Below are 144179 nucleotides of genomic sequence, written 5' to 3' on the forward strand. Positions count from 1 at the left end.
AATTCTCTCTGAACGTAAGGAAACTGAATTTTTTTTTTCCAGACTAGGGGGTCATAAGAGGCGTTTCCCCTTTTTAGTCTGAGGTGGAATATTTATTTTTTAAGTGTCCCGGGTAAGATGCCCCCCTCTCTCAAATTTCTAAAAATCAGACCTCTCTTTTGAGGACCCTGGCATGATAATGGATCACATGGATAGGAAGGCTGAGTCTGCGGAAGGCTTCAGCCTTTTACCTTACTCCAGCCCTGGCCTCCACCTGTGTCGCTAGGAACCTGGATGGTTGGGTCAAGAGGAGGGACTATTTACTTTCTTCTGATACCCCTGTGAAAGAGATTTGAGAATTGCTCCCTTTGGTGGCTGTGGCCTTTCTGGCTGACACCTTAGCAGAGTCAGTTAAATCAGTGGCTAGAACACCTGCTCTTAATAATTCTGCTAGACGAGCCATCTGGCTGAAGTCTTAGGAGGGAGACGACCTAAAGCCCCGTACACACGTACCGATCGTCGGCCGAACGATCGGCCGTCTTTTGTCCAGGGCTGTCCTGTCCGCTGAAAAGTGCAAAAGACTGCACACGAATTTTGTCGGCCAACAACAGCCGACTGCAGAAGTGATGTCATGTGATGGTTAACTTTCCTTGTCTTTTTTCTTTTCTGAGCATGCCCAGTCTAGCAAATCTGCTGTCTGTCGGCCGAAATCTGTACTGACTGGCGAACAATCGGCCGTTCTGGTGTTGGCCTACAAAAATTTTAATGCCTGCACAACAGATTCTGTTCGGCCGAAAATGCGCTGTCGGCTGTCGGAAGCATCATACTAACAAGCCTACAATCGGCCGATCGGTCGGCGGCCAAATATTTGTGGCCGACAATCGCTACGTGTGTACGGGGCTATACATCTAAGAACAAATTGTGCCATATTTCCTTTGAAGAAAAACTTTAGTTTGGTTCCACTCTAGAGGAGGCCCTAGCCCGCTCTTCAGAGAGAAGTAAGCAATTTCCTTCTAGGAGAGGCAGAGCCCATGGTAAAAGATCTTTTCGTGGTTCCCAGGGAAGGTCTTTGCTCCAACAAGCCCAGCCAAAAATTGCACAGTGATGCCAGGTCAGGGGTGGGAGGAAAGTTGGCCCTATTTGCCAGTCAGTGGGCAGAGGTTACAGAAAAACCCTTTATCTTCCAGGCCAGAAAAATAGGATACAGGTTAAAATTCAGACTTCCCCCATCCCAAAGGTTTTTTCTCACCCTGCTGCCGAGAGACCAGGAAAAGAAGCAGGCCATGTTAAATCGAATCTCTTTATGGGCATTTTCTCTGTTTCCAGTGGATCAAAAGTTTCAGGGTTTCTAATTTCATGTCCTCCTTGTACAGAAACCTTCCAGCAAGTTTTGAATGATCATCAATTTAAGCTTTTTAACCACTTTACTTCCGGCAGGTTTTACCCCACTGCTTTGCTTTAATCTGATAATTGACTGATGTCCTTTTTTCCCACAAATAGAGCTTTCTTTTGGAGGTATTTGATCACCTTTGATCACCTCTGTTTTTATTTTTTGCGCTATAAACAAAAAAAAAAAGACAGAAAATTTTGAAAAAAATATATATATTTTTTTACTTTCTACTATCAAACACATCCAATAAAAAAAAAAATGTAAAATCAATTTAGGCCAATTGGTATTCTGCTATATATTTTTAGTAAAAAAAATATCAAAAAGTGTATATTGATTGGTTTGCACAAAATTGCGTCTACAAACTACAGGATAGATTTATGGACTTTTTATTTATTTTTACTAGTAACGGCGGTGATCAGCGATTTTTAGAGGAACTGCGACAATGCGGCGGACAAATCTGACACTAATTGATACTTTTTAGGGACCAGTGACATCAATACAGTGATCAGTGCCAAAAAAAATGCACTGTTACTGTATAAATGACACTGGCAGAGAAGGGGTTAACATCAGGCACAATCAAAGGGTTAACTGATTTCCCTGGGTGTGCTTTCTTACTGTGTGGGGGATGGACTTACTGAAGGAAGAGAGACATCTGTGTTTCTGATTAGCAGGAACACAAGATCGCTCTCTCCCTCTGTGACAGAACAGTGGTCTGCCTTGTTTACACAGACAGACCGACTTCTGTCTCTCCTACGAACGATCGGTGGGTCCCCGCGGCCATCGGACCCGCTGACTGGCTCCTGCTGTGTCTAATCACAGCAGTAGCGCGGCTCTGGCGATGTGCGCGCGCACCCCAGAGCCGAGGATGAGAATCACTTACAGGTACGTGATAATGCACCCAAGGGCTGCCCTGCCACAGTAAATGTACGTGGGGCGGTCCTTAAGGGGTTAAACAGGTTTTTGGTTTACAGAAAATTCCTATAGACATCTGCTCAGTCAGAAATGTGTCACCTCCAAATGTTTTCATGATGTCCCTGGACCTCAAGACACCTATCTCCATGTGCCCATTTTCCAGGATCATCAGAAATTTCTGAGATTTTCAATCCTCATAGAAACATAGCCTCATCATTGGCAGTTCAGGGCCTTACCCTTGGTCTCTCGACAGCCCTGAGAATTTTTACAAAGGTCATGGCTTTTTTTTTCGGTACAAGGAGCTTAGATCGTCTCCTATCTGGGCAATTTTCTAATCTCACAGCAGCAGGAAAAGCTTAAAAGATATAGCATTGATACTCCAGACCCTCCTGAAGTTGGGCTTGAGGATCAATATAGAGAAATCGTTTCTGGTTCCCTCTCAGGTTCTGTCGTTGCTGGGTTACCAATTAAACACGGTAAGGCAAAAGATTTTTCTTCCAGAGGAAAAGATAAGAAAGATCATTCCCTCGAGTCAGAATTTCAGCTTGCTTCCATGGTTTTCTCTTGTCCAGGTCAATCAGATTTTAGGTTTAATGACCTCAGCAGTCCCCTGGGTACGTCCTGGCGGGAAAATCTGTAACATTTACAGAAAGGGAAAACTTGAGCACAGTGATTTCCAATAAAGGTTACCATTGACACCAGTCTATGGGGTTGGGGAGCCCACTCAGAGGACTGGCAAGCTCAGGAGAGCCTGGCAGCCAGATGAAGCAAGCCAGTATTCCAATTTCAGAGAGCTCCTTGCAGTGGGGAAGGCACTGGAAGCACTAGAACCAAGGATATGTGCAAGTGAGGTATTTGTCTTTTTGGAAAATCCCACAGTTGTAGCATACCTCAACAAAAAAGGTGGCACCCGCTTGGACAGTCTGTTATCCCTAATCCAGCAGATTGTGGGTTGGGCAGAGGACGATCACTGCAGTCCACACCAGCGGAGCAACTAATGTACCAGCAGACTATCTGAGTCAGGTGAGGATCAGCAATAGCAATTGGGAGTTAAACACAGAAGTGTTCAGAGAGATCATTCTAAAATAGGGGTACCCGCAGTAGATCTCTTGCATCCAGTCAGAACAGAAAGGTTCTAGCCGCCTTCTCACTGGAAAAGGAAACAATCGCCTTAGGGATGGATGCGTTGACTTTTCCATTAAAATTTTACTTAGCATATACCTTCCCTCCTTTCCCCCTGTTGCCACTAGTAATTCAGATTATATAGGAGCGAGCAGAGGTAATACTGATAGCACTATGGTTGCCCAGGAAGAGTTGGTTCTCAAGCTAGAAGGTCGACAACTCCTCCTTGGCCCCTCCTATGTCAAAGGGATCTTGTCCTGCAGGGACCTGTTTGCCTTCTAGGCCCTCTGATTTACCATTTGACAGCTTGGAGGCTGAGCGGCACATCATACATTTAAAAGGGCTATTCAGATAGAGTCATTAACACTACTATCCTTAATAGCCACAAATTGGTCACGAGGAAAATTTACGGTAAGGTTTGAAAGACCTTTGTGTCTTGGCAGAAGAGAGTAGGGTTAGATTTTTTCTTTTCTATCCCGTGTTTAGGATTTTCTACAGGGGGGAGTGGAAAACGGTCTGTTAGAAACTTTTAGGTTCAGGTTGCTGCCCTTTCACTTTTCTTGGATATTAGACTAGTGCAAGATCCTTTAATTGAGAAGTTTCTCTTGGCTAGAGCCAGGTTTACACCCATTATAGTGGTATCAGGCAGGTAGCATTTCTGGACCTATTTTTAATTCTGAATGCTATTACCAGGGTCTCTTTGAACCCCTGAAAAAGGCTTCATTAAAGATAGTAGCTATAAAGATTACTTTTCTTTTGGCCATCACTTCGGGTAGGAGGATTTCTGACTTGGAATCCCTCTCTTGCAAGGATCCTTTTCTGAGAATTTTGTAGGACAGGATTGTCCTTAGGTCAGATTCCTTTGTACTTACCTAAACTTTCGTCTACCTTTCACAGATTGCAGGAAGTAATTCTACCTAGTTTTTGTAGCTCTCCCAGTAATGTGGAGGAGGAAAAGTTTTGTTTTCTTGACATCAGAAGGTGCTTCATTATTTGGAGATCATTAGAGTTTAGAAAATCCTTTTCGCTTCTTATTTCATTTAGTGGCCCCAGGAAGGGTGCTAAGGCCTCCAAAAGCTCCATCGCCAGATTGATTAGGGAGACGATTTGCAAGGCTGGGGCTCATTATATAAGATCTTTAGCTGAATCCTGGGCCAAAAGAACAAGAGCACCATGGGAAGAAATATCCAAAGCTGCAGTTTGATCATATTCTCACGCATTTATCAGGCATTACGGAGTCCAGCCAGGACCTCTCCTTTGGAAGGAAAGTTCTACAGGCTGTGATCCCTCCCCAAGGTATGGAATCTTCTTTATTCTCTCCAAGTAGCTGTCCTGGAAGATGAAAAGGGAAAACCTTGGTTAGATATACAGGTAACGGAATTTCCACAAATCTACCAGGACAGTGTCTGCATTACCACCCCTTTTTTGTTTGTACTGGTTGTCCTTGGTTTGTTTGTGTGGGTGGTGTTTGTTGTACTGTTTTAGTAAATATGGACCTTTTTTGTTTTTTCCTTTTTCTCTACCTTGTGCACGTTGGTGGAAGTCTCTAGGTATTCAAAATAACTGAGGTTCAGGGAAGAGGAGGGGCCCTTCAAACTCTTTCAGATTTGTGTTTCCTGTAGAGGGTGGAGCCAATCATCTTTACAAGTATCCATCCTGGAAGATCCATGGAAATACCGTTACAGTAATCCCCCGCTACATCGCGGTTCAGTTTTTGCGGTCCCGGTAATTCGCGTTTTTTTTTGTAATGTTATTTTACTATATAAATCATTAAAAATGAAAGATTTTTGTGTTTTTCATAGCTCTTGCTCTGTCTCTAAGTATCTTTTATGTGTTTAAATGAGTTTCTATTGTTTTAAAAGTGTGTTTAAAGACCTTAAAATGCTTCTACACGTACAGTGACAGTAAAAAAATCATGCCTACAATACATTTTAATAGGGTTTTTCTATTTCGCGGAATTTCACTTTTCGTGGCTGGGTCCGGAACGTAACCCCCGCAATGGAGGGGGGTTTACTGTACTGGTAAATCTAACAGGGTTTTTTTTTTTTTTACTTTCTTCTATAAAACATATCCAATAAAAAATTATAAAATCACATTTCTTTATAAATTTTGGCCAAAATGTATTCTGCTAAAATTCCAATAAGTGTATATTGATTGGTTGGCGTAAAAGTTATAGCGTCTACAATTGATGGTATATATACTGGAATTTTTAGTCACAAAAAAGTGCGGCGCTCTCCTTCAATAAAATGCATTCAAATTATAGTGCATAAATATATATCTGAAAACATTGTAAAAGTCAGCTATATATAATCATTTTACATGAGTATCTTTTCTTTTATATATATATATATATATATATATATATATATATATATATATATATATATAGTACAAAAATAAATGATTCAATGTCCGTGAAAAAAAGTGCAGTCCCATACACCAAAAACTCTTCAGTATTGGTCTCTGATCACCACAGTGCCCTTCACCCCACCTATGGACCTCAATAATTAAAGGAGGTCTATAGGCGCTTTGCAGTGTTATAAGTGGCACTGCTCCCCCTGGCTATACATTCCAAATCCACAGCTCTCAGCGTGGTGTCAATCATATATCAGGCAAGAGCAAAGAACCATTGTGTAAATTGCTAATAAAAAAAGTATTTATTTCGATATAAAAATCCATTTACATTTCAGAAGTAAATAACGAGCATTTCACAATGCAATCCTTGGCATACACAGCTCCACCTAATCCCAGCATGATTACGTGAGCCTGAACCTTTGAGAAAGCCCATTGGGTGCTACGCGTGAGGTGGGCGGTGACGTAACCACGCTGGGACTAGGTGGAGCGGTGTATGCCGAGGACTGCATTGTGAAACACCCATTTTGTTTTCAGAAATGTGAGTGGATTTTTTATATGAAAATAAATACTTTTTATTAGCGATTTGCACTACAGTTCTTTCCTCTTGCCTCCTATATGATTGATACCACGCTGACAGCTACAGATTTAGAATGTACATCCAGTGGGAACGGTGCCGTCTATAAACACTGCAAAGCACATATAGACCTCCATTAATGAGGTCCATTCATGCAGGTGAGAAGACACCCATAGTTGGGGTGAAAAGCGCTGTAGTGATCAGAGACAATTATTGAAGAGCTTTTCGTGTATGAATCATTGTATATATATTTAAAAGAAAAGATGGACTCACATAAATGTATTATATATAGATCATTTTTACACTGTTTTCATATATGAATGCACTGTAATTATAATGCACTTTATTGGAGGAGAGCGCTGCACTTTTTTTGGTGACTATATATACAGAATTTCACAAAAGTGAGTACACTCCTCACATTTTTGTAAATCATTTTATTAAATCTTTTCATGTGACAACAATGTTAAGTAGTGAGTTTACAGCTTGTATAACTGTGTAAATTCTCTGTCCCCTAAAAATAACTCAACAAACAGCCATTAATGTCTAAACCGCTTGCAACAAAAAAGGGAGTACACCCCTAAATCAAAATGTCCAAATTGGGCTCAATAAGAGTCCATTAGAGGCTCAAACGTGGGCCCTGGTGAGGGCCTGAAGCACAAATGAGAGATACCAGGGGGCCACACTTGGATGTTTACTGGGACGAGATCTTTCAATAGATCTGAAAAACTGTTTCACCAGTGAATTGTCACCAATCGGCATATCCAAAAAAACTGAAAAGGCTGCCTGTATCCTAAGCGTACTCACGGCTAGACCCTCCTTCTGCTCCGTCCAGTAAAAAGTCTAAGATGGTGCTAATGTCTCCCATTTTGGCCCTGTATACATTCCATACCTTGTTGTAGATTTTTCTGGTTACCGGCTTCCTGCTTGGAATAAGGTATCCGTAACTCTGGTAGAGAGGCCTTTGTTCAGTAGTACCACTGTTCAGGATCCAGGCTACTAAATTCAACATTTGAAAATGTGGATTATGGGCTTCGGCTTGAACTAAGAGGTCGCTCTGGATTGGGAGAATCCAGGGGTCCTCCTCTGTCATCTTCCTCAACAGTGTGAACCATGCTCGCTTCAGCCAGTACGGAGCTATCAAAATCATCCTTACTCTCTCCAACCGGATTTTCCGGGAATGAGATGGGTAGATAGAAAAGCGTAAGCGAGGTTGAACCTCCATGGAAACTCCAAGGCGTCTATACCTAGAGCATTCCTTTCCTTGTGCAGGGAGAAGAAGTTTTTTTTACCTTCTTGTTGTCTGCAGCAGCAAATAGGTCGACATCCAGAACTCCCCATCTCTGAATAAGCGACCTGAAAATCAGATGATTCAGTTCCCACTCTGCTGGATCCAGCTGTTTGCGGCTCAGGAAATCCGTGAGAACATTGGTAGTCCCTTTTATGTGGATGTCCGAGAGAGAGCAAATGGGTTTCTGCCCCTGAAAGTATGTTGTGCGCAATTCTCATAAGCGGTTTTGAACGTGTGCCCCCTTGGTGGTTGATATAGGCGTTGTCAGAGAGTATCTGAACATGTCTGTCGACCGTTTCCTCCTGAAATGCAAAAAGGGCTTCCTGCATTGCTGCCAGTTTGCTTACGTTTGAAGAGATTTCCGCCCCAGAGTGGAACCAGGTACCTTGTCTCACCTGGTGCTCTATGTGTGCCCCTCAACCGAGTGTGCCCCTCAACTTGAATCTGTGGTCACTCTGATTTGGATGGGAGGCAACCAGAGTCTCCCGTGTGAGAGGGAGTCTTTTCTTAACCCCCATGCTAGGGATTTCGGGATGACCGGGGGGATCGCAATCTCTCCATCTAGTGAGGATGTTTTCCCATTCCAGTGGCCCAATAGATGGCACTGAAGCGGTCTCATGTGGCGTTGAACCCACTGAACCGCTGGGATGGAGGACGACATGAGGCCTAACAGCACCATAATGTCCCTCCTTGTGACTCTGGGTACCAAGATTAATTTTGACGTCTCCGTGAGTTTGGTCACTTTTCCCTCCAGTAAGAAGACTCTTTTGGCCACCGTATCTATTATGTAGCCCAAAAACACCACCCTCTGTGATGGAGTTCTGTTGGATTTCTGACTATTGATTTCCCACCCCAAGGAGGTGAAAAAATTCTGTCATATGGAGATTTGCCAGTACATCTGCCTTTGTTCGACCGTAGATGAGGAAATCGTCCAAGTAGGGGACTATATAAACCCCTTTTAGTCTGAGTTCCTCCGCCACTATTTTTGTAAAAATTCGGGGAGCCGAAGAGATCCCAAAGGGGGAGAGCCTGGAATTGAAACAGGCGAATCGGTCTTCCCGAGCGGATGGCGAATCTCAAAAAAAACCCCATGATCCGGATGGATTGGAACATGTAGGTAAGCGTCTTTCAAATTCAACGTTACCAGGAAAGCCCCCTCCGGGAGCAAAGGTTCTTATAGAAATAATAGACTCCATTTTGAATTTCCTGTACCTCACAAAGCAGTTAAGGTCTTTGAGATTCAGGATAAGATGGTCTCTGCCCAAGGGCTTCTGCCTGAGGAAGATGCGAGAGAAAAAACCTGACGAGTGGTGAGAAAGGTAAATTTCTTTGACCACGCCCTCGACTAGGAGATTCTCGGCCATCTCCATGGCTTCCCTTGCATAGGGTGACTCTGGAAGGGATGAAGTCTGGAATTTGTGATAAGGTTTTGCCGTGAATTCTATCTTGTGCCCCTCCTTGATGATTTGCAAAATGAAGGGGTTTGGACAAAAGTTTTGCCATTGTTGAAATAAGTGTTGAAGTTCCCCCCCCCACTGGTAGGTTGGCCTCACTGGGGTTTGCTACTGTTGCCTCCGGGGTTGGGAAAAAGAACATTGGATTTCCCTTTGTTCATATTAAAGACCCATTTCCTTTGGGAGTTCGGCTTCTCACTTCTGGATTGGGTCTCTCCTCCTGGGCGACGAAAACATTTCTTTGGTTTTTCCTTTCTTTTAGATGGAAAACCTTTAGACTTGTCTGCTGATCTTGCTAGAACCTTGTCCAGTTCCTGCCCGAACAGAAGGTTTCCGTCAAAAGGTATATTGCATAGCTTGTTTCTAGAAGCATCATCGTCATCCCAAGTCTTGAGCAAGAGGGCTCTTCTGACTGAGTTGATTAGGCCTGTGGTACAGGCCGATATCCTGACTGCCTCTGCAGCCGCATCTGCCATGTAAGCTACTCCCTTTTTAATAAGAAGTAGGGAGTCCTGAGCTTCATCTATCCCTGGGACTTTTTCTAGGTGCCTCCTGAGTTGTTCCAGCCAAAAGGCCACGTTCCTGGCTTCACAAGTGTTAGCCATGTTAGGTTGGAATGCTGCGGTCCCTGCTTCGTACCCCCTTCTGAGCGTCATGTCAATCTTTTTATCCATGTGATCTTTAAGTAGACCCATGTCTTCGAAGGACAAATCTGACTTTTTGGAGACTTTGGCTACTGATGCATCGAGTTTGGGGCATTTGGGTGACACTCCTTCTGACTCTTCGAAGGGGAATCTTCTTTTTAAAAAAGCTTATTTTCTGGGCACTCCCATTCCTTGTTGTTTATCCTCTTCAAGGGCTGATGGACCGGAAAGGTTCTGGTCTTGGGTTCTTATAGGCCCCTATACAGACGGTCTCGCACTGAATTGGGGACCTCGACTTTCTGCAGGGCCTCGGTAATGTAAATGGCCTTTAGGAGCTCCTCCGTCTCCCCTGCTGGGAACAAATGTTTGGTTATCTTGGGAGGCATTGCTCTGTCTGGGTCCTCAGAATCAGAACTATCCTGAAACAGGACCTTTCCTTCCTCCTCTGGAGAATCTGAATCGGAGGAGTCCAAACGTTAAAACGTAGGCACAGTTGTTGTTCTAATAATCTTTGTACAGGGACCTCCCGAGGTATTCGTTGAAGTAGAGGGTTGATCAGCATTTTTAATCTCCGACATGGAAGACTGAAGTTATTTTAACATAGAGGTAACTTTAATTTTTGAAGTCTAAAAAAATCTTTCGCCAGAGGTTTGGATTCTTTGCTAATGATTCTTTTGATGCATTTATGGTATAACAGCCTGTCTGTATCCAGAGGCATCTTAACTCCGCAGGTGCGGCAATACTTCTTAACTTTAACCACTGGTTCTGAGACCTCTGAGGGCTTGGGCTGGTGAAAGAAGAAAAAAAAAACAGGCGCGCAAAATCAGCATAAGGGAAGGGTACTGCCAGCAACCCCCCCCCCCCCCTTAAAAAGAAAAAACATTTTTTTCCTGCTTACCCCCCCGGGGACTCCTGCAGAGTCCAGCCTCTCCCCTCCACTCACCATTGAAAGGCTGGGGCCCAAATCAGCAGCCTCTGGAATAGGGGCCAGGTCCTCCGCCATTAGGACCGCTTGGAGGGAAAGTAATCACACCAGCCGCTGGGAAGACTCCCCTCGATCAGCTTTTACACATTTGCCCTAAAAGCGTGCGGCAGCACCCTAATCCAAGATGGCTGCCACGCAACTTCCAGTGGTGGCGCCATCTTGGATACGTCACTTCCGCCACGCCATCGGCGCGGCTGGTCGGCATGAAGCACGCTGAGACTCTCCCTGGAGCCCTGCGTGAGGAGCCATCAAACGAGGGCCGATGGACAGCCCTGCATGGACCTCCGGCTGGCTGAGAAAGACCCTGCATGGCTGCCACAGACCCGAACCCCCCTGGGCACAGGTAAGTGGAAATACTTTGGGGGAAAAAAAAACTTCCTAAAACTCCACCTTCCATATCCTCTGATACAATGTAGGCATCTAGGAGAAAGGCCCAGAAAGAGGGGGTCCTCCGTGGGTAGCCCCCCAAAAGAGATCTTCCTCACTCACCCCCAAGAGGCACCTGAGGCATGGTGATCTCACTAGCTGAGTACAAGTGGAGGGAGGTGGTGTCCAGGGACGTATGCCATGCACAGGGATGAATGTATACCATGCTTGTGTAAGCAGGACAGGAAAAGAAAACTGAGGGGCAGCCTAGAAGCAGCCATTTTAAACTTAACTGTGCTTGTGTTTCCTGTAGGAGGAGCCTATCTCTCATGTGACCATCCTGGGGGATGACTTGGGAAAAAGCAGTTCACCAGCTGCTGTCAGAGAGACATCAGTTCCGAAGAGGAGGAGCATTTGTGCCCACCAGTGCCACCTACCAGTTCCCACCTATGTCCACCAGTGCCACCTATCAGTCACCTACCAATGCCTATCATTGCCACCTATTAGTGCCACCTTATCAGTGCAGCCTATCAGTGCCCATCAGTGCAGAAGGAGAAAACTACCTGTTTGCAAAATTTTATAACAAACTATAAAAACTGTTTTTTTTTAAATTTTCAGTCTTTTTATGTATGTTCAGCAAAAAATAAAAACCCCAGTAGTGATTAAATACCAGCAAAAAAAAAGCCCTATTTGAAAAAAATAAAATTTTATTTGGGTACAGTGTTGCATGACCACACAATTGTCATTCAAAGTGCAACAGCACTGAAAGCTGAGAACTGGCCTTGGCAAGAGGGGTTTAAGTGGCCAGTAGGCAAGTGGTTAAATTCAGGATCAACCTGTATTTCCCCAAAGGTTTCCTTCTGATGAACACATGGGAATAGAACCCCTCATACCCTTGCTCTCAAGGGATAGGGGAAATTACTCTCTAATCATGAAACTCCTGGATTGGATTTGTCATGGTCGCTGCCATGTCTGAGTCCTTTGGCAGTACAGTCACCAAAAAACACCATGGGGGTATTTTATGAAATTCTATCCTGTAACCGTTGCCGATTAGATCCAGGATGAACTCGTTGGTTGTAACCTTTTGCCAAGAGGGTAGGAAGGCCCCCAGCCTCCCATTTACCCTACAAAGGGAGAAATTGGCTTTTGTCTTTGGTTTTTGGGAGAGATTAAACAGAAATCCCCCTCTGCCTTTACCCTTCCTCTGTTGCCAGGGACTAATTTGGTTCTTTTTGCCTGCATCCTTCTGACCGATTGTCCTGAAAGGACAAAAAGGCTTTGTGGACTGTTGTCCCTTTGGATTTGGAAAGCCTTTCTTATCAGCAGACCTCTCCAAAACTGGATCCAGGTCTTCATCATATATCAAACTCCCATTGAATGGTAATGAGCATAACTTTGCTTAAGATGCCATGTCTTATGCCCAGGCTTTAAGCCAGATTGCTCGTCTGGCCTCATTTTTGAGAGCTGTACATCTAGCTGAAAACCTGATTGCCTCTGGGGAAGCGTCTGCAATATAAGCCACTGCCTTTATGAGGATGGAGAGTGAATCCAAAATCTCCTCTTTAGGGGCGTCTTGCTCTAGGAGGATCTTCAACTGCTTTAACCATAGATCCAATGTCCTGGCTACACAGGTGGATACAATGGCAGGTTGAAAGTTAGCCACACCTGCATCCCATGCCTTCTTCAAATAACCTTCCTTCCACCTTTCTATCCATGGCATCTTTAAGTTCTCCTGCATCTTCAAAAGATAGTTCTGATTTCCCGGACACTTTGGAAAGAGCTGCATCCAGCCTTGGACATTTCTCTCATAACGCCACATCCTCTTCCTTAAAAGGAAACCTTTTTAAATTTCTAGGGAGAAAGACTTTCTTTCCTGGCTCCCACCATTCTTGCAGTATGGTATTTTTCAAAGCGACGTTTTCGTGTGTGTGGGGGGTTGAACGTTCTTGCCTGTTTTAATTATAAACCTGCATAGAGTTTATCATGTACTGACAAACTTTGGCTCCTTTTTCTTCTAACTCCAAAGTATTGTATATAATCTTGAGTAAATTGTTAGAGGGGAACAGAAATGCTTGCACCTGACTTGCTTTTTCTTTCCTTACTTCATCTTCAGCGCTAGAATCTTCACTGGGAGTTGTCCTCCAGCTGTTCCAGCACCACCTGTCCTTCTCCTGCCTGGCGCAGATGCATCGGCCTGAGGTGCCGCGCTAGTGTATGAAGTTAGAGCGTCAATGCAGTCTTGGCACTTTTTTTCCCAGGTGGAACACAACTTTTGTTTGCACAAGGCACATTTCTTTATGGGAATCTCCCCCAAGACCGCCCCATCTTTATCTCCGCCACTCTTGCCCTGCAATGCACAAGCGAATACTGAGCGGTAAAGAAATTGTCAAGTTCAAAAATCCAAACGACAAAGGAGAGGAAGATCTCCAGTGACCCCCACACCTTTGCAAGCTAAAGCATTGTACATAACCACAGTTACCACTAGTGCCCCTCCACCAGTGTCAGGTAACAGAGCGGATGACCCTCCATCACTCGCTTCCCTTAGGACCAGGATCTGCATGCGTCCCCTGATCCACCTCCTCTGCCGCAGCCACCTCCATTGATGTGCAGGGAGTCTGGGCTTGCAGCGTCCTTTAGGTGCCTGGAACGTTCGCTGGCAACGCTATTTTGTCCATACCTTAAGGTTCTGGACCAGCCCTGTGGATTGGGGAGCCGGTCCAGTGCTGCAGCATCTGTCCCCTCTTTTGCGGCCGGTTCCCCATCCGAGACACCCGCGTTGCCAGCACCCGAGAACACGGCCTGAGCACAGAAAGAATGCTGCCGCACCGCATCTGCAACCCTCCAAGGACTTGGTAAGCGTCCACTGTGGCTCCCCATAATGGACTTAAAATATGAAGAGGGAGAGTGGTCCCTCCATTCTCCCCTCCCCCGTACCTAAAGGTACTGGAGGGCCTAAGTTCCTCCAGCTGCCCTCCCCAGGCACACTGCCCCAGTTTAGGAGAGGCCAGGGTCAGGAGGCTCCTGCCACCTAGCATGAAGGCCTGACAGCAAGAAGTTTTCTCTTGAAGTGATCCTGTCTGGCTGAAGAAACACAAAATACTGAGGGTCTCTGGCTCCCATCTTTACTTAAACTAATGTGGACTGTGTTTCCTGTGCTAGGTGGGAGGAGCCTATCTCTCATTAAGCCGTCCTGGAAGATGACTGGGGAAAAAAGAATTGTTGCTCTACATAAAGATAGCCTAGGCTATAAGATTGCCAAGACCCAGAAACTGAGCTGCAGCACAGTGCCCAAGACTATACAGCAGTTTAACAGGACAGGTTCCACTCAGAAAAGGCCTCGCCATGGTTGACCAGAGACGTTGAGTGCACATGCTCAGCGTTATTTCCAGAGGTTTTTTTGGGAAATAGACATATGAGTGCTGCCAGCATGGCAATAATGCAGAGGTTGAAGGGGTGGGGTAACCTGTCAGTGCTCAGACAATACGCTGCACACTGCATTAAATTGGTCTGCATGGCTGTTGTCCCAGAAGGAAGCCTCTTTTAAAAATGGTGCACAAGAAAGCCCGTAAACAGTTTGCTGAAGACAAGCAGACTAAGGACATGGATTACTGGAACCATGTCCTCTGTTCCGATGAGACCAAGATAACCTTCTTTGGTTCAGATGGTGTCAAGCATGTGTGGCAGCAACCAGGTGAGGAGACAAGTGTGTCTTGCCTACAGTCAACCATGGTGTTGGGAGTGTCATGGTCTGGGGCTGCGTGAGTGCTGTCAGCACTGCGGAGCTACCGTTCATTGAGGGAACCATGAATGCCAACATGTACTGTGACATACTGAAGCAGAGCATGATCCCCTCCCTTCGGAGACTGGGCCACAGGGCAATATTCCAGCAAGATAACGACCCCAAACACACCTCCAAGACAACCACCGACTTGCTAAAGAAGCTGTGGGTAAAGGTGATGGACTGGCCAAGCATGTCTCCAGAACTAAACCCTATCGAGCATCTGTGGGGCATCCTCAAATGAAAGGTGGAGGAGCGCAAAGTCTCGAACATCCACCAGCTCCGTGACGTCATCATGGAGGAGTGGAAGAGGACTCCAGTGGCAACCTGTGAAGCTCTGGTGAACTCCATGCCCAAGAGGGTTAAGGCAGTGCTGGAAAGTAATGGTGGACACACAAAATATTGACTTTGGGCCCAATTTGAACATTTTCACTTAAGGGGTGTATTTGCTTTTGTTGCCAGAGGTTTAGACATCAATGGCTGTGTGTAGAGTTATTTTGACGGGACAGCAAATTTACACTGTTATACAAGCTGTACACTCACTGCTTTACATTGTAGCAAAGTGCCTTTTCTTCAGTGTTGTCACATGAAAAGATATAAAATATTTACAAAAATGTGAGGGGTGTACTCACTTTTGTGAGAAACTGTATTTATTGCATTTTGTATAGGTGTTTAGATGCATAATGGTGCTAGCTGCTTCCTATGGTAGAGTTGAGTAATAGATGATTTATACACAGGGATAGCGCAGCAAGTTTTTTCAAATTTATATAGTGGAATTTTTATTTATTTTATACTAGTTATGGCCGTGATCAGTGACTTTTAGTGGGACTGTGAGAGTGCTGCGGGCAATCTGATACTGGGGGGGTAACTAACTGCCACTGATATCATCAGTGACACTAAAATAGTGATCTGTGCTAATGACACTGGCTGCTGGGCAGTGATTAACATCTAGGAACAATGAAAGGGTTAACTGTGTCCAACAAATGTAATATGTGCTGCTTTTACTAGTAGATGTGGCTGACTTTTCTCCCTGCTTTGCATGGAGAAAAAAAAAAGCCACATCTCTGCTCCATGCTCATCGCAGTGTACAGAGCCCTGTGTTGTTTCCAAATTACAGGGCTCTGTACTGTGAATCGCTAAGCCAATCAACAGTTCCCTGCCATATCATTGCTGTAGCGAATCAGAGCACCGATGGGGCACCACGTGCGCGCAGCCTATTTGGAAATGCTGGATCATGTACATGTATGTGATCTGGTGCGGAGCGGCCACCCCGTCGCCGTATATGTGCATGAAGTGGTCCGCAAGAGGTTTACTAGATGTTGGGGATGAGGTTTGCCCATTCCAGATTGGCATCCCTGAATCCCTTCTGGACAAGGTGATGGAAATTAGGGAGGCCAACTTCTGATATAAATTTACAAAGATGACCTCAAGTGATGGTTCAGGGTGGAAACCCTGAATCATCCCATGGAGTTATGGGGTTTCTAACAGGAAAAAATGATGGGTGTGACCCCCTGAACAAAGGTGTGAACCAAGGAATTAGAAGCCAGGGGTTGCTGCAACAAAATTGTCAGAGCGGAGATTAGGCCTATAATATTACCCAGATGAGGATTCATATCCAACTGAAGAAAACTCAAAATCTGAACAAAAAGGGCTTTCCCCATGCAATGCAGAATGTTTACCAAGCATAGGAAATATAACCACCTTGTAGAGAACTTGGCTCTATCAGAACCTCGGATTCAGCAGCCATTCTGTTAAAACCAGTAACTGAGAAGCAGATGGAAGAAAAAACTGTGAAAAGAGCTCCGGACATTCAGGATATTCATAGGAGATAATTGACAGGCTTATGATACCAGTGTAATCCTTCCCCTCCCAGGCACAGAGAAGCCAGTGTTGCAGACCTCCTCCTCCTCTGCTAATCCTTCCATACCCATGCACACCCGTAATTAAAGCCAAACTCCAACTTTGCTACCACTTTCCAACTGTAGGATGTCATATAATGTCCTGGACTTGAAGTGGAGATATCTGCATGATGCCTGAAGCTACATGCATTATCCAGATATCTTTGTTTTTAGCCAACGATTCCCTCTCTTGGAAAAGCCATCCTGGTTGCTAATTAGCCGCTGGATTGCTATTCCAGGCAGCCGGAGGGGACGTCCCCCTCCCGCCTCCACTCTAGTGCCTTTGGAGAGCTAGAGGCCCGATCCAATGGCGGGTTACGATAGAGCTGGCTGTGAACCGGATGGCCGCCTGGCCATCTCTATGATTCTGGGAGGCTGGACTTTGAGCTCTGGCCGATGTAAACGCTGCCATTTTTTTCCTCCTGGAAAGCAGAAATCAAGTTTTTTTTATCTCATGCTTTCCAGGGTAGAGGAGATATCTGGGGTCTTTTGACCCCAGACGTCTCCATAAAGAGGAGCTTCTATGCCTTATTCCTACCACAAGGGATGTTTATATTTCTTGTAAAAGCAATAAAAGTGATCAATAAATAAATTAAAGAGAATGTAAAACTAAATAGTGAAAAAGTTTTTTTAAAAAACACCCATCCCCTCGTTCTCACACGCAGAAGTGAATGCATACGTAGGTTGCGCCAGCATATTTAAACAGCGTCCATACCATTTATGTGAGGTGTCGCCACAAATGTCAGAGCGAAAGCAATAACTCTAGCAACAGATATCCTCTGTAACTCTAAACTTGTAACCTGTAAATTGTTTTGCCACCATTTCATGAGTGTGCGTAATTTTAAAGTGTGACATGTTAGGTATCTATTTAGTTGGCGTAACATCTTTTACATTATACAAAATAATTGGGATAACTTTAGTGTTTTGGCTTTTAATTCATGAAACCGTTTTTTTTTTCCAAACAAAAATGCGTTGGAAAAATTGCTACGCAAACACTGCGTGACATAAAAAGTTGCAACAACCGCCATTTTATTCCCTATGGTCTCTGCTAAAACATATATAATGTTTGGGGGTTCTGAGTAATTTTCTAGCAAAAAAATGATGACTTATACATGTAGGAGAGGAGTGTCAGAATTGGCCTGGTATAAAAGTGGTTAATAATTTCCCTTTGTGATAAGTAAATTATTCTACATCTAAATGTTTAGGGGTTCTGAGTAATTTTCTATAGAAAAAAATTATGTTTTTTACATGTAGCAGAGAAATGCCAGAATTGGTCCAGTAGTGGATAAAGTTTGTTTGGGCCAAGCTGGATCAAACCACCTGCGGCTGCTGTCATCTAGTACAAGGGTCTTCAAACTATGGCCCTCCAGTTGTTTAGGAACTACAATTCCCATCATGCTTTGTTATGTCTGTGAATGTCAGAGTTTTACAATGCCTCATGGGATGTGTAGTTCCGCAACAGCTGGAGGGACGTAGTTTGAGGATCCCTGATCTAGTACATACAGTGTGGTCCCCATGGACACAGCGGGTGACAGATTGTGCCTCAGCGTGGCCCGTGGGGTGAATTCTCGGAGGAGGTCATATGTTGTGTACGTAAAACAAGAGAACTCCTGTTGGGTTGTCGTGTTATTATAGGCGGGAACTGGTTAACCCCTTGCCGCAAAAATCACATACCTGTACGTCATTTTGCTTTAAGTGGTAGTCCTTGGGGGATGTCTGGAGCTGCAGGCATCACCCAGGTACCGTTTTTTTAGAGCGGACGGTCGGCTTTTTTTTAAATGACAACCGATGCGGCTAAGCAGCCACTTCGCTATTACAAGCTGTGGGAGGGGATGTCGTCCCCCCCCCCCCCCCCCTGCTCAAGCTCTCCCATCCCACCAGGAGACCCGAGCGACCTGCCGGCACGTCTGTCGGTGACCCAAATAAAGCAGATATTGGCTTTGATCGAGTTTTGGATTTCGTAACCTGAAAGGCGAAATCACGTCACTTCCAGTTTACTGGAGTCTTAAAGGCCTGAGTTGTAAGCATTGAAAAGTATTCAAAAATGACGATCTTGGCGTTTTGAATACTTTTAAGTGCAGTGGAGGGGTTTGGGGTCTTATAGAACCCAGATCCCGACATAAAGAGTACCTGTTATGGTCACAAGGAATGTCTACATTCGTTGTGACAGCAATAGAAGGGATTAATAAAAATTAAAAGCAAAATAAAGAAGAGAAGATACAGTGTTCAAACCACACGTGAGGCATTGCCACGATTGTTAGAGCGAGAGCAATTATTCTATCTCAAGACTAAAGCCCCGTACACACGTAGCTATTGTCGGCCGAACGATCGGCCGTCTTTTGTCCGGTGCTGTCCTGTCGGCTGAAAAGTGCTAAAGACTGCACACGAATTTTGTCGGCCAACAACAGCCGACTGCAGAAGTGATGTCATGTGATGGTTAACTTTCCGTGTGTTTTTTCTTTTCTGAGCATGCCCAGTCTTGCTAATCTGCTGTCTGTCGGCCGAATTCTGTACTGACTGGCGAACAATCCGCGGTTCTGGTGACGGCCAACAAAAATTTTAAAGTCTGCACGCCAGATTCTGTTCGGCCGAAAATTCGCTGCTGGTTGTCGGAAGCATCATACTAACAAGCCGACAATCGGCCGATCGTTCGGCGGCCGAATATTTACGGCCGACAATCGCTACGTGTGTACGGGCCTTAACTCTAAACAGATGACCTGTAAATTTTTTAAAGCGTCGCCTATGGAGTACCAGTTTGTCGCTATTCCACAAGTGTGCGCAATTTCAAAGCATGACATGTTGGGTATCTGTTTACTCGGTGTAACATCATCTTTCATATTAAACAAAAAAATTGGGCTAACTTTACTGGGTTTTTTTTTTAATTAACCACTTCCGGACCGCCCACCGGGTATATATATTGGTACTTTGACGTTAAATACCGAGGTTATGGCAGCAGCTAGCTGCTATTACCGGTATTTTTTTTTTAAACAGTTGGCAATACGGATTCTGATAAAAGTCATCCTGGAGTCGCCATAGGATCACTTTTATGGGTAGCAGGAGAGGTTCCTCCCCCCCCCCCAGGTCTTTTGCCCGCTTATGCTTATCAGAGCCATTGGTAACGGCGGAAACTATCTGTTCTGTTGTAGTGATGGGCAGGAATTCAAGCGAGGTCAAGATGGCCCCCACTGGACTCTTTGCCCTCAGGGAACGAAGCAACGTCACTTCCGCATAGTGGCCTTAAAGGGCCCCTTTTTTTTATAGGCAAACATAAAATTACTATTTTTTTTTTTTTAAGTGTAAGGCCCCTTTCACACAGGCCAGCTCCACCTGTCCATTTTTTTGACGGATCTGAAAGGATGCCCCATTCATCTCTATGGGGCATCGGATGTCAGCGGAGACATGTCCGCTGACATCTGATCCGGGTCCAACCTGGGATTGGCTGTTGTTGCTTGGCCCAGCGCTTCTTCCTTCCCCGGTGGGTGAGTAGAAGGCTTCATCTCCCTGGCAGCTGTCCGAGCTCCTGTGGCCTGGGAGTCTGCACTACCGCGTGGAAGCGGTTCCGGCGTCTCCTCCACCTTCTTCTTCCGCATTGTGCAGGAACTGACGTCACCGGATGTTGTCGGGTCCTTCCGCTCCGACCACGAGGCTTGAGGCGCTCGCGTCTGACGTCACTTCCAGTGGGAAATTCGAACCGATCCGTGGAGGAGAGCTGCTGGCGCCGGGAACAAACGGTGAAAGAAACCTAGAGGGTCACCCGGGTGACCGACGGTTCCACCGATGGAAGAAGCGACCTGTGAGAAACCCGGGAGGGGTGGCAGGCAATGTTCCCTCTAATTTTTTACTGTGCTGAGCAAATAAAAAAATTTCTGAGCGCAAACCTTTAGATTGAGCAATGGGGGGGGGGGGGGGGGCCGTCAATGCAGAGTGACCAGCTTGCCCCAATCAACTGCAGAGTGCCACAGCATTGCCCCAATAAACTGCAGAGTGCCACAGCAATGCCCCCAATAAATTGCAGAGTGTCACAGCAATGCCCCCAATAAACTGCAGAGTGCCACAGCATTGCCCCCAATAAACTGCAGAGTGCCACAGCATTGCCCCCAATAAACTGCAGAGTGCCACAGCATTGCCCCCAATAAACTGCAGAGTGCCACAGCAATGCCCCCAATAAATTGCAGAGTGTCACAGCAATGCCCCCAATAAACTGCAGAGTGCCACAGCATTGCCCCCAATAAACTGCAGAGTGCCACAGCAATGCCCCCAATAAAATGCAGAGTGCCACAGCAATGCCCCCAAAAAACTGCAGAGTGCCACAGCAATGCCCCCAATAAACTGCAGAGTGCCACAGCATTGCCCCCAATAAACTGCAGAGTGCCACAGCAATGCCCCCAATAAATTGCAGAGTGTCACAGCAATGCCCCCAATAAACTGCAGAGTGCCACAGCATTGCCCCCAATAAACTGCAGAGTGCCACAGCAATGCCCCCAATAAACTGCAGAGTGCCACAGCAATGCCCCCAATAAACTGCAGAGTGCCACAGCATTGCCCCCAATAAACTGCAGAGTGCCACAGCAATGCCCCCAATAAACTGCAGAGTGCCACAGCGTTGCCCCCAATAAACTGCAGAGTGCCACAGCAATGCCCCCAATAAATTGCAGAGTGTCACAGCAATGCCCCCAATAAACTGCAAAGTGCCACAGCATTGCCCCCAATAAACTGCAGAGTGCCACAGCAATGCCCCCAATAAAATGCAGAGTGCCACAGCAATGCCCCCAATAAACTGCAGAGTGCCACAGCAATGCCCCCAATAAATTGCAGAGTGCCACAGCAATGCCCCCAATCAACTGCAGAGTGCCACAGCAATGCCCCCAATAAATTGCAGAGTGCCACAGCATTGCCCCCAATAAACTGCAGAGTGCCACAGCAATGCCCCCAATAAACTGCAGAGTGCCACAGCATTGCCCCCAATAAACTGCAGAGTGCCACAGCAATGCCCCCAATAAATTGCAGAGTGTCGCAGCAATGCCCCCAATAAACTGCAGAGTGCCGCAGCAATGCCCCCAATACATTGCAGAGTGCCACAGCAATGCCCCCAATAAATTGCAGAGTGTCACAGCAATGCCCCCAATAAACTGCAGAGTGCCACAGCATTGCCCCCAATAAACTGCAGAGTGCCACAGCAATGCCCCCAATAAACTGCAGAGTGCCACAGCATTGCCCCCAATAAACTGCAGAGTGTCACAGCAATGCCCCCAATAAACTGCAGAGTGCCACAGCAATGCCCCCAATAAACTGCAGAGTGCCACAGCATTGCCCCCAATAAACTGCAGAGTGCTACAGCAATGCCCCCAATAAATTGCAGAGTGTCACAGCAATGCCCCCAATAAACTGCAGAGTGCCACAGCAATGCCCCCAATAAACTGCAGAGTGCCACAGCAATGCCCCCAATAAATGCAGAGATGCCAGCTTCTCTCCTGCGTTAACATGCTGGTGGAGCAGGAAGTCAGCATTGCGGCTCGGGTAAGGGATGTGCTGCATTCTGAGCAAATGAACAGCTTCTGACCTCCTGAGTGGATCTTCTGGTGTTTGACCAGCCGTGGCATGGCCCCCCCACGACCCCGTGCACTTACCTCACGGACGGTCACGGTACTCTGTCTTCAGTCCCCGGCTTCCAGCTTCCCGCGTCTCCATCCTCCCGAGTCCCGGCGCCTCCTCCTCGGCCAATGGCATTAAGTTGGCCTTTCGGCCAATCAGGAAGCGGGAGGACCCGCTCCCTGATTGGCCAGGAGGAGGATCCGTATGACAATAGCGAATTTTCATTCGCTATTGTCACACGATGGGCGTGCTCTCGGGGCACACGCTCTGCTCCCTGGCCGCCCTGTCTGCGGCTGCGCCGTCTAACTAGGTGCTTGCGCGGGACGTAATTTCCACTGCGCGTCCGCGCACGCGCGCACCTTAAAGGGAACACTGGTGGCAGGTAGAGCTCTACTCTCAGTGGCTTTGCTGAACCTGGCTCACAGGGGGACCATAGGACTATCAAAAAGTCTGCAGGTCAGTAAAAAATAACAAATGTTTCGTAGGAAGAAACACAATCTAAACTGAGGATGGAGGAAAGGGTGGGGCCTTTTAACTATGTTTAATTGATTGTGTTTCCGGTAGGAGGAGCCTATCATCTCTCATGTTTGGGCCGTCCTGGAAGGCGATTGGAGAAATTACTATTTTTCTTTTTTTTAAGTGTAAGGCCCCTTTCACACAGGCCAGATCCACCTGTCCATTTTTTTGACGGATCTGAAAGGATGCCCCATTCATCTCTATGGGGCATCGGATGTCAGCGGAGACATGTCCCCTGACATCTGATCCGTCAAATCTGGACGGATGGAAACCCTATTTTCCATCCATCCAGCGGATCAGTACGGATGAGAACAGACAGACGGTCCGTTCCTATCTGATTACCCCATAGAGAACAGCGTGACCTGACAGCTCTGTCTCACAGCGCAGAGACACAGCTGCCATCCGCCTGCTCAGCGGGTGAATCGGCGGATCGCTCCCCCGCTGAGATAAACGGAGTCCGCCGACAGACCGGAATGTGTGAAAGGGGCCTTAATGTGAGATCTGAGGTATTTTTGACCCTAGATCTCACAATAAAGAGGACCTGTCATGCTCATTTATATTACAAGGGATGTTTACGTTCCTTGTAATACGAATAAAAAGTGATCAAAGAAAAAACAATTTAGAGGGACAGTGTAAAAAAAAAATGTAAAGTGCCCCGTTCCTTTTTGATCTGGCACACAGAAGCAAATGCAAGTCGCGCTCCACATATGTAAATGGTGTTCAAACCACACATGTGAGGCATCGCCGTGATCGAGCAAGAGCAATAATTCTAGCACTAGACCTTCTCTGAAACTTTAAAAACGTTGTCTATGGAGATTTAGTACTGAAGTTTGTCACCATTCCACGAGTGTGCGCAATTTTAGCATGACATATTAGGTATCTATTTACTTGGCGTAACATCATCTTTTACATTACACAAAAAAATTGTACTAACATTACGAATTTCTTTTTTAATTCAAAAAAGTGTATTTTTTTTCCAAAAATTTGATTGCAAGACTGCTGCACAATTACAGTGTGACAAAGTATTGCAATGATCTCCATTTTATTCTCTAGGGTCTCTGCTAAAACAAAATATACAATGTTTGGGGATTTTTAGTAATTTTCTAGCAAAAAATACTGATTTTACTTGTAAACAAATAAATGTCATAAATAGGCTGGCCCTTAAGTGGTTAAAGCGGAGTTCCAGCCATTTCACTCACCTGTCCAACGGTCCAGCGATGCGGCCGCCGGAAGCCTCGATCCTCTCCCTCGGCGCCGGCATCACTGCTGTGGGCACCCGGCTGTTACAGTTTGCGGCTTCACAGCCGGGTACCCACTGCGCATGCGCGAGTTGCGCTGCGACCCGTGATTGGCCGGCAATCTTCTGGGACCTCTGACATGTCCCAGAAGATTGCAGGGAGGGAGGGGAAGTGGGAGCGGGTACCTGTCAAAACTAGGTACCCGCTCCCCCCCCCCAAACAAATGACATGCCAAATGTGGCATGTCAGGGGGTCAGGACTCCCTAAAGCGGAAGTTCCACTTTTGGGTGGAACTCCGCTTTAAATTGCATTATTTTTTTAAACTGCATTGTAAGACCGCTGCGCAAATATGGTGTGACAAAGTATTGCAACGACCGCCATTTTATTCTCTAGTATCTCTGTTTAAATAAAAAAAATGTATATTTGGGGTTCTAAGTATTTTTCTAGCAAAAAAACACTGATTTTGAACTTGTAAGCAACAAATATCAGAAAAAGGCCCGCCCCATGCAGCGCTGTCTTTCACCAGCACGGCGTTGGTGCATCCCTGCGCTGGTGTCCCATTGTTACGCACAGCTGCATGGATACAACTATGTCCCAATATGACATGCAGGTCCCAATACACAACACCTGTGCATCGGAAAGATGGCCCTGCGTGGGGCGTACAGCTAATCATCCCAAACTTAACTAAAGACAGAGGTTTTATTTTTCTTCTAGTGTTGGATAGAATGGAGAGGGATTAGAACCCATGTCATTGCTGTGTCCCTGTTAGGAAGTTTACCATTATTACTGAACGTAAATCCCAAATGTTGTCACCAGAACAGGAACAGAAAATAAATCTTCTAGTGGGGACACTAGTCCTGGTGACACCCCGGGATTTCCTCACTTCCTGTTTGGCCTATAGGACAGGCAGTGAGTGGATAGTTAAAATAATATATATAAAAAAAAGCCTTATTTCTTCTTCAACCCTCTACGTCTATTGTGAATATGAACCTGAAGCCCACAACACGTGACCACACCCCCGGACTAAAAAAAAAAAAAAACTAAACAATGGTCGCCATTAACAACGGCTTCCTCCCCCTCCATCTTGTCCTCTGTATGGCGTACAATGCTGAGCCCAGTCTGGTCTTCTTCCCGCCATGGCGGCTATCCGGGCGGACGGTCAGGCACCGCTAAGAAAGCCAGGCCTCCCGCGCGTCCTCCAACCGCCTTTGCCGGGAGTTCCCGCCTACTTCCCCACCCCCCCACGAGCCGCGCGTGCGCGCTAACCGCCAGCCGGGCAAGAGACGCTGCTAGCGCGTGACGTCAAGGGCCGAAGGTGGGCGTGTCCGTGGAGGAGCTGCTCTCCGTCACTCCCGGAGCGGGTTGCAGTAGACTGGAGGGAGCCGTACGGGGGAGGCCGGGGCAGACCTTCCCTCCTCTTCCCGTCGCCGGTTATTCGGTGTTACCGCTGCCGCCGACACTCCACCGCCCTTTGCTGGCAGGTAAGGTGTATCCGCTGTGTGCGAGCCGGTTCCCCGTATGTGGCCTTTCCAACATGGCTTCCCCTTCACCGGCCTGTGTGTGTCCTGTCTTCCGTCTACCCGGGATTAGAGTCCGGCCCGGGGGAGCTGTGTGACCTTCCTATACCGGCCTCATCCGACGGTGTCACCGACCGGGCCCCGCTCATGGCGTCATACACTATGTGCGAGAAGGGGGCGGGGATTACTGCCCCTCCTCTGTCACCTGCACTCCCCCCTCTACCTCCAGTGACCGGCACCCACCCCCCTACCTCCAGTGACCGGCACCCACCTCTCCCCCCCCTACCTCCAGTGACCGGCACCCACCTCTCCCCCCCCTACCTCCAGTGACCGGCACCCACCTCTTCCCCCCCCCTACCTCCAGTGACCGGCACCCACCTCCCCCCCCCCCCCTACCTCCAGTGACCGGCACCCACCTCTCCCCCCCCCTACCTCCAGTGACCGGCACCCACCTCTCCCCCCCCCTACCTCCAGTGACCGGCACCCACCTCTCCCCCCCCTACCTCCAGTGACCGGCACCCACCTCTCCCCCCCCCTACCTCCAGTGACCGGCACCCACCTCTCCCCCCCCCTACCTCCAGTGACCGGCACCCACCTCTCCCCCCCTACCTCCAGTGACCGGCACCCACCTCTCCCCCCCCTACCTCCAGTGACCGGCACCCACCTCTCCCCCCCTACCTCCAGTGACCGGCACCCACCTCCCCCCCTACCTCCAGTTGACCGGCACCCACCTCCCCCCCTACCTCCAGTGACCGGCACCCACCTCCCCCCCCTCTACCTCCAGTGACCGGCACCCACCTCCCCCCCCCCTCTACCTCCAGTGTCTGGCACCCCCCCCCTCTACCTCCAGTGTCCGGCACCCCCCCCCCTCTACCTCCAGTGTCCGGCACCCCCCCCCCCCTCTACCTCCAGTGTCCGGCACCCCCCCCTCTACCTCCAGTGTCCGGCACCCCCCCCTCTACCTCCAGTGTCCGGCACCCCCCCCTCTACCTCCAGTGTCCGGCACCCCCCCCTCTACCTCCAGTGTCCGGCACCCCCCCCCCCCTCTACCTCCAGTGTCCGGCACCCCCCCCCCCCCTCTACCTCCAGTGTCCGGCACCCCCCCCCCTCTACCTCCAGTGTCCGGCACCCCCCCCCCCTCTACCTCCAGTGTCTGGCACCCCCCCCTACCTCCAGTGACCGGCCCCCACCCCCCCCCTACCTCCAGTGACCGGCACCCACCCCCCTACCTCCAGTGACCGGCACCCACCCACCCCCCTACCTCCAGTGGCCGGCACCCACCTCCGGTGACCGGCACCCTGCACCCACCTCCCCCCTACCTCCAGTGACCGGCACCCACCTCTCCCCCCCCCCTACCTCCAGTGACCGGCACCCACCTCTCCCCCCCCCCCTACCTCCAGTGACCGGCACCCACCTCTCCCCCCCCTACCTCCAGTGACCGGCACCCACCTCTCCCCCCCTACCTCCAGTGACCGGCACCCACCTCTCCCCCCCTACCTCCAGTGACCGGCACCCACCTCTCCCCCCCTACCTCCAGTGACCGGCACCCACCTCTCCCCCCCTACCTCCAGTGACCGGCACCCACCTCTCCCCCCCTACCTCCAGTGACCGGCACCCACCTCTCCCCCCCTACCTCCAGTGACCGGCACCCACCTCCCCCCCTACCTCCAGTTGACCGGCACCCACCTCCCCCCCTACCTCCAGTGACCGGCACCCACCTCCCCCCCCCTCTACCTCCAGTGACCGGCACCCACCTCCCCCCCCCTCTACCTCCAGTGTCTGGCACCCCCCCCCTCTACCTCCAGTGTCTGGCACCCCCCCCCCTCTACCTCCAGTGTCTGGCACCCCCCCCCCTCTACCTCCAGTGTCTGGCACCCCCCCCCTCTACCTCCAGTGTCCGGCACCCCCCCCCCTCTACCTCCAGTGTCCGGCACCCCCCCCCCTCTACCTCCAGTGTCCGGCACCCCCCCCCCCTCTACCTCCAGTGTCCGGCACCCCCCCCCCTCTACCTCCAGTGTCCGGCACCCCCCCCCCCTCTACCTCCAGTGTCCGGCACCCCCCCCCTCTACCTCCAGTGTCCGGCACCCCCCCCCCCCCTCTACCTCCAGTGTCCGGCACCCCCCCCCCCCCTCTACCTCCAGTGTCCGGCACCCCCCCCCCTCTACCTCCAGTGTCCGGCACCCCCCCCCCCCCCCCTCTACCTCCAGTGTCTGGCACCCCCCCCCCTACCTCCAGTGACCGGCCCCCACCCCCCCCCCTACCTCCAGTGACCGGCACCCACCCCCCCCCCCCACCTCCAGTGACTGGCACCCACCCCCCCTACCTCCAGTGACCGGCACCCACCCCCCCCTACCTCCAGTGACCGGCACCCACCTCCCCCCCACCTCCGGTGACCGGTACCCACCCACCCCTACCTCCAGTGACCGGCACCCACCTCCGGTGACCGGCACCCTGCACCCACCCCCCCCCCCCCCCCACCTCCGGTGACCGGCACCCCCCCCCACCTCCAGTGACTGGCACCCCCCCCCCCACCTCCAGTGACTGGCACCCCCCCCCCCACCTCCAGTGACTGGCACCCCCCCCCCCCACCTCCAGTGACTGGCACCCCCCCCCCCCCACCTCCAGTGACTGGCACCCCCCCCCCACCTCCAGTGACTGGCACCCCCCCCCCCACCTCCAGTGACTGGCACCCCCCCCCCCCCCACCTCCAGTGACTGGCACCCCCCCCCCTCCAGTGACTGGCACCCCCCCCACCTCCAGTGACTGGCACCCCCCCACCTCCAGTGACTGGCACCCCCCCCCCACCTCCAGTGACTGGCACCCCCCCCACCTCCAGTGACTGGCACCCCCCCCCCACCTCCAGTGACTGGCACCCCCCCCCCACCTCCAGTGACTGGCACCCCCCCCCCACCTCCAGTGACTGGCAACCCCCCCCACCTCCAGTGACTGGCAACCCCCCCCCACCTCCAGTGACTGGCACCCCCCCCCCACCTCCAGTGACTGGCACCCCCCCCCCACCTCCAGTGACTGGCACCCCCCCCCCCCCCACCTCCAGTGACTGGCACCCCCCCCACCTCCAGTGACTGGCACCCTGCACCCCCCCCCTCCAGTGACTGGCACCCTGCACCACCCCCCCCCCCCTATATGTGTCCCTGGGCCTCAGTACCCTGCTGTTCCCCCGGTGGCCCCCACACACTGTTCTACTCTGGCACTGTTTTTACAAATGTAGGGTTTGTCTATCATGTCAGTGTCTATTATTGATTGCCGGTAGTGTTTTTCATTAGCTGGGATGAAGATGCCCAAACATCAGCATTTCACTGGTAATTGTTACTTAACACAACTTTCACACTCGGGGCTCGTTACCACTGGCACTGAGGTACAATTTGTTGGCATGCACTGCAGATATGGATTGGGCAGTTTTCACTGGAATGATATGTAACATGTATGGTTTGTGTTTCCATGGGAATAGGCTCTATGGAATGACTAGATTTTCCTGCAGGTGTGCATTAGCTGTGCATCAAAATGTTTGTCCTGGTATGTGGTGTAGTCATAATAAAGTCATTTTTGTTTTGGTGTATGTGTTTTTTTTTTTTTTCTTCTCTCTCTCTCATGACAGGTGCTAATAATATAACTTGTGGGCACTTGCTGTCTTTTTTTGTTTGTTTTAAAGTGATTTGTAAAGTCTTTGTTAAAAAAAAAAAAAAAAAAAAAAAAGTTACCTCCTCTGTGCAGTTGCACAGAGCAGCCCAGATCCTCCTCCTCTTCTCAGGTCCCTTTGAGCTTCTCCTGGCCCCTCCCTCCTGTTGAGTGCCCCCTCAGCAAGCAGCTTGCTATGGGGGCACCTGAGCTACAGCTCCATGTATCCATTCAGGCACAGCCAATCAGGAGAGAGGGGCGCGGCCTAATGGCAGCTAACTGACTTTGACAGCAGCAGGAGTGAATGGCGCCGCTGCTGTGTCTCAGCCAATCCAGAGGGAGCACCCCAGACAGCCAAGGGTGGACATCGCTGGAGAGATGGGCTCAGGTAAGAGGGGAGCTGAGGGCAGCTTCTACACCCAGATGGCTTTTTATCTTAATGCATAGGATGCATTAAGATAAACAAAACCTTTGTTTACAACTACTTTAATTTTTCTTCTCAAACTCTTCTCTGGCCACGCTGCCAGACTTGTTATGTTAGTGCCCTCTGTGCCTGCCAGGGTCTATGGGGTCCTGCTTGGCTCTCCTCTATGTGCTCACTCCCATTTGTAAGTACAGCGTTATATGCAGCTGTAAACAGCACAATGCAGGCGACTGGCACCAAAGCTACACCTCTTTCGCCTCCACAGCTGTGATGACAGCGGTTCCCAAGCTGTGTGCCTTTGACGTTGCTTGTGTGTGCGGCGCACTGTACTTCCAAAATGGAGCACAGACATAATAGGAGTCTGGCTAACTTGGCCTGGAAATAGTTTGAGAAGGGAGCTCAGAGAAAAATGGAAAAAGAAAAAATAATAAAGCATAGCAAGTACGTCTTCTATGAGAAAAACATGCCGCCTTTATTGCCTGTGGGTCAAGGTCAGTTATTACGGAGTATGTGAGGATGGTGCAACAAGAGCAGGTGATCCCTATATAGCAGTGGTCCTCAACCCTGGCCTACAGGGCCCACTAACAGGCCAGGTTTGCAAGATAACTGAAATACATTCCAGGTGATATCATTTGCTGCTTAGTGATTGCAGTACTCTAGTCTGCATCTCCCCAAGGTAATACTTAAAATCTGGCCTGTTAGTGGGCCCTGAGGACCGGAGTTGAGGACCACTGCTATAGGGAATCCCCTATGGGGAATCAGAAAAAGCCAAAATAGTTCAAATTCCTAGACTAGTATTTGGAATTCCTAATCAATATGTTTGGGTAGACAAAGCATTAACCACTGTATTGTACATGACCTGTTCAGAAAGCAGAGCTGGGGGAGGGACCTATTGGGCTCCACCCACTACAGGCTGTCTGCAGAAAACTATAGGAGGGGTGGAGACAAGACCAGTCATCCTGCACAAGGGGTAGAGAGCCACAGTGACCAGTCTGTATTACAGGAAGCTCCTGCACGGAGGAAACCTTTCACACTGGATTACTGCACCCACTTGGAAGAAATAAATAAAGCACCCCAAGATTCAAGAACCATACACAGCACTCCTGTACATAGACAATATTTGCTATTTACATAATTCACCTTTAAGAGTCAATGCTTGCTGCATTGACCTGGTAACTTTACTGGCATAGGAATGTGTGCTTGGTGCGTATACATGGGCACTGGACTGGCATCAGGAATGTATGCAAAGTGATTTGACATAGGCACTTGGGAAATATAAGTGCTCGTGTATGAACAAAGCTTCAGTCAAACAGACCCAGTAGGTTGAATGGGAAACACAAAACACTGCTCCTGTCAGTCGCTGTACTAACAGTCCCAACGTCTGACGGCGCCCGCTACCCCCCTAAGCCAGAACACTCCATTCAGCACTCTCTGCCATTGGCTGAGAGCACTGATCGGGAAAAGGTCACCTGCTGGTTTTCCAGCATGCACGTCCGTCCGAAGCCTGCTAAATGACTGTCTGCCATACACGGGCCGAATGTCAGCCGTTTTTTTTTTAACTAGCCAATATTGCCCGACATTCGGCCCATGTGTACTAGGCTTTAGACTAGTAGTATCCATCACTTAGTGTCTGTGGCCAACTTACCCCTTGGCGCCGGCTCCCTTTAGGGGTTTGCTATACCGGGGGCGGGGCTTATGGCCACATGACAACCATGGTTGGCTGTCACGATGGTCGCATGATTGGAAAAGTCCTGATGACCGTTTCCACGAGCCGCCGGTCACTATACTAGGAGTGCGCAAGGCACACAATTACGCCACTTCTGGTGCTATGGTACACAAATATGCTGTGCTGAGAGTGCGCATATTTGCGTGCACTCAGCACCAAGAGATTAAGGTTTGTTTCACATGGGCGGTCCGATCAGGTCCACCTGCCTTTTTTTTTTTCCAGGCAGACCTGATCATAACACTCATTGTTCTCTACAACATGGCGGATGTTAGCAGGCATGTTTCCACTGACACCCGTCGACAACTGATTGATCCCGTGTGTCAAAGGATGGATGGTTGATCCATTCCCCATCCGTCTGGTGGGACTGTTTCCATCCACCGCCCCATAGAGAACAGCGGGGCTGTGTCCAGTGTGCATAGCTGAGCAGACACGGACCTGTCATCCTCCTGCTCAGCAGGGACTAGCGGAGAAATCGTTTGCATGTCAGGAGACTGACCAGCTCTCAATGGAGCCGGTTTACACTGGTCCAGGACGACTGCGGAGTGGTTTGCAGAGGGGTTCTGTGTATTATCTGGTCTGTTTCAGGTTTGAATTCAGCCAAAAATTCGGACCTGAAGCCGTAAACAGGAACGCACCAAACCCCCTGCTGCGAGCCGCTCCGCACAGTGTGAACCCAGCCTTACTGTTTATTTCCAACTTGTATTGGACCTAGCATAGTCCTGATAAGTGTTTTCTGATGGAAAAGGGAAGCCAAGGGATTTGTGAACAGGAAACACCCTGATTGACTTCTGGAATGGCAGATGTGGTGACGGAGGTCTACCTGTTCATGAAGAGACTGTTCATATCCTTGTTTGATGCCCCCATTGCCCCATGTTGTAAGGGATGTGTGCAATGAGTGTGAATGTTTCTGGTAAAAGAGAAATCTTATCTGTGATTTTCTGGCCTGATAGTAACTCTTCCATCTGCATACTCCCTGCCCTATGTACACATTGGTAGCACCACTAAGTGATTGTCAGACATGGGAATTACTGTGCTGTATATGATCTGCCATTATCACTACTAACACAAGAAATGATTTATTCATAATGTGCACACAAGCTGTTTTATCAGTCTTGTAATCCTTTCTCTGTGTACATATTATTGCTTTCATGTTCCTGTGGTCCAAGGTTACTCACCTGTGTCAGCACCTTCTGGGACTTGTTGTTCCACAAGGGATGAATAAAGTTCTATGAATGCGTTCTCATTAGACATTGAATGCTATCTTGCAGAATTGGTTTCCCTTTAATTCAGCATCTGATTTGAATACAATGGAAGACTTCTCAGTCACTTTGATATACAAGGTCATCTGCTCATTATCCTTTGTACTAATAGCCCCTATTCAGGTTCATCATTATTTATTACTTTTCTCTTCCCTTTAAATATAATTCGGAAATTGACTTCCATGGGTTTGGCTGATATAAATTTTTAAAAGCCAACGAGTGCATCGGTGTATGTCTTGTAGGTTTTGGTTTTGTTTTGCATAAGTGAAACCTTTCATTCCTTACCCTGTCAATGCTCTCCCCTGGCATTGTTATATACATCAATGTTTGAACTGGTGACTACCCTAAATAAACCCCCCCCCCCCCCCCATTGACTGGGAACCTGTGGTGTAAGGGTTAATAGAGTAAGGAGCTGCCCCCACTTTTTGGTTAATAATGTTTTTTGTGAGGAGCTAGCAGGAAAGGGACTGCTGTACAGTAACATGCAATAATCATGTCCCCTCCCCCCATGAGTATGAGGGGCTGATGCAATCTGACAGTGTGAACGAGGATCTGATCACATCATAGAGACACTCCTCCCCCCCTCCCAGTGTCATCTGTGAACATCTCCCCTCCCCCCTGCTGCAGGTCATCATTAGCTTGAAATCTGCTCCCCCGCCCGCCCTTGGTGTACAGGAGGAGGGGCCGCATTGCGATCAGACATCTTGTGTTTTTTTTACCTCGCTCTCTTCTGCCATGCTGAGTTCATGTGAGGTGAGCTCTTCTGTAGAGTGGGGAAGGAGGTGCAAGAAAGGGGCTGCCTGCACAGGATCACCCACTACCACTAATGAAGGAGGATGCTCAAGTCAGGTACCTTTTTATTTATGGTTACATTAGATGTGATGTCACCTGAAGCTATAAGCACATTACAAAGGAGACTTTGATTTCTGTTATGCTAGCCCATGTTCTGGTAATGTGCCTACCTGGGTGTTGTGGCCGCACTGGGCTGGCCTCGTTCTATAAGCTCATTGGGGATTTGGAGGATAGAGCTTGACCAGTGTAATCAATTGTTTGTGGTTTATGTGGATTTAAACTTTGGTATAAGAATTGATCTGTTCAGTCAGCAGTGAGACATCTACAGGCAAAAAAATATATATTTTTTTTGTGAAATAGATACAAATTCACAATACTGATGATCCTGTTATTTTTTTTTTCTTCCTTATTTTTCTAAACTGGCATGCCTTTCAATGATTGCACCATTATGGCAGTAGTGAGGATTTTCTTTTTCTGGAAGTCATGAGAATCAGCAAAACCCTTCATATAGTCTATAATTGTGGAAAGGTCTTGGATTTGTTTCAAGGGTCCTTGTACATGGGGTGCTGTAGTACCTCGTTTGCCAGCTGCTGTTTCCTTGTTTCAGCGGTTGCCATGATACTTATCCAGAAGACGGCAGTAGCATGCAGCACCGCCTGCAAACCGCGACAAATCCGATTTTGAATGATGCATTATCCAATAATTGAAGCACCTGGGGTTTCCCTGAAAGTAATATCTATCTTTTTAAATTCTAGAATTACCAGTCTTTGAAATTAGATTTGAACAGTCATGCTTTTTTTTTTTAATTTTATCCGTTTTTTGGTTTTTCTTTATTCTCCCATGGTGTAGTAATTGGCATCTGTCAATATTTTGTAAGATGGAACATAATAAATGTAATTTCCAGTATTTCATTCACTCAAATTTTTTTTTTTTTTGGACATCCAGGCCATGTCAGTCCTTTAGTGGCTGTTCTCTCTTTTGCGCTGTAATTTTTAATTAGATTATAAATGGATTTGTCCTGCGGCACAGATTAGAGGTCACTCATGAGCAGCAGTGAATACTGTTGTCTGGAATTCCTTGTTGTAGTAAAATAAATATTTAGTGTTGAAGATGTGCCTTTTTATCTTGCCTGTGTGTGTGTGTACAATTTTTATTAATTTTTTTCATGGGATCCTTATGCAGCTTATCTGCTAGCGATTAGTACAAGCATAATGACTTGTAATCTCTCCTTAAGTGCTGGTTCACATTGGTGCGATGCGGGAACCCTGCAAATCCACTGCGGGTTCCTGCATCGCACCCAACCCATATGCAAAATGCTTGGAGTGTCAATACAAAGTTAATGACACCCTCAGATTACTTCACATATCGCAGAGCGAACTGTCAATTTAGACAGGAATCAGATCGCATGGGTGTGAACAAAAGAAGGGTCCTGTACGACTTTTGTCTGAATGCGAGGCAAATTCAGCCATGCAATCTGTTTCGCTGAATTTGCATCACACAGTAATCGCATCTGATTTGCAGAGCAATGCAGTGCGAATCACATGCAGTGTCTGTCACCGCTAGAATGTGAACCAGCACCAAGTTGTCTTTTTTTGTGAGTAAGCTTGTAAAAGTGAGTCAAAGCTACAATTTTCCTACCATTTCTTATTACTAATACTGTACAATATACCAGAGATTTTTTTTATCCTTTCTTTTTTTTTTTTTTGTATATATTTCTGCAGAAAATGTGCTGCATCTATTTATTGTAGCACTAATTATGCATTTGGGATCCTGCCCCCCCCCCCCCCAGATCTAGGAACAACCTATGAAATCATTGAGGTATTGCAGCTCACACTGTGTACATGTTATGAAGCTGCTTGTGCAAAGCAGCCGTTTAGTGTGTTTAAATTCTTGGGTTTGCTTTGTTGGGGGATTGGTTGATGATCATGGGCCATTGGGGAAGAGGCACAGCAGAGGCTGACTGTGGATATTGTGTGTTTTGGGGGAGCAGGTGGTAGCTACATGTTTATGGAATGTTAGGCGGGTTGCTATTGAACGCACTGGTCAAGGGGGAGGAGCCAGGTGCACCAGTGGGAGGACCCAAGAAGAGGATTGGGGCTGCTCTATGCCACACCCACTGCACAGAACAGGTAAGTATGACGTTTGTCAATTAAAAATATGAACCTTTTAATACCACTATATATGTAAGGCTCGGTTCACACTTATGCGATGCGGGAAGGCTGCGAATTCGCAGCCTGTTCCCGCATCGCAAACGCACCCTTGGCAGTTCACACTGCCATATGCTATACGCTGGGGGTGTCAATGTAATTTTAACGACACCCCCAGTTTGATTGCATATCGCAGTGCGATCTTACAGTTCGCACAGGATTGGATCGCACAAGTGTGAACCACTGTGCGATCCGATCCTGATGCGGCTCAAAAAAAGGGTCCTGTGCGACTTTACTGCGGGTGCAGTGCGAATTTCAGCCATACAAAGTGTATGGCTGAATTCACACCGCACACCCGATCGCATGTAATGAAGGAGCAGTGCGCTCCGATATTGTATGCGATCGCCGCAGCCACACATATGTGAACCGGCACTAAACCCTAACAACCTTACGTGCATATTATGGAACAGAGAAAAAGTAGCACGCGTTACACTTGCTGGGCACACAATCCCTTCCCAGCCAGTGTCATTCGTAATATGTCTTAATCACTGTTTTGAGTGTCACTAGTAATGTCAGTGTGTCCCATCCAGCCAGTGTTTGTTAGCACCAGATTGTCAGTCACACTACAAGTTGCTGATCACTACCATTGCCAGTATAGCTGCGTAAATTCCTGTGTGTGTGTAATATATATCACAGTTTGTAGATGCTATAACTTTCAAACAAACCAATTCTAAACTTAATGGGGTTTTTTTTTTTTTTTTTTTTTAAACAAAGACGTGGCAGAATACATTTTGGTCTAAATTTTTTTTTTTCTGTTAATATATTAAAAATAAAAAACCCCAGTGGTAAATACCACTAAAAGAGAGCACTGTTTGTGTGGGAAAAAAAAATAGAAATTTAATTTGCGTACAGTGTTGCATGACTGCACAATTGCCGTTTTTAGAGTAGTGCAGTGCTGAATAGCAAAGCAGCAAAATGCTCTGGTCATGAAGAGGTCAAATGGTTAAATATTAGCCGATTCCTGAAATTCGTGCAGTGGGTGGCCCTGTTGGCACCACTCCTTTTGACATCCTTCGATTGAAAAGTTGTCGGCTGAACATCACCTGCTTCCAATCAAGATTCGGGCACTGTTTGGTTATATAGCCGCAGTAGTAGATTTGTACTTCTATGCTGTTTAGCATGGCTGGAGGAATCTATAGATGTATACACAGCCTTACTGTGGAGTGGCAGAGAAGTTCTGAATTTTCCAGTACTGTAGTGGAAGTTGCATCATATTTTTATGGCACACAGGAGGACTGATTGCGACTTGCATGTGCTTGTGGGTGCTAAAAACTGGGCTCTTCTGTCTTAATGCGTGTAGAACACACAGGAGACCAGCAGTAATTGAAAGTGTTGGAGTGAATGCAGGCTCCTGGGTTTAGTATCTGGTCTCCCACAGAACATGGAAATACCATTATCTTAGTAATAATGAGCTGCTAAATATCTTATCAGCAGTATATAGCAGTCTTGAGATTTCTATCAGTTCCTGGTGAAACTTGTAGGAGGGGTTTTCATACTGCACTGAGCTGTCGTATGAGGCTGCAGGGCTCCTGACCCTCTGTCTGGACAGTGCTGATTGGCCCTGTGCTGATCACATGCACTCTCCCAATGAAAAAAAACCCTTTAACAATACACACCAAACTGAGCATGTGCAGCCTGACTCCAAAGGTTCAGTCTTATCTGGGCATGTTTTGGGGGTCAGTGGAAGAGGAGGATCTGTGCATACAGGATCAAGCAGCCTTTTTAAACAATGCAGAGGATTAACCCCTTTGGTTCCACAGTTGGTATAATCCCATGCTTTACAGCATATGCAGACTAATTTTACTGTTGAGGGTTTAGTAACACTTTAACACAGTAAACGAATAGTCCAGTGAAAATGTATTTTTGTAATTAAAAGGACCTGATATATGCATGTATTTTTGTGTGACCAGAAATCACTAACTTTGCTATTTTTTTTTCTCCCCCTTAGGTTCTGCCATAGAGGTAATCCTTGTGTCAATGTGAAATTATATGGAAAGCACATCTCAATGTGTGTCCCCAATAAGATGTATTTTTTCGGTAATGCCTGAGGAATAAAAAGACTAAATGTCAGCAATGATAAATGATCTTCCTGGAATTGAAGCATTTCACCAGATTCCTAGAATGAAGATCCCTTCCACCTTCTAAAACCACATCCTACCAAAAATGCTTCATGTACTAGGAATGCCACCCACCTAGATTCATGCGCCCTATCTGTACAGTTGTGGATGGTTTACCATCTGAAGGCACCTTAGGCTCCTTTCCTGGCCCTGTTTCTGTCTTTGAAATGTCGATGCTTCGTGCTTTAGACCCAGTCCAGACCTGGCTGGGACAAGAGCTGGAGAAATGTGGTATTGATGCCATGATTTACACAAGATATGTTTTAAGTCTTCTGCTGCATGATAGCTATGACTACGACCTTCAGGAACAGGTATGTAGATAATTTATTATTTTTTTAACATTTCTGAAGACACATTTAAGACCTAGGAATATAATTGGCATGGTTACCATGAAATTACATGTAAACTTGTGATTGAATAATAATATGACTTTATTTAATTGGTTGGTTGCAGAATATTAGAAATTCTCACTTTGCTGGCTGCATGCCAGTTTTGGGTCAGGGACTCGCTTAGGTAAGAAAGTTAACCAGTGGTCATAGCAACCATGAAACTAGCAAGTTAAAAAATCAGGAGTAGCACCTCCCTTCTTCTGTCATTACAGGTTTATGTTGAGTCAAAAGCAAGATAGCTAGTGAGCTTTCAAAATTACTGCTGAAACCCAACGTTTTTGTGTTTGTCAATTCTGGTATATGCCGCTTGCTCATTGAATAATTGTTTTTTTTATTCAGCAATTCACTCACGTGGAATGAGCAATGTGCATATCCTTACCTTCCCTGACACACCGGTTCCAGGTCAAAAACTTACAGAATAGAAACAGAACTGCCTTGGAGCATGCTCCTTAAAAGAAAAGTAGGGCCAAAGCTTTTTTGGCCCTACTTCTACGGCTCACGAGTGCAGTTTACAGTCAGGATGCACCCAGATGCCTGGACCGGCAGCTGGTTCAGCCTCTTAGCGTGCCACTGGGAGTTTGAGCTATCAGCTCCCTCCCCTGCACAGCCAAGCACGGAATGGAAAGAACGAGTGACTTGACAGTCACTGGCTCACTGAAGACTGAAAACCGAGTGATCAGCGGTCTTTGATCGCTCTGTTCTTAGTCTTTAAAGCAGCAGGGGACAGGATTGGATCAAAGCTGCACCCACCTAGGGGAGTATACTTTTTTTTTTTTTTTTTTTTTTTTTTTAAGAAGGGCCCATTTTGCACTTGTGAACGGGACTGTTAGCATTTAACCACTTGCCTACTGGTGACTTTTACCCCCTTACTTTCACACAAATGGAGCTTTCTTTGGTGGTATTTATTCACCACTGGGTTTTTTTTTTTTTTACTAAAACAATAAAAAGATGGGAAATTTTGAAAAATCAAATTTTTTCCTAGTTTATAAATTTTTCAAACGTGATTTTTCTCCTTCACTGATGGGCAGCACTGTTGGGACCGATGTCCTTTTAACACAAGCCAATTATCGGCTGCTTTATTTTAGCGTGAGTCAATAAACAGCTTGTTTACATCCTGTGATCAGCTGTCATTGGCTGACAGCTAATCACGTCGTAAAGGGCTGCTGTGATTGGTTCTTTACCCTAATATGTGATCAGCCGAGTGATGACATGCGGATGTCTATAGCCTCGTACACACGCACCGATTGTTGGCCGACCGATCGGCCGTCATTTGTCCAGTGTTGTGTTGGTTGAAATGTGCTCTAGACTGCACACGAATTTTGTCGGCCAACAACAACCAACTTCAGAAGTGATGTCATGTGTTAGTTAACTTTCCATGTGTTTTTTCTTCTCTGAGCATGCCCAGTCTTGCTCATCTGATTTTTGTCTGCCGAAATCTGTACTGACTGACGAACAATCGGCCGTTCTGTTGACGGCCAACAAAAATTTTATAGCATGCACACCAGATTTTGTTCGGCCGAAAAGTTGCAGTCGGTTGTCGGAAGCATCATACTAACAAGCCGGCAATCGGCCGATCGGTTGGCCGAAAATTCACAGCCAACAATCTGTGCGTGTGTACGAGGCTTTAGTATGTCCTTCCGGCATTATAAGCCCAAGCTGTAGCAGTCTTCCTGCTAAAGCATGTGCAGGAAGTGGTTAACATACAGGATACCCAACGAGGGTTCCCATTAATTAGCTTTGGACAGGAGCCCTTTTAAGTTCCATGGAACACTCACGGCTTGCATGTAATTTTTCATGGAGCGATAACCTGCAAATTAGCGGCCCTGGTCCTAGCATTAACTAAAGTTTCAATTGTTTGTACTTTTTTGCTTTCAGAGCAGATGTCAAGCTAGAAGTTACCTCTAGAGCAGGGGCATCAAGCTGGCAGCCCTCCAGGCATTGCAGAACTACAAGTCCCATCGTGTGTGCCTATAGGAGTCATACTTGTAACTGCAAAGCGTCATGGGACTTGTAGTTCAGCCACAGCTAGAGGTCCGCCAGTTTGACACCTGTGCTCTAGAGGCTGCCTTAACACCTGTCTGCACTCTGTGCTGATAAGTCTTTTGTACAACTGTATAACAATGCTGCAATAAGGATTAAATTTGAGAAAACAAAAGTTGTGCTATTTTTTATCTTGAGCATGTGGCCAGAGGATAAAATGTATCACTATAAATAGGCAGCACTCCGAACAGCTAACTTTTCGAGTATCATATATTTATGAATGGAAGCATCGTATAAAGGCATAACAGTAAGCTATATTACATGTACAAGATCTCCCCACAGTACCTTTTATCTAGACAAAAGTAGACTCTCAGCTACAAGAATCAACACAGGGCATTTTTACTGCCGCAATTAGCGTCAGGCGTTTTTTACAGCCTCAAAATGCCTCTCCATTTTGTTCTGTTTCCATGCACACACAGGCTTTAGGAGCTTTAAGTGGCATATGTGTTTAGAAGCTGTAAAAAAAAAAAAAAAAAAAAAGGCCAGTGAGTTTGTAGGAAAAACGCTGACCGCTACTAAACTCTCCTGACGCCGGTGTCCAGCGTTTAGCAGAGTTTTTTTTTTTTTTTGATGCGGAGGCCGTCGCGTCCTTAACCAGTGATTAGCTGGTTGGTAAGGAGTTGGTCGGAAAGCCAGCGACCGCGTCCCTAACAGATGAGTCATCGGCAGTCATCAGGCTTCCCCACTGATAGCAGAAACAGAAAAACATTGCCAGCAATACAAAAATGTGAAAAAAACGGTGTGGGGCTACCTAAAATCTATACCAGACCCTTATCCGAGCATGCAGCCTTGCAGGCCAGGAAGGCCCCCTCCTCAACCATACCAGCCCACATGCTCTCAACATGGGTGCTTTGGGGCAAGGGGGTTATGCCCCATGTTGATGGGGACAAAGGCCTCTGCCCCACAACCCTGGGCAGTGGTTGTGGGGAGGTCTGCGGGCAGAATCGGAAAGCCCCTTTTAACAAGGCCCCCCCAATGTGAATTACATTGTACCCCCTACTCATTCAAAAAAGGGTTAAAAAAAATCATTTTTGACAATTTTTAAACAAAACAAAAACCATATCCTTGCATGCACCCCCCCCCCCCTGAACCATACCAGGCCACATGCCCTCCACATAGGGGGGTGCTTTGGGGAAGGGGGGTGTAGATGGGGGCAAGAACCTCTACCCCATAACCCTGGGCTGTGGGGGTTTGCAGGCAAATCGGTGCAAAAAAAAAAATAATGCACTGTTACAGTATAAATGACCCTCGCAGGGAAGAGGCTAACACTAGGGGTGATCATGGGGTTAAATGTGCTCCTAGGGAGTGCTTTCTAACTGTAGGGGGAATGGATGCACTGAAGGAAAAGAGATCTGTGTTTCAGCTTAGCTGAAACACAAGATCTCTCTCTCCCTCTGTAACAGATCGGCGGTCTGCCTGTGGTTTTGTGCAGCCACACTGTCCTGCTGCAGTATATATGAGGCAGGCGGCCTGGAAATGGTTCAAATCCATACCAGACCCAAAAGGACCTTTTGTGGTGTTTTTTTTTTTTCTATTGCCGGCAGTGGTCTGTATTTTTTTATTTTTTTTACGTTTAGTTGCCAGCAGGGGAAGCCCGCTGACAGCTGATGACTCATCCATTAAGGGTGCAGTGTCCAGCTTCCAGGCCCGCTCCTGGACAACCAGCTATTTTAAATTACTGGTTAAGGACGCCAGCACCCCCACTTAACGCTGCAGCTACTAATGTAGCTTATACACTAGGCTAAACACTGCCAAACGCTGGAAAAAACGCTAAACATTAGTGTTTTTTGTCCAAAGTTTTTAGCTTTCTAGTGTGCGTGAGGGCTAAAAGTGCAAGCGTTTGTTACCCCAAAACGTCATATTCCTGATATGTGCCTGCTGTATCATGTACCTTGTGAGAAAGTATCCTTTTCTCTTTGTATTGCTTCCTTTATGTGAAATTCCTGGTGTTCCTGCCAGTCCCTCTGGTTTCCTTTTTAAAAACTGACCACGCTAAGCAGGTAAGCAGGAGAACACACGTGGTCAGTTCTCTAGCTGCGCTGGGAACTCTGCCTTCTCTTCTCCAATGATCAGACTTTTCTTAACATGCCCCCGTTGCACTGCCTTTCACTGGGAAGTTCAGTGTGCTGTGGCTTCTCCTCCCCCCAGCTTTAATGCAGCTGAGAACTGAGGGAATCTGATCACTTCTAAAAAGGGGAAAAAGGTATTTATAATGTATCTTTATATCTATACAAAAACGTTTTGCCTTTCATTTCCATCATTTTAAACTGTGTATTGATTTTCAAGGTGACCGCTTACAATCACTTTTAAGTCAAAGTATCAGTTTTTATAGCAAACAACACTTTATAGTTAATGCTGCATACAAGTCTATATACATTGTCTGTCTTTATTTTGCAGGAAAATGACATCTTTTTGGGCTGGGAAAAGGGCGCTTGTAAGAAGTGGGGAAAAAGCAAGAAAAAGAGTTCAGATCTCTCCATGGAAGAAATGAAGAAACAGGCTGCAGTTCAGTGTCTGCTTTCAGCTTCTGATGAAGTATGTGTGCTTTCACCTTCCTTGGTTTCTTTTGTATATTATGGCTTTATCGCTGAAAAAACCTCCAATTTATTTCTAATGTCTGTTGATTGAAGGGAAATGTTAAGCTTTTGCTGCGGCGCTTGTAAAGGGTAATTTTGCATTATTCATAACCAAAGAAAATTATGCCAGATATTCAACCAAATTCTGTGTTCTTTCCTACACCAAGAAACAGACAGCTGTAATCGAATTGCTAAAGGACAATACATTTTGGTTTTTAAATAACCATTTTCGACTACATATTCTTAAAGAAGTTTTGTTGTGTGTTGTGTTTTATAATAAAAAAAAAAAAAAAAAATTATACTCACCCACTGGCTATAAAACTGAGAATGGAGCGATCAAAGACCGCTGACAACTCGCCTCTGAATTCTCTTGTCAGTCACCATCGCTCTTTGGAGCCCTCTCTGGAGCATTGGGACTGTGGCTGGGGTGGAAGTGGGAGCAGCTTGTTGAGAGACTGAGCCAGGTGCTGTTTCAGGCTCCTGGGTGGATCCCAACTATATGGTCGTTATCTTTCCACAACCTGAACCAGCTCTGTGACGTCAGCTGATAGCAGGCTTTAGCCTGTTGTCTGCTGAAAACTGGTCACAGGAGTGCAGTACAGACTGCACTCCTGTAAACCACATGAGAAGTACAGTCAAACAAGTTTTAACCCAAAGTTGGCTGGTTTGGCACGGCACTGAGGCTGATATTCACCATTGCCTTGGTGTCGCAGACTCTGACCGAATGGGCTAAGCTTTTGTGCCGTGACCTGGAGGGGCAGTAGCTCCCACCTGCCTTTGCTGAGCGAGCTGGTGGACCAGCTGGTTCAGGGGCTGCAGTTTATCTCTTTGGATGCGGCTCCCCTAGTGGCTCGGCTCTGTTTTGGCAGTGGTCCTTCGACCTTTTTTTTTTTTTTTTTTTTTTTTTTTTTAGCTTAAATGCTGGTCTGCGGACCAGACTTTAAAAAAGGCCTTGACTGATCTTCCCGTTCAAGGAGATCGCCTGTTCGGTGCTACCCTGGATCATATCATTATAGGTCTCACGGATGGAAGAAAGTCTTGTTACACCTATGGGCAGTACCTTTCTTCCGCAGGCTACTTAGGGCAAGGACCCTCATCGTAGACGTGTGCCCTCCTCGGCTCATACTTTTTTTCTCTTATGTCCTCCGACAGTCGCCGCCTCTTCATATTCGTCACTAATGGGGTTATTGACCTTTGCTCCGTAGGAGTAGCTAGGCAACAGAATATATTAATATCAAAGCTTTTAGCATATCCCACCCCCAGGGGGTGGTCCCCTCAGTCAATACCTCCTTGCTTCCTGCTTACCAACTCAGTTTCACATGCCTAGCTCAGGAGTACGCAGGCTGTTCCTGTGCTGGGGCTCTTAGTCTCAGCCACTTTTCTCTTTTTTGATTTTATTTGAAGTTTTTTCTCTTTCTTTTACTTAGCTGTTTATTTCCAGCATTAGTTAGTTCTTCTGATGAAGATGATCGTGCGGAGCTGGGTCTCAGTCTGGCCACCCTGGATCCCAGGGCTCAGGGCCAGGGGCTTCCCAGCCTGCCATCGAGCGTTCAGCTTAGGTTTTGCCCTGGCACATTGAACAACCCATCCCTGTTCGCTGCAGGGATGCTATCGGTGAGGTGGCTACCTCACTGGACGCCATTGCGGTTTCGCACCGCAACTCCGCTGCGTCATGCTTGCGACACTCCCTGTCCTCAGTACTGCGGTTTGGTCGCTGGAGCAGGCTCCCCACGCCATCCGGACTGGTAAGTGTATCTCTATGTGGGAACCTGTCTTTTTTGGGTGTCAGTCTGGGACTGTGTGACCCTGCATGTCTGTGTGGCTGCTGTGCTCCCTGTCAGCTCCTGTGTGCACTTGCTGCCTGTGTGTGGGCTGTGAGGGGGGGGGGGGCTCTCCCGCTCTGCTGGGTGTCATATGAAGCAGTAAGATTTTAGACATGCTGTGCGGCGATCCGCCATTTTTTCTGGGGCAAAAATTATGGTGGCAGGTCCTGTGAGGTACTGCGCACGTTTTTGGCGCCAAACGCCGCCATTTTGAGCGGTGATCAATCCCACATGTCAGCGCCATGTTCTCTTTGCCCAGGGTTTTGTCCTCGGCCAGCGGCCATGTTTGTGTAGCCTTGCAGAGGCTTCATAGGGGCGGTCAGTCTTGCATCACTTCCTTTTCCTCTGGGACAGCGATCGGTGCAGCAGCCTGTGTGCGCTCTCCAGGTTTTATATCTCCTTTTTTTCCTGTATTCCTTGCCCAGTTTCTTATCCCTGTGGGGGTCAGTGTGTTCAGTGGGTGCGGTGGGCAGCGCCCGCCGCAATCTTAAAGGGGCAGTACCCTTTATTAATAATTTTGCTGGGGCATGGATTCTCAGGATTGCAAGTTTCCTCCCACCCTGGTGGGGGGCCAAGGGGCTGCTGCTTCCCCCGAGGGGGCTGATCTGGCCACTATTGTGGCAAACTTGGCTGCTCAGGTGCAGATGCTGGTGGCTGATCGATCCACAAAACGGCCCAGGGTGTCGATTTCCTCTGATTCAGAGGGCTATGGGTCTTCTCAGGGTCTCGCTCATCCCTGGACCTTGTGGGGTCTGACGGGGAGGCTGAGGTGGAAGGGGTTGATAATTCTCCCCCTGGCTCGTCTGAAGAGCTTGCACTCATGGATGAGTTGGTTGCTTCTATCAAGCAAACGCTGCATTTGCAGGATGAACCATGTCCTCCTGCTTTGTTGTCCTCTTATGGGACGCAGAGGAAACGCAAAAAATCGCAGGTTTTTCCTTGCTCTACGGAATTTCAGCGCGCGGTTGATGAGCAATGGCGCAATTGAAAAAAGCCTTTTGCTGTGCCGAGTAGGTTCAAGCTGCGTTATCCCTTTTACACCGGCTACTGATGAGCGTTGGTGTGTACCGCCTCAGGTGGATCACGCGGTGGCGTTTTTTGAATAAATCAACTGCGATCCCTGCAAAGGATACCCCGGTGTTCCGGGACCCGACGGACAGGAGATTGGAATCTCTGGCCCGTCATGCTTATACGGTTGCTGGCTCTATGCTGAAGCCTATTTTTGCTTCCATTATGGCAGCCCAGGCTATTGCGGATTGGACGCAGGTGCTCAAGCGCACTCTGGTGGCTGACTCTGCCCCGCCGACAACTTTGGCTATGGTGGATCAGATTCATCAGGGTGTCATGTATTTGTGTGATGCGGACTTGGATTTAGTCCCTTTGGCGGCGCGCATTTCTAGTGTGGCGGTCTTGAACCGTCGCCTGATATGGTTGAAATGTTGGTCGGTTGACCAATCTTCTCGCAAATTTGCCCTACGCGGGATCCCACCTTTTTGGCGAATCTTTGGATACTCTGATAAAGGGTATTTCTGGGGGTAAGAGCACTCTCTTGCCCCAATCTCATAAGAATAAGTTTGTTCGTGGTAAGAATGCTTCATTTAGGCCCTCTCAGGGGTCCTTTCATGCCTTTCGGTCGCACTATAAGGGCAAGCCCTTCAAAGGCCAAGGCTCCCAGAAGAAGCCGTGGGCGGGTAAGCAGAAGTCCGGCCAGTCCAGATCCGCTGCCCATAACAATGCGGCCTGAAGGGGCGCCCTCACCCGTTTCTGGGGTGGGGGGACGTTTGCTCGGTTTTCTTTAACCCTGGCTGGACCGCGTTCGGGACAGGTGGGTTCAGGAAATCGTTCGATCTGGATACAAGTTCGAGTTTCTCTCTCGGCCGGCGGGCAGATTTTTCCCCCTCAAACCTTTAGCTGACCCCGGAGCGTTTGCAGGATCTGCACCTGGCGGTGCGGGACCTGGGGGCCCAGGGAGTGGTGGTTCCGGTGCCTCATCGGGACAGGTTTCGGGGGTTCTATTCCAATCTGTTCACTGTGCCCAGAAAGGAGGGCAAAGTACGTCCGATTCTGGACTTGAAAGCTCTGAACCGCTTTGTGCGGGTTCGCAAGTTTCGCATGGAATCCCTGCGCTCGGTGGTGGCTGCCCTGGTTCCGGGGGAATTCATGGCCTCCATCGACTTGAAGGATGCGTACCTACACATCCCCATTTTCAAGGGTCACCAGAGGTACCTTCGATTTGCCATTGCGGAGGATCATTATCAATTCGTGGCGTTGCCCTTCGGTCTCGCTTCGGCTCCTCAGGTTTTCACCAAGGTGCTTGCGCCGGTTCTGGCTTTACTGAGGGCCCAGGGCATTTCTGTCCTGGGGTATCTGGACGATATCCTGATTCGGTCCGCGACCAATCAGGGTCTGGTGAACGACCTGTCCATCACGATACAGACTCTGCAGGAATTCGGCTGGACGATAAATTTTCCAAAATCGACGTTGTCCGTCGGTTCGTCTTCCCTACCTGGGGATGATACTGGACTCTGTTCAAGCGAAGGTCTTCCTGCCGGAAGACGAGCTTCGGACACTTCAGTGCGAAGTCAGGTCCCTCAGGGACAATCAGTGCTCGTCCCTCCGGACGTGTATGAGGTGTCTGGGATTGAGGGTTTCAGCCTTCGAGGCGATTCCCTTCGCCCAGTTTCACACACGAGAGCTTCAGGCGGAGGTCCTGGCCGTGTGGGACGGGCGTCCGCAATCTCTGGATCTGCGGATTTCGATGAGCCGCCACACCCGAAGGGGTCTTTTGTGGTGGCTCCAGTTCCCGGCGGTGTCAGGGGGCAAGTCCTTTCGTCCCTTGTCGTGGACGGTGATCACCACGGATGCCAGCTTGTCGGGCTGGGGTGGTGTTCTGGGCGTTTTGTCCGCCCAGGGAACTTGGTCGGAGAAGGCGGCTTCCCTTCCGATCAACATTCTGGAATTGCGAGCGATAAATCTCTGTCTTCTGCGTTGGACGGACAGGCTTCAGGGCCGTCCAGTTCGGGTGCAGACAGACAATGCCACAGCGGTGGCCTACATCAACCACCAGAGGGGCACCAGGAGTGCCCGGGCGGCTCGGGAAGTAGCCGACATTCTGTCTTGGGCCGAGACGCACGTCCCGGCGATCTCTGCAGTTCACATTCCGGGGGCGGATTATCTGAGCCGCCAGACCCTGGACCAGGGGGAATGGTCCCTTCACCCGGATGTCTTCCAGATGTTGTGCGCGAAGTGGGGGTCCCCAGATGTGGACCTGTTCGTGTCTCGTCTAAATCACAAGGTGGAAAGGTTCGTGGCAAGGACGCGCGATCCTCGGGCAGACGCCTCGGACGCGTTAGTGACGCCCTGGCATCAGTATCGTCTGATGTATGCCTTTTCACTGATTCAGCTGCTGTCCAGGTTCCTTCGCAGGTTGGCCTCGGACCCGAAAACGGTGATTCTGGTGGCACCGGACTGGCCTCGCCGGTCTTGGTACGCAGACCTCGTGAATCTGGTGGTCGACGCTCCGTGGCGTCTGCCTCTTCGAGCAGACCTTTTGTCTCAAGGACCGATATTCCATCCTGCTTTACAGTCGCTGGCTTTAACTGCCTGGCTGTTGAAAGCCAGGTCTTGAAGGATAGGGGTCTCTCCCCTGAGGTCATTCCCACTTTGATCAAAGCCAGGAAGGCCTCTTCAGGGATGATTTACTACCGTACTTGGAAGGCGTATTTTGCCTGGTGTGAGTCCAGGGGGTATTCCCCTCGCTCATACTCGGTGTCGAGAGTGTTGGCTTTCCTTCAAACGGGCGTGGACCAGCGTTTGGCGTTGGCCACGATTAAGGGTCAGATTTCTGCGCTGGCCGTTCTTTTTCAAAGTCCTGTGGCGTCTAACTCTTTAGCTAGCACCTTTGTTCAAGGGGTGCGACATTTGGTCCCTCCTAGGAGGGAGCCTTTGCCTCCATGGGATTTGAACCTTGTTTTGTCCGTGTTGCAACATGCTCCTTTTGAAAATATCAGGGAGATCTCGTTGTCTTTGTTGTCCAAGAAGGTTGCCTTCTTAGTGGCGATTACTTCGGCTCGCAGGGTGTCGGAGCTGGCGGCCTTGTCCTGCAAGTGTCCGTATTTGGTGATTCACTTGGATAAGGTGGTCTTGCGACCTAACCCATCTTTTCTTCCGAAGAGAATTTCTGAATTTCACCTCAATGAGGACATTGTCTTGCCTTCGCTTTGCGCGAAGCCTAAGCATCCGAAGGAGGTGGCTTTACATTCCTTGGATGTTAGGGCGATCAGGGTTTACCTGTCGTCAACCAAATCCTTTCGCAAGTCGGATTCTCTCTTTGTCCTTCCTGAGGGACCTCGGAAGGGCATGGCGGCGTCGGCTTCTACCATCGCCAAATGGATCAGACAGACCATTGAGCAGGCCTGTGCTTTGAGGGGAAAGGTTCCTCCCGTGCCTGTGAAGGCGCACTCTACCAGATCTCTGAGTACGTCTTGGGCCTGTCATCATCTGGCTTCTGTGGCCCAGGTGTGTAAGGCGGCGACTTGGTCGTCCGTTCACACCTTCTCCAAATTTTACAAAGTGGATGTTCAGGCATCGGCAGATGCTTCTTTTGGCCGTAAAGTCCTTAGTGCGGCGGTGCCTTAGGGTCCCTTATTTGGGCCCTTGGCTGTTGGGGTGTTTTTTTTACCCCTGAGTTACTTGTGTTTTCCTGGGTTGTTGCTCCTGTTGAGCACGTTTTTCCTGTTGCCCAGTTGGTTCTCTTACTTTGGTAAGGTTCCTTTCTCTGATGTGGGTATTGCGTTTCCTTTAGGCGCGGCTGCTGTTTTCCCACCCCTCATGTCTACACTGCTTTGGGACCTCCCCATTAGTGACGAATATGAAGAGGCGGCGACTGTCGGAGGACGTAAGAGAAAACGGAATTTTTGTAAAATCTTACCTGTAAAATTCTTTTCTTTGAGTCCTCCGACAGTCGCCGCCCCCGCCCCTCTTTTGGGGGTTTGTTTATGTACTCTACTGCTATTCTACTGAAACTGAGTTGGTAAGCAGGAAGCCAGGAGGTATTGACTGAGGGGACCACCCCCTGGGGGTGGGATATGCTAAAAGCTTTGATATTAATATATTCTGTTGCCTAGCTACTCCTATGGAGCAAAGGTCAATAACCCCATTAGTGACGAATATGAAGAGGCGGCGACTGTCGGAGGACTCAGAGAAAGGAATTTTACAGGTAAGATTTTACAAAAATTCCGTTTTTTCGTCCCCCAGAGTTGACTGATGAGGGATCGGAGCCCTTCGTGGCCTTCTCTGGATGATCCAAGCAAACTTGGTCTGGCAAGTCAAGAGCGGGCTTCTCTAGACCTGCAGACAAGGCCCCTTCAGCATGAAGGTGCGCCCTCACTCCTATCTGGTTGTCAACTATTTTCGTAATCGATTAATCGGTCAGCCGATTAGTTGTCCTGCATACAGAATGCATTATTCGTTTACATATCAGAAAATACAGTGCAACGCACATACAGCTCAGTACACCATCCATACATGTATGTAGATGGCAGAGAACTTGTGAATGTGTGAGGAGCAATGCCTCATGGGAAATGTAGTCCTGGCCAAGATAAGGAACCAAGTGATTCTAAAAGCAGAGGTTTTTTTTTTATATATAACTTTGCTATATACCTTGCTTACAGTCACTTTAAGGGCTCTGTACAGGTAAGAACAGTATCTGACCCCAGAGAAGGTGGAGGATGATAGACTAGAGGTGATATTACAATTACATTTAGAGTAAAAGTTTACTAGTTTACTAATATTGTGCATTATATTTAAAATTATATCCATGGAAAAAAGTCTCAGCTGTTAGTACTACTTTAATATATAAATGTTATTTCCCCCCCCCCCCTCCACCCTTCATGTTTGACTCCCAGTTAAAATATCCTGCATATCCGACTTCTGGGCATATTTTTTTTTTTTTATGTTTTCAAATATAATTTTTATTAAAAGTTTCCGGGTGAGATAGTATAATACGGAGTCCAATAAACCTATCATATTCAAATATATTCCTACATCCATCTGTTCATAACACAACTAATTTCCAATGGGCTCTTCTCACCCTAACATCTTATTTTTATATATATATATATATATATATATATATATATATATATATATATATATATATATATATATATATATATATACATATGATACAAGATAAAAATACTTTCACTGTTTCACAGTAGAAATTATAATTATAGTAGCGATTATCTGTGTTTTTTTATATTTTTTTTTTACTATAAAGGGCTATTTTTTTTTTTTTTAACCCCATCATGACAGGTGATATGCTGCTGCTACTAAATGTCTTATGCTGCCCATATATTGGATTTTGGGGCAAAAATATTTGCATCTATATTTATACAAAAATGATTTCTATATTTGTTGAATAGACAAGTGTTTGAAAATTACACTTGCATTTAACATTCAATTTTAAAATTAATATAACTTCTGAGCAAAAACCACATACACTTTTTGAAGATTTGTTTGATCGAGAAGTTTTCTATTCTGCTCCTTCAAATTTTCCTGTCACTGTGGTTGACAACGAACACCAAATGCACCCCACTAATGGTTAGAAAATCGGATGAATGTTTTTAAAAATGTACTAAAAACATTTAGTTTGTGTATGGCCAGCATAAGAGACAGCAGGCGCAGGGAGCTTGTATGAAACTACCTGCCTATTAATAAGGGAGTCATGAATATTATATACCAATCCAGTCTCAAAATTTGCAAAAAAGTGTTTTAGGTTTTTTAAAATTTTTGATCTCAGAGTCTGATATGTACCACATTTAAACCTCCTAATAATACATATATAATACATATATCTGTCTCAAAGTGGATTAAATATCCAACTATATAGCTGGATATTTATATTTACCACTGCATATAGATATTCAAGAATATTAACTAAATTATACACCAAACTTTTTTGTGGAGGTTTGTATCCGATTAATCGGCCAACTAATCGATTTATTAAAATAATTGTTAGTTACAGCCCTAATCTGGGGTGGGGGATGTCTTTCGCTGGGTCCTGGATCCATGGACTCCCCTGGTATAAGTCAGGTGGGTCCACGAGGTCATTCAGTCCGGCTAAATGATCGAGTCTTGGTATTACTGTCTGGTAAGGATCTTCCTTCCAACATGTAACTGTCCCTGGTCCGCTTACACACTCTTTTTGGGGTGGTTCCAACTTAAGGGCGTTTTCAGGGATTTTACTCAAACCTGTTAACAGTCCCCAGGAAGGAAGGCAAGGTGCGTCCAATTCTGGACCTCAAGGCGCTGAACTGCTTTGTGTGGGTGCAGAAGTTCAGAATGGAGTCCGTTCACATAGTGGTGGCTTCCCTGCATCTGGGATTTTTCTTGGCTCCATTGACATCAAAGACGCTTACCTTCACATTTCAATAAGTGTCTGTCTCCAGTGCTTCCTCTGCTTTGCCTTGGGAGAGGAGCATATCATTTTGTTGGTTTACCCTTTGGTCTCCCTCCTGCTCCTCGGGTCTCCACGAAAGTGTTGGCTTCGGTGCTATCATTGTTATGCCAATGAGGGAGTCTCCTACTGCTCTGGAAAACTGGAAATCACCATACGAGCTTGAGGGTGTTTGGCTGGATTCTGAATCTTCAGAAGTCTGCTCTGGTTCCCTCAACAAAGCTAGACTATCTAGGTCTGACTCTGGATTCGGCCTTTGCTAGAGGGCTTCTTCCTCTGGAAAAACTCCTGAAACTGCAGGCAGTAATTCTTCTCCTGCTGTCCAGCAGATGGTCATCTCTCCGGACTTGCATGCGGGTGCTGGGCCTGAGGGTGTCTACCTTCGAGCCAGGTCTGTTTGCACAGTTCCATACTACGTCCCTGCAAGGGAGATTCTGGCCAAATGGGACAAGAATCCGTGGTCTCTGGACAATCGGATCTGGCTGAGCCGGGGGAACTAAAGTCCCTGATATGTTGGCTTCGTGCTTCCTCTGGGCAAATCCTTCCTTCCCTTGTATTGGACAGTGGTCACCATAGATGCCAGCCTGCCCGGCTGGGGAATTTCTGCTCAAAGGGGGTCTGGACACTGGAAGAGTCCAGACTACCGATCAATGTCTTGGTACTCCGAGCTATCAGACTGTGCCTGGAACATTGGACTGTTCATCTTTATGGATGTCCAGTGCACATTCAATCAGACAATGCCATAGCTTATTTCAATCACCAGGTGGGCACAAGAAGTGTCCTGGCGGCTCTGGGGGGGTAGCCAACGTTTTAAGGTGGGCAGAATGGTTCGTTCCACGCCTCTCCGCCCTACACATTCACATTCTCGAGGTGGAAAACTGGCAGGCAGAGTACCTCAGTTGGCAGGCGTTGGACCAAAGGGAGTGGTCTCTCTACCCAGAGGTGTTTCATCAGTTGTGGGACATCCCTTAGGTGGATCTGTTGGTGTCCCGGCTCAACAGAAAGGTGCAGAGGTTTCTGGCTCGGTCACTGGATCCTGTGACGGATGCCACGGATACGCTGGTGGCCCTGTTGGGGTCTTTATCGTCTTGATTTACGCCTTCCCTCCTCTCAAGCTTCTGCCAAGACTTCTATGCAGGATGGAGGCAGAAGGGATTCTGGTCATCTTAGTCTCCCTGGACTAGCCTTGCCGGGCTTGGTACGCCGATCTGGTGCTGCTGGTCGTTGACGTTCCTTGGAAGCTTCCTCTTGAAGGGTCTGCTGTCCCAAGGACCAGTCTTCCATCCTGCTTTACAGTCGCTGGCTTTGACAGCTTGGCTGTTGCACGCCTGGTGCTGATGGATAGAGGTTTCTCTGAGTCTGATTCCAATGCTGTTAAAAGCTAGGAAATCTACTTCTAGGAAGATCTACTATCATATGTGGAATATGTACATTGCGTGGTGCGAGTCTCTTGGGGGTTCATCCTTGCTCTTTTTTTGGGTGGCCCGGATCTTGACCTTCTTTCAAATGGGAGTTGAGCAGAAACTGGCCTTGAGTACTATCAAGGGTCAGGTGTCGGCCTTAGCGGTCTTCTTTCAATGACCCTTGGCCACATACTCTTTGGTACATACTTTTCTTCAAGGAGATATGCACTTGACCCTTCCAGTGCGGTCTCTGTTGCCGCCTTGGGACCTTAATTTGGTGCTCTGTCCTCCAGAAGCTTCCCATGAAAATCTTCGGGAGATTCCCCTGTTTACGCTGTCCCAGGAGATGGCCTTTTTGGTGGTTTTCACCTTGCGCGGGGTGTCAGAATCGTTCATCTTACTTGGTGGTTCAGTGATAAAGGTGGTTCTTTGCTCCTGTCCATCGTTCCTTCCTCAGGTTGTCTTATTTTCATTTGAATTAAGACATTGTGTTGCCTTCCCTATGTCCCAGGCCAAAACATCCAAAGGAAATTGCTTTGCATGCCTTGGATGTGGTCCGGGCAATTTAGGGTGTACCTGGCAGCTACGGAGTGTTTTAGGAAGTTAGACTCTTACTATTTGCTTTACGGATGGGTCTCGGAAAGGGTTGTCTGCTTCCTCTGCAACCATTTCCAGATGGATCAGACAGACAGTGATTCAGGCCTATTCCATCAAGTGTCAGGTTCCTCCTTTCCCTGTCAAGACACACTCTACTCGGGGTGCTCAGTGCCTCCTGGGCCTTCTGTCATCAGGTGTTAGTGACATAGGTTTGCAAGGTGGCCACCTAGTCGTTGGTGCACACTTCTATAAAGTAGATGCTTCCTTTGGCCGCAAGGTTTTGCAGGCTGCTGTTTAGAGGACCTAGTGCTCTTTGAGGGTGTATTTTTTTCAGGTAGGCTCCAGTTTGGTTGAGCTCCTGTTTACCTGGTTGGCTATGGTTTAGCCTTGGGAATTTTCTTTTTCACTGTTCCCACCCCTCATCAGTTCAGGAGCTGTGTCCGTCAATAAACGAAAGCTTTTTTTTTTTTCCCCTTTAATCCATTTCTCTGATGTTCATTGACGGACACAGCACCCACCCCTCTGTGGAGTTGTAATTCTTCTCACACTGCTTGTAACAAAACTGGGTATCTAATAGCAGAGAGAGGGAGTATACCCCCTTGGACTGCCCATAGGTGTAGCCAGACCTCTGCCTAGTGTCCTACTCCTGTAGGGGAAGTAGAACCCAATGGTTAAGAAGATCAGGAGCTGTGTCCGTCAATGAACATCAAAGAAATGGATTTTACTGTAAGTCAAAAATCTTTTTTTTTTTTTTTTTTTTTCCTGTTCTTCGGATATTCAAACCATATATTATCAGTATGCTAATTTTACATGCAGTGCCACATGGGAGTAACCTTGAGTACTGTATATGTGCATTGTTGTAGCCATTCATACTAAAACTCATGTTCACACATGCAGAGCTGAAATGGGCCCTGAGAAATGGTCAGCCTGGTTCATCCTAGTAGTGTTTTTGATGGATAAGCTTTCCTATAGCACAATAGCCCTCTTACAACTGACCAGTGCTTATGTTCATATAAAGAAATTTTCCACGTTGAAAACTTGTAGGGCTCATTCATGGTTTGCTTTTATGTTAATGCATGTGCTGACATGCATTGCTGTAAGACTGCCTATTCAGTAGATTTCTAACACTCTAGAAAAGACACAAAAATTACATGCATCTTTTCCAATGCAGTGCACCACAATGAATAGTAGTGTGTTATGAGATGCAATGTGTATGCAGCAGAGCTTGCATTGCTTTAGTGCTTTGGGGTGCTATTCACAATGATGGGTTACCTCAGTGCATCAGCGATGTGTAAAATGGTCTCTAAAGGCCCGTACACCCGTGCAGATTGTTGGCCGAAAAGATTCGGCCAAAGACCGATCGGCTGATTTTCGGCTTGTTAGTATGATGCTTCCGACAGCCGACAGTGCACTTTCGGCCTAACAGAATCTGTTGTGCAAGCATTAAAATTTTTGTATGCCGACACCAGAACGGCCGATTGTTCGCCAGTCAGTACAGAATTCAGCCGACAGACAGCAGATTTGCAAGACTGGGCATGCTCAGAAAAGAAAAAACACAGGGAAAGTTAACCATCACATGACATCACTTCTGCAGTCGGCGGACACAATTCGTGTGCAGTCTTTTGCACTTTTCAGCGGACACGACAGCCTGGGGACAAAAGACGGCCGATCAGTCTGCCGACGATCGGTACGTGTGTGGGGGGCTTTAGTGCAAGTGGATGCTGAATGATCATTTTGTATTAAAGGGAAAGAGACTGAGAGAATGGGGTTCATTTACTAAAACCGGAGAGTGCAAAATTTGGTGCAGCTGTGCAAGGTAGCAAATGCGGTTCTAACTTCAGCTTGTTCAATTTAAGCTTTGAGAGAAAAAAAACCTGGAAGCTGATTGGTTTCAATGCAGAGGTGCACCAGATTTGGCACACTTCAGTTTTAGCAAATCAACCCCAATGTGCTAATAATCCTAAATCGAGATGTTTGCAGGCAAGAATAGGGAAATTACTTGCATTCTGTCGCCCTCATCGAGTTATCTATCTGTCTGTGTAATGGCTCTTCAACAATGCCAAGTAACTGGCATTTTACATATTAATGAACATCCCCCCCTGTGCTCTGCTTTCCTAGCTGACGCAGGTCATCTGGTTCTTTAGCTAAGGCTAAAAATAGTTCCTTAGTAATACTTCTAATGTGATTTCACATTTGTCACCATGGCTAATAGGGACCCAACATCTTTCCCCCCTCCCCCCTCTTTCTTTTTGCGTTTGATTTTCATTACATGCATATTTCTGCTGTTTTGGAAGGCGTTTTAGTGGTTTTACATCAGCTCCAGATTGCTGTTCTTCCGCTTTAAACTTGAAGCTGTTAAGGCTATTTTTAGCTCAAACCTTTAGCCAAGCGCTGTCATGTGATTCTGTCAGTGGGTTGTTTGCAGACATTGAGATGCATGTTCTGGGTAAGGCATACAGAATCTCTGCAGCTTTTCTTTTTTCTTTTCCTTTTCCTGGTAAGAACGGATTCCCCCACCACAGTTTTATATAACCTTGGGAAGGAAAGCCTGCTTTTCACCTGTATTAATATTTTTTTCTCTCCTTTTTAAAAGGGATTGCTTTTCCATAAGCAGTGTTCTTTCAAAAATAAAATATATATATATATATATATTATAATGTATGTGTTTGCCGTTTCTAAACTCATACTTGTTTGCTATTTAATAATATCAAAATGTTAGTTTTGTTTTTATATAGATTTTAAATCTAATTATAGTTTAATTTACGTTTTTAACATTTAAAGTGTAAATATGTGGTGCAATGATTGCGTTGGGTGAATCACCCTGTGCCTTACCTCACGTGGCTGAGCAGCTGACTAGCACACAACAGCTGCTTAATCCTTCACTGCCACAGCCCACATTCCGGGAAAAGCAATCTGATGCACTGTGCCTGCCTGTCCCCACAACAAACTCTGTGTTCCCTTTCTTTAATTTTGCCATTAATCAAAAAGATGATGCTAGTTGCTAGAAAGCATAAATGTATCCTTCAGTTGTGCAGTGTGCACATACTATGGCAAAGTGCAAAATAATTTGTAACTGGAAATCAATCATTTGGAGAATTCTGGCTGTTTGGGAAGATCCTTCTGTCTTGTTGCCTAGCCCCCCCCCCCCCCCCCCGCCATCCTGGTAAAAGTCTTCAGATTTGACAAGTACGCTTCATTAGCTGTCAGTCAGTGTGCACATGCTCAGACTAAAAATCTGTCTATTTTACTGGAGAATTTTCTGTTAGACGAGGAAAGAGGAGGGTAGATCTCTGAAATGTGAGAGGTTTGAACTCTTCCCTATATTCTTTCAGAGAATGTAAAAAGGGGAAGGGACATGTGATCACATGGTTTTACCAGGCACAAGGAAGAACCATTGTTTGGGGAACCTATTTCAATTTAAGGGGGAAAAAAAATATTTAGATATATAGAGATGGAGAGATTCACCGGCCACTTTATTAGGTACACCTTGCTAGTACCGGGTTGGCACCCTTTTGCCTACAGAACTGCCTTAATTCTTCATGGCATAGATTCAGCAAGGTGTTGGAACCATTCCTCAGAGATTTTGGTACATAGTGACATGATAGCATCACGCAGTTGCTGCAGGTTTGTCAGCTGAACATCCATAATGGAATCTCCTGGTCCACCACATCCCAAAGGTGCTCTATTGGATTGAGTTCTGGTGAGTGTGGAGGCCATTGGAGTACAGTGATCTCATTGTCATGTTGAAGAAACCAGTGGTGAGATGATTTGAGCTTTGTGACATGGTGCATTATCCTGCTGGAAGGAGCCCACAGAAGATGGGTACACTGTAGTCATAAAGGGATGGACATGGTCAGCATACTCAGGTAGGCCGTGGCATTTAAATGATGCTCATCTGGTTCTAAGGGGCCCAAATATCCCCCACACCATTACACCAACAGCAGCCTTAAGCATTGATACAAGGCAGGATGGGATCCGTGCCTTCATGTTTACGCCAAATTCTGACCCTACCATCAAATGTCACAGCTGAAGTCGAAACTTCTCAGACCCAATCTTCTATTGTCCAATTTTGGTGAGCCTGTGCGAAGTGTAGCTTCGGTTTCTTGTTAGTTGACAGGAGTGGTACCTGGTGTAGTCTTCTGCTGCTGTAGCCCATCCACTTCAAGATTCGATGTGTTGTGTAATCAGAGATTGGTATTCTGCATACCTTGGTTGTAACAAGTGGTTATTTGAGTTTCTTATGCCTTCTATCATTTTGAACCAATATGGCCATTCTTCTCTGACATAAACCAGGCATTTTCGTCCACACAACTGCCGCTCACTGGTCATTTTCTCTTTTTTGGACCATTCTCTGTAAACCCTAGAGATAGTTGGTGTGAAAATCCCAGTAGATCCGCAGTTTTTTAAAAATACTCAGACCAGCCCCTTTGGCACCAACAACCATGCCGCATGCTAAGTCCCTTTAAATCCCCTTTCTTCCCTATTCTGATGCTTGGTCTGAACGGCAGCAAGTAGTCTTCAGTACTTCTAGATGCCTCAATGCATTGAGTTGCTGCCATGTAATTGGCTGATTTACAATTTGTGTTGCCAAGCAATTGAACAGGTGTACCTAATTAAGTGGCTGGTGGCTGTATAAAATGTATATCTTTTTTTTTTTTTTCTCCATTGGGGACGGGGGGGGGGGAGAGAGTAATAGGAAATCTAATTATTGAAAAAATTTATGTAAATGCATGTATACTTAATAAACCTTTTAAAACTTGCATTTCACAGGTGTAACTACTGGCATTTTTATTTTTATTTTTTTTAAATGATATGTTACCATAGAAATTGATTGTTTTTGAAAATATGGGTACTAAACTTTCTTCCTATTGGCTTAGTAACTAAGACTCGCGGGTAACAAATTGTTGTGGTGTGTTTGCAGAGCTGTTGCCTCCCTCTGTATGTAACCTTATACCAAGTATTTTTTAGTCACCGAAGGCCTTCAGAGAGAGGAGTTAGTAGCTGGGATTGTGGGAGGTGTCACTGTGTCTTGCTTCGTCCCTAGTACCCTCCTCATTTTCCTGGGATAGCCTGAACCAGTATGAAGGATTCTAGAATAAGCTTTGTTCTGTCTTTGGATATTGTCTTTTTCGGCAGCTGAAGGTCCATCATCCAGTGCCTCCTCATTGACCGTGATCGCAGAAGTGGCTGGAATGTTAATGGGCGCAGTACTTTCAGGTGCCCAAATGAACTATTCACTTTTCAATGGACTTGTGCTGCCTTTGAAAGCTTGACAGTTCACTTTCCAACTCATTTTCCAGCAAGATGCCAGTGTAATCTCGGTTTTACACACAGCTTTTTTTTTTTTTCCCTCCACCCCTCCCCTAGCCTTTGCCTGCTATGTACTGCTCAACACAACAGCATGCAGAATGTCAGCTGGTGTAAGACGTGCGTGATACAGGAACAAATAATCTGTTTTCGAAACTTCACTCCTTGAGCCATGGTAAGGAGGTGACAAACTCAATTGCCTGTTGCCAGTGTAACGCTCCATTGTTACGTGATTTTGCAGGAGTGCGTGGTCTTGTCTGCTTTGGGGGAATAATTAAAGCTTTAATATCTTTCCTGAGAAGACTCCGGTTATGTGGGATTGATATTGCAAAATGTCACAGAGCATCTAAAGTGTCATGACATGATTTGCTCTGTATAATTGTGGCAGTAGGTATATGGGTATTCACAGCACTTGTATCTTGTGCTTGTACACTTCATGTTTGATATCTGTAGGACAGCACCTACAATATAACACAACACCCTACTTGACATGCTGCACAATGTTACCTGAAAGCACTTCAGTCCAGTTGATTCACAACTGGAAAGGTTGGAAATGGTTTAGCATGTATATTATGTATATGTGAAATATTTATGTCTTGGACTTTAGTTGCCCACCAATTACATCAATTTCGATCAATTGCTCATTGTGCGGGGATTTTTTTTAGCAGTTTCTTCAGCCTGGAGCTCACAATGAATGCTTGTATTTGACGGTTAGTCTAGTGAATACTCTTATTTGTCTAACTACAGATGCTAAAGAGAAATCATTTCTTTTTAGGATAAACATTGACTACTAGTGAATCCCAGTGACAGGATTTTACATCTCGGCACACACAGCGGTGTTTGTAATTTTGTGAAGTTTTTGTCTTACATTTTCTCATGTTCTGTTTTGCAGAGTTCTGGAATTGAAACTTTAGTTGAAGAGCTTTGCTCCAAACTGAAAGATCTCCAGAGTAGCCAAGGTGAACAGCTGATGACAAATAAAGGTAAGGGTCATGTATGTTTAACTAGTCTCTGTATAGTTTGGGAGGGGGGAAATTTGCAGTTTTAACTTTTTGCTTGTGACTCAACACACAGAGGGTTCCTAAACATATATCCACTGAAAAGATGAAACGACTGTAGATTTGTAGTTCATGTATAGAGGCTGAATGCTGGGATGAAGAGAACTTCAACTTAGTGCCGGTTCACAATGCTGCGGCGATCGCATGTAATGTCGGAGCGCACTGCTCCTTCATTACATGTGATCGGCTGTGCGGTGCGAGTTTAGCCATACACTTTGTATGGCTAAATTCGCACCGCACCCACAGCAAACTCGCACAGGACCCTTTTTTTGCAGCCGCATCAGGATCGGATCGCACAGCGGTTCACACTTGTGTGATCCGATCCTGTGCAAACTGCAAGATCGCACTGCGATATGCGATCAAACTGGGGGTGTCGTTAAGATTACATTGACACCCCCAGCGTATCGCATATGGCAGTGTGAACTGCCAGGGGTGCGTTTGCGATGCGGGAACAGGCTTGCGAATTTGCAGCCTTCCCGCATCGCATAAGTGTGAACCGGGGCTCAATGTGGTTGTAAAGGCTGAGGGTTTTTTACCTTCATGAGAGATAGCGATATATATTACTTATGGAACATGCTTCCAATAAAGTCTGAACTGGTCCTGCTTGCTTGTTCCAGTGATTGTTAGTGAATGCAGAATTAGGATGTTTTTCGAAAACAAGTTAGTAGTGATATCCACTATACCATATTCTGTCCTCAGATTCTTTCTTATAATCGGAATATCTGCTTTTATATAAGAAGCACTTATCTGCACTTGTATAAGAAGCAAAGTAGTGCAAGCGGGACCATGCAAGGGTAATGCATCAATCTCCCCTGCTGAGCTATTGTGTTCAGAACACTCTGATCAGTGCTGTCTGCCTTTGGCTGAGAACGCTGATTGGGAGTTGGCTGCTGGTTTTTCAGCAAACGGCTGGCTTCTGACAGACAGACCGACCGACATACACACGGGACGATTGTTGGCTTTCTGGTGATATAAAAACTGATGCGGCTCAGCAGCTGCTTGGCTGTTATCCCAGTGAGCGGGAGGGGACATTCCCACCGCCCTCTGCTGCTCTGCCTGGGTCTCCCATCCCATCCTACAGTCCCAAACTAAATTCGGATTCGGCTTCGATCGGGTCTTCGATCATGTAACCCAGAAGGGACGTCCCTTCCAGCTTACTCAGCTGCCAACAGCGCTGAATTAAAAAAACTGTCATTATTCAAAAATGCCGCTTTCGGGTATTTTGAAGTGCAGTGGAGGGGTTTGGGGTCTTTTTAGACCCCACATCCCTCCATAAAGAGTACCTGCCTTATTGCTGTCAATTGCTGTCACAAGGGATGTGTACATATATAATTTTATTATTATTTTTTTTTTTTAAAGCGTCCCGTGCACCAAAGAACACATATATGTAAGCCGCGCCCGGAAATGTATACAGTGTTTAAATCACACATGATGTATTGCCGCAATCAGAGCGAGAGCAATAATTCTAGCAAAAGACCTCCTCTGTAACTCTAAACTGGTAACCGTTAAACATTTTAACGCGTCATCTATGGAGATTTTTAAAACTGTAACATGTTGGGTATCGATTTACACGGCGTGACATCTTTCACAATATACAAAAAAAACTTTGCTAACTTTACTATGTTTTTTAATTCAGTGAAGTGTGTTTTTTTTAGAAAAAATTGCCTTTGAAAGACCGCTGCGCTAATACCGCGTGACAAAAGAATATTGCAACGACCGACATTTTTTATTCTCTAGAGTCTTTGCTTTAAAAATATATATGTTTGGGTGTTGTAAGTAGTTTTCATAGCAAAAAAATCTGATTTTAACTTGGAAACAACGTGTTGGAAATAGGCTTGGTCCTTAAAGCCCTGTTAATATCTAGGCGACGTTGGGCGATTTTCTACTCTAAGCCTCAGCTCTAAAAATGCCCATCAAGACAAATCCCATTTATTTCAATGGCCCCTGTTCACATCTGAGCGTTCTGTCGCCTTAAGCAAAACGCCCGTCGCTCAAAAGTATGAACTTCTTTTTTGGCAGATTACAGGCGTTTTTTTTATTTTATTTTTTTTCATTGGTCACTTGTCAACCTAAAAAACGGCTGTAAAAACGCCTATAAAAATAGCAGCGCCTAGATGTGAACGTAGCCTTAGTGGTTAAGCCAGTATCAAAGAAAAATGGCTGTCTGAAGAATTCTTCAGAATGCAACACTTGTGCTATTTCTAGTTCTCCGCTACACTGGGGGGTTCCATCCGCCGGCTATTATGTCAACACTTCTATTCCTATAATGACATAGGGATTGGAGGGGAAATTAAAGTGTAACAAGGAAACCAGAATCTGACACACGGAAGTGTTGGCTTTTAAACATTCTTCAGGCAGCTTTCTCTCTTCAGTGCGGTGTAGATTAGGAGCACAGGGTAAAGTGATAGTTATCATCTTTGCATGGCATTTTTATTTTAGCAACATTCACTTTAGATGTTTATGGCCAGATAAGCAGATCGAAAATTTTAGGTTGTTTTATTTTTAGTTTTCTTGAAGCTAATAAATATTTCACAGTAATTAGAATGCTTTTTTCCCCCTAGCAGACAGGGCCCCGTTATCACCAGATTCAAACTTGCATGTTTTGTGTTCGAGCGGCATTTGTTGAATTTTATTCAGGGTCCTCCACCAGAGCACCTCACTGCCAATGAAGGATTTGTGGCATAAGTTATACAACACTGGGCATCCTGCTCCTGTGTCAGCCAACATTTACAGATAGCCTATGGATATATATATATATATATGCATGTTACTGACCTATATATTCACATTTTACAGATGAGAAGACTATCAAGACTGTAGATGGATTGCTGTCACCAGAAGCTACATCTCTAGCAAGAAAGGATCAGGCTGAAATGTAAATATCTCTTAAGCCTCATAAAACAGATCTTTTGGGAAAAAAAAAAATTATATCCTAGGTGAGGTTTGTGTTCTATTCAAAGGCAGATAATATGCCAAAATGATTTAAGCATGAGAAAAAAAAAATAACCTCAAACACTGCTATGATGAAGCCTTGATATGATATAGTGATGATTTGGGTAATGTTATATACGAACGCTTAAATCCAGGTGAACATACAACCAAACGTCTAAATAGCTGATGAAACACGGATGTGGGAGTGTATTTCTGTTCGTTCTTGTTCTGAAATTTACACAGCCCTTTCAGACACCACAACCGGAGGATGTCGCCATGTTTTTTATTTTAAAGGCTAACTCCCAAGTTTAATTTCACTTTAGGTTGTTTGTTCCTTTACTAATACATGTAGCAGCTGTCAGCGCTGAATAAACTGCATGTAGCAACAGTATACAGCGCTGTGTTCTTGCTGCGGTACAGGGACTTCCAGTCCTCTTCCCGAAACAGTCGAATTGGGCTGAGCGCTGCTCAACCATTCTCGGGAAGCTTTGAATTTTATGAATGCATGGCTTGCTCTGACTGGCTTAGTTAGCGGTCAAGATGTCATCCGCCATCTTCTCTACCTCAGCCAAATAGAGGAAGCCTTGTATTTATATATAAAATATAAAGCATCCTATGAAATGCCTAGCAACATGCAGTCTTACTCGACTTTGTTCTAGGAAATTTCATTACTGCTGCTGCAAACCAGCACTGTATGTAGCTAATGCTACATACAGTTTATACAGCATTGTCAGCAGACACATTTCTGAGTGATTTTGAAATTATTTTATTGAGCCAGTATCGCTTAAATTGACTATTTTAAATTAGATTAAATCTGGAGTCATGCTTTAAAGCAGGGTATGGATGCATAGTTCTCTTCCCCCCCCCCCCCCCCCCCCCACTACTGTGCCAGTGATCCCCACTGTGCTATTGTATTCTGACATTGGGGTTGATAGCCCAGCTTTTGTTGAGCAGCAGGGTTGTGCAGCCCACTGAACCATCCCAAGTTTTTTGGTATGTGTAAACCCAGCTTAAAGTGGAGTTCCACCCATTTTTAATAACTTGGATTACATAGATGTATACCTAGGGGAGTGATTCTAGCTGTATTGGATTTGGACTTGTGAGATGACCACAGAGACATACGATCCTATATAGCAGGATCACATGGCCTCTGTGATCATCCGAGGGAGAAGAACGGACGGCTGTGTTTACATCAGCCGACCGTTCTTCTGTCAGCGGGGAGAGATCGCTGGTGTCAGGCGGCATTTGGAGCCGCCTGTAACCCCCCGCACTGGCTTCCCGGCTGATGATTGGGGGTGGGAGCGCGCCGCCCCCCTAGCTCTTCCCAGGCAGATGACGTTTATTAACGTGATTCTGCCTGGGACTGCCACTTTGCCGACGTAAATATAAAGTAAGCGGTCGGCAAGTGGTTAAGAAAATAAAAATAGAGGGTTGCATTGACTTTGCATAAGTCCTAAAGAAAAATTAATTGGAGGCAGTCGTTGCAGAAAGCTTTTGGACTATAGTTTCGAAATGTGACTGTATAAATGGTACTGTCTACAATGCACCATTTATGTGGTTTTTGTTTTTGCCTGTTACAGGTATTATGAAGCTTTTCCACCTCTGTCAGAAAAGCCAGTTTGCCTACAAGAAATCATGACCGTGTGGAACAAATCAAAAGTCTGCTCTTATTCTAGCTCCTCCTCATCTTCTACTGCCCCACAAACAAGCACCGAAACTCCATCACCAAAGAATTGCAACAGCGAAAATGAAACCGTAGTGACTAACAAGAGTAATGGAACTTCTAACACTGTACAGGCAAAAAACCATCAAAGAAAAGGCAAGAACGAGAAAGAGAACAAGTTAAGCAACCTAACAACAGATGCTAAAACTGGTATATCAAAAAGTGTAAGGCGCAAGTCAAATGGAAAAATCCGCCCTCGATCCTGGTCATCTGGATCGAGCGAAGCAGGCTCAAGCTCAAGTGGTAATCAGGGAGAAACAAAAACGCGTTTTGTCAAAGTAAGGCAAAAAGTTAGGGATGTCCGGAACAAAAAGGGGAAAACCAGCCCTAAAACTCTGTCCAAAAATGTTGAGAGAAAAAATGTTGTAGCTAGCAGCAGTAGTAGTGCAGGATCTGTGAAAGCACTCTGCAAAAGAGTAAAACGTCAGATAAAAGAATATGCGTGGAAAGACTTGGATGAAGGGAAGGCCTTTAAAGAGCAAAAAAAAGACACAGAATTCAGAGAGGAGCCTTTGTGGTATACTGAACCAATAACAGAATACTTTATTCCTCTGAACAGTAAAAGTAAATTAGAAACTGCATACAAGAAACATCAGAATTGGCATAACAGGTCAGAAGAGATGGAAGAGCTGTCGGAGATCGTAAAAGATCTTCATTTAAATAACCACAATTTTCATGAAACATACCTCGCAGCAGGTACCTTTATTGAGGGTCACTTTGTAGAAATGCCTGCAGTCATAACAGAGGCAAGTGATCCCACAGGGACCTCTAACTGTTCTCTTCCAGAGGACAACTATTTGGATGATGTTCATCCTATAGAATATACACACTTCTATGAAGTGGAAATTGATCAATCCATGTTGGATCCTGGTGCCTCAGATAAGGTGAAAGGAGAAAGTCGAATCTTAAATATGATTCGACAGAAGAGCAAACTGCAAAGTGATTTTGAGGCTGAATCTTGCAAAGTGTTTGAAGATAAGGATTTGCAAGGGGGGAGTGCAATATGGACAGAGTCAACCAGTTCTATTGGTGCTGAAGATTTGTTCTTGCAAGACCATAGTAAATTAGCTCAATTTTGGGAGTCCTTTTCACCCTCAAGCTCAGTAGATGCAGATGGGGAGAGTTTGGGAGGTGACTCCCCCAGTACCTTTTCCCCTTTTTTAGACAGCACAATGCTTAGTACTCACATGCATGCGGGCAATCAAGATTTATTTTTGGATAGAAACGGCTCTTATTTTTCAGTGTTTGAAGTGCAATGCAGTAACTCTGTACTTTCGCTGCCCAGGGAGAGGATGGTAAATGAGAGAGGCAAATCAGAGTCTTGTTCCAGCATGAATAGGTTTGGGAAATCTCAGTCGCGATTACTTATATGGACCAAAAACAGTGCCTTTGATGAAAACGAACAGTGTTCAAACCTCTCAACTAGAACATGCAGTCCGTGGTCACATTCAGATGGAGCGCGATCGGATACAGAGGCTCTGAACAGTCATTTAGAAGATTACAGTCAGTTAAATGCAGAAGACTCAGATTACATAATTCCTAGAGTTACCTTAACCTTTCAACAAAATATCCCTTGTACAACATCAAGAAACCCATTTATGCAGGACAGGACTTTGACTGAAGAATCAGGGCTGGTTTTGGGAAAAAAATCGAAGCTGGAGTCGCTTTGCGGCATTCAGCTTGAACAGGAAAATGAGGAGATATGTGGCACTATAGAGGCTGAGAGCAAACACAGCCATCCTACACATGGATACAGCTCAGGGGTCATCAAAGACATTTGGACAAACATCGAGGACTATTCTGAAAGCGTGGAGGACCAGCTCTTCCCACTAGATGTAAATGTTTTTAGTTGTCATGAAGCTAATGCTACATGCGATGCTTTTCAGGAGCCCAGTAAGGCTGTTCAGAGGTCCGAGTACCATCTTTGGGAAGGTCAAAAAGATCTTGCAGAAAAGCGAACCTTTCTCTTGAGTGATTCATCTAAGGTTGATAGTGGAGATTACACAACTCCATCCAAACCCTGGGATATTAACCATGTGAAAGAAAACTCATTCATTCTTGGAGGAGTTTATGGTGAGTTTAAAAACTTAAATGGCGATGATGAGTGGGCACTGGCACCAGAGAGTCCAGCAAAAGCAAGCCTACTGGAATGTGCTGCCTCCGATGTCGTTACGATAGCAGGCACAGATGTGTTTATGACTCCAGGAAACAGTTTTGCTCCTGGCCATAGGCCGTTGTGGAGACCATTTGTTTCATTTGAAGATGAGCATAGGGAAGATAGAAGCTCAAACAAAGGTTTTTCTTTCATTTTGCATGAAAATTTGCTTGGAACGTGTGAGAATTTCCAGGTCGAAGAACCAGGAATGGGCTACTCTTTCTCTTCGTATGAGCTGAACAATAGATTTTCACAGGTTCTTCATGTTGAATGTTCATTTGAACCTGGAGGCATCATTACCAGTAGTCCTAATTACAAACCAAAAGCCTTGTGTTCAGAGTCAGAAGGTGAGGGAAATCGTCCAAGGATTTGTGGAGTAGAAAGAACACAGTACAGATCGATTCGAATCTCCCCGCGTACTCACTTCCGCCCAATATCTGCATCTGAACTTTCCCCAGGAGTAGGAAGTGAATCTGATTTTGAACCAGAGAAAGATGAGGTAGCCGCACCTGCTCTTTCTGAGGGAGAAGTGTTTGAGGATCCGCAGGATGATCTTAAACCGCTTGAAGAAGATGCTGAAAATGAAGGTCATTTTTATGGAAAGTCTGAGCTTGAATCTGGGAAGTTTCTGCCTAGGTTGCAGAAGTCTGGCATGGAGAAAAGCGCACAGACTTCTTTAGACGGTCAAGAAGAATCCTTTGGAGTTTTTCCTTTAGAGAAACATGACAATTTAGACTTTAGAGTGCTAGAGTCGTTTGAAAGTGAAGTGATGGAGAACTCTAAAACAAACTGCAAAATGTTGGAGTTGGAAAGAGAAGTGACTGAAATAAGAGACCTGAATTCGGGATGTGACTCTACATCTTGTGTGGAGAAGGAAGAGGTATGTAGAAGCTTTTCTTCACTATTCAGTATATATCTTGAAGTAAGGTGGTGCATGCACAGTGATTAGGCCTCTCACATAAAGACTAAAAAGGTGTTCATAATGCACATGTATATGTGTTTCCATATAGCTTTCAAAAGTGAGCTTTTTTTTTATTGCGCAACTTGCAAACTTCAGACATAAGCTGTGAACCAGTATTTCTCAACCTTTTTCCAGGCAGGGAACCCTTGCAAAGAATTTAGTTTCGAGGTACCCCAATCTAACACTTGGTTCACATGACTGCGTTCCCTACACTCATTGGCCAGCGTGGTGTGTTTTTGATGCATCGTAATTTTAAAAAAGGGTTGGACTTTTTTTCTGCGGGTAGGGCAGCCCATTGAAATGAATTGGATCCCTATGCACAGACGTGAACCAAGGGGCTCCCTTTGTACCAATGTACAGTTCGGCAGAGGAGCTGGAGCTATACCCTCATTTGAATGCCTTTCTTAACCAGGATGCTGTGGGACCTCAGACAGCACACTGTGTAACGTTAAAAAAACCATACCCCGTGGAGAAACCATACCCTCGTCACTTCCGGGCTGAAACAGCTGAGCAGCGCAGCAGTGCACATGCTCAGAGCCCCGGATACGTGATTGAACATTAAAGAATTAGACAAGTGCGCATGCTCGGTGGGCATGAAATTCTCACGGCACTGTGTCTAATGTTATACTTGCGGCGCTTACATTAAAACAGCTCATCTGAAACGTAAATCATCTCCGCTCTTCGCCCTGTCACTGCCCTCATCTCCGGTAATAAATATAAAAGCGGCGGCGGGTGTATGTGATGTAAATGTGACGGCGATCGCGGCTCCGTGATCCGCTTTTATATTTATTACCGGAGATGAGGGCAGTGACAGGGCGAAGAGCGGAGATGTTTTACGTTTCAGATAAGCTGTTTTAATGTAAGCGCCGCAAGTTTAACTACCGTGAGAAATCCATACCCTCCGTAGCGGAACCGGAAGTGACGAGGGTATGGTTTTCTCACGGGTATGGTTTTTTCACGGAACACCCTGTTTGAAAACTGCTGCACTAGAGGTCTGCAGTCATAGTGTACCTAGACTATGTCCTGCTAAAGGAAGGCAGGATATGGTGTCACAAATTCATTTCCATGGGTTTATGCTGTGGCAGGAAAAATAAAAACCTGAAGCATTTAATCCTTTCCCTGCCTGGTGTTAAGAACCAAAAAAAAAATATGTATTAGTCATTTTATTTCTGATGAACAAGACCGTTGGATCTCTTTGTATCAAAGCATTTATATGCTATACTTATAGGTACAGTTCAGAGTTTGTTTTTCTCTTGCGTCCTCCGACAGTCTTCGCCCATTCACACAGTCTTCACTAATGGGTATTGCTTCCTCTCCACAGGAGTTTCTAGGCATAAGACTTGTAAAAGAACAATTTATCTACATAGTCACACCCATGGGGGCTGTCCTTCTAGCCCAATACCCCCCTGCAATAGCCATCCCAACTCAGTTTGTCTTCTGCCTAGCTTAGGAGTGGAGTGGATAGGCTTCCCTGTGCTGAGGCTACAGTCTCAGCCTTCCTCTTTTTTTTTTTTTTCTTTTATGATTTATTTTCCGCTTGATATGAGGCACCCCACGCCATCGGGTACAGGTAAGTACATTCTGTGTGGGGCCTCTGTCTGGGGTCAGCAGTCCTGTGTGTGTCTGTGGTGTCCCTGTTCCCGGTCCCTGCGGGGGGTTTTTATTCTCTCACAGCAGCGCTGTGTGTTGGATTGGGGGGTCCCTCTCCTGATGTCACTTTAGGGTGCTTGGAGGTGCAGACACATGCGGTGACCGCTGCAGGGTTAAAAACCGCCGGTCCACCATTTTAAGTGTGGGCAGCATGTCTGGCTTCATTATGGGCGTTTATGCAGCATGCTATGTAGTGATTTTGGTGCCTTGCGGCGCCATCTTGCGTGTGGCAAACTATCGTTCCGAGCACATGTCGGCGGCAATCTTGCCGAAGCCTCCCATTAGTTTCCATAGGCATCCATTTTGCCTTGGTCTGCAGCCTTAGTTCAGCCTCCAGCGGTGACATCACTTCCTTCTTTCTCACTGAGCCGACTGAAGGAGCTGGTAACACACTGTGGGGTTCTGTCCTGCTGTTCCTTTCCTGTCCTTTTTTGTGCAATCTTTCCTGGTCAGTTTTGTCCCTGCGGGGGGTCTGTGTTCCACAGTCTCTATAGCGGTGCGCTGCGGGGTCCACGGCGCTCTTAAAGGGCCAGTTTTAAAACTTTATTTCTGTTATGGAATCCCAGGACAGCAAATTCTCTTCAGCTTTGGTGGGGGATTCAGGGTCCTCTGAGTCCTCTAACCAGACTAATTTGGCGGCTGTTGTGGCAACTTTGGTGGCAAAAATTGATGTGCTGATGTCTGAACGTGCTGCTAGGAAAAGACCTCGGATTTCCTTTTTCTTCTGATTCTGAGTGTGACGTGGTTGCTGTAGGTAGCGTGGCCCTTTCGGGGTCTCGCTCTTCTCAGGACCCGCAAGAGTCTGAGGGGAAGGCGGAGGTCGCAGGGGTGGATGACTCCCCACCACCGAACCCCACCCCCCCCCCCCCCCCCCGTGTTGCCCGAGGAACGCGCAGCTATGGATGAGTTGATCCTACCAATAAAGGAAACCCTACATTTGGAGGATGAGCCCACCCCTCCAGGCGTTGTGTCCTCTTTCGGTACACACAGGACCCGCAAGACTGCGCAGGTTTTTCCTTGCCACGCAGAATTTCACCATAAGGTGAATGAGCTATGGTGTAACTTAAAACACACGTTCGTGGTGCCTAAGAAGTTTCAACTTCTCTACCCTTTTGCGGCCACTACGGCTGCGCGCTGGTGTGTGCCTCCTCAAGTGGATCACACGGTGGCCAGATTGAACAGGGCTACCCTGGTCCCCACCGAGGACTCCCCGGTGTTTAGGGACCCTACTGATAGGAGGCTGGAATCTCTCGCCCGACATTCCTACATGGTGGCGGGTTCCATACTCAAGCCTATTTTTGCCTCTGTAATGGTGGCTCAGGCTGTGGCGGATTAGACCAAGGTGCTCAAACGCACCCTCGTGGTTGACTCTGCCCCATCCACTACAGTGGAGATAGTGGATCAGATTTATCGAGGGGTCATGTAGTTGTGCAATGCGGCTCTAAATGAGGCCCCTTTGGCAGTGCGCCTGTCCAGCGTCGCAGTGATTAACCGTCGCCTAATCTGGTTAAAGAGCTGGTCGGCTGACCAGAAATCCAGGAAGACGGTGGCTGACATTCGCTATGCGGGGTCTCGCCTTTTTGGGGAATCCCTGGATGAATTGGTTAAGGGAGTCACTGGGGGCAAGAGCACTCTGCTGCCCCAGAACTCTAAGGTGAAATTTTTCTGCGGTAAGCGGGTCCCCTCCTTTTAAACCTAATCAAGGATCCTTTCGTGCCTTCAAGGCTCAGAACAAAGGTAAACCCTTCAAGGGCAAAGGTGGCCAGAAAAAGCCCTGGTTCGGCAAACAAAAATCCGGCCAGGCTGGGACGGCGGCTCAGTCTGCCTCTGCCTGAAGGGACACCCTCACCCGTTTCAGGGGTGGGGGGACGTTTGCGCGGTTTCCTCCAACCTTGGCTGCTCCGAATCACGGACAGGTGGGTTCAGGAAATCATTCGGTCAGGGTACATGATCGAATTTCTTTCACGGCCGGCGAACAGATTCTTTCGGCTTAAATCTTCATTTGACCCCAGGGCGGTTACAGGACCTCCATCAGGCGGTGCACGACCTGCTCTCCCAGGGGGTTGTCATCCCAGTGCCTCATCAGGACAGGTTTCGGGGTTTTTATTCAAATCTGTTCACTGTGCCCAGAAAGGAGGGCAAAGTGCGTCCGATTCTGGACTTAAAAGCGCTGAACCGCTTTGCGCGCGTTCCAAAATTCTGCATGGAATCGCTCCGCTCGGTGGTGGCCTCCCTGAATCCGGGGGAGTTCCTGGCCTCTATAGACCTAAAGGATGCGTATCTACACATCCCCATTTTCGAGGATCATTACCAGTTTGTGGCGTTACCTTGCAGTCTCGCTTCGGCTCCAAGGGTCTTTACGAACGTGTTGGCGCCTGTTCTGGGCCTGTTGCGGGCACAGGGCATTGCGGTCTTGGGATATCTGGACGATCTCCTGTTAAGATCGAGTGCCAGTCAGAGCCTGCTGCGCCATCTGTCCACTTAGGTCCAAACGCTTCAGGAGTTCGGTTGGACAATCAACGTTCAGAAGTCGACCTTGTCGCCTTCGGTTCGTCTCCCGTATCTGGGGATTGTTCTGGACTCTGCTCAAGCAAAGGTGTTCTTACCGGAGGACAAGCTCCGGACCCTGCAGAACAAGGTCAGGTCCCTCAGGGACAACAAATCCTCGTCACTCCGGACCTGTATGCGGTCCCTGGGGTTGATGCCATCTGCCTTTGAGGCGATACCATTTGCACAGTTTCACACGCGATCTCTCCAAGCGGAGATCCTGGCCAGGTGGGACAGACTACCTCAGTCCTTGGACCTGAGAGTGTCTCTGAGTCACCAAACCAGAATGGATCTCTTGTGGTGACTTCAGTCCCCGGCGGTGTCGGACGGAAAATCCGTCCGGCCAATTCTGTGGACGGTCTTAGCCACAGATGCCAGCCTGTCGGGCTGGGGTGGCGTTCTGGGCAACCTGTCTGCCCAGAGCACTTGGTCGGAGGAGGAATCCTCCCTCCCGATAAACATTCTGGAATTGAGAGCGATCAGGCTGTGCTTGATCCATTGGTCGGATCGTCTTCAGGGCCGCCCTGTAAGGGTGCGGACGGACAATGCCACTGCGGTGGCGTACATCAACCACCAAGGGGGCACCAGGAGTGCCCGGGCAGCCCAGGAAGTGACCAGTATTCTGTCTTGGGCCGAGACTCATGTCCCGGCGATATCGGCAGTGCACATTCCGGGTGTGGAGAACTGGCAGGCAGATTATCTGAGCCGCCAGACCCTGGACCAGGGGCAATAGTCCCTGCACCCGGAGGTATTTCAAATGCTGTGCGCGAAGTGGGGATCCCCGGATGTGGATCTGTTCGCGTCTCGGCTAAACAAGGTGGAAAGGTTTGTGGCAAGAACGCGTGATCCTCTGGCAGACGCATCGGACGAGTTGGTGGTGCCTTGGCGTCAGTATCGTCCGATTTTATGCCTTTCCTCCATTTCAGTTGTTGTCCAGGTTCCTTCGCAGGTTGGCCTCGGAACACTCGCTGGTGATTCTGGTAGTGCCGGACTGGCCTCGCCGGTCCCGGTACGCGGACATCGTTCACCTGGCCGCTGCCAATGCATTAAGATCTACTGTCTCAGGGACCGATCTTCCATCCTGCTTTACAGTCGCTGGCTTTTAACGGCATGGCTGTTGAGAGCCAGGTCCTGAGAGACAGGGGTCTCTCCTCCAGAGGTTATTCCTACTTTGATCAAGGCTAGAAAAGCCTCTTCTGGTAAGATTTATTACCGTACATGGAAAGCTTATTTTGCCTGGTGTGAGTCCTACTCGTTCATACTCGGTGGCGAGAGTGTTAGCTTTCCTCCAGACTGGCGTGGACCAGCGCCTTGCATTGGCCACGATTAAGGGCCAGGTATCTGCACTGGCTGTTCTTTTCCAGCGCCCTGTGGCGTCTCATTCCTTGATTCGCACCTTTATCCAATGTGTGCGTCACTTGGCTCCTCCCAGAAGGGAGCCCTTACCTCCATGGAACTTGAACTTGGTTCTGTCCGTGTTGCGTTCCCCATTTGAAAACATCAGGGAACTTTCATTACCTATGCTATCTAAGAAGGTTTTATTCCTGGTAGCGATGACTTCTGCTCGCAGAGTGTCGGAGTTGGCGGCGTTATCCTGCCGTTCCCCTTACCTGGTAGTTCATAGGGATAAGGTGGTCTTGCAACCTAATACATCCTTTCTGCTGAAGGTGGTTTTGAATTTTCACCTCAATGAGGACATTGTTTTACCTTCGCTTTGTGCGAATCCTAAGCATCCAAAGGAGGTTGCCTTGCATTCTTTGGATGTTGTCAGGGCGATCAGGGTTTACCTGTCATCAACGGAATCCTTTCGGAAGTCGGATTCTCTCTTTGTACTTCCTGAGGGTCCTCGGAAGGGTGCGTCTGTGGCAACCATTGCCAAATGGATCAGACGGACCATTGTCCAGGCCTATTCGTTGCGGGAACGGATTCCTCCATTCCTGGTCAAGGCGCAGTCTACCAGGTCGGTGAGTGCGTCCTGGGCCTTTCCGGCATCGGGCCTCGTGGCCCAGGTGTGCAAGGCTGCGACTTGGTCGTCGGTGTAGACCTTTTCCAAATTCTATAAAATTGATGTTCTGGCGTCGGGCGATGCCTCCTTTGGCCGCAATGTTCTGTGCGGCAGTGCCATAGGGAACCCTGGTTTTGTACGAGTCCCTAGCTGTTGGGGTTGTTTTTCCCCTTGGGTTATTTGTTTTCCTGGGTTGCTCATGTTGAGCCCTTTTTTGTTACCCAGAAGGTTACCTTTCTGTGCATGTAAGGTTCCTTTCTCTGATGTGGGTACTGCGTTGCTTTTCTGGCGGTTGCGTTGACCAAACTGAGTTGGGATGGCTATTTCAGGGGGGTATTGGACTAGGACAGCCCCCATGGGTGTGACTATGTAGATAAATTGTTCTTTTACAAGTCTTATGACTAGAAACTCCTGTGGAGAGGAAGCAATACCCATTAGTGAAGACTGTGTGAATGGGTGGCGAACTGTCTGAGGACTCAGAGAAAGGAATTTCACGTTAAGATTTTACAAAAATTCCGTGTGTTTTTTTTTTTTTTTTTTTTAATGCTTCTATTACTATTTCTGACTTCCACCCCCCCCCCCCCTCCATATAAGGTGTCCGTTGTTGGGGCTTAGCCATGAAGTCATTGAAAGACAAACCCCATTAACAATGGAAAAATAAATGGAAAATAACGAAGTAAAACTAAATCGGAAAGCATTAGCGCAGGGTAGCTCTTTTGGCAAATAAAATGACCATTCCTTTGTTTTTAGCAGTTAAAATGGAGTACAGGTTAGTTTGAGTGTGTTTTATGTTAAGTCCTAAAATGTAAGTTTCTATGTCGCTCATTGACAGACGTAGTCCTCGTTGATTAATAACTCGGGTTATACTGCCCTCTACAGGAGTAGGACTAGACAGGAAAGAAAACGTTCTGGCCACACCCTAGGGGCAGTCCCAGAGGGTATATCCTCTCACTTCCTGCTACAGCAAATCAGTTTTTTTTCTGTCTAGTTAGGAGTAAGGACCTAGATTCCTTGCTAGGATTTTTTTCTTAGAAAGATTTTTTAGACAGCTCTTTTCTCCAGTTTCCTGTGAGATCTTCAAGCAAGTAAGCTGGAACTGGGCGACGGGCTGGATGTTGAGATCCAGTGGTCACCCCAGTTCAGCCTACGAGCGCGTGCAGGCCATAGCTCCGCGCTGGGTCGGCCGCGACATAGTCCCACTGGACAGGGACTGACCCTGCGAGTTAAACGTCTCGCCTGGACGCCAATGACCAACAGAGTCACGGCATCCATATTGGTCGACAGCCCCCCCACCCCGGTGGAGAGGGGTTCTGTCAGGAGTTGGCGCCCGCCTGGTTCCGGTATGGTGAGTAGTATGTTCCCCCCTCTCCCCCTGTCGGGTTTGTGGTGGACGCTGGCCCCTCTCTGGGAGGGTAGGATGGATCTCCCCTCTATCCTATAATAAGTCACAGATCCCCCAATTTGAGTGTGATTTTTGTGAAAAATAACCAGGAGGCTTGGTTTGGGAGCTGACGATCTAAAGTCATTGTAAGTCTGTAAGGATGACTGAAGTCAGTGGCAGCACTAAAAGGGGCGTTACTATTGAAGTAAGAGGTATCCTACCTGTCAGAGGTACACAGGCTGATGCCTATGCCTGAGTACTGCAGTCCAGATCGCCATTCCTCCAGCTTCCACGGGCTGCACAGCACTGTGTTGTGGCATCTCCCGACGACCCACGGACCGCATGCGGCCCGCCAGGGTCCTGTACCGTCGGCCATGCTTATCACCATCCAGGGTGAAGTTTGTGGGGCCGATGCACTCCCGCAGGCCGCTAGGCCGAATACAGCATCCCGCAGGCCGCTGCTAGCCGCCGCTATCCTAATTGGCCGCCGCCATTGTCTTGCAGATCACACGAGGCCGCCATATTGGCGTAGCCCCGTGTCTCCAGCATGGGGGCGGCCATGTTTGAGGTGACCAAACACCTCGTGGAGCCAGGGGGAGGCGCCTCAAGGCGTGTTAAGGGGCGGAGCCGCCTTCTTTACCCAGGAAAAAGGGCCAAAGACTTCCTGTCTGTAACAGGACAGCACTGAGCAGGCTGATAGAAAACTTCTGTGCATCAGGGATGAGCCTTGGGGTCTCTCTCTCTCTGTGGGGTCCAAAAAGGCAGGTAACACTGAGGGGCGCTGTTGCGCTGTGGGATTACAAAAAAAAAGAAGAAAAAAAAAAGTTTTTTACTTTGTCATTTTTTTTTTTTTTTTTTGTCGCTGGCAAATGTCTTGTATAATCATTGACCCTGCCGCATATGTATCCCCACCTGATCCCCTCAAGGTGGCCGCAGGACCCTCCAGTACCCCACTTGTTTTAATGCATTTTCGGCAGTTTTGGAGTCTTTGGTATCCTGGGTGGAGGTGGCCTGTCAGGGACGGGGGTCAAGAAGCGACCCCCGCCTACCCCTATTTTTTATCTGATACTTCAGATACGGATTCGGAGCTGCAGGTCCCTCTTATGGGGCTGTTGTCTCAGGTAATGTCTCCTCAGCAGTGAGGAGAACGTTTCTGCCTCCGCCATAGCACAAGAGTGGTGGAATGCACTAGTTGTGTCCGTCCGGGAAACCTTTAGTCTTGAGGTTACACCGGCAGAGGTAGCTGAGACTGAGATTCCTTTTTGGTACTTGTTAGCCTACCAAAAAGGGCGAAGGATTTTCCTTTACCCAAATGGGGTCGTTTTGAAACGAACCCCTGCTATTTCCAAACGCATGGCTAGGCGCTATCCGTTTGAGGAATCCCTCTTTAAAAGGATAGACGGTACCACCTGTAGTGGACTCACCAATTTCCAAATAAAGCCACCGTTATCCCGTTGGAGGACGCTGCGTCCTTTAGGGATCCGGTGGATCAAAAAAGTGGAAGCGGAATCCCGCGTCATTTTTTCCCTGATAGGGTCAACCCTTAGGCCAGTGGTTGCCATTTAGTTTGGTTGAGATTATAAAGGATCTCACTAGGGGCAAGAGCACAGTCTTGCCACAGACTGTTAGGATAGAAGGACCTCGTAACTAACGAGGACCTTCCTTTTCTGCTCCTAAAGAGTTTGTTCGTTCCGCGAGGGCGGGCGATAAGGCGAAACCCTCCAAACCCCCTTCAGAGGGTTTTCAAAGGGCGCTGGTCGGCTAAACAAAAAGTCCGGCTCAGCCAAGCCTGAAGAATACAGCCTGATGCGCCCCTACCCATCTCAGGGGTGGGGGGATGGCTTCACCGGTTTCCGGATCCATGGCTTGCCAGAACCCCGGACTAAGGGGTTCGCGAGGTGACCGAGGTCATACGGTCAGGATACAGGATCGACTTTTCGATCACTTCCACCGGTGCGATTCTTCCCTTCTAACATTTAACGGTTTCAGGGGGTTCTATTCGAACCTGTTCACAATGCCCAGGAAAGAGGGCAAGGTGCGTCCAATTTCTGGACTTGGGGAAAGATGGAGTCCATCTGAACAGTGGTGGCCTCCCTGCATCAGGGGGATTTCCTGGCGTCCATAGACATTTAGGATGCCTATCTTTATATCCCCATCATTGCAGGACATCAGCGTTTTCTTCGCTTTCCCAAAGATCATCCCTGGTTCCCACCAGGAGACTGAACTATCTGGGCCTAATGTTGGATACATCCTGGGCAAGAGAGTTTCTCCTTGTGGAGAAACTCCAGAAGGTTCAGTCAACGATTCGGATGTTGCTGTCCGTCAATTGGCTGGGACTGATGGTGGCCTTCTTAGAGGCAGTACCGTATACCCAGTCTCATACCCGAATTCTCCTGAAGGAGATTCTTTTCTAATGGAATCAGAATTCCGATTCCCTGGACAATCGGATCCGGTTGAGCGAGCGGACCAGGGAGTCTCCGATGCTCAACCAGGGGGGAAGTCATTCCTTCCGATAGTATCCAGGTTACCAATAAGGGTATCGGAACTGAGAGCGATCAGGTTTTGTCTGATTTACTGGACCGAGCAGCTCTAGAGCAGCCCGATTCGGATCCAATCGCACAATGCCACGGTCGTGACTTATGTGAAGAAAGGGGCACTTGGAGTGTCCTGGTGGCCATCAAAACGACTAGCATCTTTCGTTGGACGGAACGGTTTGTTCCGGATCTCCCCGCAGTGTTCACTCCGGGGGTGGGAAATCGGCAGGCAGATTATTTCAGCCGTCAGATTCTGGATCAAGGGGTATGGCCTCTTCATCCAGAGGTTTTTCACTAGCTGTCCCTTCATTGGGGCACCCCGGATGTGGATCTGTTGGCACCTTGGCTCAACAGGAAGGTGCGGAGTTTTGTAGCTCGCACCCGCGATCCTCTAGCGGGCGCAGCAGAAACGCTGATCGCCCCGTGGGGGCAGTATCGGCTACGGCATGCCTTCCATCCTCTCAAGTTACTGCGGGAACTTCTTCGCAGGATAGAGATGGAGGGAATTCCAGTTATTCTGGAAATTCCGGACTGACCTCGTCGAGCCTGGTACGCCGACTTGGTGAGGCTAGTCGCGGATGCTCCTTGGAGACTTCTCTCAGGGAGGATTTGCGGTCTCGATCTTCCATCTTGCTTTACAATCGCTGGCTTAATGGCCTGGCCATTGAGACCCAGGTACTGAAGGACAAGGGAGTGTCAGCTTCAGTTATTCCTACCTCTAGTTAAAGTTAGGAAAGCGACTTCCAGCACATGGAAGTCTTATATTGCGTGGTGTGAATCTCTTGGATTTCCCCCACATACCTATTCGGTGACCCGAATCTTGGTCTGTCTGCAATAAGGGGTTGAGCAGAAACTGTCCTTGAGCACCATCAAGGGTCAGGTTTCAGCGTTGGCAATCTTCTTTCAGAAACCTTTGGCTAATCATTCCTTGGTGCGGAATTTCATCCAGGGGGTGCGACATCTGGCTCCGCCAGTGCGTGCACCCTTACCGCCTGGGATCTTAATTTAGTGTGGTCGGTTCTTCAGAAACTTCTCTTTGAAGATATTAGGGAGATTCCCTTGCTTACATTATCCCAGAAGGTGGCCTTCTTGGTGGCCATTACTTCTGCACGCAGGGTGTCAGAACTGGCCGCATTATCTTGTAGTTCCCCATATCTGGTGGTTCATAGGGATAAGGTGGTTCTTCTTCCGAATCCATCCTTCCTTCCTAAAGTGGTTTTCAGAGTTTTCATCTGAATAAAAATATTGTGTTACCTTCCCCGTGTCCTAAGACTAGCCATCCTTGGGAGTTTGTCTGAACCCCATCCAAGGAGTGTAATGCAATCAGGGTACACTTGACTACTGCGAACTTGTTTCATAAGACGGACTCACTTTTTGTGATCACGGATAGCCCTAGAAGGGGGTTGCCTGTGTCTGCCGCGACCATATCTAGATGGACCAGTCAGACGGTGGTACAGGCTTATTCTATTAAGGGTCGGAATCCTCCGTTCCCTGTTAAGGCGCACTCTACTCGGGCGCCTAGTGTTTCCTGGGTCTTCCGCCATCAGGCGTCAGCGATCCAGGTTTTCAAGGCGATGACTTGATCGTCGGTTCAGACCTTTACATCATTTTATAAAGTTGATGTGATGGCATCGTCAGATGCCTCTTTTAGCCGCAAGGTTCTGCAGGCCGCAATCTGAGGAGACTGTTGGTCTACCTCAAGGGTTTGTTGGGTTTTTCACATGGGTCTCATCTTTTTGAGTCCTTGATGCTTCTGGTTGGCTCCGGTTGGGCCTTCTGGATTTTGATTTCTGTTATCCCACCCCTCATTTGTGGTACTGCTTTGGGACGTCCCGAGTTGTTATTAATCAACGAGGACTACGTCTGTCAATGAGCGACAGAGAAAAATGGATTTTTGTAAAATCTTACCGTAAAATCCTTTTCTCTTAAGCTCATTGACAGACGTAGTACCCGCCCCTCTGTTTTTGAGTTGGGTTGGGTTAAATTCTCTAAACACTGCTTTGTGACATAACTGATTTGCTGTAGCAGGAAGTGAGAGGATATATACCCTCTGGGACTGCCCCTAGGGTGTGGCCAGAACGTTTTCTTTCCTGTCTAGTCCTACTCCTGTAGAGGGCAGTATAACCCGAGTTGTTATTAATCAACGAGGACTACGTCTGTCAATGAGCTTAAGAGAAAAGGATTTTACGGTAATATTTTACAAAAATCCATTTTTCTCTTTTGTTTGACGAACACAGCTCCTGATCTAACCATTGGGCTATAATGCCCCCTACAAGAGTAGGACACTAGGCAGAAAGACTGGCTATGACTATGGGCAGTCCCAGGGGGTATACTCCCTCTCTTCTATAGGTACTCAGTTTTTTTTTTTTTTTTCTGCCTAGTCACGAGTAAGGACATACATCCTTGCTTGGATCTCTGGACCTGGCAAATTTTCCAATGTTTTTCCTGCGAGATCTACAATCAACTGCCAGACTGGGTGAGGGGCTGGATAATCTAGATCCAGTGGTCACCCCAGTCTTGCCAGCGAGCGTGCGCAGACCCCAGCTCCACGCTAGGTGGGATGCGACAGGCCTACCAGACGGTGGGCTGGTTTGAGAATTAAACGCCTCATGAGGTCCCATACGCCTGGGTCTCTGCCTGAGTCACCACACTCCTTCTGGCCGACAGCCCCCCTATTTAGATGGAGAGGAGATTGTCTGGAGCGGTGCCAGCCTGGTTCCTGGTATGGTAAGTAAATGTCGTCGCCCGTCCCCCTGATGCTGTGCTTGGGGGGGGGGGGGGGGTGCGGGGGCTGTAACTGGTGGGAGCTCCTGCCAGGGCCCCACCCCCTTTCCGGCCTGTGCCATTTTCTGAGGCCTTGGGATCCCTCCTGGGAGCCTCGTGAAGCCGTCATTTGCTTGTAGCCTGTGTCCTTAATGCACGGTGGCCATGTTCGTATAGTCTGGCTCTCATTTGTCGGTGGTTTGTCATTGAAAATGGCAACGGCCATGACAGCGGAGCCCTCTGAGTGGCGATTTCGGCTGTGGGAGCACCTCCTCATCCCCTGGTGCTGCCTCCTGGATCTTTTCATTTCCTGATCACCATTTGTGCAGTGTAGATTCTCCTGGTAGCTGTGGTGCCTAGTTTTTGCTGGGTGGTGAGTGTGGTGGGGTCCTCTCTTAACAGTTTTATTTTTAACTTTTTTGGGGGGTCCCCCTGGCGACTCATGAAGTCTTTGAAGCACAGCTTCCCACCTGATCCCCTTTCTGAGGCTGCTGGGCCCTCCAAGTCCCAACCATCCATCGATAGCACTGACAGCGGTCCTGGTGTCCTGGGTGAACGTCTCATCAGACCCTGAATCTGGTTCGGCCGCTGCCGTGGGTCACCATGCTGGGTCTACGACCACGCGCTCTGAATCCTCAGATAGTGAGGATGGTTCCCTTTGGCACTCATAAGCCATCCAGAGTGGAAAAGGTGTTCCCTTTCCCCTCCTATTTTGACAGAATTGTCACTAAAGATTGGGAACGACCAAAGCCTCCCCTTGGGGTCCCTAAGCGATTTGCCAGGCGCTACCCCTATGAGAAGTCCCTTCTTAAGCAGTGGACTGTTCCGCTGGTGGACCCTCCGGTTTCCAGAATAAACAAGGCAACCTTGATTCCGGTTAGAGTCCCTGGCCTTTAAGGACCCGGGTGTCAGGAAGGCAGAGGCAGTGGCCCACGTGGCTGGTTCGGCACTGAGGCCAATATCACCATTGCCCTGGTGTCGCAGACTCTGACCGAATGGGCTAGGCTTTTGTGCTGTGATCTGGAGGGGGCAATAGCTCACCCCTCGCTTTGCTGAGCTGGGGGACCAACTGGTCAAGAGGCTGCAGTTTCTGTGATGCCTCTCTGGATGCAGCTCTCCTAGTGGCTCGGCTCGGTTTCGGCAGTGGTCCTTCGGCATGTATTTTGGCTCAAATGCTGGTCTGTGCACCAGACTTCCAAAAAGGCATTGACCAATCTTTTCTTTCAAGGAGATGGCCTGTTTGGTGCTATCCTGGATGATGACATTACAGGTCTCACAGGGGGAGTACCTTTCTTCCACAGGCTACTGAGGGCAAGGACCCTCGTAGATGTGGACCCCTCTCCTCGGCTCATAGGTTGTTTCGTCCCTCAGGGTCAACTGACAAGGGATCGCAGCCTTTCTGGGTCTCCTCTGGAGGATCCAAGCAAACTTGGTCTGGCAAGTCAAGTGTGTGCTTCTCCAGACCCGTGGATAAGGCCCTCTGGTGTGGGGGGGCGTCTTCACTGGTTCCTGAACCCGTGGACTCCCCTGGTACAAGAACAAGTGGGTCCACAAGGTCATTTGGTCTGGCTACAAGATCGAGTTTCGTTCTTACCCTACGGTAAGGTTCTTTCGTCCAACGCGCGACTGTCCCTGGTCCGCGTACAGGCTATTTTTGGGGCGGTGCAAGACCTTTAACTTTAAATGCTGATGGGTCCTGGTTCCTTCGGAACATTTTCAGGGGTTTTACTCAAACCTGTTTACAGTCCCCAGGAAGGAAGGCAAGGTGCGTCCAATTCTGGTCCTCAAGGTGCTGAACTGCTTTGTGCAGGTGCAGAAAATCAGAATTGAGTCCATTTGCACAGTGGTGGCTGCCCTGCATCAGGGGGGATTTTTTTGCCTGCATCCACATCAAGGGGCTTGCCTTCACATTCCAATATATGTTGGTCTGCAGCGCTTCCTCCGCTTTGCTGTGGGAGAGGAGCATTATCAGTTTGTGGCGTTATCCTTTGGTCTCCTCTGCTCCTCTGGTCTTTACGAAAGTGTTGGCCCCAGTGCTAGCATTGTTGTGCCAATGGGGGGATTGCGGTACTGGATTACTTGGACTACCTCCTTCTGTGAGCGGATTCTCCTACTGCTCTGGTGGAAAACCTTGAAATCCCTGAGCTTGAGGGAGTTTTGGCTGGATTCTGAATTTTCAGAAGTCTATTCTTGCTCCGTCCACAAATTTGGACAATCTCTCTGCAGGGAGGTTCTGGCCAAATGGGACAAGAATTCAGTCTCTGGGGAACGAGAGCGTCCTTGATATGGTGGCTTCATGCTTCAGCTGGGCCGATCCTTCCTCCCCTTGTATTAGACAGTTGTCACCACAGATGCAAGCCTATCCGGCTGGGGAGGCGTTCTCTGCTAAAATTCTGCTCAGGAGATCTGGACACTGGAAGAGTCCCAAACTACTGATCAATGTCTTTGAACTCTGAGCGATCAGACCTGGAACATTGAACGGATCATCTTCAGGGATGTCCAGTGCGCATTCAATCAGACAATGCCATGGTTGTGGCATATGTCGCTCACTAGGGAGGCACAAGAAGTGTCCTAGCGTCTCTGGAGGTGGCCGGCATTCTAAGGTGGGCAGAATGGTTAGTTCCAGCCCTCTCCCCGCCGTACAAATTCCCGGGGTGGAAAGCTGGCAGGAAGATTACCTCCATCGGCAGGCGTTGGACCAAGGGTAGTGGTCCCTTCATCTGCAGGGATTTCATCAGTTGTGGGGCATCCCCAAAGTAGATTTGTTGGCCTCCCGGCTCAACAGAAAGTTGCAGAGGCTTGGGTCACGGGATCCTCTGGCGGACGCCACAGATGGCACCGTGGGTTCAGTATCGTCTGATTCTCACCAGGATCGAGGCAGAAGGCATTTAGTGGCCCCGGGCTTGGTACGCTGTTCACGTGCGGCTTGTCGCTGACGTTCCTTGGAAACTTCCTCTCAGGGTGGATCTGCTGTGCCAATGATTGATCTTCCATCCTGTTTTACAGTCGCTGGCTTTGATGGCTTGGCTGTTGCACGCCAAGTGCTGATGGATAGAGGTTTCCCTGAGTCAGTGATTCCAACGCTGTTAAAAGCTAAGAAATCTACTTCTAGGAAGATCTTCTATCATATGTGGAAGGCGTACATTGTGTGATGAGAGTCTCTTGGGGTTCATCTTCACTCTTTTTCGGTGGCTCAGATCTTGACCTTCCTTCAAATGGGGGTTGAGCAGAAACTGACCTTTGAGTACTATAAAGTGTCAGGTGTCAGCCTTGGCGGTCTTCTTTCAATGGCCCTTGGCAACATACTTCCTGGTGCATACTTTTCATCAGGGAGTTACACTTGACCCCTCCAGTGCAGTCCCTGTTGCCGACTTGGGACCTCAGTTTGGTGCTTTGTTCTCCGGAAGTCTCTTTTTGAGAATCTTCAGGGGATTCCCCTGCTTGCGCTGTCCCAGAAGGTGGCCTTTTTGGTGGCTTTCCCCTCAGTGCGCAGGGTGTCGAAATTGGCGGCATTATTCTGTCATTCACCTTACTGGTGGTTCACAGTGATAAGGTGGTTCTTCACTCCTGTCTGTCGTTCCTTCCTCGGGTCATTTCTGATTTTCATTGAAGACATTGTGTTGCTTTTCCCTGTGTCCTAGGCCACCACATCCGAAGGAAATTGCTTTGCATGCCTTGGATGTGGACCGGGCAATAGGGTGTATCTGGCAGCTATGACATGTTTTAGGGAGCCAGACTCGCTATTTGTGCTCATGGATGGGCCTCGGAAAGGGTTGTCCATTTCCTTTACGACCATTTCCACATGGATCAGACAGATGGTGGTTCAGGCCTATATTCCATCAGGGATCAGGTTCCCCCTTCCCCTGTCAAGGCGCACTCTACTCAGGTGCTTAGTGCCTTCTGGGCCTTCTGTCATCAAGCATCCGTGACGCAGGTTTGCAAGGCAGCCATCTGGTCATCGGTGCACACTTTCAGAGATTTCTATAAAGTGGATGCGTGGCCATCTGCAGATGCTTTTTTTTTTTTTTTTTTTGGCTGCAAGGTTTTTTGCAGGCTGCTGTTGAGAGGACCTGGTCCTCATTGAGGGTGTATTGTTTTTTTTTTTTTTTTTTCAGGGGAGCTCCAGTTTTGGTTGAGCTCCTGTTTACCTGGTTTACCCACCCCTCATGTTACACTGCTTTGGGACGTCCCAATGGTTAAGATCAGGAGCTTTTCCCGTCAATGAACGAAAGAGAAAATGGGATTTTCTACTTACTGTAAAATCAATTTCTCTGATGTTCATTGACGGACACAGCACCCACCCCTCTGTGGACTTGCAGTTCTTCTGACACTGCTTGTAACAAAACTGAGTACCTATAGCAGAGAGGAAGTATACACCCTGGGACTGCCCATCGGCATAGGCAGATTTTTTTTTTTTTTTCTGCCTAGTGTCCTACTCCTGTAGGGCACAGTATAACCCAATGATTAAGAAGATCAGGAGCTGTGTCCATCAATATCCGAGAAATTGGTTTTATGATAAGCCAAAAATCAAATTTTTTTTTCTTTGGGTATCTTCAGGTCATGTTCTTGTTACAGCCAATAATGTTCTGATGTTTTAAAACATGCACTTATAGATGCTCTGTTGTAAAGCTTTTTTTTTTTTTTTCTTTTTCAGTATCCTCCTTTAAGCATCAATCTTCAGGGAGTAAACGCTGCAAAGGAAAAACAGTGCTGGTGGCAGAAAGCACTGTACTCTCCATTGATCTCTGGACCCTGCTGTGACTGTAAGAAAATGATTGTTGCTACCTAGAACAATGCTAGTATAGTAAATATTCACATTCAACATTTTTGTGAAGTAGTGATGGCAATAGCTTATATCCTGCTGCCTCTCATATAAAGCTTTTGGTTCAGTATGATTGGCAGGGTTCAGTAACAAATAGTATCCGACGGCAGGCCGGCCATTGACTGTTTGAAGAAAAGTCCTATATTTGCATACAGGGGATTTTGTGGTCGCAGGCAGTTAAACAATCAGCCAAAGTATTTTTAGTCTGCAGGCATCTGAGGATACCTATTTGTCTTTGCTATTGATCTTCATAATGTTTTGAATTAAATGATTGTGATTTTATTTGCTATATTATCTTTTTAAAACCCTAACATATGCATGTCTTTGTAACAATATTGGTAATAAAAAAACCAGGTAGTTAAGCTATGTTTTTTAATCTTATGGTTTGACTTTGGTTTTGACACAGCTTTCTACGCAAATGGTAATGAAGAAGGTCACGGAGAGAACACAAGTGGGAAAGATATCCCTTGCGCTGGATGGCTGCCTCTGGAGATTGAGAAAGTAGGTAATGTGGTTTTTAGACTATAGAATACTATGTTTTCCCATCAACTTTTTTTTCTTAACTTTAGGTTCACACTTTTACTTTTACTTTGCAAACATCTGGTTGTACTATGCTCTCATTCTTGGTCATGTAAATTTAACTACTTTTAGGACCAGAGGATTTTCCTGCTTAATGACCAGGCCACTTTTTTCAACTTGGCACTGCGCGACTTTAACTGACAATTGCGCGGTCATGCAATGCTGTACCCAAACAAAATTTGCTTCCCTTTTTTTCCCCACAAACCGAGCTTTCTTTTGGTGGTATTTGATCACCTCTGCACTTTTCATTTTTTGCAATATTAATAAAAATGTTCTACTTGGACAGTTAAAAAATATCCAATATATTCAATTTTTGTCATATATTTAGGCCAAAATGTAATTAGCTACATGTCTTTTGACAAAAAAAATTCTCAATGAGCGTATTTTTAACCTCTTTAAGACCGGAAGATTTTACCCCATTCCTGACCAGGCCATATTTTGCATTTCGGCACTGCGTTACTTTAACGGACAATTGCGCGGTCGTGCGAATCTGTACCCAAATTAAATTTATGCCATTCTTTACCCCACAAATAGAGCTTTCTTTTGGTGGTATTTGATCACCGGTGCCATTTTTAATTTTTGAAAGAGCGACAAATTTGGGGGGAAAAAACAATATTTTTCACATTCTGATATAACATTTCTCAAAAAAATTTACAAATCAAAATTTAACATTGTAGGCCAATTTGTTTTCTGCTACATATTTTTGGTAAAACAAATTACATTAAGCGTATTTTGATTGGTTTGCGCAATAGTTATCGCGTTGTGTTTTTTTTTTTGTTTTTTTTTTTTTTACTAGTAATGGTGGCGATTTTTATTTTTTTCTCAGGACTGCGACATTGCGGCGTACAGATCGGACCCCTAACTGACATTTTTGACACTTTTGGGGGGACCAGTGACATTGCTACAGTAATCAGTGCTTTAAATATGCACTGTTACTGTAATAATGACACTGGCAGGGAAGGGTTTAACACTGTTGGTGATCAAGGGGTTAAATGTGTGCCTCATGCTTACTGACGTGTGTGGGGGGAGGGGATTGTGTGACACACACAGATCTCAGGTTCAGCTATGCTGAATCCTGTGATCTGTCCCTGCCTGTCACAGAGAGGAAGCGGGCGGATTTCCTCAGTCTTTCCCCGACGATCAGGGAAGAGAGGCATGGTGATCACTGCCTCTCCTTCCCTGTCCCGACTCCTGCTGTGTCTAAACACAGCAGAAGCGAGCCTCTGGCGCCGCTGAGAGAGGGAGGTATCTGGCGACGTAGGTCTACGTCGCCAGACCCAGGGCTGCCACATTGCTGCAGTAGCAGCAACGTGAGCAGTGTTAAAGTAAAGTAGTTAAGCTGTCAAGTGGACCCATAGAAGCTCTGCATTCCGCTTTTATTCACTGTTACTGAGGGCTTGCTAATGGAGGCAGAGTAAATGACTACCTGCGGTATCCAAGTGACAGATGCATTTTTTTTTTTTTTACACATTGTACATTTTTCCACCTTTACTGCCTCCCTATTAAATACGTTTTTAAGGACGCCAAAATAAACGGAGTTTAGACCTTCTTTAAATTTACCCGTAGGAATTTCTCTTCTGACTGCAACTACCTAAAATCTAGAGGACATGAGTTATTCACGTAGGTTTGCAGAGATTTATGGGTAACTCCACTTTCCACAAAAAAAAATATATATATATATATATATATATATATATATATATATATATATATAATATTACACACACACACACACACGTGCATGTCATACATTTAGAATATCAAAAAGTTAATTTATTTCAGTAATTCAGTTCAAAAAGTGAAACTCATATTTCTCTTACGTCCTCCGACAGTCGCCGCCTCTTCATATTCGTCACATATGGGGTATTAGACTTTGCTCCGAAGGAGTAGCTAGGCAACAGAATATGTTAACAATAAAGCTTTAACATATCCCACCCTCAAGGGGTGGTCCCCTCAGTCAATACCCTCCTACTTCCTGCAACCATATCTCAGTTTTAATGTCTAGCTTGTCAGGAGTGGCTGGCTCTCTCTGTGCTGGGACTTTTTGTCCCAGACTCTTTCTTCTTTTTAATATTTTATTTGAGTTTTTTCTCTACCTTTACTTAGCTGTTGTTTTTGTCAGCATTAGTTAGTTCTTCGGACGAAGAGGATCATGCGGACTGGGTCTCGGGCTGATCCCCCTGATCGCAGGTCGTGGGTCAGTGGCTTCCCAGTCTGCCATCGAGCGTTCAGCCAGGTAACGCTCCTGGCACGGTGAACGACCCATCCCTGTTCGGTGCAGGGATGTTTGGTGAGGTGGCTACCTCACCGGACGCTGTGCGGTTTCTTAACCGCCATTGTGTGCGTCTTGAATTGCGACTCTCCCTGCCTCATGTGCAGCGGCTTGTTCGCCTGTGCGGGTTCCCCACGCCATATGAGGTAAGTGTGTCTATGTGGGGACCTGTCTGTCTGGGGGGGGTCTCAGTCTGGGACTGTGTAACCTGCCTTTAAATCACACTGCTTGTCTCCCTATCGGCTGCATGCTGTGGGCTGCAAGGGGGGGGGGGGAGCTGTATGACACTGTGTGTGTCAGGCTGGGCAGTGTGGGAAGCTGTGTGCTGTGGGGCATGTTTTTAATGGCATGTTGGGGCATATACAGCGATCGCTGCGGCGATCTAACATGTATCCATATAATGGGATGAAATTGTGTGTGTTTTTATGCACTGTGGAGCGGCGGTTTCGGCGCCAAACGACGCCATTTTACCGGCGCCCGCTCCGGCCGCATGGTTTACATGCACGGCGGCCATTTTCTTGTAGCCTCCATAGGCTTACATAGAGCGCCCTGGCAGCATCACTTCCTTTTTCCTGGAACACCGGTCGAGGCAGCAGCAGCAGCGGGGTCTCCTCAGGCTTTATCCTTCTATTCCTGTTGTCCATTGCCTGTATTCAGTCTGTATATTCCCTGTGGGGGTCTCATTGTGCCTGAGTGTGTGCGGTGGGCTGCGCTTACCGCGCTTGCTGAAAGGGGGCAGTTAACCCTTGGTTGTCTGGCGTACAGGGGCAATGGATTCTCAGGAGGGCAAGTTTCCCACAGTATTGGTGGAAAGCCAGGGGACCGCTGTTTCCCCCCCAGGGGGGGATTTAGCCACTATTGTGGCTGGCCTTGCTGCCCAGGTGCAAATGCTGGTGGCTGCTCAATCTACTAAACGGCCCAGAGTTACTCTGTCCTCCGATTCTGAGGGTGAAGGTGATGGGGCTGTTCTGGCAGGGACCCCCCTATCGGGGTCCCGCTCCTCTCTTGATCTAGTGGGGGCTGAGGTAGAGGCTGAGGTTGAGGGGGTTGATAATTCTCCCCCTGGCTCGCCTGAAGAGCTTGCAATCATGGATGAGTTGATTGCTTCCATTAAGCAGACGCTACGTTTGCAGGACGAAGTGTGTCCCCCCGCTGCCTTGGCGGCTTATGGGACGCAGAGAAAACGCAGGACGCCGCAGGTTTTTCCCTGCAATGCTGATTTTCAGCGCGCTGTAAAGGATCAATGGCGCGATCTGCGCAAACCTTTTGCGGTACCAAGTAAATTCAAGCTGCGTTATCCTTTCTCCCCTGCCACTGATGAACGGTGGTGTGTGCCTCCACCAGTGGATCATGCAATTGCGGTTTTGAACAAAGCCACTGCGATTCCTGCAGAGGGATCCCCTGTTTTCCGTGATGCCACGGATAGGAGACTGGAGTCTCTTGCCCGTCATACTTATTCTGTTACGGGTTCTATGCTTAAGGCTCTATTTGCTTCTCTCATGGCGGCCCAGGCGATCGCAAGTTGGACGCAGATGCTTAGGCGCGTCCTAGTGGCCGATTCGGCCTCGGCGGCGACCCTGGACATGGTGGATCAGATCCACCAGGGTGTCATGTATCTGTGTGATGCGGACCTGGACCTGATTCCGTTGGCTGCACGTGTGCACAGCGTGGCGGTGTTGTCTCGCCGCCTGGTTTGGTTGAAATGTTGGTCGGTGGACCAATCTTCACGTAAAACCTTAGCCGATCTGCCTTATGATGGGTCTCGCCTTTTTGGGGAGTCCCTGGATGTGTTGATTAAGGGGATCACCGGGGGTAAGAGCACTCTCTTGCCCCATTTCCCCAAGGCTAAGGGGGCTTCTGGGAAGAAGCATGCGAATTTTCGGCCCCCTCAGGGGTCCTTTCGTGCCTTTCGGCCGCACTACAAGGGCAAACCGTTCAAAGGCCAGGGCTCTCAGAAGAAACCCTGGTCTGGGAAACAGAAGTCCGGCCAATCCGGACCTGCGGCCCATAACAGTTCGGCCTGAAGGGGCGCCCTCACCCAGTTTTGGGGTGGGGGGACGCTTGCTCGGTTTTCTTCAGCCCTGGTTGGCCCGTGTGCGGGACAGATGGGTTCTGGAAATCGTTCGATCTGGTTACAAGATCGAGTTTCTCTCTCGGCCAGAGAGCAGATTTTTTCCCTCAAATCTACAACTGTCTCCAGAGCGCCTGCGGGATCTGCACCTGGCGGTGCGGGACCTGAGGGCTCAGGGAGTGGTGGTTCCGGTGCCTCATCGGGACAGATTTCGGGGGTTTTATTCCAATCTGTTCACCGTGCCCAGAAAGGAGGGCAAGGTTCGTCCGATTCTGGACTTGAAAGCTCTGAACCGCTCTGTGCGGGTTCGCAAGTTCCGCATGGAATCCCTGCGCTCGGTGGTGGCTGCCCTGGTTCCGGGGGAATTCATGGCCTCCATCGATTTGAAGGATGCGTATCTTCACATCCCCATATTCGAGGGTCATCAGAGATACCTTCGATTTGCCATTGCGGAGGATCACTACCAGTTCGTGGCGTTGCCCTTTGGGCTCGCCTCGGCTCCGCGGGTCTTCACCAAGGTGCTTGCACCGGTTCTGGCATTATTGAGGGCCCAGGGCATTTCTGTCCTGGGGTATCTGGACGACATTCTGATTCGGTCTGCGACCAGTCAGGGTCTGGAGAAGGACCTGTCTGTCACGATGCAAACTCTGCAGGAGTTCGGTTGGACGATAAATGTTGCAAAGTCGACACTGAGTCCGTCGGTTCGTCTTCCCTATCTGGGAATGATACTGGACTCGGTACAGGCGAAGGTCTTCCTGCCGGAAGACAAACTCAGGACTCTTCAGGAGGAAGTCAGGTCCCTCAGGGACGTTCCGAACTCGTCTCTGCGGACGTGTATGAGATGTCTGGGATTGATGGTCTCGGCTTTCGAGGCGATTCCTTTCGCGCAGTTTCACACGCGGGGTCTCCAGGCGGAGATCTTGTCCAAGTGGGACGGGCGACCTCAATCTCTGGATCTTCAGATCTCGTTGAGTCATCGAACCAGGGAAAACCTTCTGTGGTGGCTCAAGTCCCCGTTGGTGTCCGGGGGCAAGTCGTTTCGTCCGATCTCGTGGACGATAATCACCACGGATGCCAGCCTGTCGGGCTGGGGTGGTGTTCTGGGCGTTCTGTCCGCCCAGGGGACCTGGTCGGAGGGGGAGTCTTCCCTCCCGATCAACATTCTGGAATTGCGTGCGATAAGGCTCTGTCTTCATCGCTGGACGGACCGGCTGCAGGGCTGCCCGGTTCGGGTGCAGACGGACAATGCCACGGCGGTGGCCTACATCAACCACCAAGGGGGCACCAGGAGTGCCCGAGCGGCTCGAGAAGTGGCCGACATTCTGTCTTGGGCCGAGACTCATGTCCCGGCGATAACGGCGGTTCACATTCCGGGAGTGGAGAACTGGCAGGCGGACTATCTGAGTCGCCAGACCCTGGATCAGGGGGAATGGTCTCTCCATCCGGCTGTCTTCCAGATGTTGTGCGCGAAGTGGGGTCTTCCAGATGTGGACCTGTTCGCGTCTCGCCTCAACTACAAGGTGAAGAGGTTCGTGGCAAGGACGCGCGACCCTCGGGCAGACGCGTCGGACGCGTTAGTGGCCCCGTGGCATCAGTACAGGCTGATGTACGCGTTTCCACCGATTCAGTTGCTGTCCAGGTTCCTTCGCAGGTTACACTTGGAACGCAGCACGGTGATTCTTGTGGCACCGGACTGGCCTCGCCGGTCCTGGTACGCAGACCTCGTGAATCTGGCGGTCGACGCCCCCTGGCGTCTGCCTCTTCGGGACGATCTACTGTCTCAAGGACCGATTTTACCATCCTGCTTTACAGTCGCTGGCTTTGACGGCCTGGCTGTTGAGACCGAGGTCCTGAAGGAGAAGGGTCTCTCTCCAGAGGTTGTTCATACCTTGATCAACGCGAGGAAGTCTTCCTCGGGAAAGGTTTATTACCGTACTTGGAAGGCCTATTTTGCCTGGTGTGAGTCCAGGGGGTTTTCACCCCGCACGTACTCTGTTTCCCGTGTGCTGTCTTTCCTTCAGACGGGTGTCGATCAGCGTTTGGCGCTGGCTACGATAAAGGGTCAGGTGTCTGTGCTGGCCGTTCTGTTTCAACGTCCCGTGGCTTCCAACTCCTTGGTTGGCACTTTTATTCAGGGTGTGCGGCATCTGGTTCCTCCTAGGAGGGATCCTTTGCCCCCTTGGGACTTGAATCTAGTCCTATCTGTGTTACAACGTGCTCCTTTTGAACAGATCAGGGAGATCTCGTTGTCTATGTTGTCCAAAAAGGTCGCCTTTTTGGTGGCGATCACTTCGGCTCGCAGAGTGTCGGAACTGGCGGCTTTGTCCTGCAAGTCTCCGTACCTGGTTATTCATTTGGATAAGGTGGTCTTGCGACCTAATCCTTCTTTTCTGCCGAAACGAGTTTCGGAATTCCATCTTAACGAGGATATTGTTTTGCCTTCGTTGTGCACGAAGCCTAAACATCCAAAGGAGGTGAGATTGCATTCTCTGGATGTTGTTCGGGCGATTAGGGTTTACCTTAAATCGACTGAGTCTTTTCGAAAGACGGACTCCTTGTTTGTTCTTCCAGAGGGTCCTCGGAAGGGCATGGCGGCTTCCGCCTCTACCATTGCCAAATGGATCAGGCAGACCATTGAACAGGCCTATGCCTTGCAGGGGAAGGTTCCCCCTGTGCCTGTGAAGGCGCACTCTACTAGATCTCTGAGTACGTCTTGGGCCTGTCGTCATGGGGCTTCTGTAGCCCAGGTGTGTAAGGCGGCGACTTGGTCGACCGTACACACTTTCACAAAATTCTACAAAGTAGATGTTCAGGCATCGGCGGATGCTTCCTTTGGCCGCAAGGTTCTTAGTGCGGCTGTTCCCTAGGGTCCCTTGTTGGGGACTCCTGGCTGTTGGGATAAGTTTTGTATCCCCTGGTTTTTTGTCTTTTCCTGGGTTGTTGCTCCTGTTGAGCACTTATTTTTGCTGTTGCCCAGCTGGTTTCCTTCCTTTGGTAAGGTTCCTTTCTTTGATGTGGAGACTGCGTTGCCTTTCGGCGCGGATGCGTTTCCCACCCCTCATGTTTGCACTGCTTTGGGACGTCCCCATATGTGACGAATATGAAGAGGCGGCGACTGTCGGAGGACGTAAGAGAAAACGGAATTTTTGTAAAATCTTACCTGTAAAATTCCTTTCTCTGAGTCCTCCGACAGTCGCCGCCCCCGCCCCTCTTTTGGGGTTTGAATGTATACTCTACTGCTATTCCACTAAAACTGAGATATGGTTGCAGGAAGTAGGAGGGTATTGACTGAGGGGACCACCCCTTGAGGGTGGGATATGTTAAAGCTTTATTGTTAACATATTCTGTTGCCTAGCTACTCCTTCGGAGCAAAGTCTAATACCCCATATGTGACGAATATGAAGAGGCGGCGACTGTCGGAGGACTCAGAGAAAGGAATTTTACAGGTAAGATTTTACAAAAATTCCGTTATTTTATATAGATGTGTTACATACAGAGTGATATATTTCAAGCAAATCTTTTTTTAATTTTGGTGATTATAGCTTGCAGCTAGTGAAAACCCAAAATTCAGTATCTCAGAATTTGAATATTACATTAGACCATTAAAAAAACGTTTTTTTTAAAACCGAAATGTTGGCTTACTGAAAAGCATGTCCATGCCACATGTATGCACTTAATACTTGGTCGGGGCTTCTTCTGCATGAATTACTGCATCAATGCAGCATGGCGTAGAGGCGCGATCAGCCTGTGGCACTGCTAAGGTGTTGTGGAAGCTAAGGTTGCTTTGATAGTGGCTTTCAGCTCTTCTGTGTTGTTGGGCCTGGTGTGTCTCATCTTCCTCTTGACAATACCCCACAGATTGTTTAAGGTTTAAGTCAGACGATTTTGCTGGCTAATCAAGCAGTGATACCATGATCATTAAAGCGGAGTTCCGGCCACAAAATCGACCTAATCGATTTTGTGGCCATCCGCTTGCTTTTCCTCACCTGAAAAGGAAATGGATAGTTACGATTTTTTTTTTTTACTTGTTATTCTAGAAAAATATACTCCATTTTCTTCCATTTCCTCCCTCGGCGGCCGCGACCCGCGCCATCACTTCCGGTTTGCGATTCTTGGGAGCTGAACGTCATCGCTCCCAGGAATCAATGCGACGCCACTGGCCCCGCTCGTCACTTACGGTGCGATGCCGCATTCCCTGCTAAACAGCTTCTGGGCATGCCCAGAATCTGTGGAGGAATGCGGCTCCGCACCGGAAGTGACGAGAGGGGACGGTGCAGGAGCATTCTGGGAGAAGAGGACACGTAAGAGGACGCAGAAGAGGATCGCGCTGGCGTCAGCTGCCCACAACAGAGATGGCAACGCTGGAGAAGAAATTTTAAAAGTGAGTATTTCTTCTTGCAGGCAAGTGCGAACCGGGACAGATCAGAGGCTATCCATTGTGGAATGTACTAGCCCTGACTGTCCCGGGGGTATTTTCATTGAAAATAATTTTTTGTGGCCGGAACTCCACTTTAAACCAGGTTTTTGTACTTTTGGCAGTGTGGGCAGGTGCCTAGTCCTGCTGTAAAATTATCCAGGTCATCTTCTGTTGTTCCACTTTATAAAACAAAGTCCAAAGTCAGCACAACCCTCTACCAGGAAAATCTAGAGCTACTTCATGCTTTCCTCTGCTGACCAGCTTTATGGAGAGGCTGATTTCATTTTCCGGCAGGACTTGCCACCTGCCCACACTGACAAAAGTACCAATACCTGGTTTAATGATCATGTTATCACTGTGCTTTATTGGCCAGCAAACTCGCCTGACCTAAACCCCATAGAGAATCTGTGAGGTACTGAGAAGATGAGACCCACCAGACCCAACAATGCAGACGAGATGAAGGCTGCTATCAAAGCAACCTGGGCTTCCATAACACCTCAGCAGTGCCAAAGGCTGATCACCTCTATGCCACACCACATTGATGCAGTAATTCATGCAAAAGGAGCCCAGACCAAGTATTGAGTGCATACTATACTGTACATGGACAGACTTTTCAGTAAGCCAACATTTCTGTATTGAAAATCCTTTTTTTATTGGTCTTATGTAATCAATATTTTCTGAGATACTGAATTTTGGGATTTTACTAGCTGTAAGAAAGAAATTCTTGAAATATCACTCTGTGGAACGCATCTCAGTTAAAGTGAAACCCATATTTTATATAATTACTGTAATTTAATTTAACTTCTTGATCTTCTAATTTTAGTAGATGCACCTGTACAATTGTGACACAAACAAGTCATATTGTATTTGAATGTTATTAAAAATGACCTTTCCTGTCTGCAGTGCTGTAATTTTCTGTAAAATGCAATATGGCAACCTGGATGTATTCTGTACAGAGATGTACAGAATCCCCCCGGGCATGTAATTTCATGCTTGAGTGATTGGATTACTGATTTAAAAAGTAGGCACGAAGGTACGAGCCAGAATTTAGCCATCTCTCCAACAAAAAATAAATTTTGAGATACCCCCACAGGAAATTCCTATGTAAAGGTATACAGACCCTGCAGGGCCAGCAGCTAATAATGATAAAACCACTCCCATACAGATTTACTATGAACATAGACAGACAAACTGCTATTTCTTCAGAATAACAAAAGTTCGGAATCTGCAACAAAGTTTAAGTCACTGCAATGAACACAGATCACCCAGAGGGGAATTTTTTTTTTTTTCTCCCCTCATCAAAACTTGTTACCCTTTATAAAGGTAGAAGGTGGGCTAATTGTATATAACGGCATCACCTGTTTCATATATATTTCAGAGTGTTACATCAAAAGAATTGTATAACTGCCAGGTACTTAGCATTTTGCGTGTGTTAGCAATGACAGGCCATGTTTTTCACTTTACACAAGTTTTCTTTAAATCTGTGCTTAGAGCAACATGCTGCATGCATTTACTGAGCTCTCCTATTGAAAATGTTGGTTACTTGGACCATCCAATGGCTTCACACATTGGAGTCACCGACCAAAGAAAAGTATGCGGTTCAGTGGCTCTGACTTTGCTTGTTTGTGCCACACCTGTCTCTTGCCAACATGTCATTGCTTGCCATTCATTTTTAAAGTATATTTATGTAAAATGTAATTTTTTTTTTGTCTTGCAGATGTCTGCATGTAACAATGCCAAAGTTGCCATTGGATTCACTGGTGGAATAAAAAGCAGTAGCTTCAGGAAGAAGATTTATTCAAGTGACAGCTCCAGTTCTGACACTGCTTCTGATGGAGGACATGAGTGGGCTGATATTTCCAGAGAGGAACTTTTCTCTCGCACTCAGCTTTGATCTATATCTTTAGCTGTAGCTGTGAAAGATTAGTGTGTTAAGACAAAATCCCGATTGTCTGTTCCCCCTAGGGTCTTTGAACATCTTTAGTTGCCACTTCTTCGGTGTGTTTTTTGTTGAATTTTTCCTCTCATTTTTTTTCTCTCTCTCTCTCGTTTTGCATTTGAGATTAGCGATCTCGTCAAACATTCATTTCCTTTTTTTTTTTCTCCTCTGGCAAGCTGTTAAACTTCACCTAGTATAGGTAGAATAGATTTTGTTGTCATATGAATGGATGTGCTTGTGTTTGTAAAATCACTGCTGTGTGCATCTTATTGGCATACTCCTTTTTATAAGTTTTAATTTTTCTTTTCTTAGCTGTAGCCAGAATTGCCATCTGAACAGAGTAGAACCTACAGCTACTTCTGCCATTCAGGCACCTTAGGCTTCTGGAGTCTTTGGCTGTAGTCTCGAAGAACGAGAACATAAATATGTAACACTGTAATCAATCTGTGCCTTTCTGAATGCAGGAGAGTAGCATGAATGACACTTGCCCATTCTTTATTTGAAAAAATTAAAAAAAAAAAAAAAGAGAAAAAGCTAATTAAAGTAGACTAACTAGTAGTAGTGTTTAGAGACTTAAATACTGTGTTTTTTCTATCCTATGATACTTTGCGCCCACTAATGGAAGATAAAATAGTTTTCTGCTAATGGTATTAGCCAAGGGTTTTTTACAATTTAGGCATTGGTTCCCCTTGGGAAGCCCCTTTTCTGTATAGTGAATTCCTTGCTGAAATGCAGCACCGTGAATATTACTAGAAGGGTGGTGGCACAAAGACTGTTTTTTTGCTGTTCCGATAGCTAAGGTAGGGCTATTGAGCTACTGAAATTGAGGTGAAAGTGGAGATTATCTAAACTTTCCTTCTATCCATTGTTGATGGGAAGGGATGTCGTGCTTGAAACCTACATCCTGCTGATTAGTTGTTTTTGCAGCGCTGCCAAACAGATCCCAGATGTTCAACACTTGGCAACGCCTTCTTTGAGTGCTACAGCCCTACAGAGCTATTGCCTTCCAGTGTTGGCTTTGCATTGTGGGCCGGTCTCGGAAATCTATTCGAGAACAATGGATTTCTGAAGCTCATCTAGGTAACGCTGAACAGTTTTAGGGTCATGCACACTGGGCTTATAAAAAAGCCAGTACTTTTTTTGGCTGAAGTAAAACCGTTTAGTGCATTTTTGTACAGGCGTTGTGTTTTTTTTTTTTTTTTTTTTTCTGGCAGAATACTCCTATCAAACGAAAACTGGAAGGGGTTTTTTTTTTTTTTTTTTTTTTTTTGTTTCCCTCTAAACGCTCAACTTTAAAATATGCCTCTAAACCTAATGTGCATGGACACATGGGATAACAAAATGCTAAACTCCTCTAGAAGCAGTGTTTTGGTTTTTTTTTTTTTTAAACCAGTGTGTGTGGACCCTAAGCCTTGGAGTTTGTTGGCAGTGGTAGAATAGTTGATCGTCCTAGACCAAGTTATTTTTATTTTTGTTTTTGAGAATTAGTAGTAACAGGCATTCCTCACTGCACCAAACACTGCTATTTTTTCTTGTAAAATCCTGATACAACATGTAGGTGGTTGTCAAATTTTTCAATATAGACACCCATGCTTCTTTAAGTAGTCTTGTACATGATTATAGAATATGGTTTGAGGAATGTTTTTAGTTAAAGCCAAGTTGTGTGCTAGGTGAGAAGCCTTTTTGAAAATAAGGAGAAAAGTTTGGTCATTTTGATCTTTCTCTTGTCATATGCAAGAAACCTAATTGGTTCTTCTGGTGAACCCTTCAAATTTTAGCTCCACTTTTTGTATATTGGTTCCAATACTGCTGCCCACAGCCGAGTCCATTTGTTTACACTCGATGCAGCAATTTTGTGTTTGCTTATTATTTAGTCATTCATTTATTGCAATATTTTTTAAATATTGTGCCACTGTATGTAATCCATTCACTGTTATTCTTTTGTCATGCACAGTGATAAGGTTATTATAAACTCTTTTGGCTTCTGCCATTAGCAGCCCTGTAGTATTGTTGCTGTTACTTAGACTAGTATTTTACATTTTCGTGCTTTGAAAGGACGTCATGGGCAAGTGTGTGAGTGAAGCGTAACTAACATTTTCCACCCTAAACGTGTGACTGGAGTAATGATTGATCTGTGTAGTTTTGTTAGACAAAAAAAAAGAAAAGAGAAAAAAAAAATCTGCACATTGTCGAAGTGTAATTGTTCAGAATTATCAAAACTCTTTGTGCTTCTAACTCCTATGCAGATTGTTTAAGCACAATAAGAGCAATATTTGAAAAATTACCAAAACTTAAAACAAGCATGCTTATAACACCAACAAATGCAAAAAAAAATAAATATTGCTTTGGAACAATAGCGTAAATATAAAGGCAATACAAATCGTGGTTGAGCGGTATTTCAGTTTGTGAAAGTTCTGTCACCCGTATTTTTTTTTTTTTTTTTATGCTGAAATTTGGACAAATGCTATGGTAATAACTAAATACATTTTCTGCAAAGAAGTAAATAAGAAACAATCTAGTCCTGCTGCTCCCACCCCCACATCCACCCTTTACTTATCAGGCAAAACTTTTTACTAAGGCATTGCTCACATATAGGCCAAGAGCAGCTTTTAACAAGCTTTGTTGAAGCAATTGGGTTAGGTTGACACTAGCCAAAGCTCTGAAAATTGATCCACAGACAGACTTTCAGAGTGTGGCTAGGCAGCCTTTATCAAGCATTCAGGTGATCCAATCCTTCCACACCCAGAAAGCTTGTTTTTGTATTATTCCCTGCTGAGCATCCGCTTATAATGGGGCTAATACACTGCAGCCATGGGGCAAGCATTTGGCTTGCAGTTTTGATACAGACCCATTGACTTAATGCCAGAATTTGACTGGCAGTAATGGCTGTCAGCTCTCCATGCTGCAACAAATTGGTAGTAGCTGCACCATGAAGCATCTTGGGGGCTACATGTGAACAGTTTTTGGGTGGTCAAAAAGGGTGTGGTAAAATCATGGCTCAGTTTTTATTGCCACCCATGTGTGAGCTGCCTTTTTAAGTACCATGTTGGCTCCAATTTTGGAAGGTTAAACATAGATGTTAATGGGAGTGTTGACTGTCATTTTAAATAAGCTGCCTGCATATGCAAGCCTTACTCAAAGCTTACTGAAAGCCTGCTAGCTTTTTTTAAAGTGACGGTCAGCACTCCCATTAGGTTCTGTGTTCAACACTTACAAACTGGAACTGAGGTATTATTTAACTTTGCAAAAGCTTGCTGTACATGCTGCTCTCATACAAGCTGAAGCTCCAGTGAACCGGGCTTCAAAAAATGCAGAGGGGAATTCTTGGGAGGGCATTAGACTCTGCAAACACTAAATTATAGTTGCTGCAGATTTGGCCAACTAAGGCGCAAGATTAAAGCCCCCTCTTCATACTGTTGCAACATGATATAGTAAGAGCCTGCTAACATGCAAAAGAAAAGTTATAGATTTTTTTTTTTTCTTAACATGGCACAGGTCTGTTGAAAGCTACTGTTTTTGTGTTTGAGTGCCATTCTCAACAAATGGCACCGAAGCAGATTGCTGTGTTTTGCAGTATTGCAGGAAAAAATGCGTTTTACTGTTTCATAAATGTAAAAGGGGGCTTTAAGGAAATGCCAATTGAAAGTAGAAATTCCATTAAAGGTTACATTATCTAGCTTAAGTAAATAATCTAGCTTGCAGCTGAAAACACCTAGAATCTTATTACTGATTGCAACAAATCCGGTTTTGACCGTATTTAGTAAGATGTCCTAAATAGAAACTTCACCCCCAAACAAGTCTCCCAATTTTCTATGGAGTATAACATAGTTTAACCTCCCACAATGTGACTTCACTGCTGTCCATTTGGCTCCCATATTCCCCCTTCCCTGCATAGGTTGACATGGCTAAAAATTCAGCCACATACTGAGCTACTGTGACCATGAGTTGGAGCTCTGTATCCACTAGAGGGCATAGGACACAAACACTGTTGCAATCTTTTCAGTGATTTATCTACAGATTTATGTAGAGATCTAGCAGAAAAGTAGCACAGATAGCTTTGTTTTTAGCCTCTGTAGTAGGGGCGTCGCAGACAGCAGTGATGACTTTGGGGTGTAATCTGTTTCAGCTTTTCATCCAAAATAAATATTTTTTTTGGCTTGCTCTTCACACAAATGAGCGAGTTTGACTTTCAGAACATCATGTTGAACTTTGACTATTCAAGGGCAACACTTTTAGATCTTTTTAAATTCTCCTCTAAAAGTGTTCCTTTGCAAATTTTTGTTGGTATTCCAATGCTGAATAATTATTTAGCATTTAAACACTTAAAGGGACACTATTGTCAATTTTTTTGATTTTTGTGTGCTAAGTTAGTTTAGTGTATTGTGTTTTTTTCCTTCTCTATATGAATTTAGTTTAGCTTTTTCTTTTTATGTGTGAACACCTGTAGTTCCTGCCTTCCCACCTGTTCCTGGAAAGCATCACGTCCTGATGTTCTCTTCTTTCCTGTTGTTTGGATTTGCATTAAACATAGGGCCTCAGACATTGAGGACTGAAGCTGTGAAGCTGCATTGAGTAGGCTGGGCTTTTCTCTTGCAACCCCTGAGAAGCGGAGGAAAGCAGAAAAAAGCTCCTCTGTGTGTATATCACAGTACAGCTGAAGCAATATTGCAGACTGGCAAATCTTTACCCAGTTTTACAAAAAAAATCCAGACCTGCACATCTTTGACAAGCATCTTAGTTCACTCCTTCACTAAATAGAAGACATTTTTCAAAACTCTAAAAGCGGCAGATTTAAATTGGGACCTGCTCAAGACATGCCCCTTCATTGGCCAGAAGAGCCTCTTCAGTGAGTTCCACCATTCCTGCCTTCACTTCACCTAAGCCCTGGCCTGTGTGACCAATAAGGTCAATAGTTGGGGATAATTGGCAGGTGCAACTTGGTCCCAAAGTCATGGAAGTCAACACTTTGGTTATAAAGCAAATTGAGGTTGAAAGGACCACATAGAAGAGGCTTTATAGTGGGAAACTTCCTAAAAGTTTAAAATGTCCGACAGGTTTGCTTTTATCACACAACTTCTTGGTGGTGGGTTCCCCCTTTATATAAGTATTGCTTAACTTTTTTATCTTACTTTTTTAACCCTCTTATGCTTTCCAACCTAAAGAACTGTTGTATTACTGCTCCCTTTTTTGTAATAGTAAGCTGCATTATCTACCCCAAGTTCTTTTCACTTTCTTCACAACATAACGGATTATTTTATTGATCTCTGGTTTTTGAATGACAAAACATTTTCAGCATTTTGGAAGATTTTTGTCCAGTGCTACAAGTTTGCATTGTTCAAAACCACTAAAACCAGGAAATACTCAGATCGTCATAGCATTTATGAGGACTTTAAAACCTTGCAAGGCTGAGAATTGGGCAATAGCTGGGTGTTTAAAAAAAAGTACAGAAATGTACAAGTTCACAGCCTGCAGTGGTTTACACATTTCCAACATTTCCTTACCTGTATCTTTTTACGTATGATGTACTCCTCACTTGTATAACTAAATAGGGCTATCTCAGACTTCCCACAGACCTACGACTGCTCCTTAGCCTTATGGCTGACTCCTTTTGTAAAAAGTTCTACTTTATGAAATATTCAATAAACAGTGCATTTCTAGAAAATACATGTGTACTGCAGATATCAGAATGATGCCTCGCAGTACTGGCAATATGCATATGTTGTCTGCAGCTCTTCGGTCACTTTAGGAAAAATATTTGGGGTGGGGGGGATTGTCCAGTGGCTAATGACTATTTAGTCCTGCAGATACATATTTCTGCTGCCATTGGTCTGTTGCATAAATTATTTTGCTAAAAATCCACAATATCTCTGTCCAGTGAACACTTTTTTGCCCGTTTAAGGAAACCTCTGCTGAAAGCAAAATATTATGGATGCTGTTGCACGCCTCTCCTTCTGAGCCCGTTTACATCTCTGGTTCAGTGCAGTCTGTTAAAGCAGTAGTAAACTCACATTGCATAGTTTTTCTTAATATAAACAGTTTAAAGTAACTTGCTGTCCCATGTCCTTTTATACCTTCCGCATTTTAGCGTGTTAAAAGATGTTGCCCGATTTCTTCTTTAGTGACATTACCAGCGCATTTGCAGTTATTCCTTCATCCACGGCATAAGTGTGCCGTCAGTTAAGACAGTCTCTTGCTGTCCTATCATTGCCAGCACTCGCAGCATTCCGAAATATCGCAAGAGTGCTGATGCTTGGCTGGGTTCCTGAGGCTTGGATAAATCTTTCTGCGCATGCTAGCAGCAAAGAGAGAGGGCAGAAGCGATTACTATGGAAGAGCGGAGCCAATATGGCACCAGCTTCCGCAGGCATCCAAAGAAATAAAGTAAGCCAAAATATAACATATTCATAAGGAGCTGATAGAGCGATGTACATTGTGGTGACTTCACCCATTGCCCTAATGCTTATTTACATACAAGGTGGCTGAGTTTTGTACCACTTTAAGGCATCCTATTCATTGAGTGGCCCAGAAACGGCCATTACCCCTCTGACACAATGCTCAGTACGATGGATGCATTGAAGTGTTGTGGTAATGCATATTACCTTATAGGCGTGAATGAGCCCTCAGAGAATGTACTTTTATTGCTGGCCAAATTCTTGAGGAGTTCTTAACACATGTATGCAATCCAACGTACTGCACTCACTGCTGGTCTTTTATTTTTATTCGGTCACTGTAAAATGATTGAAGTCGGGCAACTAGCACTTTCAGAAGACTAACAAAGGCAGCATTGGTATAGATTTCCTTTAAGACTATTTTATAGGTATCTTTATTTTATTTGTTGACATACTAGTGAAGAGATAAATACAGTGGAAAATGGGAGGACTAATCTCATGTTAAAATCAGCAAGATTATCCTACCACTGCACACACCTTTTTAATAAAAGTGAGACTCATGGGTAAGCAACTATGATATCTAAATATAATTTTTATTTTGGTGATTGTGTCCCTTTTTAACATCTATGGTTTCATCTAGTAAAGCAATGCAGTAATGTGCAAATACCAGTAATGCAGAAAAGTAGAGTCAGGCTGGTAAAATGTTTGGTGTGGATTACTGAACTTGTCATATCATCATTGCCTTATTTACCCTTTAGTGTTCACTTTTATGTTATACATTTTACAATTTCTTGGAGCTTCCTGAAAAGGTTTTGTAGATCCTGCACTGAGAATATGGACAAGAAACTAGTACCTTTGTTGCCAGATGAACATGCAGGTTGTTGAACTCCTGCAGCAACCAAGGGCTTTCCTGTATTAGTTGGCCATTCAGTGTATATTCTACAATAACCTCATGACCCTTTCTGTTCCTCATGTGATCACATATACTAGTGAGCCTCAGTTCAAGAGCAGACTGCCGTTTAACAGTCCTAATTTGTAGCAGTGTAGCATTTCAGCTCTCTATAATAGTGACTGGAATATTACGTTTAAGAAGACCATGGCAATAATCATTTTTCTGCTCCTCCTCGCCAGTCATGCAGTAGTATCCTAGCTGGATTTAAGTTTTCCTTTCTTTCCTTCCAGACAGATACATTTTTATATTATTTTTCAAGGTTGGCAAAACGCTGAACGCACTGTGGTATGAAGCGCATTGCATATCCATTGCACTGAAAATGTTTTCCATTCCTGAACTGAAATTCTGTTTTTACATTTTCTCCCTCAATTGGTTGTATTGTTCTGATTTCATGTACACCAAGAGTAACTTTTTTTTTTCTTTTCTTGTAAACTTATTTAACACCAAATAAAGAGGCAAAATCAAAAGCTTTTGGACTTTCTTACACTTCTTTTTATGGCCCATTTTAAGTTGTATGCTGCATTCTTCAGATCAGTGGTGGTAAACTTGATATAGGGGGTCTTTGGTGTGGCCCACGTGACATTCAGTCCAAGCAGTGCTACAGAAAGCTGTCAGACTTGACATGCAACAGTAGATGGTCACAGGCTGCAAACAGAGAAGTTGCTGTAGGCATGTTTCGGGAGACGGTCAAAGTCTGCAGATACGTTGCCTGACAACTGTTAGAGATCACATCTATGAAAGCCCTTGTAGAAGTCAAAATTTACTTGTGCCACGCTTTGACATTAAAAATCAGAGGCAAAAAATGGATGGACAACATAAGATACTGTTACATATACCAAGCCATTAACTACTAAAAGCCACTTTAGAAGCAAATTCCAGGCAAAATCTATTTTTTAACCATGTAGTGGGGTTGTGACCTCACTGCACGGGTTAACTGCTTGCTTTGCTCTAGGGGAAGAGGACAGCAGAGCTATACTGATCTGCCCTGCCGATCCTCCCCGCACAACACTGGTCCCTGCAGCTCCAGAGGTCTTTTTGAATACATTTTTTGGTCTAATTGGACATATCCTAACGTCGGTACGCTCCATAGACAGAAATAGCCCACCACTGGCCTGTGGGGGAGTGCAGTTTTCCAGAGGTTATGTGGATCAGGTGAGTATGAATTTTCTGCACCCCTAGAAATAAGAGCACTGCCCCACTGCATGGGGAAAAAAAATTGCCCGGAGTTGGGCTTAAAAAAATATTTCACTGGCTTGAGTAAAAACGTAAACCGACCCCATGTCTGCATGGGCCCTGAGGGTTGCATAGTAAGTGCCGGATAGCGGTAAGTTGAGCAGGAAGAATTAAGAACCAGCACCTATACAAGGTACATTCATATATAGTTATTCTTTTACAGCCTAAAAATTACCCTGTGCCCAGTCCCTGCACATTCAAGTATTTACATATTCTGAACAAGTAGTAAAATCACTTTATTAAAGGCAAAACCTTTTATTTATTTTTAAACCTTTCCTTTTATTGATATACTTATTTTGTGGATCACAGGAGTGGCCCAGAGTTGTCTGACAGTGGGCTCTGAAAGGATCCAGATCATAATGTGGGCTTAGAGCTGAAGCCAGCTGTGCCTGCTCCCCCTCCAACCTGGGGCTTCAGTGAGTGCCGGAGGAGCAAAGCGGAAAGCAGTATCTAAGCTTCACTTCTCTCTGCTACGAGAACACCTGGGGCTGAGCAAGCAACAATCATGTGATTGCTCAGTTTTCAGTCTGAGCCGACACGGGACAGCTCCAGCCAGAGGCGTAACTAGAACCTTCAGGGCCCTGATGCAAGAAACCATGAAGGGCCCCCCAGACCCCTGGCCGTGGCCCTTACCTTCAAGCCCAGGGCTCTTCCCACTAATCCTGGGGCTCTTTACACTCGTTGCATGGCCTTTTATTACGGTCCCGCAGCAGGATTCTTTCACAAGTTCTGCAGTGGGCCCCCTTCCTGCAATCTTGGGGCCTCCCCACAGTGGTGCAATGCCAGGGTCCGGTCGCAAGTGTGACCTTTGCAATCCTGGAAGTTTACCCACTGGTTTGCTACCGGGCCCCTTGGAGCATGGGTCCCGGTAGCGATTGCAACCCCTGTAGTTACGCCCCTGGCTCCAGCATAGAGAAGTGTAAAGGTTTTTTTTTTGTTTTGTTTTCTTTATAAACCCCAAACTTCTTTTTCAATTAGACCCCTGATGTCTACCCTTCCCTCAAAAGCAACTAACTGGGCACAGGTCGTGCTCAGCTGCTTTCCTGGCTGTAACAGCCAGGAAAATTACCTTTCTGAAACTGGAAGTAACTAAATCCTTGCTGCTTCTTGGTCCATTCATCAGAGGAGATGGGGGAACAAATGTTTCTCCATCTTCTTTGTGGAGAGTCATATTGACCATTTGTGGTCCTGGGCTCCCAAAGGAATGAAAGAGCCTGGGAACTACCATGGATGAGCCTTTCAAGCGCTGTAAAAGTGATCAGGCAGCTGCAGGCCTGGGTTCACATAAATGCAATGTCAGACATCGCATGTGATTCGTGCCGTATTGCTGTGCAGATCACATCTGGTGTCTGTGAAAATGGGCAGGACTCGCATTGGATTTGCACAAAAAAAGGTGTAGAAAACTCCCCCCGCCCCCCCCCCCCCCACACTGGAATCAGATCGCATGGGTGTTCATACCCATGCAATCGGATTCCTGTCTGATTTCACAGTTCACAAAGCAAACCTATCTGGGGGTGTCATTAACTTTATTTTGACACCCGCAGAGGGCAATGTGAACTGCCTGCGGGGAGATGCGCTGCGAGAACCCGCTCTAGATCTGCCCTGATTTCCCGCATTGCATATGTGTGAACCCAGGCTAAAGCTGGCTCATCACTTTTACAGGAAAGCTGATCGCTGGCTGAAAACTAAAACTGTACCAGGATTGTGTCTTTAAAGACAATTTAAAGCGTACGCCGGTCGGCAAGTAGTTACAGGGGATTTTGGTAATGAGGAGGATTTCCAAGAAAAATAGAAAATGTATTTGAGTGGAAATATAAAATTGTCCCCACCAATTGGGGACATGTAGTTCTCTGTTTACAGTGGTGATCGAAAGTTTGGGCACCCCAGGTAAAAATTTGTATTAAAGTGCATAAAGAAGCCAAGGAAAGATGGAAAAATCTCCAAAAGGCATCAAATTACAGATTAGACATTCTTATAATATGTCAACAAAAGTTAAATTTTATTTCCATCATTTACACTTTCAAAATAACAGGAAAAAATGGCGTCTTTCAATTCTTGTTTATGGTATCTTTGCCCATTCTTCCTTACAAAAGTCTTCCAGTTCTTTGAGATTTCTGGGCTGTCTGTCACGCACTGCTCTTTTAAGGTCTATCCATAGATTTTCAATTATGTTGAGGTCAGAAGATTGTGAAGGCCATGGCAAAACCTTCAGTTTACGCCTCTTGATGTAATCCCCTGTGGATTTCGAGGTGTGTTTAGGATCATTATCCATTTGTAGAAGCCATCCTCTATTTTAACTTCAGCTTTTTCACAGATGGCATCAAGTTACCATCCAAAATTTGCTGAAGTTTTTCCTTCTACTTGTGAGATGTTCCCTGTGCCATTAGCTGCAATACAACCCCAAAGCATGATTGATCCACCCCCATGCTTAACAGTTGGACAGAGGTTCTTTTCATTAAATTCTGTGCCCCTTCTCCAAACGTACCTTTGCTCATTCCGGCCAGAATGTTCAATTTTAACCTCATCGGTCCACAGAACTTGTTTCCAAAATGCATCAGGCTTGTCTATATGTTCATTTGCAAAGTTCAAACGCTGATTTTTGTGGTGAGGACGTAGAAGAGGTTTTCTTCTGATGACTCTTCCATGAATACCATATTTGTACAAGTATCTCTTTATAGTGGAATAGTGTACCACAACTCCAGTGTCTGCCAGATCTTTCTGGAGGGATTGTGCAGTCAATTGTGGGTTTTGAATTGTTTTTCTCACAATCCTGCGAGCTGTTCTGTCTGATATTTTTCTTGATCTTCCAGATCTTGCTTTAACTTCCACTATTCCTGATGACTGCCATTTCTTAATTACATTCCGAACAAAGGATATTGACCTCTGAAAACGCTTTGCTATCTTCTTATAGCCTTCTCCAGCTTTTTGAGCGTCAACTATTTTCAGTTTTCTAGACAACTGATCAGAAGATCCCATGGTGCCGAATGTTGGGGCAAGGTCAGATGAGTCTGGGCATTTAAAACCTTTTGAGATTGACATCACCTGGTCTTCCCAGACGATGACTGAGAACAATCCATTGCACTGGCAGGTCTCAGCCTTGCAAAAGGGGCAGTGCATGCTATAAATTCTGCAGGGTGCCCAAACATTTGCAGACGCTTTTTTTTTGTTTTCTGTCATTTTGAAAGAGTCAATGATGGAAATAAAATCTAACTTTTGTTGACATTCTAAGAATGTCTAATCTGTAATTTGATGCCTTTTGGAGATTTTTCCATCTTTCCTTGGCTTCTTTATGCACATTAATACAAATTTTTACCTGGGGTGCCTAAACTTTCGATCACCACTGTACATAGAGAATATAATGTAATGCAATATCATAGTTCCTAAATGGATGAACTTTCTGGTTAATGGGTTCCCCCCTCTCTGATGGCTGCTTTTTCACAGATTAACAATCATGCCAGAGAACCTTTTGTCTTTAACATTATGGCAAAGCAAATTAAAAAAAGGCCGGCTTAAGAGCGATCCATGTTGGATTGCTTTTCAGAGGCATATGATGGGTGGTGAGGAGGCAATATATTGTAACCCTATAAATGCTACTGCAGCATGCACAGTTGTGGTATGGCCCAATACACCTAAATGGTCACAGCAGTGAGGAGTTGAATTACCGCATCTCCTTCACCTTTTCGCACAACTCCATACATAAAGTGAGTAGTAGGATGAGTTTTTTTTAATGGATGGTGGAGGAGGCAAGCAACTACTAGAAGAAATTTCCTGATTAGGAGCCACTAATTGTTACGCTTCACAGCACTAAAAGGCTCAGGGCAGTATCCAGCAGCTGTGAAGGGGACATTTTGTGTAGAGTAGCTGCCTTCAGGTAATAAGGTATAAACCATTACACATACCTAATAGGAATAGTACTGGATTAAAAAAAAAAATACTAAATGCTAGCTTTAAGAAATGTATACATCAAAAGCAAGACGAACTTTTTGGAAAATGCTGCTCCAGGCTCATTGCTGTGCTGTTCAAACAGCAAATATTCTGATCTGTCACTTGGTGATCCCACATCTGCCGTGAGATGAAATATGTGGGCTGCCATTGCTAATCTAGTTCTGAGATTTTAATTACCTGGCTGTTTTATTCACTACGTTGATTGAATGTCCTGGGGCAAGTTGTAGGGTCAGCAGCGACAGTAGGTCCACAACGTCAATTGGCAGGACTGTGCGGGAAAATCTCAGACCAAACAGGAATAAACATAACTGCCATTCGCGTTTAACTTCTGTAAAACTAAGAGGGGTATATGCTAATGCAAGGAGCCTAGCTAATAAAATAGATGAGTTGGAAATGTTAGTACATGAGGATGACATAGACCTTGTGGGAATAACAGAGACTTGGTTCGACCCCTCACATGACTGGCTGGCCAATATCCAAGAGTATTCGGTGTACCGGAAGGACAGGGTAGGAAAAAGAGGGGGAGGGGTATGTCTCCATGTCAAGAACAATATAAAGGTGATAGAAAGGAGTGACATTATGGATGGGATGAGCGTGGATTTAGAATCTGTGTGGGTTGAACTCCATAGGGAAGGAGAAAAGGGGAAAGTAATTGTGGGGGTTTGCTATAGGCCACCTAACCAAGGGGAGGAGGTAGAGCTGGAATTTTTAGCACTAATGGGTAAAGTGGCAAAATTGGGATCAGTCATATTGGGGGACTTCAATTATCCTGACATTGACTGGGATGAGGGGATTACACACTCACAGAAGGGCCCGTCTATTAACGGAAACCTTACTGGATAATTACATCTCACAGTTGGTGGATTCCCCTACCAGAGAAAACGCAGTCCTGGATCTATTGATCACTAATGACCGAGACATAATCTCGCAGGTAGGAGTCCAGGACAACCTGGGCTCTAGCGATCACAGGATGATCACATTTAGTATAAATAACAATCTAACAAGGCAAGTGGGGAGCATAAATAAGAACCCTAAACTTCAGAAGGTAAAACTTTCCAAAATTATACTCCTTGATGGAAAGGGTAAACTGGGACCAAACCTTGGGATCACTGACCACCGAGGATAAATGGGAATGCTTTAGGAACTTATTAAGCAAATGCATCTTGCAGTGCATTCCTATGGTAAATAAATTTAGAAGAGACAAAGCCAAACCTGGCTGGCTAAACCGTAGCGTCAAAAAAAAATTGGCCTTCAAGAAATATAAATCAGAGGGCACAGTATCGGCTTTCGAGCAATACAAGGAGGCAAATAAGAAAAGTAAACAAGAAATCAAGATGGCTAAAATCAACTTTGAGAGACAAATAGCGGAGGATAGTAAAAAAAAAAACAAAGAAATTCTTTAAATATATCAACAGCAAAAAAACTAAGGCAGAGCATATTGCACACATAATTAACGACAATGGGAGGATGGTTACAGAGGACACTGAAAAAGCAACCGTGCTGAATGCTTTTTTCTCGTCAGTCTTTACACAGGAAAAGGAGGGGTACACTGACCATGACTGTATGGTTAGTAGTAATACAGAGGACTTGCCACTATGGCTAACAGAGGTTGAAATCAGGGAAAGGCTGGATAAACTTAACACAAACAAATCACCAGGTCCGGATGGCGTACATCCGAGGGTACTCAAGGAACTCAGTAAAGTTATATCTAGACCAGTGTTTCTCAACTCCAGTCCTCAGGGCACACTAACAGGCCAGGTTTGCAAGAAAACAGAAATACATCACAGGTGATATCAGTGATTGCAGTATTCTAGTCTGCATCTCCCCAAGGTAATACTTAAACTCTGGCCTGTTAGTGTGCCCTGAGGACCGGAGTTGAGAAACGCTGATCTAGACCACTGTTCCTGATCTTTGCTGACAGTATTAGGACAGGAGATGTACCAGGGGATTGGAAGAAAGCTAATGTGATTCCGATATTCAAAAAGGGCCAGAGGCATATCCTGGGAAATTATAGGCCTGTAAGTTTGACATCGATAGTATGTAAAATTCTGGAGGGGATGATAAGGGACTATATCGTAGAATATGCTAAAGACAACAACATCATCAGCAGTAACCAGCATGGGTTTACAAATGGGCGTTCTTGTCAAACCAATCTCTTAGCATTCTACGAGGAGGTGAGCTGTGAGCTAGATAGGGGCAGACCAGTGGATGTGGTGTACTTGGATTTCGCTAAGGCGTTTGATACAGTTCCCCACAAGCGCTTAATTTATAAAATAAGGTCTGCAGGTATCGACAGCGGGGTTTGCTCTTGGATACGGAACTGGCTAAAAGGCTGTGTCCAAAGGGTGGTAATAAACAGCGCATACTCAGACTGGTCTGAGGTAGTAAGCGGGGTGCCCCAGGGCTCAGTCCTGGGACCAACCTTGTTCAATTTATTCATAGACAACATTGAGGACGGGATCAGTAGTTCGTTATCAGTTTTTGCACATGACACAAAATTGGCCAGGGCAATAACTGCACAGCATGAAGCAGATATCCTACAGAATGACCTGGACAAAATAACGGAGTGGGCAACGACATGGCAAATGAGGTTTAACGTGGAGAAATGTAAGGTTTTGCACTTGAGGACTAAAAACATAAAAACACAATACACGTTAGGAGGGGAGCCCTTGGGGGAATCAAAAATGGAGAAGGATCTGGGAGTCTTGGTTGATGATAGATTAGGCAACAGCAAGGCAATGTCAAGCGGCAGCTGCCAAACCCAGCAGATTATTAGCATGCATAAAAAAAAGGGATGTATTCCAGAGATAAGACTATAATCCTTCCACTTTATAAAACTCTGGTCCGACCGCATCTGGAGTATTCTGTCGAGTTCTGGTCACCAGTCCTCAGGAGGGATGTGTGGGAGCTGGAGAGAGTCCAAAGAAGGGCAACTAAACTGATTAGGGGATTGGAGGACCTTAACTATAAAGAGCGTCTGCAATCGCTCGATTTTATTCTCCCTGGAGAAGAGACGTCTGAGGGGGGACATGATAGCAATTTATAAATATCTTAATGGGGATCTCAGCTTAGAAAAAAAGCTGTTAATTCGAAGGGATTGCATTAGGACTCGAGGACATACAATGCGATTAGAGGAGAAGCGTTTTAACCTCAGGCAACGAGGGGGGTTCTTTACTGTTAGGGCTACAAGATTGTGGAATTCTCTACCACAAGAGGTGGTTTCTGCCGGAAGTATGGTGGCTTTCAAAAGACTCTTAGACTTAACATCTTAAGGATCAGGACATTAAGGGCTATGTGAGATGATTACAGCCACACACCTACACAGGTTGAACTGGATGGACTATTGTCTTTATTCAACCTCACCTACTATGTAACTATAAGTATGCCGCATTTACTTTCCGTAGAGCATTCCATACCTATTCTTAGGCGCTCCCTGCCACCTTAGATCTGCGAGCATCCCCAGAAACTCCTATAGGGGCCTACAATCATACACACAGAACTATGCATGTTCCCCCTAGTTCAGGATGCTTACTGTGCTCAGAATAAGGCGATCCTGTTACTCTCTAGGATATGAACAAAGTGAAGGTTCACACTAGATAGGGAGTGATTTTGGAACTGTTCTACATATGTGTTCTGGGTCAGTAAATCGGAAAGCACTTGCGTCATATTGGTGGGGCAGCCAGGAAACTAGCATTTTAAATTAAAAAAAAAAAAAGTAATTCATAGTATGGGTAATTTATACATGTTACATTGGTCCAAATTGGACCAATTTAACTATGTTTATACCATACTTTGTGCCTAAAAGCTGAAAATCACTAGTAAACATTGCCACTTCAGTGATCTCCACTTGCATTTGGGTCCCATGTTAAGTGGCTGGCCTACTGCAGTCTGAACATCGGTGAGCCATTTTACACAGGTGCCGTTCAATGTCTTGAATTTTCTGAATTAATGAAAAGTGTTCTCTGATTGTGCATGACCTCAGGCGTCCTGCCAATCCACCTCGTCCAATCAAAGAAAGCTTTGCAATCATTCTGAAAGGCACCCTGTGCCATAGCCGAAAGACGGCTCAGGTGTGGTTCTCTTGTTCTGAGAGGGTGTTTATTGATGTTCTCCCAGAACACATAACCTGGGTGCATCAGGCACACTCTGTGACCACTATCTTTAGACACAACTGATCACAGATTGTGGTAAAGGGCAAGATGAAGCCTCCCTGCAAAAGCAAAACTCTGTCACCTCTCCAGTGGCCTGTATATCCTACCAACTATTTGAATCTGAAGATCTGCAATGACCACCCCTGGTTTTCTTTTGGTATGTGTTTCTTTTAACCACTTAAGCCCCGGAGGATTTTCCTGCTAAACGACCAGGGGGTATTTTGCGATTCGGCACTGCGTGACTTTAACGGACAATTGCGCGGTCGTGCAACGCTGTACCTAAACGAATTTGACGTCTTTTTTTTCCCCACAAACAGAGCTTTCTTTTGGTGGTATTTGATCACCCGTGCGATTTTTACTTTTTCCGCTATAAACAAAAAAAGAGCGTACATTTTGCAAAAATAACAATATTTTTCAAATTTTTTTATATGAAATTCCCCAAAAAAAATGTAAAAATCAAAATTTTTTAACATTTTCGGCCAATTTGTTTTATGCTACCTATGTTTGGTAAAATCGCAAAAAGCGTATTTTGATTGGTTTGCGCAAAAGTTATCGCGTTTACTAACAAAGGGAAAGATTTTTGTCATTTTTGTTTTTTTTTTTAACGAGTAATGGCGGCGATCTGCGATTTTGTTTGCGGTACTGCGACATTGCGGCGGACAGATCGGACCCTTGACTGACATTTTTGACACTTGGGGTTACCAGTGACATTTCTACAGTAATCAGTGCTATACATATGCACTGTTACTGTAAAAATACACTGGTAGTGAAGGGGTTAACTTTATTTGGGAGGGAGGGGCTGTGTGTATCCCTAGGGGCGTGCTTTCTACTGTGATTGGCTGTGGCTTGAGCTGTAAGGACACTGATCAACGGATCTACATACTAGATCCGTGTGATCAGTGTCTTTACAGCGAGGAGAATGACAGGTGGCTTGTTTACACAAGCTGCCTGACATTCTCCCTCTCCCCCGCCGATCGCCGAGTGACCGGCGGACATCGGGTCCGCTGGTCACACGCGCGGGGGGGTCCGTGACCGCGCGGGAGCGCGCCTCCGCGGGCGCGCGCTCGCTCCCCAGAGCCTCCCAGGCGAGCGACGTAGACCTACGTCACTCTGCCTGTGAGGGGCTGACTGCCGCAGTAAATATACTGTGAGCAGTCGGCAAGCGGTTAATGGAATGTCAAACAGTATATGAAATAAGTTCCTCTAAAATGTAATCACAAGTAATAATTCAAAGAGAAGACAGCCAGGAACCCTGAACACAAAGGTCCTTGATGCCTCTTCCTAGCACTACCACCATCATACAAATAACTAATCAGCCCTTGAGGTGGTAATTATGGATTAATTACTATGACTACCTTTCATGATGCACTAATCTCGGTTTATTGTTTATCCTGCTTTTATGATTCATTAGGGATGAGGCTGGAAGCAATGACCTGGTGAAAAATACAAGCATTGGTGCAACATCATACACATAAAAACAGAATTAACCCCATACAATAGAACATTTTCTTGAACAATTTTCCTTTTAGAGTTAGCAAATCATAAAATATGAGGTCAAACTAATACACTGTCAGTTTGTATGCAATCAGGCGACCCTCGCACTACATAGTTGAATGTAAATCTGCTAAAGGTAATTCAAAAAGAAAAGGGTACACTGCTCAAATAAATTAAAGGAACGCTTTTTAATCAGAGTATAGCATCAAGTCAATTAAACTCCTTGGATATTGATCTAGTCAGTTAAGTAGCAGAGCGGATTAATAATCAAATTCACCTGCTTTCGGGTTAATAAAATGAATGGGTGTACTAGATGGGCAACAATGAGACAACCTCCAAAACAGGAATGGTTTTTACAGGTGGAGGCCACTGAAATTATTTTCTCTTCTGTCCTCTGACAGTCTTCACTTCACATGGGTATTGACCTCTTATCCACAGGAGTAAGCTAGGCAGAAGATTTTGTTAAACACAAAACTTTGCATAAACACACCTACAGGGGGCTGTCCGTCTGGTCCAATACCCCCGGCTAGCCTCATTCCCAATTCAGTTTGTCTTTTGCCTAGATAGGAGTAGGCAGGCTTCCCTGTGCTGGGGCTACAGTCTCAGCCCTTTTCTCTGTTTTATTACATTTTGTTTTCTGCTAAGTGTGTTTTTTCTTTGCACTAATAGCTTTTTATTTGTTCCTGCGCTTAGTTAGTCAGACTTCGGAAGACTACAGCCTTTGCGGAGCTGGGAATCGGACTGGTTGTCCTAGAGCCTTACGGAATCCCAGCCCGCCATCGAGTGTTTAGCAGGGTATGCATACGCCCAGGCCTCGCAAACGACCCGTCCCTGTCCTCAGGGACACTGCCTGCGAATGTGGCTACTTCGCTAGGATGGCTCTACTGCGGTACGCCGCGTGTAGCTAGCGTCCTATTAGGCTGACGGTTCCCCCACCCCCCGGGGTGGGAGGCTTGCCGTCTCACGGCGGCTTCCACACAATCGCTGGTTGGTGAGTAACCCCTCTACTTGTGGGGCCTCTGTGTTGGGGATGACAGTCTGTCATTTGGTATAAAAGGAATAGGGGTGATGGCGCTGCCTATATAATTTAGATATAATAAAAATGTAATAAGCTGTGATGCAAAGTGCCTTAAGCTAAAAACAATAATGTGTAATATTCAAACAATAATATATTCCATAAAAACTTCAATTAAGTGCAAGTGCAAGGATCCTTGCACTTGCACTTAATTGAAGTTTTTATGGAATATATTATTGTTTGAATATTACACATTATTGTTTTTAGCTTAAGGCACTTTGCATCACAGCTTATTACATTTTTATTATATCTAAATTATATAGGCAGCGCCATCACCCCTATTCCTTTTATATCCAGTGCATAGTCTCCGGACTATCATCCAGGGAGGCTGCAGCCTATTTTTAGATATATATATATATATATATATATATATATATATATATATATTTTATATTTTATACATTTACTACATATTTTTTATTCATTTATTTATACACATTTTTTTCACTTAATTATTCACTTATCTATCCATTTAGTCCATAGCGCGGAAGTTCTTATTTTTCTTAAGTCTGTCATTTGGTGTCTGTTTATTTCCCTGATGTCTGTGGGTGTGCTTCCCGGTCTCTCCCTGTCCCCGTGGGCAATATGGCAGTTTTGCCGCACTGTGGGGGGGTCGCGGGGGGTCCCTCTCCCCTATGTATGTTCCTTTGTACTTTTGGGGTGCCAGACATGTGCGTGCGGCCCGCTGCGCAAAAATCGCGGGGCCACCATTTTTAGTGTGGGCATGCTATTCAGCCTCATGTATGGGCTACAGCGCTCCTCCCTGCAGCAAAATCGTGCCCTTTTGTCGCCATCCTGGATGTGGCACGGTCCTCCTTACATGTGTCCGGCGGCCATCTTCCCGGAGCCTCCTCATTACATTGCATGGGCAGCCATTTTCCCTTAGTCTGTGTCCTCTAGCAGATGACTTCACTTCCTTCCCTCAGACGGCAGATCGTTCCAGCAAGCGTGTAGACTGTATGTATGCTCTTCTGGGGGTCTTTTTAGCTTCTCCTGGGTCTTTTTTTCATGCTGGCAGTCACTTTCCTGCTGTTTGATTGTAGCACTGTTTTCCATTCCTTTTGCGGTACCTCACGGTGCGTTCCGCATTGGGCCAACGCTTTTAATTTCTTTACAATGGATTCCCAGGACAGAAAATTCCCCCAGCTCTGGTGGAGGATTCAGGTACGCCTGGGTCCTCTGAGCAGAGCTCTCTTAGCGCTGCACTTGCGACTTTAGCGTCAAAGGTGGATCTGCTGATGTCTGAGCGGACTTGTAGAAAAAGGCCCAGGCCTTCGCCTTCTTCTGATTTTGATTCTGATATGGTTGTCACGGTCATATATACCCCCTGATGGGTCTCAGTCCTATCAGTCGGAGAGGGGGGACGTGGAGGAGGGGGAAATTTCCCCCGCCAGGACGGCCAGTGATCACGCTGCTATGGCGTTGCTATAGCGTAAAAGAAACGCTGCATTTGAAGGATGAGCCCCACCAGCAGGGTAAGCGGTCGTCTTTTGGGACCCGCAGAACCCAGAAATCGGTTCAGGTTTTTCCCTGTCACGCCAAATTTCATGAAATGGTAAACGAACAGTGGCGCAATCTGAAGCGCAACTTTGTGGGACCTAAGCGGTTTCCGTACTGTTGTCCCTTTGCGTCTCTAATGGAATCGCACTGGATTGTGGCCCCTAAGGTGGACCACATGGTATCCGGATTACACAAGGCCACTCTGATGCCCATGGAGGCTTATCCGGTGCTTAGAGACCCGGCGGATAGGCGGGTGGAATCTCTTGTCCGCCACTACTATGTGGTGGCAGGTTCCTTGATGAAGCCCGTGTTCGCCTCAATAATGGTCTCTCGGGCTGTGGTGGAGTGGACTAAGGTGCTCAGACGCACCCTTGTGGCTGATTCCGCCCCTCCTGCTACTTTGGAGATGGTGGACCAAAATTGTTCAGGCGGTTTTATGCCTGTGTGCGGCCTTGGATGAGGCCCCTTTAGTCTTACGCTTATCTGCTGTCACAGTGATAATCCGTCGCCTTGTGTGGCTGTAGAGCTGGTCGGCCGACCAGGCTTCCAGGAAGAAGGTGTCTGACATCCTTTATGCAGGGAATCGCCTTTTTGGGGACTCCCTGGACGAGTTGGTGAAGGGGGTCACTGGGGGTACAAGCACTCTGCTGCCCTATGTGTCCAAGAGGATTTTTTTCCGCGGTAAGCGGGGCCCTTCCTTTAAACCTAACCAGGGGTCCTTTTCGTGCCTTTAAGGCACATGACAAGGGCGAATTCTTCAAGGCCTCTGGTGGCCAGAGGAAGTATTGGGCGGGCAAGTCTATAGCCGCCCACTATGGCACGGCAGCCCCGTCCGCCATTTAGGACAGATGGGTTCAGGAACTCAGTCGGGGTACAAGATCGAATTTCGATCGCGCCCAGCAGACAGATTGTTTCCCTCAAATCTTCATTGACCCCAGATCGTTTTCACGATCTCCAACGGGCAGTTCAGGATCTCCTCGCCCAGGGGGTGATCGTCCCGGTGTCACATCGGGACAGGTTTTCGGGGTTTTTTACTCAAATCTGTTCACGGTGCCCTAAAAGGAGGGCAAGGTACGTCCGATTCTGGACCTAAAGTTTCTAAACCGCTTGTGCGGGTTCAAGAATTCCGTATGGAATCCCTCGGATCGGTGGTGGCCTCACTGAGACCGGGAGATTCCTGGCTTTTAGTCGACCTCTAGGATGCGTGTCTACACATCCTTATATTCGAGGGTCATCAGAGGGGCCTCCGATTCGCTATCGCAGAGGAGCGATATTGGTTCGTGGCGTTGCCTTTCGGCCTCGCCTCGGCTCCAAGGGTGTTTTTCAAAGCTTTGGTTCCTGTTCTGGCCCTGTTGCGGGCGCAGGGGATTGCAATCCTTGGATGTCTGGACGATCTCCTGTTAAGGTCAAGTTCCAGTTCGACTCTGTTGCGCGATCTGTCAACCACGGTTCAGACGCTCCAGGAGTTCGGGTGGGCCATCAACTTTCAGAAGTCGACATTGTTCCCTTCTGTTAGTCTACCTTATCTGGGAATGGTCCTGGACTTCGCCTCTGCGAGAGTTTTTCCTGCCGGAGGACATACTCTGGACTCTGCTGAACAAGGTCAGGTCCCTCGGGGACAACGAATCCTCATCACTGAGGACCTGCATGCGGTCCCTAGGATTGATGGTGTCAGCCTTCGAGGTGAGGCCATCTGCGCAGTTCCACACGCGATCTCTGCAAGCGAAGATCCTAGCCAGGTGGGACGGGCATTCTCAGTCCTTGGACAGGAGGATATCTTTGAGTCACCAGGTCAGAGCGGACCTTCTGTGGTGGCTCCAGTCTCCGGCTCTGATGGAAGGGAAATCCTTCCGGCCGTTGTTATGGAAGGTGCTCCCCACGGACGCCAGCCTGTCGAGCTGGGGTGGCGTTCTGGGCAAATTGTCTGCCCAGGGGACTTGGTTGGAGGAGGAATCCTCCCTACCTATACATGCCTTGGAACTGAGAACGATCAGACTCTGTTTGCTCCGTTGGTGGGATCGTCTTCAGGGCCACCCTGTGCGGGTGCAGGCGGACAACACCACTGCGGTGGTATACATCAATCACCAAAGGGGCACCAGAAGTGCCTGGGCAGCCAAGGAAGTGGCCGAGATGTTGCCTTGGGCTGGGACGCGGGTCTCTGCGCTTTCGGCAGTTCACTTTCCGGGTATGGAACACTGGCAGGCCGACTATCAGAGTCGCCAGACCCCACACCAGGGGGAATGGTCCCTAAACCCGGAGGTGTTTCAGATGCTGTGTGCGCGATAGCGCGCCTCCTCTAAACAACAAGGTGGGAAGGCTCATGGCAAGAACACGCGATCCTCTGGCAGCCACCTCGGACACGCTGGTGGTGCCTTGGAATCTGTATCGCCTGATTTATGCCTCCCCCCCGATCCAGTTGTTGTCACGGTTCCTTCGCAGGTTGGTCTCGGAACTGAGGTTGGTGGTCCTAGGGGCCCGGACTGGCCGCGCCGGTCTTGATACGCGGACGTCATGCAAATGGTCATCGAGCCTCCCTGGCGGCTCCCCTTACGACACGATCTGTTGTCTCAGGGGCTGTTCTTCCATCCTGCTTTACAGTTGCTGGCCTTGACGGGGTAACTGTTAAAAGCCAGTTCTTGAGAGATCGGGGTCTCTCATCGGAGGTCACTCCTACCTTGCTTAGAGCTAGGGAGGCCTCATCCAGTAAGATTTCTTATCGTACCTGGAAGGCTTGCTTCGCCTGGTGCGAATCGCAGGGTTTCCATCCTCACTACTTTTCAGTGGCAAAGGTGTTTGCCTTCCTGCAATCCGGTGTGGACCTACGTCTTGCATTGACCACTGTTGAGGGTCAGTTATCCGCGCTGGCCATTCTTTCCAGCGCCCTTTGGCATCAAATTCCTTGATCCGCACCTTTATTCAAGGGGTGCGTTATTTGGCCCCCTCGGTGGGCGCCCTTAACTCCTTGGGACTTGAATTTGGTTCTGTCGTTTTGCAACGTCCTCCCTTTGAGAACATCCGGGAGATTCCTCTGCTTGCACTGTCACGGAAAGTTGCCTTTCTGGTGGCGATCACATCTGTTTGCAGTGTGTCTGAGTTGGCGGTCCTATCTTGCCACTCCCTCTACCTGGTGGTTCATAGGGATAAGGTGGTCTTGCGACCTCATCAATCCTTCTTCCGAAGGTGTCTGCTGTCCATTTTCATGAGGACATTGTTTTGCTTTCGCTGTGTGCGAATCCTACGGAGTTTTGCCTTGCATTCCTTGGATGTTGTCAGGACGATCAGAGTTACCTGTCGTCTACTGAATCCTTCAGAAGGTTGGATTCTCGTTTTTGTCCTTCCTGAGGCCTTGGAAGGGTATGGCTGTGTCTGCGGCAATCATTCCTGTCTGGTTCAGATGGACGATTGTACAGGCTTATTCGGCTAGGGATCGGGTTCCGCCCTTCTCTGTCATGGCACACTCTTCTGAGCGGAGGGTGCGTTTTGGGCCTTTCGCCATCAGGCGTCGGTGTCCCGGATGTGCAATGTGGTGACCTGGTCGTCCCTGCACACCTTTACAGAGTTTACTGACTTGATGTTTTCGGCATGCCTCCTTTGGCCGCAAAGTTCTGAGTGCGGCAGTACTTTCGGGGAGACATGGCGTTTTTAGCCTGTCCCCTCCTGTGGGGGTTTTTCCCCCTTGGTTATTTTACCTTCCTGGGTTTGTTCGCTCCTGTTGAGCTTTCCTGTTACCCAGTGGGTTACCTTTCTGGTTCAGATAAGGTTCTTTTATCTGACCTTGGGTGCTTCGTTAGCTTGAGACGGTTGCGTTTCCCACCCCTCATGTCTACAGTGCTTTGGGACATCCCATAAGTGAAGACTGTATGAGTGGGCGGCGACTGTCAGAGGACGTAAGAGGAAACTGAATTTTTGTAAAATCTTACCATAAAATTCCTTTCTCTGAGTCCTCTGACGGTCGCCGCCCCCGCCCCTATTTTGGGGTTCATGGACTATCTACTGCTTGCTACCAAACTGAATTGGGAATGAGGCTAGCCGGGGGTATTGGACCAGAGGGACAGCCCCCTGTAGGTGTGTCTATGCAAAGTTTTCTGCCTAGCTTACTCCTGTGGATAAGAGGTCAATACCCATAAGTGAAGACTGTATGAGTGGGCGGCGACTGTCAGAGGACTCGGAGAGAAAGGAATTTTACGGTAAGATTTTACAAAAATTCAGTTTTTCCCTACTTATCTATTCTCTTTTGCATCTAGTTTTGCATTTATCCAGTGTCACTACTGGTAGCATGAGGCAATACCTGGATAGAGGTTGCACGGGCAGTCCAACTCCTCCAAAATGGCACATCAATACATGTCTTACATGAGGAGATTCCAGGAGACAGGCAGTTACTCTAGGAGAGCAGGGCGGGGCCGTAGAAGGTGCTTAACCCATCATCAGGGCCGGTATCTGCTCCTTTGTGCAAGGAGGAACAGGATGAGCACTGCCAGAACCCTACAAAATTACCTCCAGCAGGCCACTGGTGTAAATGTCTCTGACCAAACAATCAGAAACTGAATTCATGAGGATAACCTGAGAGCCAATGTCCTCTAGTGGGCCCTGTGCTCAGTGCTTGGCACTGTGGCGCTCCACTGGCATTTGCCATTGAACACCAGAATTTGCAGGTCCACCACTGGCGCCCTGTGCTTTTCACGAATGAGATCAGGTTCACCCTGAGCACATTTTACAGACATGAAAGGGTCTGGAGAAGGAGTGGAGAACAGTATGCTGCCTGTAACATTAAGCATGATCAGTTTGGTGATGGATAAGTGATGGTCTGGGGAGGCATATTTATAGAGGGACGCACAGACCTGTACCTGTTTTTTTAAGCACTGTATAATGTATGGCAAGCCTTATTCCAGTAATAAACTCAGAACAAAAAAATAGAAAATGCATGTTAACATGGTCCCAAAGGAACTGCCTGCTATCTTTGTTATCTTCCCATAACGTCCTGAAAAAAAAAAAACAGATGAAGAGTGGGGTCCTATCCTCTGTGAGCCAATCCGATTGCTATCAATCTGACATGTCTTCAGGAACTGGAAGCTGGAGGGGATATGTATGGGTAATTTATAGAAGGACAGAGAAGTCCTTAGCTAAATGATAATGCAAGTCAAACAAGCAGACAGGTGACAGGAAGTTGTAATGGTGTCACCCTTTTGGTATCTAGCATGACAAAGGTGTTTAAATCCCAACACTAGCTGAACAAAATTGTGAACTGCAAAACACAGTGGGTTTACAGTAGTGATCGACAGATATCAGTTTTTCGTTATCGATACCGATATTTTGGCCATTGCATATCGGCCGATATTTTGAACATTTAAAGTTTTGCAAAATAAACACAATCTTCGACACAAATCTGTTACTGAACATGTTAATGTTTGTTAACTGACCATGACTGTATGGTTAGCAGTACTTCACAGGACTCTCTGCTATGGCTAACAGAGGGTGAAATCAGGGAAAGGCTGGATAAAATGAACACAAGTAAATCGCCAGGCCCGGATGGTGTACATCCGAGAGTACTCAAAGAACTCAGTAATGTTCTATCTAGACAACTGTTCCTGATCTTTGCAGATATTATTTTGACAGGAACTGTACCAGGTGACTGGAGGAAAGCTAACGTGATACCAATATTCAAAAATGGGCAGAGGCATATCCCGGGAAATTATAGGCCGGTCAGCCTGACGTCAATAGTATGTAAAGTTCTGGAGGGGATGATAAGGGACTATATCCAAGAGTTTGCTAAAGAGAACAACATCATTAGTAGTGATCAGCATGGGTTTACAAAAGGGCGTTCTTGTCAAACCAATCTGTTAACATTCTACGAGGAAGTGAGCTGTGAGCTAGATAGGAGGAGACCAGTGGATGTGGTGTACCTGGATTTTGCTAAGGCTTTTGATACAGTTCCCCATAAACGCTTAATTTATAAAATAAGGTCTGCGTCGATCACAAGGTTTGCTCTTGGATACAAAACTGGGTAAAGGGGCGTGTCCAAAGGGTGGTAATAAATAACGCATATTCAGACTGGGGTGGTAAGTGGGGTTCCCCAAGGCTAAATCCTGGGACCAATTTTGTTCAATTTATTCATAAATAGCATTGAGGATAGGATCATTAGCTCAATCTCAGTTTTTGCAGATGACACAAAATTAAGCAGAGTGGGCAACTACATGGCAAATGAGGTTTAATGTGGAGAAATGTAATGTATTGCACTTGGACTAAAAACATAAACGCCCAATAAACCTTGGGGGGGGGGGGGACTGGGGAGAAACAGAGAACCCCTGGGGGAATCAAAAATGGAGAAAGATGTGGAAGATAGACTTGGCAATAGCATGCAATGTCAAGCTGCAGCTGCCAAAGCCTGCAGAATACTAGCATGCATAAGGAAAGGGATGTATTCCAGAGATAAAGCTATAATCCTACCACTTTATAAAACTCTGGTCCGGCCACATCTGAAGTATTCTGTCCAGTTCTGGTCGCCAATCCTCAGAAAGGATGTGCTGGAACTGGAAAGAGTCCAAGAAGGGCAACTAATTAGGGGATTGGAGGACCTAAATTATGAGGAGCGTTTACAAGCGCTCGATTTATTCTCCCTAGAGAAGAGACGCCTGAGAGAAGACATGATAGTGATTTACAAATACCTCAACGGTTATCTCATCATAGAAAAAAAAACATTCAGTCGCAATGAATGCATGAGGACACGAGGCCATACAATGCGATTAGAGGAGGATTTAACCTTAGGCTATGCAGGGGTTTTTTTTTACAGTAAGGGCTACAAGATTGTGGAATTCTCTACCACAAATGGTAGTAACTGCAGGGAGTATGGCTACTTTTAAAAGACTCTTGGACCTACATCTCAAGGATCAAAACATTCAGGGGTATGGGAAATAATTATGTCCACACACACCTACACAGGTTGAACTGGATGGACTATCATCTTTATTCATCCACAACAACTACTACTATGTAACACTGCAGTCAGTGCAAATTAAACTGCTAGAAAAAACAAACAGCTAGACAGTGGATTAGAGGACTCAGTGGACTACTGCTGCAGTAGTGCATTCACTGAAATGATTTTAAATCACTGACTGCGGTCAGTGCAAAACTGTTAGAAAAAAAAGTTAGACAGTGGGGAGTCAGTGGACTACTGCTGCAGTAGTCCATTCACTCACTGCAATAATTTTAAATCACTACTGCAGTATTGATTTAAAATGTTTGCAGCAGTGAGCGGCGCGCTACTGCAGCAGTAGGCCACTGACTGACTGCAATCCACTGTCTAGCTTTTATTGTAGCCGCTTTACACTGACTGCAGCACAGCGCAGTCAGTGCACAACTGCTAGAAAAAAAGCTAGACGGTGGAATGGAGTGGACACTAGTACTATACTCCTACACTTTCAATACTCCCAGCAAAGAAGAACAATATTATAGTGCAGAAAACATAACATTTCAGCATGTTCACCAGTTAAATGGCTTCTTTTTTTTCATAAATTGCTGCCACTTCACTAAAAACACGCTCACTTGGTACTGAGGAAGGAGGAGCAGAAAGGTATCTTCTAGCATGAGAAGCAAGTCTTTTGTAGCGTGCCTCATTTTCTTTCCACCACTGAAGAGGATCACCACTTCTTCTGTCAATTACTGGTTCCTTCAAATAAAGATGAAGTTCATCATCCAGGCTCATTATTGCAGATTCAGAAGAATCCTCCACATGAGGCCTCAATAAAACACTAAACAAGGCATCTATTTGACCACAGTGAAGTTTATTTTCCGTCCGTTGTCTTTTTTGGACATTTTTCTCTTTTTGAAGCATCATGCTCTTCCACATTAGAAAGCTGCTCTTCTTGACTTTTCTTTTTGGCAGGAACTTCCTGCACCTCCTGTTGAATATCTTCTGTTAGCCATTGTTTTGCCTTGGCCAATACATCATCAGAAGAGAAAGGATGGTTCTTGTATCGAAGATCCAGAAGACATGTAAGCACAACAGTTTTATTCTCCTCATGCTTCTCAAACCTTTTGTTTGGTGAGGCTGTCCCTCATGGCCTGCCTACATGTTTTAGTGCCACATGTGTTGAGTCCTTCATTCTGTTGAAGAAGTGTCTTCAGCACTCTCACACATGGGATGACAAATGACAAAGATGAGTCGTAATGACTCCCCTCTAGTGTCACTTCCTCTATGGGGAGGTGGGTCTCAATGACATTGGCTACAATGTCCCACTGATCAGCAGTAGGACAAGAATATCTTCCATATTCACCTGAATATATGGTAAAAGCTTGCTTCTGCTCCAGCATTCTTTGCAGCATGTGAAGTGTTGAGTTCCATCGTGTTGGAACAGAGTTAAGTTGTTTTTGGATAGGCCAAGCATGCTAATTATGTCAAGCAAAGCTTGACACTTCAGCAAGTCTCATTCCTTTCACCATGTTCGCTCCGCTGTCTCGAAGCACAAGCATCACTCGGTGTTTGGTGATTCCCCATTCTTCTAGCATGCCTAAAAACCTTTCTCCAATGTACTCCCCAGTGTGGGATCCTTGCATCACTTTTGTATTCAACACCAAATGCCTTCTTGTCCATCCGCTGTCAATGAAGTGGCATATAAGACTCAGTGATTCTGTTTGTCCTGACCAGCACTCAGTCCTGAATGAGAGTTAGTTGCCAGCATTCTCTGGTTTCAGCATAGCCTTTACTTTTTCAACGACCTTTTGGTGAATCTTTCCCAGCATTTCAGTTCGATAAAACTTGTCACTCTTCAGAGTGTACCTTGGCTCAAGTATGGACATCAACCGCTTAAATCCAGAGTCAGACACCATTGTAAATGGCTGGTTATCAGTGACCATCATCTCTGTGATTACTCTGTCCAGCAGTTGGGATCTTCCATCTGATTTTTAGCCACCGTTTTTTTTCTGAAACATATCCATTATTGTTGCCTGGGATAGTGTCATAGTGATGTTTCACCTTGTGATTGATTTTGTTTTTTCTGTGCTGCATGATCCAATTCAACATGATGAACTCTTAGATGAGCCCAAAGATTTGACGTATTTTTTGGTTTTTGCTGTTATTGATCCCATGTCACTACTGAAATTGAAAATAGGCTTAAAAAAAAAAACTGTCTGGCTGGCACCCTGTGGTGATGAGTGGCTGACACCCTTTGGTAGATGGCTGGCTGGCTGTGGCTGGCACCCTGTGGTGGGTGGCTGGCTGGCACCCTTTGGTGGGTGGGTGGGTGGCTGGCTGGCTGGCACCCATTGGTGGGTGACTGGCACCCTGTGGTGGATGGCTGGCTTGCACCCTGTGGTGGGTGACTGGCTGGCTGGCACCCTTTGGTGGGTGGCTGGCTGGCACCCTGTGTGGTGGGTGGCTGGCTGGTACAGGCAGGGCCTGTGGCTGGCTGGCTGGTACAGGCCTGTGGGTGTGTGAGTGGGTGGCTGGCTGGCTGGCACCAGGCAGCTGTGGGTGGGTGTATGCATGCGGTCGCGGCGGCTGTGTTAAACACACTGTGCACTGTGACTGTATGAGAATCCCTCACTGTCCCAACCCCAGACTCCAGAATGTTGCGGCGGCTGTGCACTGTGACTATAGTGTATGTGCAGTTGTACACTCACTGTCCCGACTCCAGACGAGGCTGAGGGAGGTGGCCTAAGAAGGAAGAAACTGTCCCAGTGCGCGGAGGTCAAACCTAAACATTGAGGTCAAACCTAAACACTTTTAATTTGTATGCAATCAGGCATGCCCTTGCACTACATAGTTAAAGGTAAATCTAAAGGAAATCGAACAACAAAAGTTGTATAGTGTGTATCCAGCTTTACACAGACTGGGCAGGTCTACTGTGTGGCAACCAGCCCTACAGCTTTTAGACACTTATTCATTGAGCTTAGATGGCAACATATGGAGACATATTTATACAAGTACTCAAACATACTCCTGGTCTATGCCAGTTAGAGGATATCACATATAGCTCTGGCCTTGGGCAATGATAGAACCCTCAGTAAACTAGTACCTGTTGCAAAACTTTCTTGGGGAGTTTCAGACCATTGTCCATGAGCCCAGGTTCACACTGCTCCGACATAAAGAATGCATGACTTCTGATCCGACTTTGCCTTGCAACTTCAGTCCAACTTTTCTCTGACTTAATGTGACTTTTTATACTCTGTTGCATTGAAGTTGTATCAAAGTCAGACCAAAGTAGTGCAGGAACCTTTTCTAAAGTCGGAGCAACTTGTGTCGGATCAGTTAGGACAGCTCTCCTAGGGAACCATTTAATTTGGCATGTCATGTGACTTTTGCTCTTACAAGTCAGATCCCATGTCGCACCAGTGTGAATCGGGCCTAACTGGTTCGTCAAATTTTTTTGTCCTATTGGGCGTCGCCCTGCATGAAAAATTAATCCATTCTGGCTCTCTTTGACTGGATCCAGTGATCATATCCCTGAACAATTGTGGTTGTATTTGGAAGCCAATGGGGAAAATAATGCTAATGGTTGTTTCTGGGATCCCTTCAGGACATATCTCGGAGGTGCACTCAAGTGAACTATTTCTCACATTAATCGATCCTCACGTAACAATGAAGAGGGTCTGGTTACTACCTATAAAAAATTTTTTAAAAAGCTGAATCCGATTTATTTATCGCCTTTCTCTCAGGTTTGTGACAGCAATAGGAGAACATACCCCTCCTTTATACTACTTTGACACTCACAAATCATAAATGTAAATTATTTTTTATTAACCAGAAATATTTTGAATATGGTAATCAGTCTAGTACATGACTTGCATATATCACCAAACAACAGACCTCAAGCACAGGAATTACCAAAATATGGGTCGAAGAGGGCATGCTTTTGCATAACACTAATAAAGTCTTGTCCTTTTTTCATAGATTTTACACCATTATGTACACTTCCTCCCTTACCTACTTCCTACCTACCTTCCCCCCAACCGACATTCCCACCCCTTACAGAGGTACAGGAAGCCCTTTTGGACCTGGGATATAACAGAAGGTGATGTAATAAATGCTGTCTTGTCTTTGGCCTTAGGCAAGGATGGTCTTCCACTGGAGGTTTATAGTAGGTACCTAGACATTTTAGTCCCTGTGTTGGTTTGAGTATATTCTGAGGCCTTCCGCTTAGGGAAGCTGCCACCCTCCATGTATGCTGCTACAGTGGTGTTGCTTATTCGCAAACTCGATAAGGACCCCTCAGACTGTACATCCTATCATCCAATTTCACTATTAAACATTGATTATATGATTTTGGCAAAAATTCTGGCCATGAGACTAATCTCTGTCATTCTCTGTATAATTCATTAGGATTAGTCATTTATGCCTTGAAAATCCATGTCCATCAACATCTGCAGGACACAGATCATTACCCAAGTGCAGCATTTTGTCCTTGATACCAGCATGTTGGCCTCCTTTGGCACCACCAAGATCTTCGACTCAATTGAATGGCCCTTTTTACAAATCTTTTTACAAAGCTTCAGTATTGGGCACAGTTTTATGAAATGGGTTATTATTTTATATGCTGACTCCTCTGCCACTGTGCAGCGGGACCCGACAGGGTTGCCCACTTTTACCTCTTTTCACTCTTGCAATTGAGACCTTAGCATTGAGAATTCATCAATCTGAGTATTCAAGGGCATTACTATTTGGAGAAAGAACCAATAAAATGGGTTTATATACAAAAGATCTTATCCTCTATATGCCAGAACCCATGTAACACCTTAAATAAAGCCATGTAGATTATTGAATGTTTTGGTAAATATTCAGGACTAAAAATCAATTGGCAAAAATCTGCTCTGATGCCATTACACCCAGGTGTCAATCTGATAGACCCAACAGTATGCCCTCCTAAAAATCTATTTGATCTAAATTATTCTCTTTCCCAAATGCCTTTTTATGCTACATGCTCACCATGGTCTCCAACACCTTTTTTTTAAATGATTGATTCCTTTTGAGTTCCTTTATTTGGTCCTAATCTTGTCGTAAACTGAAGCACTTGATTCTACAAACACCCAGAGACGAGACAGGCATGGAAATGCCCTATTTGTTTTGATAACAAAGGTGAAAATTGCGCTCAGCAATCGATTCTTAAAAAAGTGCTAATAGTGCATCAGTGCATATGTGATTGGTCACAATCTGACAATATGCAAATACAATAATATATGTACAATTAAATAAATAAATGTTGGCATTAAATAGGCTAAAAGTCCTTAAAGTGCTCTGTGCAAACTGTGCAGCTCTAAATCTTCAGCAATCTTGGATTTGATGGGAACCTCCACCACAAACACCTCCACCCAGTGGTCAGATAGTATACTCCTTACCAGAATGCGATGACCCCTTAATTACAGGGGGTCAAACACGGCATTTCACTCCACACTGGCTCAAGGTTATCCTCATCGCTGTTATCACATCAAAGGATTTGTGCCCAAATGCTTTAACAAGGTTCCGGATCTCCGGACATCATAGTGCAAAGAAAGATAAAGGAAACTCCAATAGTGCATTACCGTTTGATACTGGGTTTAATATAAAATATATTGCACTTACATCATAGCGGTATTCCAACGCTTGTAGTACAATGTATACAGCTGGTCTGGTGGATGGGACGCCGCTCACGCTCCGCGCCTCACCTCACCGGAACTCTACGGTCTCACGCTCCCGACGCATCTTTCTTTTGCTGGTATTTGATCACCTGTGCGATTTTTATTTTTTGCACCATAAACAAGAAAAGAGCAACAATTCTGATTTCTGTTTCTGGTTCTCCAGAAGAAGATCGACGTCCCAGCCTAGGAATGGAAAGTGAAAGGAGAGGCGAGGAGTCGGCACCCTGCTGAACAGAAAGGTGCGCAGTCCCAGGGAGCCGTCTTCTTCCTGTGTTCACAGGAAGAAGACGGCTCACCGGGACTGCGCACCTTTCTGTTCAGCAGGGTGCCGACTCCTCGCCTCTCCTTTCACTTTCCATTCCTAGGCTGGGACGTCGATCTTCTTCTGGAGAACCAGAAACAGAAATCAGAATTGTTGCTCTTTTCTTGTTTATGGTGCAAAAAATAAAAATCGCACAGGTGATCAAATACCAGCAAAAGAAAGATGTGTCGGGAGCGTGAGACCGTAGAGTTCCGGTGAGGTGAGGCGCGGAGCGTGAGCGGCGTCCCATCCACCAGACCAGCTGTATACATTGTACTACAAGCGTTGGAATACCGCTATGATGTAAGTGCAATATATTTTATATTAAACCCAGTATCAAACGGTAATGCACTATTGGAGTTTCCTTTATCTTTCTTTGCACTATGATGTCCGGAGATCCGGAACCTTGTTAAAGCATTTGGGCACAAATCCTTTGATGTGATAACAGCAATGAGGATAACCTTGAGCCAGTGTGGAGTGAAATGCCGTGTTTGACCCCCTGTAATTAAGGGGTCATCGCATTCTGGTAAGGAGTATACTATCTGACCACTGGGTGGAGGTGTTTGTGGTAGAGGTTCCCATCAAATCCAAGATTGCTGAAGATTTAGAGCTGCACAGTTTGCACAGAGCACTTTAAGGACTTTTAGCCTATTTAATGCCAACATTTATTTATTTAATTGTACATATATTATTGTATTTGCATATTGTCAGATTGTGACCAATCACATATGCACTGATGCACTATTAGCACTTTTTTAAGAATCGATTGCTGAGCGCAATTTTCACCTTTGTTATCAATTTTTCACGTTTTCACGTTCAGATTGCAGCTCGCAGTGTGGAAGTAATTCCCGGAAGCAAATTTATAATATAATTTATTTCACTTATTTATTAAGAAGTTCCTGGTGTCAAATAATATCCTTTGCGCAGGTTTTTTTGGTTAGCACCATTTTTTTCGTTATAATGCCCTATTTGTACCAACATTACCTAGGAGGACAGTTATGACATCTAACGCCCATCTGACCACAGTTCTGGAAGTAGATCCCCTAATGATCAGCTTTGAGGCCCCACTATCTATGTTGCTTAGAGTGAAATTCCTCCTAATAACATTGGCGAGGTTGATCTGGCAAAAAAAATTCACTGAGTATTCAGATAAACACTACATTGTCAAAAGTATTGGGATGCCTGCCTTTACACGCATATAAACTTTAATGGCATCCCAGTCTTAGTCTGTAACGTTCAATATTGAGTTGGCGCACCCTTTGCAGCTATAACAGTTTCAACTCTTCTGAGAAGGCTGTCCACAAGGTTTAGGAGTGTGTCTATGGGAATGTTTGAGCATTCTTCCAGAAGCGCATTTGTAAGGTCAGGCAATGATGTTGGACGAGAAGGCCTGCCTCGCAGTTTCCACTCTAATTCATCTCAAAGGTGTTCTATCAAGTTGAGGTCAGGACTCTGTGCAGCCCAGTCAAGTTCCTCCACCCTAAACTCGCTCATCCATGTTTTTATGAATCTTGCTTTGTGCACTGGTCCAAATCATTTGGTGGAGAGGGATTAAGGCGTTGGGTTAATTTTAAGGGGTTTGGCTTGGCCTCTTAGTTCCAGTGAAGGGAACTCTTAAGGCATCAGCATACCAAGACATTTTGGACAACTTCATGCTCCCAACTTTGTGGGAACAGTTTTGGGATGGCCCCTTTCTGTTACAACATGACTGTGCACCAGTGCACAAAGCAAGGTCCATAAAGATGGATGAGCGAGTTTGGGGTGGAGGAACTTGACTGGCCTGCAAAGAATTCTGACCTCAACCTGACGGAACACCTTTGGGATGAATTAGAGCGGAGACTGCGAGCCAGGCCTTCCTGTCCACATCAGTGCCTGACCTCACAAATGCACTTCTAGAAGAATGGTCAAACATTCCCATAGACACACTCCTAAATCTTGTGGAAAGCGTTCCCAGAAGAGTTGAAGCTGTTATAGCTGCAAAGGGTGGGCCAACTAAATATTGAACACTACGGACTAAGACTGGGATACCATTAAAGTTCAAGTGCGTGTAAAGGCAGGCGTCCCAATACGTTTGAAAAAATAGTGTAGCTTTAGAACTGCATATATTGGGAAATCCCATGTTTACTCACTTATTCTCCTTTTATGACTCTTTGTTTTGGAAGCACAGAGGTCTGAATGGGCTGGCCGATCTATGTAATGATGCTGTCCTGTATTCCTGTAATATCATAGATTACACTCAGTGATTGTAAAAGGAAAGAAATATTATTGTATTACAAGCGATAGAGGTAAAGGGATAAACCTTCATGTAAGTATACGGATTACTTGGCAAAGGAAAAATCATTTCAAAGGTGAAACAACACCTGCTATCCAGAATAGGGTAGACTAGGGCAATGCCACCTACAGTGCAACAGTGGACAGCGGTGATGGAGGGTAACAAACGCAAGGAGACTAATCTGTCCAAATGCGTTAATTATAACTGTCCCAGCCTAGAGCAGTCTGATAAAATCTATAACTGCTTAACAGGAGAACAATAACTAGTTATTGATGAGACTAAGTCGGCAGGCAACAGGCACTCTCTAATACAGGGTCTTTTGATGTTTCTTTTGCTGGCTATCATTGGGGTCCTTTGATAGGAGTTGGTGCACTTTATATTGATCCCAAACTTGGAGAGGAAGCATGCAAGTAGTAGAAGAGAAGTGGCCTTTCGTCTAGCTGGAGATTTATTTATTACAGTTCAGTGGTGATAATTCAGCACTGTAACGGGCTGGAGGTAATATGGATGAGATGTCAATTTTAAAGATGTATGAGGGCAGTCTAAGGTGAAACCGTTCTAGAGGTAATTTATGTCCTGCATTTATGTCTTGCTGTTCTGAAAACAGTAACACTCTTGGCCAAATAGCCCTCACCCTATCCCAGGATAGAGCTGACGATGCTCTCAATGCAAGGGGCCCCCTCGTTTCTTTCCCAGGGTATCAGGCAAACATCGGAGCAGGTGATGAAGATTGGTATCTCTAGCACTTCTGTGGCAATCAGATATACACTTCAGATGGTATCGGAACATGAGCTGCTTTGATTTTTTTGCAGGTTCCCATGTTTTGGGTGACAAGGTAGATGTTTTGTTATGGAAGTCCTCTCTCACTCACCTTTGGTGCCAAAAAGCCTCGGGCAACACAAAAAAAAAACCCCTCTATCCCCCCTCCTCCTTTTTCTGGCCCAGAAGGACCTGTAGTTCCCATTCCTTGCACAGGGTTGCTACTCCTTGCTTTGCGAACTACATCTCCCAGGGTGCAAAGGGATAGTCATGTTGTCAGGGAAATGGTCATAGGAGAACTGGCAATGTTGCCAAAACTAGAAATAGGCACATCCACGTGTGCCCTGGGGCAAGAGTGCGCAAATCGGCGACCACGTGTGCACAATGGCGCACCCAATACGTGACAGATGCGGCCATCCTCTGGCTTATAAAAGACAGCCTTCCTGCATTCCTGAGCCTCTGTGCATATCTCTGTGGATTTCCTGTTGTTGACCCGGCTTGCCCTTGACCTGTCTGAACTCTGCTACTTGCTTTGACCCCCTGGCTTGTTCTACCGACTCTGCTGCTGCTTGATCACCTGTGTATGACCTCAGCTCACATTACGGACTTGCTACATTTTGCCTGCTACTTACCTGCCCTCCTATGTATGACCTTGAGTTGCTCTTGTTTCTGCTACTTGTCTCCATTACAGACTGAACATCTGTGTATGACCTCAGGCCTGGCTTCCACTACTGCCCCCTGTGTGCACTGTTACTTCTGGAGATCCTGAGAGACATCTGCCCAATTTGTGCATCCAGCCTGTCCCAGCATTCTTCAGGTGATCACCGGTCCAGCTCTTCAGTACTCTACTGGAAACCTGTGCTTCTTTGGGCACTGCACCTCCTGTACCATCTTCAGGGGTGTACGGCACTTAGCCGCAAGGGGAGCCCTCTCAGCTTTTCAGCCTCTGACCAGGTACGTGATACATGCCCTCAACTGCAGAGGACTAGCCAGTAAGCCCCGTTAAGGAGTTGGAAGTGGGGGAGGAAGAGATAAAGTCACCAACACACCGCCCACTGCTACTGTGTCCATCCTAAATGTAGTGGCAGTAGGGAACCAGAGATCATAGTCATTGACACCTAGCTTCACTTCCTATTTGCAATAAGCAGTGTTAAAAAAAAATAGACAATGTACATAATATGCATATGTAGCAAGGTTTCCAGGTCTGTGGCCTGATGTGGGTCTGCCATTAGTACCGGTACTCTCTCCAGCCCATGTGAGCTGTGACCCTGGGTGTGACAACTGAAGCAGCGACAACTCCGGCATCATTGTTTGTAGTTTTTATTTGATTTAAAGGGGATGGGAGAAGGGAATGTGTGGGATACTCCTTGAGGCTTGAACTAATAACATGTGGGACATTACTCCTGAAAATTGCCCGTTGGCGCTTCCTTGACGCCAGCCAACATTTATTAACGCTGTAGATATCCTGTAGAAGACAGAAGTGCTGAATCCTCGACTATTAGTCCAGAAGATCCAGGACTGAGAACTGTAGAACACCTGACTAGGGATGGTCGAACGGTTCGGGTCGACCATCGGTTCGACCCAAACATTGACTGTTCGAGGTTCGGCCAAATTCCGAACTTTTTGCTGAAAAAGTTCGGAATTCGGCAACCAGAACCGACCAAAATGCAATGGGACAGGAAATGGGTTTTAAAAGCCTGTGATTGGACCAGAACCATCAGTAAAAGCCAATTGAGGGGACAGGAGAATGCTAGGAATGTGAATGGAGTGACTAGGGGGTCCATAGGCCAATCATTAGTGAATACGCCCCCCAGTATATAAGATAGCCCCCGCCAAATTCCTAGCATTGTAATACAGGGACGTGGAAGAGAGTGGAAGCAGTTCTGTTACTTCTGCTTCAAAGTGTCATTTAGCAATTTTTAGTGTGAGGAAAGGGATATCTACAGGGAGTGCAGAATTATTAGGCAAATAAGTATTTTTGAGGATTAATTTTATTATTGAACAACAACCATGTTCTCAATGAACCCAAAAAACTCATTAATATCAAAGCTGACTATTTTTGGAAGTAGTTTTTAGTTTGTTTTTAGTTTTAGCTATTTTAGGGGGATATCTGTGTGTGCAGGTGACTATTATTGTGCATAATTATTAGGCAACTTAAAAAAATCAAATATACAGTATACCCATTTCAATTATTTATTTTTACCAGTGAAACCAATATAACATCTCAACATTCACAAATATACATTTCTGACATTCAAAAACCAAACAAAAACAAATTAGTGACCAATATAGCCACCTTTCTTTGCAAGGACACTCAAAAGCCTGCCATCCATGGATTCTGTCAGTGTTTTGATCTGTTCACCATCAACATTGCGTGCAGCAGCAACCACAGCCTCCCAGACACTGTTCAGAGAGGTGTACTGTTTTCCCTCCTTGTAAATCTCACATTTGATGATGGACCACAGGTTCTCAATGGGGTTCAGATCAGGTGAACAAGGAGGCCATGTCATTAGCTTTTCTTCTTTTATACCCTTTCTTGCCAGCCACGCTGTGGAGTACTTGGACGCGTGTGATGGAGCATTGTCCTGCATGAAAATCATGTTTTTCTTGAAGGATGCAGACTTCTTCCTGTACCACTGCTTGAAGAAGGTGTCTTCCAGAAACTGGCAGTAGGACTGGGAGTTGAGCTTGACTCCATCCTCAACCCGAAAAGGCCCCACAAGCTCATCTTTGATGATACCAGCCCAAACCAGTACTCCACCTCCACCTTGCTGGCGTCTGAGTCAGACTGGAGTTCTCTGCCCTTTACCAATCCAGCCACGGGCCCATCCATCTGGCCCATCAAGACTCACTCTCATTTCATCAGTCCATAAAACCTTTGAAAAATCAGTCTTGAGATATTTCTTGGCCCAGTCTTGACGTTTCAGCTTGTGTGTCTTGTTCAGTGGTGGTCGTCGTCTTTCAGCCTTTCTTACCTTGGCCATGTCTCTGAGTATTGCACACCTTGTGCTTTTGGGCACTCCAGTGATGTTGCAGCTCTGAAATATGGCCAAACTGGTGGCAAGTGGCATCTTGGCAGCTGCACCCTTGACTTTTCTCAGTTCATGGGCTGTTATTTTGCACCTTGGTTTTTCCACAAGCTTCTTGCGACCCTGTTGACTATTTTGAATGAAATGCTTGATTGTTCGATGATCACGCTTCAGAAGCTTTGCAATTTTAAGAGTGCTGCATCCCTCTGCAAGATATCTCACTATTTTTGACTTTTCTGAGCCTGTCAAGTCCTTCTTTTGACCCATTTTGCCCAAGGAAAGGAAGTTGCCTAATAATTATGCACACCTGATATAGGGTGTCATTAGACCACACCCCTTCTCATTACAGAGATGCACATCACCTAATATGCTTAATTGGTAGTAGGCTTTCGAGCCTATACAGTTTGGAGTAAGACAACATGCATAAAGAGGATGATGTGGTCAACATACTCATTTGCCTAATAATTCTGCACTCCCTGTAGTGTAGTTAGGGTACTATTTTTTCACTATAGTTAGATTTAATAATCTAGTTTCTGTAGGGAAAGTGTTAAGTGTAAGGGGACCGTAGTGTAGTGTAGGGTTAACTGACTCTGACTGCTATGGCAGGGTGACAAAACCCTTCCATGTCAGGGTGACCGCTATAGAGAAAAGATTGTTTCTCTTAGGGCACTTATAGAACAGCGATATGGCTTCTCGCCTGTCACCCTGTTTTTTGCTGCAGGCGTTTATAGGGCTTTTTTGAGGACATGTTTGGAGTCAGGCATGACATCTGAACTTCTGTGTAGGGGTATATATACACACACCCATGTATGTATATATACACATACACATATATAGGTGTGAAAGTAGCAGAAACCTATGCTTACGCTAATGAAATAATTAACAGGCATATGTCTCCGCTCCTATCACACCTATATGTGTGTATGTGTATAAATACATATAAGTGTGTGTGAATATATACTCCTATACAGAATTTCAGATGTTTTGCCTGCCTCCAAAGACCCCAAAAAATGCCCAAAAAAACGCCTGCTGCAAAAACACACCTGGGGGTTTTTGTAGCTGCTGTTTTTTTGGGCATTTTTTGGGCATCTTTGGAGGCAGGCATAACATCTGAACTTCTGTACAGGGGTATATATATATATATACACACACACTTATATGTATTTATACACATACACACATATAGGTGTGATAGCAGAGAAGTCATATGGGTGTTAATTACTTCATTAGCGCAAGCATAGGTTTCTGCTACTTTCACACCTATATATATGTATGTGTATATATACATACATGGGTGTGTGTATATATACCCCTACACAGAAGTTCAGATGTTATGCCTGCCTCCAAAGACGCCCAAAAAATGCCCAAAAAAACGCCAGCTACAAAAACTCCCAGGTGTGTTTTTGCAGCAGGCGTTTTTTTGGGCATTATTTTTAGGGTCTTTGGAGGCAGGCAAAACATCTGAACTTCTGTATAGGGGTATATATATATATACACACACACACTTATATGTATTTATACACATACACACATATAGGTGTTATAGCAGAGAAGCCATATGGGTGTTAATTATTTCATTAGCGCAAGCATAGGTTTCTGGCACTTTCACACCTATATATGTTACATAGTAGGTAGGTGAGGTTGAATAAAGACAATAGTCCATCCAGTTCAACCTGTGTAGGCATGTGTGGCTGTAATCATCTCCCATACCCCTGAATGTTCTGATCCTTGAGATGTAAGTCTAAGAGTCTTTTGAAAGCCACCATACTACCCGCAGAAACCACCTCTTGTGGTAGAGAATTCCACAATCTTGTTGCCCTAACAGTAAAGAACCCCCCGCGTTGCCTGAGGTTAAAACGCTTCTCCTCTAATCGCATTGTATGCCCTCGAGTCCTCATGCAATCCCTTCGAATGAACAGCTTTTTTTCTAAGCTGGGATCCCCATTAAGATATTTATAAATTGCTATCATGTCCCCCCTCAGACGTCTCTTCTCCAGGGAGAATAAATCGAGCGATTGTAGACGCTCTTCATAGTCAAGGTCCTCCAATCCCCTAATTAGTTTAGTTGCCCTTCTCTGGACTCTCTCCAGCTCCAACACATCCCTCCTGAGGACTGGCGACCAGAACTGGACGGAATACTCCAGATGCGGTCGGACCAGAGTTTTATAAAGTGGAAGGATTATAGTCTTATCTCTGGAATGCATCCCTTTCTTTATGCATGCTAATATTCTGTTGGCTTTGGAAGCTGCCGCTTGACATTGCATGCTGTTTCCTAATCTATCATCAACCAATACTCCCAGATCCTTCTCCATTTTTGATTCCCCCAAGGGCTCCCCTCCTAACGTGTATTGTGATTTTATGTTTTTAGTCCCCAAGTGCAAAACCTTACACTTCTCCACGTTAAACCTCATTTGCCATGTCGTTGCCCACTCTGTTATTTTGTCCAGGTCATTCTGCAGGATATCTGCTTCATGTTGTGAAGTTATTGCCCTGCCCAATTTTGTGTCATCTGCAAAAACTGATATCGAACTACTGATCCCGACCTCAATGTTGTTTATGAATAAATTGAACAAGGTTGGTCCCAGGACTGAGCCTTGGGGGACCCCGCTTACCACCTCAGACCAGTCTGAGTATGCGCTGTTTATTACTACCCTTTGGACCCGCCTTTTTAGCCAGTTCCGTATCCAAGAGCAAACCCTGCTATCGATACCTGCAGACCTTATTTTATAAATTAAGCGCTTGTGGGGAACTGTATCAAACGCCTTAGCGAAATCCAAGTACACCACATCCACTGGTCTCCCCCTATCTAGCTCACAGCTCACCTCCTCGTAGAATGTAAGGAGATTGGTTTGACAAGAACGCCCATTTGTAAACCCGTGCTGATTACTGCTGATGATGTTGTTGTCCTTAGCAAACTCTACAATATAGTCCCTTATCATCCCCTCCAGAAGTTTACATACTACTGATGTCAAACTGACAGGCCTATAATTTCCCGGGATATGCCTCTGGCCCTTTTTGAATATTGGAATCACGTTAGCTTTCTTCCAATCCCCTGGTACATCTCCTGTCCTAATACTGTCAGCAAAGATCAGGAACAGTGGTCTCGATATAACTTTACTGAGTTCCTTGAGTACTCTCGGATGTACGCCATCCGGTCCTGGTGATTTGTTTGTGTTAAGTTTATCCAGCCTTTCCCTGATTTCCCCCTCTGTTAGCCATGGTGGCAAGTCCTGTTTATTACTACTAACCATACAGTCATGGTCAGTGTACCCCTCCTTTTCCTGTGTAAAGACTGACGAGAAAAAAGCATTTAGCACGGTTGCTTTTTCAGTGTCCTCTGTAACCATCCTCCCATCATTGTTAATTATGTGTGCAATATGCTCTGCCTTAGTTTTTTTGCTGTTGATATATTTAAAGAATTTCTTTGGGTTTTTTTTACTATCCTCCGCTATTTGTCTCTCAAAGTTGATTTTAGCCATCTTGATTTCTTGTTTACTTTTCTTATTTGCCTCCTTGTATTGCTCGAAAGCCGATACTGTGCCCTCTGATTTATACTTCTTGAAGGCCAATTTTTTCCCCCTAATAAGTTTTATGACGCTACAGTTTAGCCAGCCAGGTTTGGCTTTGTCTCTTCTAAATTTATTTCCCATAGGAATGCACTGCAAGATGCCTTTGCCTAATATGTTCCTAAAGCATTCCCATTTTTCCTCTGTGGTCAGGGATCCCAGGGTTTGGTCCCAGTTTACCTTTTCCATCATTGAGTACAATTTTGGAAAGTTTGCCCTTCTGAAGTTTAGGGTTCTTATGTTCCCCACTTGTCTTGTTATGTTGTTATTTACACTAAATGTGATCATCCTGTGATCGCTAGAGCCCAGGTTGTCCTGGACTCCTACCTCCGAGATTATGTCTGGGTCATTAGTGAGCAATAGATCCAGGACTGCGTTTTCTCTGGTGGGGGAATCCACCAACTGTGACATGTAATTATCCAGTAAGGTTTCCGTGAATAGGCGGGCCTTCTGTGAGTGTGCAGTCCCCTCTTCCCAGTCAATGTCGGGGTAATTGAAGTCCCCCAATACGATGACTGATCCCAATTTTGCCACTTTACCCATTAGTGCTAAAAATTCCAGCTCTACCTCCTCCCCTTGGTTAGGTGGCCTATAGCAAACCCCCACAATTACTTTCCCCTTTTCTCCTTCCCTATGGAGTTCAACCCACACAGATTCTAAATCCATGCTCATCCCATCCGTAATGTCACTCCTTTCTGTCACCTTTATATTGTTCTTGACATAGAGACATACCCCTCCCCCTCTTTTTCCTACCCTGTCCTTCCGGTACACCGAATACCCTTGGATATTGGCCAGCCAGTCATGTGAGGGGTCGAACCAAGTCTCTGTTATTCCCACAAGGTCTATGTCCTCCTCATGTACTAACATTTCCAACTCATCCATTTTATTAGCTAGGCTCCTGGCATTAGCATATACACCTCTTAGTTTTAAGGAAGTTAAGCGCAATTGGCGGTTATGTTTATTCCTGTTTGGTCTGAGGTTCTCCCGCACAGACCTGCCAATTGACCTTGTGGACCTACTGTCGCTGCTGACACTACAGCTGCCTTCAGTCCTCTGCTTCCTCCTGACTGACTCTACTTCTGAGCCCTCCCCCCCGTCTCCTAGTTTAAAAGCCCCTCCAACTTGGTGGCCATCTTTCTCCCCAAAAGAGCTGTACCGTCCCCATTAAGGTGCAGCCCATCCTTACTAAAGAGCCGGTAGCCGACTGAGAAGTCAGCCCAGTTCTCCAGGAACCCAAACCCCTCCTTCCTACACCAATTCCTCAGCCACTTGTTAAGTTCCCTAATCTCCTTCTGCCTCTCTTGTGTGGCTCGAGGTACAGGCAGTATTTCAGAGAAAACCACCTTGGAGGTCCTTTTCCTCAATCTATTACCTAAGTCCCTGAAATCGTTCTTAAGGATCCTCCACCTACCTTTAACTTTGTCATTAGTGCCCACGTGCACCATGACCGCTGGGTCATCCCCAGCCCCGCACAACAATCTGTCTGCCAGATCTGCGATGTGCCGAACTCGGGCGCCCGGTAAACAGCAAACTGTTCGGTTCACGAGATCTTTTTTACAGATTTCCCTCTCTGTCCTCTTGATAATTGAGTCCCCCACTACCACAACCTTTCTAACCTTTCCTGAGTTACGGCCCCCCTTCTTCCTGGAGCCGTCCCTCCCCTGGCAGCTGGGGGAGGGTGCATGCTCCAGCTCTGCCACCCCTGAGCTGATATCCCCCTCAACCTGCAACTCGACAGATTTGTTAGGGTGTACCAACTCAGGATTGGCCTCCCTGGCTCTCCTCCCTCTACCCTTCCTAACAGTCACCCAGCTGCGTACCTCTGCTTCTTGCGTCTCCTCTGTTCCTCCCTCCTCTATGCTGGCCCCTACCAGCGCCTGATAGGCAATGTCCAAGCTCCTTTCCAGGTTGTTGATGCCACGCAGTGTTGCCACTGTGTTCTGTAGGTCCAGGATCTGGTCTACCAGAGCAACAAGTTGCTCACATCTTGCACAGCAGTATTCGCCCTCGAATGGTTCATCAAGGAACGCATACATGCAGCAAGAAGTGCACTGAGTGGCATCCGCAATCCTGTCGGACATTATTACCCACTACTCTATGGGGATATATTAACGAACTGCTCTTCCTAACCTACACTACCTCTAACTTCCCTGGTACTGAACCTGGGGTACTCACCAGTCGCTAATATACTAACCAGTCGCTAAGATACTCACCAGTCGCAAAGATCCAACAGACGCAAGATACTCACCAGTCGCAAAGATCCAACAGACGCAAAGATACTCACCAGTCGCAACGATACTCACTAACCGCAACGATACTCACCAGTCGCAAAGATCCAACAGACACAAGATACTCACCAGTCGCAAGATACTCACCAGTCGCAAAGATACTCACCAGTCGCAAGGATACTCACCAGTCGCAAGGATACTCACCAGTCGCAAGGATACTCACCAGTCGCAAGGATACTCACCAGTCGCAAAGATACTCACCAGTCGCAAAGATACTCACCAGTCGCAAAGAATCTCACCAGTCGCAAGATACTCACCCGATACACACCAGTTGCAAATATACTCACCAGTCGCAAGATGCTAACCCTCGCAAGATGCTAACCAGTCGCAAAATGCTCACTAGTCGCTAAGATACTCACCAGTCTCTAAAATACTCACGGTCGATCAGTCAAGAGCGCCGTCGGTCGGTCGCAGAACAGTCTTGTCGGTCGCAGGACGGTCTTGTCGGTCGCAGGACGGTCTTGTCGGTCGCAGGACGGTCTTGTCGGTCGCAGGACGGTCTTGTCGGTCGCAGGACAGTCTTGTCGGTCGCAGGACAGTCTTGTCAGTCGCAGAACAGTCTTGTCAGTCGCAGAACAGTCTTGTCAGTCGCAGAACAGTCTTGTCAGTCGCAGAACAGTCTTGTCAGTCGTTGACGGTCGCAAGCAAGGTCAGTCAGTCACAGATCCCTATGGTCAGTCAGTCACAGATCCCTATGGTCAGTCAGTCACAGATCCCTATGGTCAGTCAGTCACAGATCCCTATGGTCAGTCAGTCACAGATCCCTATGGTCAGTCAGTCACAGATCCCTATGGTCAGTCAGTCACAGGATGGTCTGTCAGTCCGTCAGTCACAGGTCCCCAAAGCACGTCACACAGCTGCAGGGAGATACTCACCAGTCGCCGCTGCTCCTCCTCCCCTGCTTCCGTGAACCTCCCTCCTCAATACTGTGTGGTGTCCGTTCACCGCCGCAGCCGCCGCTCCGCCGTCTACGGCCGCGGCTTCCAGTCCCGGTCCTTCACGTCCCGGTCCCGCTCTCTGTTCCGGTCTCTCTGTCCCCTGTCCCCTGCACTCGCGCCGGCTTCTGGTGACCTAGTGCGGCTCCCCCGCACGTGTCACCCGGCTCTCCTCCACGCTCTCCTCTACACACACTCCTCCGGCTGCTCGCTGCTGCTTGCTCCTCCCACTTCCGGAAATGTGTTCACTTTTCACTTGTGGCTTCCTATGTGTATGTATACAAAACCGGCAAGGTGTGAAAATAGCGGAGCCATATCCCTGTTCTATATTAATTCTAATACAAACAACCTTTTTTTTCTGGTTCTGGACATGCTACAGAGCTGAAACTTCACAGGTACACTTTTTAGACCCCCAGACACTAAATCCAAAGAAATCTCCTTTTTTTTTCAATTATTTTTTCAATAATTGGCTCTCTATCAAAAATGACAATTTTTAAGAACTTTTTTTTGTGT

General features: G+C 46.3%; 1 protein-coding gene across 2 annotated transcripts; it reads left to right on the forward strand.

The window, feature by feature from the left end:
- Positions 1–25339: 25339 nt before the first annotated feature.
- On the forward strand, positions 25340–97234 carry KIAA0232. 2 transcript variants are annotated; one of them, XM_082243435.1, is made up of 9 exons: positions 25340–25572; positions 37601–38080; positions 42596–42733; positions 60256–60346; positions 63218–63296; positions 64933–68110; positions 85726–85834; positions 86300–86394; positions 96950–97234. In XM_082243435.1, exons 2-9 carry the CDS (start codon positions 37853–37855, stop codon positions 97124–97126), a joined length of 4095 nt encoding a protein of 1364 aa, XP_082099561.1. In that variant the 5' UTR covers positions 25340–25572; positions 37601–37852; the 3' UTR covers positions 97127–97234. The 2 variants fall into 2 exon arrangements, with proteins under 2 accessions (XP_082099561.1, XP_082099560.1); XM_082243434.1 differs by lacking the exons at positions 25340–25572; positions 37601–38080; positions 42596–42733; positions 60256–60346; positions 63218–63296 and having other exon boundaries at positions 64939–68110; positions 86300–86398; positions 96950–97096.
- Positions 97235–144179: the final 46945 nt, after the last annotated feature.

This window comes from Pelophylax lessonae, assembly GCF_965119305.1.
Source record: "Pelophylax lessonae genome assembly, chromosome: 1".
Taxonomy (NCBI): domain Eukaryota; kingdom Metazoa; phylum Chordata; class Amphibia; order Anura; family Ranidae; genus Pelophylax; species Pelophylax lessonae.

Excerpts from the sequence above, each read along its gene's own strand:
- KIAA0232 (XM_082243435.1), top strand. The coding sequence starts at position 37,853 with ATGCGCCCTATCTGTACAGTTGTGGATGGTTTACCATCTGAAGGCACC. Across the intron at positions 38,081-42,595 it reads ACTACGACCTTCAGGAACAG|GAAAATGACATCTTTTTGGG; the intron begins GTATGTAGATAA and ends TTTATTTTGCAG. Across the intron at positions 60,347-63,217 it reads ACAGCTGATGACAAATAAAG|ATGAGAAGACTATCAAGACT; the intron begins GTAAGGGTCATG and ends CACATTTTACAG.